Raw genomic sequence first — 141392 nt, 5'->3', positions numbered from 1 at the left:
ACACCTTCCTGGGCAGCCCATTCCAATGGCCAATCTCTCTTTCTGTGAAGAACTTCTCTCTAAGATCAAGCCTATCATACCAGATAGTAGTAGCCTCAACATCTAATGCATATTGCTAGGTTCTCAGGTGCAGAGCTGAGGAGGACTGCATGGGGAAGAGACAGTAATCACCTCAGATGGTCACCACCTAGCCATGATAGTGACACAGATGTAAACTGCCATCCCAAGGAAAGTGACAAAGGATGTTTCCTTAGGGCTTAGCTCCATATTCTGCACCTCCGTGAGACCTTTTGTTTGTGGAGTCAGCACACACTTGCCTCAAACAGAGCTGGTCTGTCCCTGAGGCAGTGCACAGAAAGACTTTCCTGTGGGGATGGGCTGGGGGAAACTCTGTGTCTGCTTTGTCTATGAAGGAGGTCGGCTCAGTTCTGGGCCCCTCCCTATGATGAGGACATGGAAGTGTTAGAGCACATCCAGAGAAGGGCAGTGAGGTTTGTGAAGGGCCTAGAGAACATGTCCTATGAGGATCAGCCGAGGGAGCTGGGATTGTTCAATCTGGAGGCTGAGGGGAGATCTTACCACTCTCCACAAGTACCTGAAGGGAGGTTGGGAGCAAGGAGGGCTCCAGCCTCTTATCCCTGGCAGCAAGTGACTGGAGTAGAGGAAATGGATACAAGCTGTGGTGTGGAATGTTTAGGCTGGCTATTAGGAAATACTTCTTCACTGAAAGGATTGTCAGACACTGGAATAAGCTACCTAGGGCAGTGGTGGAGCCAGCATCCATAGAGGTGTTCAAACTGTGTATGGACCTGGTGCTTAGGGACATAGATAGGTGTTGACCCTGCTGTGATGGCATCAGAGGTTGGACTAGTTGATCTTGAAGGTCTCTTCCAACCAAATATACTCTATGACTGCCCATCAGCTTGCCCTTCCCCAAGCTCAGCCTCCCAGGGAAGGGCTCTATTCATCTCCTGCTGTGGTGGGTTATTTATTCACATTCTACCACTTTCTACTCAAGATCTGTGGAAAATTTTGTAGGCATCAACCTAAAACTGCTACACCTGCCCACCCTTGTGCAGCCCTAGCCATGCTTAGCAAAACATGGCTTCCTTTAAAAGGAGAAGAAAGTAGGGAAGGGAAAAGAGGCAAGAAGAAGCAGCAAAAAATCCCTCTACAAACAAAAGGAAGTATTTTTGTCACTGTGCCCAAGGCAGAAGTTTGCTGCTCCTTGCTTCTCCAGCTTTTCTTTAATTGTGGCTGTAATGTCTGTGCTTTCTCTCCCTTAGTCCCCTGGCAGCTGACGTAAACACTGCAGCATGTCAATATTCTTCCCACGTCCCAGCTGGTGACAAAAGCCATAAAAGTGTGTGACTAACAGCTCCAGAGCAAAACACCTTTGTATTGGTGCTCAGCCAAAGGAAGAAACAGTTGAGGCTGCTTTACAAGTACAAACTCACCATAGTCCTTCTGGTAGTTTTAGGTTGATGCCTAGGAAATTTTCCACAGATCTTGAGTAGAAAGTGGTAGAATGTGAATAAATAACCCACCACAGCAGGAGATGGAGAAAGCCCTGCCCTGGGAGGCTGAGCTTGGGGAAGGGCAAGCTGATGGGCAGTCATAGAATATATTTGGTTGGAAGAGACCTTCAAGATCAACTAGTCCAGCCTCTGATGCCATAACAGCAGGGTCATAGTATCATAGTATCATTCAGGGTTGGAATGGACCACAAGGATCATCTAGTTCCAACCCCCCTGCCATGGGCAGGGACACCCCACACTAGATCAGGCTGGCCAGAGCCTCATCCAACACCAAACTATGTCCCTAAGCACCGGGTCCATACACAGTTTGAACACCTCTATGGATGCTGGCGCCACCACTGCCCTAGGTAGCTTATTCCAGTGTCTGACAATCCTTTCAGTGAAGAAGTATTTCCTAACACCCAGCCTAAACATTCCACACCACAGCTTGTATCCATTTCCTCTACTCCAGTCACTTGCTGCCAGGGATAAGAGGCTGGAGCCTTCCTTGCTCCAACCTCCCTTCAGGTAGTTGTGGAGAGTGGTAAGATCTCCCCTCAGCCTCCAGATTGAACAATCCCAGCTCCCTCGGCTGATCCTCATAGGACATGTTCTCTAGGCCCTTCACAAACCTCACTGCCCTTCTCTGGATGTGCTCTAGCACTTCCATGTCCTCATCGTAGGGAGGGGCCCAGAACTGAGCCAACCTCCTTCATGGACAAAGCAGACACAGAGTTTCCCCCAGCCCATCCCCACAGGAAAGTCTTTCTGTGCACTGCCTCAGGGACAGATCAGCTCTGTTTGAGGCAAGTGTGTAGTGACTCCACAAACAAAAGGTCTCATGGAGGTGCAGAACATGGAGCTAAGCCCTAAGGAAAGATCCTTTGTCACTTTCCCTGGGATGACAGTTTCCATCAGTGTCACTATCATGGCTAGGTGGTGACTAGGTAAATAAATTACCATTGGATGTGAAGGGAAACTAATGATAAGGTCTAAATAATCCCATTGGTCTGATAACTAGCATAAAGTTAGTTGTATAAGCTGTTCTGGTCTCTTTCTCAGTTCTTCACTCTAGCTGATACTAGTCAGTGGCTTTTGCCTGGCTGTTGCTGACCTTGGCTGTGTTCTGGTGGTGGCTAAGTAACTAACAAGCTGCTTTCTGCTCTTTTTCTCTCTTTACCTTTGTACAGGGGGGAAGGGGGCAGAGAGGGAGGGTGAAGCTATTGGTAATCCCCTGGTTTTGTCTAGGGGGGTTATTGTGTTGTTCATAAACTGTAATTATATGTACATATTGTATCTTTTGTCCATACTCATTGCATTCCATATTTCTAGATTTCAGCTTGCTTATCGATACAGCTTCATTTGCTTCCATCCCAAACTGAACTGGTCTGGCAATTTTATTCTGGGAGGTAGCTCTCCAGGTTAGTTGGGGGGGGGGGTAATTTCACCCCACCAAAAATCCCAGGTAGGGCTTTCACAGGCTGGGTCTCTTTTATCAGTTCAACTTTCTGTTGGGGAGGCTATGAGGAGCTGAAGCCGCATCCTGCAAACGGGCAGCGGAAAGAAAAGCGGAAGGCAGAACCTCTGCCCTGCCTGCTGCAGCAGCACACATGTGGGCAGGCAGAAAGCTGGGCCCCATGTGTGCCCAGGACATGGATAAGTGCATTTTCATATTACATCTAATGTAATAAGTCAGTTAAAGGCCCCTAGTCCGGGGAGGGCAGCCTGTTAATAAATGGTCGTTACCAGCAGTTGACAGTTGGTTAGCACAGATTAATTCCTAATGAAGAAAAAAACTCTTTATGTAATGTAATGCTTCTGGCTGAGGATCAAGGGTTGCAATCATCCACCCACAGCAGACCTTTAAATCCAGCTTTGTTCCACTGCAGGAAAAATAGACACCAAAAAAAAAACCAACAAAAAAAAAGGTCTGCTATTTTTTTAAAGGTAATGATTCAGCCAGCATCACTCAGATCCTAATTCCAGGAGCACTCAGCTTGTTTCCTAAAGAGTACAATATGTTGCCTGGTGATGCAGATGTGGTGGTGGAGGAGGTGGGTGAAGTGGAAATTAGGCAACTCGTGGACCCCATGGCCCAGGCAGGGAGGCAGGAGATGGCCTTGTGCATGCCAGGGCTTTCACATCTGGCAGAATTGGTACCAGCTCCCTGGCCACAGCCATGGGTGCTTGGGGCTGGCTGGTGGGTGTCAGACCAGGCTGGGGTGCAGAGAGGTGTCACAGGCAGGCATGCAGCTGTATTGGGCTGTGCGCGCACGTGGGGCCAGGGTAGCCAACTCTTGCCTTCCAGCAGCCATGAGGAAACAGGCTGTGAAAATCAGGAGGTCAAACCCAGCTTAAGCAGCAGCAGTTTTGGCAGAGGACTGTGCAGCCACATCAATCTTAACAGCTGGTGTCGTGGTAAACACACACAACAAAAGGTTTTCACCCCCACAGCCATCAGAAGGCTCCTAGGACCTTTATTTCCACTTGCAAGAGAGCAATGCATTTCACACTGACTCACTCTCCTCTCCCTCCCTTAAGACATTTCTTGAGATAAGGCTTTAGGAGTGGGTTCCCAAGCTCCTCTGCAGGTGATACCATCTCTCCAGGCTGTGACAGTGTCACCCTGGCAGGATGGACTTAGAAAGGCACCTGCAGAACCCTGACAAGGGGTCAGAGCTATCCTCCCAAAGCCACAAGACCAAAAGCAAAACTCACTGGAAAGCCAAATCCACTGGCAGTGAAGAAGCAAAATCACTATGGTTATTCTATGACTCAAGAGTACAGGTACAACAAAACTGGTTCACATGCAGGAAATGATTTGTACTTTTGAGGACTGGTGACAACTATATTTAGCTTTGCTCATGATCTGATAGGAATCTTCTTACTGATTTACTGCTCTCTCACAAGAACACAAAAATTGAGAGGAATGTCACAACTATGGCTTAAAGCAGGAACGATCCTGTTCTACCTGAGCATTTTGTATCTTACAGTAGATTGACTTACAGCAAAAAAACGTACCTAAAGTAGGAGAAATCCCACAAGTCAAGACATGTGATTAGGAGAAGACAAATAAGACTCACATTTCCTGAGCAGCATGGGTCCTCAGCAGGTGAAACGAGATCTCTCAGATGTTGGGGCTTCTTTTGTCTCCTTTCCATTTCACCTGGCTTTGCTGCAGCGACGCCAAGCTGGGGAAAGCAGATTCAATCTGTAAGAAGTTACAGAACAAAGTAATTTCTCTGCAGGCAAAGGACTTCAAATGGTGAGAAAGGCTGGTGGTGGAGATACTGCCATGGGCAGGGACTTCAAAAGAGACACAGCAGGTAACTAACTTTGCAACTAATAGGTGCAGCCAGAGTGGGGTAGGCAGGCTGCATGAGTGAGGCCCAAACTGCAAATTTCCATATAGCTGATTCCTTAGATTATTTTTTTCTGCTATTTACATACAATCATGTAAAAGGGACCTGGAAGAGTCTTGCACTCATATCTAGTAGCATGGCATTACCCCTAAGGGCTTCGCATCTCCCCAGGTCCTGGGGATGGGAGGGCAGGGGCATTACTGCTGAGGGATCATGGTGCCAATGCAGCAGCCTGGACAGCAGCACCTCCAAAAGACTCCATGGCTTAAACTAGCCACTGTGGTAGGGAGAGGTGACCAGAAACACCATGGGGCAGCTGTCAAAGCTAACATTGCCCAGGGAAGACGTTTGCAGAAGTCCCTAAACCACCACAGTGCTGTCAGCTGCTGGTACCTGGGTGTGAAAATAAGGCTTCCTAGCGGGCTGCCATGCAAGCAGTGAGGGTTGGGTACTGATGTGAGTAGGGAGATTGTTCATAGAATCATAGAATAGAATAGAATCATAGAATCAATAAGGTTGGAAAAGACCTCAAGGATCATCAAGTCCACCCTGTCACCACAGACCTCATGACTACTAAACCATGGCACCAAGTGCCACATCCAATCCCTTCTTGAACACCTCCAGGGATGGTGACTCCACCACCTCCCTGGGCATCACATTCCGATGGCTAACAACTCTCTCTGTGAAGAACTTTCTCCTCACCTCGAGCCTAAACTTCTCCTGGCACAGCTTGAGACTGTGTCCTGGTTGCCTGGAAGAAGAGACCAACCCCCACCTGGCTACAACCTCCCTTCAGGTAGTTGTAGAGAGCAATAAGGTCTCCCCTGAGCCTCCTCTTCTCTAAGCTAAACAATCCCAGCTCTCTCAGCCTCTCCTCGTAGGGCTTGTGCCACCTCTCTGAAGGTTTTCCAAGCACTGCTTTTTACCAGTTAAGTCCAAGCCACATCCAACTTCTTTTAAGTGCCTGTGCTCTAATGGAAATTACAGGCCATGCTTATAACCCACAGAAAATGTTGTAACACTGACACAAAGTGAGCAACGAGATGAAAAGACTTGATTAATGGCATCAGAGAGGGAATGACTCCATTAGATCATCTTCATCATCTCTCAAAAATGCTGAATGTTTCCTGATACTTTGTCTGGGCTATAAAAGACATTACTGTTAAAGGGATGCCAGCCTGGAGATTGTTAATGGCTTTTTTGGCTCTGGCACATTGGGCAATGCCTTCAATGACAAATGGAGAGATGAACTTTCCCAAGGAGCTGCAGAAGTCATGTACAAATTACTAACAACTAGGTTTTTATATGTTCCAGCATTAGAGAAAGACAAAAAAACCCCAAAAAAGAGCAGGCAACATTCTGCAGAAATCCCAGTGTGGTTTTAGACTTTGAGGTTTTAACAGAATCAAGTTAAAAAAAAAAAATCACCAACACTTCCTGTCTCAAAACATGCTGCTTGGTGGCATTCAACAAATCCCAGTGCCAAGTGCTGCACTCTGGCCACAACAACCCCATGCAGAGCTACAGGCTGGGGTCAGAGTGGCTGGAGAGCTGCCAAACAGAGAGGGACCTGGGGGTGCTGATTGACAACCAGCTGAACATGAGCCAGCAGTGTGCCCAGGTGGCCAAGAAGGCCAATGGCATCCTGGCCTGCATCAAGAATAATGTAGCCAGTAGGAGCAGGGAAGTCATTGTGCCCCTGTACTCTGCACTGGTTAGGTCACACCTTGAGTACGGGGTTAAATTCTGGGCCCCTCAGTTTAAGAAGGACATTGAGACACTTGAACGTGTCCAGAGAAGGGCAATGAGGCTGGGGAGAGGCCTTGAGCACAAGCCCTATGAGGAGAGGCTGAGGGAGCTGGGATTGTTTAGCCTGGAGAAGAGGAGGCTCAGGGGTGACCTTATTGCTCTCTGCAACTACCTGGAGGGTGGTTGTAGCCAGATGGGGGTTGGTCTCTTCTCTCAGGCAACCAGCATCAGAACAAGAGGACACAGTCTCAAGCTGCGCCAGGGGAAGTTTAGACTTGAGGTGAGGAGAAAGTTCTTCACAGAGAGAGTCGTTCGCCATTGGAATGTGCTGCCCAGGGAGGTGGTGGAGTCACCATCCCTGGAGGTGTTCAAGAGGAGATTGGACGTGGCACTTGGTGCCATGGTTTAGTCATGAGGTCTTTGGTGACAGGTTGGACTTGATGATCTTTGAGGTCTCTTCCAACCTTGGTGATTCTGTGTGATTCTTAGAGTCTTTTTTTCCCCCCTGGGTTTATTTCATTTCCTTGCTCAGTGCTACTACTAAAGGACAGTAGGGAAATGCAGGCAGTGAACAAAAGGAAAAAGTTCAAAAATTCGGTCAAAGTATTTTAATGGAGAATGGAAGACAACTCAGGTTGTTTTGGAGGGGGTTTTGTGGGTGTTTGTTGTCTTTCTTGTTGTTTTGGTGTTTGGTTTTTTTTGTTTGTTTGTTTGCTTTCTATGTTTTATTTTTAAAATAATAACAACACTGGAGAAGGAGCATTCTGAGGGCTCAGCTCTGGGTGGTAGCACAGCACACCATACACTTAACTACTTTATTTAGAATAAACCAAACCAGGTTGGAAGAGACCTTCAAGATCATCGCGTCCAACCCATCAACCAATCCAACCTACCCAAACAGCTAACCCATGGCACCAAGCACCCCATCAAGTCTCCTCCTGAACACCTCCAATGATGGTGACTCTACCACCTCCCCAGACAGCCCATTCCAATGGCCAATCACTCTTTCTGTATAGAACTTCTTCCTAACATCCAACCTGAACCTCCCCTGGTGCAGCCTGAGACTGTGTCCTCTTGTTCTGGTACTGGCTGCCTGGGAGAAGAGATCATCATCCGCCTGTCTACAACCTCCCTTCAGGTAGTGATAATGTGTGTGCAGTGGAGCCTCACAGGTGCATGGGGCAGCTTTTCCACATCTCCCTGCTCTGCACAGGGCTCCCAGATATTTCATAGAATCATAGAATCAATATGGTTAGAAAAGACCTCAGAGATCATCAAGTACTGCTTGCCTTTGTTGTTGTTGTTGTTGTTGTCTTCCTCTGCCAGAAATGTAGTGATCCTTCCTGGGCCCCACTGTAACAGGGGAAAGCAGTTCTGTCACAGACTCACAGAATTATTGAGGCTGGAAAAGACCTCCGAGATCATCAAGTCCAGCCTCTGACCTGACACCACCACATCAGCTAAACCATGTGTGGTGGGTTAATGCCCTTTTCTGAAAACAAAAAACCAAAGCAGGGTGGAGGGCTTGCGGGTACTTTACCCTCCCTGAAGGATGTTTCCCCCTGGGAAAGCTGAGTCTGTTCCACTCCCCGCTCCCTGCCCAGCTAGGGTATAAAAAGCAGGACATCATAGCTGTTGGATCTCCTTTTTGGCTCCTGCCTCTTCTGGATGAGAGCTACTGCAGCTGCCCTCCTGCTCCTCAGCCACGTGGCCGGACCTGATCCTTCTCCCTGCTGCCTTCACACCTCCTCAGAGAAAGACTGGTTTTGTATTATTCTTCTCTGTCCCCCTCCCATCCATTCTTGTTCCTTGCCCTTGTGAACCTTTTTTTTTCCTGTTATTGTCATATATATATAATTTGAAGAAAAAATTATTCGCCTCTCTACTTCCAAGCTGACTCCAGATTGTTGTTTAGTGGATTTGCTCCTTACCCTTTTTTTTCCCCTCTCTCTGTTTGGAAGGAGGAGGGGGGGGCGGAGTGGGGAAGAGATTCTCAGCCTTTTCCCCATTTGAGCTTTTAACTCTCAGTTAAGGCTCAAACCACTACACCATGCCACCACGTGCCACATTCAATCTCTTCTTAAAGGCCATCCCAGTGCCTAATCAGCCTTTCTGTGAGGAAGTGCTTCCTAATAGTCAACCTAAACCTCCCCCGGCGCAGCTTCAGGCCATGCCCTCTTGTCCTGTCACAAGTTGCCTGGGAGAAGAGCCTGACCCCCACCTGACCACAACTTCCTTTAGGTAGTTGTAGAGTGTGATATGGTCCCCTCTATGTCTCCTCTTCTCCGGGCTGAACACCCCCAGCTCCTTCAGCCTCTCCTGATCAGACTTTCCCTCCAGCCCCCTCTCCATCCTTGTTGCTCTCCTCTGGACCTGCTCCAGACCCTCAATATCCTTCCTGAAGTGAGGGGCCCAGAACTGCACATGGTACTCAAGGTGAGGCCTCAGCAGTGCAGGGGGAGTACAGGGGCAGAATTCCATGCCTATCCCTGCTAGCCACACTATTCCTGATACAAACCAAGATGCCTTTTGCCTCCCATGCCAGCTGGGCACACTGTAGGCTTATGTTCAGTCAGTTGTCAACCAGGTCCCTCTCAGCCAGGCTGCTCTCTAGTTACTCATCCCCAGTCTGTAGTGCTGCCAAAGGTGATTGTGGTCAGAGTGTCCCACAGAGTCTCCTCTCATGCAGGGAAGTCTTCAACAAAATAGCCAAAAAAGAAACATCTCCTTCCCCTGACATCACATGCACAGAGCAGCAGAGTATCCCCATATAAGAATACTCACTCACAGCACAGGGTGTGCTCGGTAACTCAGTGGGACACCCCAAGTCCCTTGGTCAACACTTTGAAAGTGCCTATGTTTGCAAAGAAAGCATGCAGAATCCTAGAATCAATAAGGTTGGAAAAGACCTCAGAGATCATAGTATCATAGTATCATTCAGGGTTGGAAGGGACCACAAGGATCATCTAGTTCCAACCCCCCTGCCATGGCCAGGGACACCCCACACTAGATCAGCCTGGCCAGAGCCTCATCCAGCCTGGGCTTAAACACCTCCAGGGACGGGGCCTCAACCACCTCCCACGACAACCCATTCTAGGGCTTCACCACTCTCATGGGGAAGAACCTCCTCCTCACATCCAGCCTGAATCTCCCCACCTCCACCTTCATTCCATTCACCCTAGTCCTATCACTACCTGACATCCTGACAAGTCCTTCCCCAGCCTTCCTGTAGGCCTCCTTCAAATACTGGAAGGCCACAATTAGGTCACCTCGGAGCCTTCTCTTCTCCAGACTGAACAGCCCCAACTCCTTCAGTCTGTCCTCATAGGAGAGGTGCTCCAGCCCTCTGATCATCCTCGTGGCCCTTCTCTGGACACGCTCCAGCACCTCCACATCCCTCTTGTAATAGGGGCTCCAGAACTGGATGCAGTACTCTAGGTGGGGTGTCACCAGAGCTGAGTAGAGGGGGAGAATCACCTCCCTCGACCTGCTAGCCACATCATCAAGTCCAACCTGTCACCCAACACCTCATGACTTCTAAACCATGGCACCAAGTGCCACATCCAATCCCCTCTTGAACACCTCCAGGGTACCCAGAGAGGTTGTGGAATCTCCTTCTCTGGAGACTTTCAAAACCCACCTGGATGCACTCCTGTGCAGACTACCCTAGGGGACCCTGCTTTGGCAGGGGCATTGGACTGCATGATCTCTGGAGGTCCCTTCCAACCTCTAACATTCTGTGATTCTCGGAGTTGTTATGCTTTATGCATTCAGCACAAAACTCAGCCACTGTGCTCCTACGTAACATGAGCTGAATTTTCAGAGGAGGCTTTTGCTTTTCCTGCACTGCCTCTGGGCTGATAGCAGCATGCTGTGCTACAAAGTCATAAACCAGCAGCTACAGACGCCCATGGTCTGCTTTTTGGGTCCTTGCCCAGACCACGTCAAACCACTGTCTCCCCTTCTATTAGCCCTGCTCTGGATTTCTCTCTGAAATAATTACATTATTTCCCTTTAAAGATAAACCATTCAAATGCTATTAGTATCAAGCCCCTGATAATAAACTCACTCTTGCCAGAGAGGGTGGGGAAAGGATTTGGCCTAAGACATTGGAGCCTATTTTCAAGCGCCTGAGAGTTCAGTGAAACTGCCGTCCAAACCAAAGCCAGAAACGGAGCCACTAATGGGAAGCAGCTTGCTGTAATTAGAGAGCAATGCCTTTTGGGGAGGGAGGGAGAAGAAAGGACAGATATCATATCTTATTATGGTTTTCTTTTTTTTTTAATCTTTGGGTAAGTTTTACCAGCTGAGGGAACTTTGGAGTTGGCTCCCCTGAAGTCTGCGGCTACCTGTGCAGCTGTGGACTGCAGCAACCTGGACTCTTTTACACGTCCCCACCCCAGGCAGTTTTATGGGCTGTGAGGGATCTCCCCAATCCTCTCCCTTCCCCAGAGAGAAGGCTTCCTTCTAGATACAAACCCACATCTGCTTATGGTCTCATTTTAATGCTGAGGCACAATTCCTTGGTACACCAAACTGCATGAAAGAGACCCTCAAAAGGCATGCACAGTGTATGTCTTTTGGTCATGTTTTTTTCCCACACAAAAAAGTTCTTTCTGTCCTTAGGAAGAGGTTTTTTTTTGTATTGCTATTATGCTCCCTTTTCCTCCAGCCACGGCTTGCTCAGGGTGACCAACACAGGACCAGTCCTGGCCCTAATCCACACCACCTGCTCCCAAAAGCCCCTTCACATCCTTCCCGGCCCACCCTGGTCCTTGGGAGGAGAGGCTGGACAGTGTGGTGTGGACATCCCTGCCAGGCCCCCATCTGCTGGGAACCTTCTTGCCAGGCATCTCGGAAAGTGGCTGTGGAGCTGCTTGTCTCCAGCAGGTGGGAGCCTGCCTTCACTACTGCTGCTGCCTGCCTGGCCCTGCTGCCTGCCTTCACTGCTGCCGGGACAATTTCCTCTGCTGCTCACAAAGATGATTCAGGGAGTGGAACATCTCCCTTACCAGGAAAGGCTGAGGGAGCTGGGGCTCTTTAGCTTGGAGAGGAGGAGACTGAGGAGGATGGGGCCAGGCTCTGCTCAGAGATGCCCAATGAGAGGACAAGGGGCAATGGGTGCAAGCTGGAGCATAGGAGGCTCCATGTGAACATAAGCAAAAACTTTTTCACTGTGAGGGTGACAAAACACTGAAACAGGTTGCCCAGAGAGGTTGTGGAGTCTCCTTCTCTGAAGATATTCAACACCTGCCTGGACGTGTTCCTGTGCAATCTACTCTAGGCGATCCTGCCCTGGCAGGATGACCTTCTGTGATTCTGTGATTACCTGCTTGCTTGCCCTGCACTGCTGCCTCCTCATCTACACTGCACTTTCCTGCTTGCCCACAACACTGACCTGCACTGCTGCCTGCCAGCTTTGCTACCCTCATGGCTGCTTGTGCCACTTCCCACTGGCAGTAAGGTCTGCTCTGCTGCCTGCTCTGCCGCCTGCCTACACTACTGCTTGCCTGCCTGCATGACTGCCTCCACTACAGCCCTCTCCACTGCCCACCTGTCTGCCTCACTGCCCTGTGGTGGTTTTAGGCTCTGCCTTTAAAATTAGCCACAGATTTTGAGCAGAAAAGTAGAAAAATATAAACAAGTCACTATTGGGTGTAAAAAGGAAAACAAAATATTATTCTAAACAAGTTCATTGGATAAATATGTAGAATAAGATGAGCTGTACCATAACAATCCTTTCCTCCTTCTCTTCTCTTCTGATCTCAGCTGTTTTGCTCCGCTTGGGAGAGATAACGTGCTTTGGCTGGCCTTGGCTAAGTCTAATCCACTGCTTTTTCCTCTCCACTCCTCTTTCTCTCTTGGAACAGGGGGGTGGAGGGGGCAGTGGAACGGCTTCCCTGGTCTCTGAGTGGGGTGGGGGTTTTTGTATTGTTTGCTAACTGTAAATACCTTCATAATATTGTAAACACTGTATATTTTGTACATATTCATTGCATTCCATTGTAGAGTGTAGATTTTGCTTGCAAATACAGCTTCATTTGCTTCAAACTGAGTTGGTCTGGCAAAGGTAATGCTGGGGAGAAATTCAACCCACCACACTGCCCCCACTGCTTCTCATGCCACTGCCTGCACCACTGCCTATGCTGTACTCCAAGAGGCAGAGGGGCAGCCTGGATCAGCATTGTTTCCCAATGCAACTGCCTGTTGCAGAGCTTCAGACTCTGGCAAAGCTGGGTATTCCAGATAGAAAAGCACAAAACCCCAGAGTGAACAATAGCAAAAATTCCCTCTTTGTTTTTTTCCCCCCTTGTCCTCTGTGTTCCTGCACCTCAATGGAAATCAAAGTTGCAGATGATCCTGTTCTGCTGGCTGCAACTATAGCAGCAGCCACACACTTCTGTGCTGGGTGTAAGCCTTACCTCCCATCTCATCTGGGGATCCTGGGGTGCATTAAGAGCATTATGTCCAGTGAGGGAGGCTCTCCTCCCCCTCTACTCTGGCCTAGTGAGACTTCGCCTTGAATATTGTGTCCAGTTTTGGGCTCCCCAGTTCAAGAGGGACAAGGATCTGCTCAAGAGAGTCCAACAGAGAGCTATCAGGATGATGAAAGGACTGGAGCATGTGCACTATGAGGAGAGGCTGAGAGCCCTGGGGCTTTTTAGTCTGGAGAGGAGAAGACTGAGAAGGGATTTAATAAATGTTTATAAATATCTGAGGGCTGGGTGTCAGGAGGGAGGGGACAGGCTCTTCTCCATTGCACCCTGTGACAGTACAAGAGGTAATGGATATAAACTACAGCACAGGAGGTTCCACCTCAACATGAGAAGGAACTTCTTCACTGTGAGGGTCACAGGTTGTGGAGTCCCCTTCTCTGGAGCCTTTCAAGACCCACCTGGATGTGTTCCTGTGCAACCTGTGCTAGATTCTATGGTCCTGCTCTGGCAGGGGGGTTGGACTTGATGATCTTTGGAGGTGCTTTCCAGCCCCTAAGATCCTGTGATCCTATGATCTCATCCATTAAAGTCCTCAAGGCCAGTCCCGGGTAGGACACAAGCAAAATGCAGTGGCAGCAGAAGCAAGGCAGCCACAATGCAGTCACATGCAACAGCGGGGCACACCCCTGCTCCTGGCTGCGGTGTTCAGCTGCTGCTGTGGCTCATTCATTTCTGCATACCTTGGCTTGAATGTGCAATGAAGTGAAAGCAAGAGGTTGAATTAGGAAGGTAAGGTGCTGGCTGTGTGAGGCTAAAGAGGACAAACACACAGGAAGAGAAATGTTCAGAAAGCAATGGCGTGAGAACCCAAAATAGTCCTAGCAAAACCAGTGTTAATTATGCTTGTGCTTCTGTTGAGGCTTTCCTCTTTTATGGGTGTTCTGAATCTGTTTTAAACACTAAAACTGTGCCAGCGTGCTTGTGAGGAAGTGTACACCCATTTCCCTCTATTTTACCTGGAAATAGAGCAAGGCAGGATAAATGCTGCCTCCTCTATCTGTTCCCCCTCACTGAGCTGCTGAGACCATTCTGACAGACCTTTTGTGCCTGGGTCCCTGTGGTGCCGCCTTGTGCTGGCTCACACACTCCAGTGGCTCTTCTCAATGGCCTCCCCACATGACTGTTCTAGTGGGATGTGCAGGGATTCATACAACTGACATTGATCCAGTTTGGAAGAGAAAAGAAGAAAGGATGGTGTAGCCATGTGGGTAAGCTTAAAAAGAGAAAAACAACAAGACTGGCTTTTTGTGTAATGCAGCTCACCTACCACATTTCAGCCCCAGGGTCGTAGCCCTTCCCTTTCAACATCTGCTACACTGCTTTTCCTATGCAGCTTCTGCTGGCAGCAGGTCAAGGCTTCTGTAACCTTTCTGAGCTGGCTGTCCCCTGCTTAATCACCGCTCCCAGGACAGCATGGGAAGTGCTGCTTCACTCAGTGAGAGCACTTTCAGAGAGGTTTTATGCTTTCCAGGATGGATGGACCTGCTCTCAGTGATGCTCAGCAAAAGGCAAAAGATCACAGTCACGATCTGCAGCAAGGTACGGGGGAAAACCTGCTTCAGAAAGGCTGTGGAAACTTCATCTTTGGAAGTATACAAAATTCAACTGTAGAAGGCCCTGAGAAGCCTGTTCTAAGTTGTATCTCCCAGGTATAACAGCAGAAAGTAATAAAATGACTTTCCAAGTAGATTGTACAGGAAAACAAGCCTGTTCCTCATCATGTGCTCATCAGAAAAGAGAGGCAAGCATCAAGGCTTTCTCATAAGGCTCAGGTCATACTTGTATACAGATTCAAATATTTTTGCAAGCCAAATGGAGGAATGAAAAACATGGCATGTGAAAAACGTGTCAGCTCTAGGCAGTGGTTGTGTGTCTGGCTCCCAAAACCATTCTTGGAATAGTAAGAAACCAGATACTGAGGCTGAAGTTCCCACTTCCAAGCCCCATTGCTTGATGATTTTGATAGGAAATGAGCCTATGAAATACTTTGGTGAAGTCTCAAGAAATCAGTGATAATTTGTAATGCAAAAGGAGCATCAAAATGGCACTAATAAAACACTGCAAGTAATAGGAAGGCTGAAATTAGTTTAAAACTCTCTTCCAAACACAAATCTGTGAGGCCACTATGACTTGACAGTTAATAGCTGCTTCTGCCCTTACAGTCTTTGCCCAGACAGAATAAAAAATCATTATCTTTTTAGCTCTGCTGAATCCCTGAGAAGTCTCAGCAGCCTCCATGGAGACAATACGGGAAGCAGACGATGCTAAGCTGGGCAAAGGGGCACTCCCTGACTGTGAGCAAGATCATAGAATCATAGAATCAGTCAGGGTTGGAAGGGACCACAAGGATCATCTAGTTCCAACCCCCTTGCCATAAGCAGGGACACCTCACACTACATCAGGCTGGCCAGAGCCTCATCCAGCCTGGTCTTAAACACCTCCAGGGATGGGGCCTCAACCACCTCCCTGGACAACCCATTCCAGGGTTTCAACACTCTCATGGTGAAGAACTTCTTCCTCACATCCAGTCTGAATCTCCCCACCTCCAGCTTCATTCCATGATTCTACTCCAGGTGGGGTCTCACCAGAGCTAAGTAGAGGGGGAGAATCACCTCCCTTGACCTGCTGGCCACACTTCTTTTGATGCAACCCAGGATCTGATTTGCTTTCTGGGCTGCAAGTGCACATTGACAGCTCATGTTGAGCTTCTTGTCCACCAGCACCCCCAAGTTCCACTCTTCAGGGCTGCTCTTTAGCCAGTCACTGCCCAGCCTGTATTTGTGCCTGGGATTGCCTTGACCCAGATGTCCAAACCCAAGAAGGTCCACTCTGACAGAGCACCCATAAAGGGTAGATAAGCACTGCACACAACACCTTTACCTCAGCAGACCCCACCATAAGTGGAAACAGACTCTGCCATCCAACTTGAGGGCCTGGCCACGCACTGCTTCATTAAACACTTCTTGCCATTTACACCATTTTGAAATCCAGTCAGAGGCCAGATGAGTTTTACTATGCACCCAACCTCTTCTGTTAACAGCTGCTGTGGCTGATGAAATGTGTGCCTGGGGAAGCTGCACAAAGTTTGGACTGTCAGATGACCACTCCTACGTACTGATGGGCTCATCTTTTGTAAGTGGTTGAAGAGTTAGTATGGGTTTATGAAAGGCAGGTCCTGCCTGACTAACCTGATTGCATTCTATGACTCATCCTCTTAGTGGATGAGTGAATAGCTGTGGATGTACTCTACCTGAATGGTGGCCTTTGGCACCGTGTCCTACAGCATCCTCCTGGAGAAACTGGCTGCTTCTGGCTCGGATGGCCACATACTTTGCTGGGTTAGAAACTGGCTGGGTGTCTGGGTTCAAAGAGTGGCAGGAAATGGAGTAGCTGTTTGCAAGTGGTGTTACCCAAGGCTCAGTACTGGTAGCAGTACTCTTTAATGTCCTTATCACTTCAGGATGCACTCCTGGAGAAGAGGAGGCTCAGGGGAGACCTTATTGCTCTCTGCAACTACCTGAAGGGAGGTTGAAGCCAGGTGGGGGTTGGTCTCTTCTCCCAGGCAACCAGCACCAGAAGAATAGAATGGAATGGAATGGAATGGAATAGAATGAACCAGGTTGGAAGAGACCTTCAAGATCATCACGTCCAACCTATCAACCAATCCAACTTACACCTAATCAACTAAATCATGGCACCAAGCACCCCATCAAGTCTCAACCTGTGCGGGGGGAAGTTTAGGCTTGATCTTAGAAAGAAGTTCTTCACAGAAAGAGAGATTGGCCATTGGAATGTGCTGCCCAGGGAGGTGGTGGGGTTGACACCCCTGGAGGTGTTTAAGAAAAGACTGGATGAGGCACTTAGTGCCGTGGTCTAGTTGACTAGTTAGGTTTGGGAGATGGGTTGGACTCGATGATCTTGGAGGTCTTTTCCAACCAGAACAATTCTATAATTCTATGATAAATGATCTGGATGAGGAGATTGAGTATACCCTCAGTAAGTTTGAAGATGACACCAAATTGGGTGGAAATGTTGATCTGCTTGAGGTTAGGAAGGCTCTACGGGCTGGACTGATGAGCTGAGTCTAGTGGTACAAGATTCAACAACGCCAAGTGCCGGGTCTTGCACTTCAGTCACAATTGCATTGCCTAATGAAGGTTTACCATTTACAGTCATAATCAATCCAGGGCTTTTGTCCAGTTTTAAATAAATAAATAAATAAATAAATAATCTTGGTACTGTATTGTTGCAGTTCCTTAAACACAAGGCCCTGTGGTGCAACATCAAATGCCTTACAAAAGCACACTGCATAGCTTCACTTCCTCCAGCAAATACATTTTAAATTAATCAAAAAAAGGATTAGCTTGGTAAGATCTATTTTTCTTCAAAGCCATGCTAATTGACACTAATCAAATTAGCTTCTCTTTATTCATTGAGTGCCATATCAGCCATTCCAATATTTTGCCTGGCATCAGTGTCAGGCTGAGGACTGTAATTACTCCAGTTGCTCCTTTAATCCCCTCTGAATATTGGCAGACCAACTCTCTTATTAAGCACTTCTGCTTTCTCTGAATTGCTATTGACAGCTCAGTAGCTGTTATTTATACCTGCATTAGCTTTTGCCTCGAGATATCCCTGCTGAAGTCTCAGTGCTTATGTTTCAGAACTTCTGACTCGTCCCCCTTCTGTTTTTCTTCCATGTTGTTACTGTCTTTTGGAAAGCATTTTGAATTATTTTTAGGTCAACAGGCAAGGAACCCTTGGCATAGTTCTGGTGAAGTTCCCAAGTGGAAGTGATGCAGATGGGCTGTGAGAACAGTAGGGGAAAGTGGGAAACTTTTTTTTATCAACGGTTGCATATATAAGGAAAAGCTGCAAAACAGAGGAATGGTGTGGGCAGGAAAGGAGGGCTGAGGACCAGAATCTTGTAGGCAGAGTGGAATTAGTCCCTATCCAGGATGTGCAGAACATAATTTCAGTCCAGTCTGAATGCTTTCATACCATTTTGTCTGGATCTTCCAAGAAAGCTCAACTCACATCCTTTAAGGAAGCAGTCCCTCCTGACAAATCAGTGTGCTGGGTTGCACTACTCACTAGTATGCACTTTTCAGTGTTTTACTTCAGCCTTCTTACACTGCTAAGAGTAAAGTATCCTTCTAAAAGTCTTTCTACTTTGTTATTTACCTTTCACTTATCATAGTACCATAGTATCAGTCAGAGTTGGAAGGGACCACAAGGATCATCTAGTTCCAACCCCCCTGCCATGGGCAGGGACACCCCACACTACATCAGCCTGGCCAGAGCCTCATCCAGCCTGGGCTTAAACACCTCCCTGGACAACCCATTCCAGGGTTTCACCACTCTCATGGTGAAGAACCTCCTCCTCACATCCAGCCTGAATCTCCCCACCTCCAGCTTCATCCCATTCCCCCTAGTCCTATCACTACCTGAGATCCTGACAAATCCCTCCCCAGCCTTCCTGTAGGCCCCCTTCAGATACTGGAAGGCCACAATTAGGTCACCTCGCAGCCTTCTCTTCTCCAGACTGAACAGCCCCAAGTCCTTCAGTCTGTCCTCATAGGAGAGGTGCTCCAGCCCTCTGATCATCCTCGTGGCCCTTCTCTGGACACCTCCCAGCACCTCCATATCCCTCTTGTAATAGGGGCTCCAGAACTGGAGGCAGTACTCCAGGTGGGGTCTCACCAGGGCTGAGTAGAGGGGGAGGATCACCTCCCTTGACCTGCTGGCCACGCTTCTCCTGATGCAGCCCAGGATCTGATTGGCTTTGCGGGCTGCAAGTGCACATTGAGAGCTCATGTTGATCTTCTCATCCACCAGCACCCCCAAGTCTCTCTCCTCAGGGCTGCTTTCCAGCCAGTCACTGCCCAGCCTGGATTTGTGCCTGGGATTGCCTCCACCCAGATGCAGGACCCTGCACTTGGTCTTGTTGAACCTCATGAGGTTGGCTTGTGCCCACCTCTCCAGCCTGTCCAGGTCCCTCTGGATGGCCTCCCTTCCCTCCAGCGTGTCTGCTGCACCACACAGCTTGGTGTCATCAGCAAACTTGCTGAGGGTGCACTCAATGCCACTTCCCACTTCTAGCAGCAGAACCTCCACAGGAAGATGGCTGAGCACACACCAACCTGCCTAATCCAGCTCTGGGAAGCTGCAGAAGGGGCTGAAACTAAAGGACACAGCTAGGCACGCAACGCAGATAATCCCTCAGACAGAGGTAAGACCATGTAAAAACACTCCATGGGTACAACACCACATCAAAGGGAGAGAAAAGAAGCATTCAATGGACAAAGACATCCCCGGGGAAAGAGCTCTAATGAAAGCAAAGCGGTATTAAAGCTGTGCCTCCTTGGGGTGCTGTAGCATTGTTACTCCTTTCAGCAGTGAGAAACAGCAGCTGAATGCATTAGTCCTGAAGCACTGCAATTCACTCAAGCACATTGTTTGCTGTAGCCTTTCAGGTTTCTGCCCAGCTCAGGCTTGGCCTATTTCCCTTCACTTCCATACAGCACACAATCCATTTAGGGATTTATAGCGGCTTAGAGGCACATGTACAGTCCCTTGCCTCTATCTGATTTTTGTTCTGTGATAAGAAGGCTTGGGGTCATGGGTTCACCAGCACTCCTCTCCTCCCTGCTATTCATGTTGCATGGAAATCTGTTTATTTGCTAGTGCCTATGATTTCCTGAGGTCCTTGCCATCACCTGCAGGAGTTCCAGGGTTTACCACAATGAGCATGTGAACGTTCTGGATGTGGTGTAATAAGCAAGGGGTGCAGGAGAGGCCAGAGAGGAGCAGAGGCAAAAACCCCAAACACAGTAACAAAGCCCAAAAGCTATTTGTGTTGAAATCCTTAGACAGAATAAACTGCTGTGATTCCTATCCTGGTGCACACTCCTGCCAGCTCATACATTGATCTTTAACAATGAAAAGTAAAATCTTCCTGTGTTGGTGTTTCCCCTGCCCCACTCTTGTCAGCAGCTGCTGGTCTTTGCTCTCCACAAACACAGCACACCGAGTTCCAGATTGGAAGAGTGTATTTGCCTCTTGGGCCTGCAGAGGAAAGATTATCTTCTTTCCCTTTCTGTGTGGGCTCCTTTAGTTTTAATCATCCCAGTGTAAACACATGTATTAACACTTCCCTCATCCTCTCAACTTCTTGAAGAGTTTAATTTAGAGTATATACAGAATACAGAATTAACCAGGTTGGAAAAGACCTCAGAGATCATCAAGTCCAACCTATCACCCAACACCATCTAATCAACTAAACCATGGTATTAAGTGCCTCATCCAGTCTCTTTTTAAACACTTTCAGGGACAGTGACTCCACCACCTCCCTGGGCAGCCCATTCCAATGGCCAATCACTCTTTCTGTGAAGAATTTCTTCCTCATATCCAGCCTAAACCACCCCTGACACAGCTTGAGACTGTGTCCACTTGTTCTGGTGCTGGTTGCCTGGGACAAGAGACTAACCCCCACCTGGCTACAACCTCCCTTCAGGTAGTTCTAGATAGCAATAAGGTCTCCCCTGAGCTTAGCTGCAGGCTAAGCAACCTCAGCTCCCTCAGCCTCTCCTCACAGGGCTGTGTTGCAGACCCCTCCCCAGCTTTGTTGCCCTTCTCTGGACATGTTCAAGTCATACAAAGAGCAGAGCTACAAGCACTATGAAGGGCCACCAGATCTGCTGGTGGTGAGTCAGTGGATATATCACTTCTCCCCACATTGTTCAAATTCTCTTCATTACTAATGACCCCCTCAGAGATGGTTCCACATCCCATGCCCAATAAACATGAAGGATGTAGGTGACATATTTCAACTTACAGAGCGAGAGCATGGAGATCCTGTGAATGTCCCTGTCTTGGTTTTGCTGGGACAGAATCCCAGGCCAGCCACGGGCTGCAGGCCATCAGCAGTTCTGAGTCAGCCAGGACAGCTGGATGGAGTTGCCTCACAGGTGTATCCTAGACCATGAGCATCACACCCTGCTGAGAGGGGAAGTTTGCAGAGGAAAGGGGAGCCACCTGCTCAGGCTTGGGCTTTTGTGGACTGCTTTCCTGTTTTAGTGTGACTGCTGCACCACTGCTGGGCTGAGTATAACTTTGTGTATCTTTTATTGGTGTTGGTATCAGTTTGGCTATTTTGTTAAATCTATTTTTCTTTCAACCTCTGTGTTTTGTCTTTTCCTGATCCCCTGTCTCTGCAGTCCCAAAGAAAGGAAATACACTTGTTAAAGGGGGACATGAGTAATGGACTTCTGATTATGCAGCTAAACTGAGGCAGTGTGGTCTGGGTATCAGGTAGTGAGGTGGATGAGAACTGGTTGAAGGAAAAAAGTCAGAGAGTTGTGGTCAGTGGGACACAGTCTAGCTGGAGGCCTGTATCTAGTGGAGTCCCTCAGGGGACAGTACTGGGACCAGTGCTATTCAATATATTCATCAATGACCTGGATGAGGACACAGAGTGCACTGTCAGCAAGTTTGCTAATGACAGCAAACTGAGAGCAGTGGCTGACACACCAGAGGGTTGTGCTGCCATTCAGTGAGACTTAGATAGGCTGGAGAGCTGGGCAGGGAGAAATTGAATTAAATTTAACAAGGGCAAGTGTAGAGTTTTGTACCTGGGAAGGAACAACCCCATGGATCAGTATAGGTTGGGGACTGACCTGCTGGAGAGCACTGAAGGAGGAAAGGACTTGGGGGTCCTAGTGAGTAGAAGGTTGACCATGAGCCAACAATGTGCTCTTGTGGCCAAGATGATCAATGCCATTCTGGGGTGGATTAGGAGGACTGTGGCTAGTAGGTCGAGAGAGGTTCTCCTCCCCTCCTCTACTCTGCCCTGGTGAGGCTGCATCTGGAATATTGTGTCCAGTTCTGGGCCACTCAGTTCAAGAAGGACCTCAGGGAACTGCTTGGCAGAGTCTGACCACACCCATGCAGAGCCACAAAAATGATGGAGTGGAACATCTTCCTTATGAGGAGAGACTGAGGGTGCTGGGGCTCTTTAGCTAGGAGAGGAGGAGACTAAAGGGTGACCTCATTAATGTGTATGAATATGTAAAGGGTGAGTGCCAAGATGATGCAGCCAGGCTTTGCTGGGTGAAGCCAAATGACAGCACAAGGGGCAATGGGTGGAAGCTGAGGCATAGGAAGCTCCATGGAAACATGAGGAAAACTTTTTTTCCCTGTGAGGGTGACAGAACACTGGAACAGGCTGCCCAAGGGGGTTGTGGATTCTTCTTCTCTGGAGGTATTCAAAACCCACCTGGATGGATTCCTGTGTGATCTGATCTAGGTGAGCCTGCTCTGGCAGTGGGGTTGGACCAGATGACCTTTGGAGGTCCCTTCCAGCCCCTAATGTTCTGTGCTTCTGTGATGTTTTGGAGATAGATGGGCAAATAGGTTATCATAATTTGGTCAAATGGAAAAAGTGTATCTTTGAGGGGCTCAAAACTCATTTATTTAACAAATTTCAGTAACAGGATTGGGTCAAACAGAATCAAGTGTTTACTTCTGTGACGTTTCTTATCATCTGTTCTTAATGAAAACACAGGAAATACAGGATTAAAGTTCCCAGCAGCCTGGGAAAATTGCATTTAGATGGCCTCAGTAGCTAAATAAAAACTCAGCATCCTATTGATGAGGCTGCAGTCAGCTCCCAACTAGCCTGCAAAGTGTAAAAACAGAGGAGCAGGTTGAAAATACTGCTCAGGGCAAATTATTCATGCTTTTCTTGTTTGGTATCCAGAGGATTTCTAACTACTGAAAGAAAACACAGCTCTATCTTTAGTCTCTACTTGTTCTCCTGGAGGAAGCAGGCAAAATTACAGTATCACAGTATCACAGTATCACTTAGGTTGGAAAGGACCTCGAGGATCATCGAGTCCAACCTGACACCACAGACCCCATGACTAGACCATGGCACCAAGTGCCACGTCCAATCTCCCCTTGAACGCCTCCAGGGTCGATGACTCAACCACCTCCCTGGGCAACCCATTTCAATGCCGAATGACTCGCTCGGTGAAGAACTTCCTCCTCACCTCGAGTCTGAACCTCCCCCGGCACAGCTTGAGACTGTGTCCCCTTGTTCTGGTGCTGGTTGCCTGGGAGAAGAGGCCAACTCCCTCCTGGCTACAACCACCCTTCAGGTAGTTGTAGAGGGCAATAAGGTCACCCCTGAGCCTCCTCTTCTCCAGGCTAAACAATCCCAGCTCCCTCAGCCTCTCCTCATAGGGCTTGTGTTCAAGGCCTCTCACCAGCCTTGTTGCCCTTCTCTGGACACGCTCAAGTGTCTCAATGTCCTTCTTAAACTGAGGAGCCCAGAACTGGACACAGTACTCAAGGTGCGGCCTAACCAGAGCAGAGTACAGGGGCACTATGACCTCCCTGCTCCTGCTGGCCACACTATTCCTAATGCAGGCCAGGATGCTATTGGCCCTCCTGGCCACCTGAGCACACTGCTGGCTCATATTCAGGTGGCTGTCGATCAGCACCCCCAGGTCCCTCTCTGTCTGGGAGCTCTCCAGCCACTCCGACCCCAGCCTATAGCTCTGCATGGGATTGCCGTAGCCAAAGTGCAGCACTCAGCACTTGGACTTGTTAAATGCCATCCCATTGGACTCTGCCCATCTGTCCAGTCGGTCGAGGTCCCTCTGCAGAGCCTTTCTACCCTCTAATTGACTAACATCTGCCCCTAACTTTGTGTCATCTGCAAACTTGCTGATGACTGACTCTACCCCTTCATCCAGATCATCAACGAATATGTTGAAGAGGCTGGGGCCCAGCACTGATCCCTGGGGGACACCACTGGTGACTGGCCTCCAGCTGGATGCGGCACCGTTCACGACCACTCTCTGGGCCCGGCCCTCCAGCCAGTTCCTAACCCAGCACAGAGTGTAGTGGTCCAAGCCACAGGCTGACAGCTTAGTCAGCAGTTTGCTGTGGGGGACGGTGTCAAAGGCCTTGCTGAAGTCTAGGTAGACCACAAGGATCATCTAGTTCCAACCCCCCTGCCATGGCCAGGGACACCCCACACTACATCAGCCTGGCCAGGGCCTCGTCCAGCCTGGTCTTAAACACCTCCAGGGACAGGGCCTCAACCACCTCCCTGGACAACCCATTCCAGGGCTTCACCATTCTCATGGGGAAGAACTTCCTCCTCACATCCAGACTGAATCTCCCCACCTCCAGCTTCATTCCATTCCCCCTAGTCCTATCACTACCTGAGATCCTGACAAGTCCTTCCCCAGCCTTCCTGTAGGCCCCCTTCAGATACTGGAAGGCCACAATGAGGTCACCTCGCAGCCTTCTCTTCTGCAGACTGAACAGCCCCAACTCCTTCAGTCTGTCCTCATAGGAGAGGTGCTCCAGTCCTCTGATCATCCTCGTGGCCCTTCTCTGGACACCTTCCAGCACCTCCATATCCCTCTTGTAATAGGGGCTCCAGAACTGGACACAGTACTCCAGGTGGGGTCTCAGCAGAGCTGAGTAGAGGGGGAGGATCACCTCCCTTGACCTGCTGGCCAAACTTCTCTTGATGCAGCCCAGTGTCCTCAGTGTTAGAAAAGATTCCTATTATCTAGTCTAGTATCTAACCTCATTTTTCCATTAGTAATCTCTTAGGCTGTTACTCTTTGTTTAGACTAGATTAGACTAGACCAGATTGGAAGAGACCTTTGAGATCATCATGTCCAACCTATCATCCAATACTATCTAATCAACTAAACAATGGTACCAAGCACTCCAGCAAGTCTCTTCCTAAACACCTCCAGTGATGGTGACTCCACCACCTCCCTGGGCAGCACATTCCAATGGCCAATCACTCTCTCTATGAAGAATCTCATCCTAACATCCAGTCTAAACCTCCCCTGGTACAGCTTGGGACTGTGTCCTTTTCTTCTGGTGCTGGTTGCCTGGGAGAAGAGACCAACCCTCACCTGTCTACAACCTCCGTTCAGGTAGTTGTAGAGAGCAATAAGGTCTCCCCTGAGTCTCCTCCTCTCCAGGCTAAGCAGCCCCAGCTCCCTCAGTCTCTCCTCATAGGGCTTGTGTTCCAAACCCCTCCCCAGCTTTGTTGCCCTTCTCTGGACACGTTCCAGCAACTCACATCCTTCCTAAACTGAGGGGCCCAGAACTGGACACAGGACTCAAGGCATGGCCTAAGCAGTGTGGTGTACAGGGGGAGAATGACCTCCCTGCTCCTGCTGGCCACACTGATACAGGATTTGGTATATTGTGGTAGTTTGGTATATTGTGGTATTGTTTGGTATATTGTTGTCATTCTGAGCAGTATATTTGGCTTTCAATAGACTTTTACATGCTTGAAGACATACACTGTGCCATTTCTACCCTTTCAAGACTTCACTTTGGGTTGTGCACCCTGATGCTTCTTGGCTTCCTTGCAGATCACCTGCAAAACTTGCTCCTTTCTTGCACATTGGTGGTGAGTCATGGATGACTGCTCTTGAGGTACAGCAAAATGACCTGAACTAAACCTAGAGATGTTTTGCATCAGTTCTACAAATAATTCAGCAAGGCCGTGCTTCCTAGTCTTGTTTGTGAGTGATGGTGACTCCACCACCTCCCTGGACAGCCCAATCCAATGGCCAATCTCTCTTTGTATGAAGAACTTCTTCCTAACATCCAGCCTGCATTAGGAATAGTGTGGCCAGCAGGAACAGGGAAGTCATTGTGCCCCTGTACTCTGCATTGGTTAGGCCACACCTTCAGTACTGTGTCCCTCAGTTTAAGAAGGGCATTGAGACACTTGAACGTGTCCAGAGAAGGGCAACAAGGCTGGGGAGAGGCCTTGAGCACAAGCCCTATGAGGAGAGGCTGAGGGAGCAGGGGTTGTTTAGCCTGGAGAAGAGGAGGCTCAGGGGTGACTTCATTGACCTCTATAACTATCTGAAGGGTGGTTGTAGCCGGGAAGGGGCTGGTCTCTTCTCCCAGGCAACCAGCACCAGAACAAGGGGACACAGTCTGAAGCTGCGCCAGGGGAGGTTTAGGCTCAAGGTGAGGAGAAAGTTCTTTACCGAGAGAGTTGTTCACCATTGGATTGTGCTGCCCAGGAAGGTGGTTGAGTCACCATCCCTGGAGGTGTTCAAGAGGGGATTGGACGTGGCACTTGGTGCCATGGTCTAGCCATGAGGTCTGTGTTGATAGGTTGGACTCGGTGATCCTCGAGGTCTCTTCCAACCTTGGTGATACTGTGATAATTGCTGCTTTGGTGCATAAACAAGGGACTCGATTTCTTTTTAAGGTGTGTGAAGGAATAAAAATGTATTTCAAAGAGAAGAAAAAGTTCCTTTGAAAGACATCATAAAACAAAACCCTGATACAGATTATTGCAAAGACTGAGAAGAGTATATCTGCTGTCACCAGAGGTGAAAGGAACAGCTTTTTAAGGTACTCTTTATTTTCCTGGAGGAGATGTGAATCAGTGGAAACCCAATGCAGGTAATTATCAAAGATCAGATGAGTACAAATTCTTTGAACAGAAAGAGTGATTAACCACTGCCACAAACTGCTGGTGACTGCTCACCTCTTGAAGCCAGAGTGACTCTGTGCAGGAAATGTTTTAGCCCAGCAAATCATTAAATTGAATCTTGGTTGATGGAATGAAATTTCAGTGGCTTTTGATGTGTTTTCCTGTAGGGTCCTGAGGCAGCGCTAATGAAGTCAATAAAGGCATGGCAGCTCAGGTCAGGTTAGAAATGTGGTCCTCAGGGATTTCAGAAAGGACTTTCACGGACAGAGATGGGCAACCTGACAAATGGCTCTGAAATAGAAACCCATGGGTAACAGGCAGAGGAAGAAGAACCTTGTCAGCAAAGAATAGAATAGAATTAACCAGGTTGTAAGAGACCTTTGAGATCATCGAGTCCAACCTATCATCCAACACTATCTAATCAACTAAACTATGGCACCAAGCACCCCATCCAGTCTCTTCTTAAACACCTCACCAGACCAGTGTTGTCTGCAGACCACAGGGCCATGTCTCCATGATAGGGCACAGGTGGGACCAAAGTTGTAAGGCCTTTGGGGGGGCTGGGTACAGAGGAGAGGAAACACGGAGTGTTGGGTTGTGCGGAGAGGAGGTGAACTCCAAAGAGATGGGCAGTGTGTCTGGCTCCATCACAGATTTCTGCCCATGCTGGTTTATTTTCTTTATGAGCATCAATGAGGATTTGACCCAAGGAAGATTGGCCCCTTCCCTGGAGAAGGTGAGGCTTGACAAAGCCCTGGGCAGCCTGGTCTAGTTGGGGATGTCCCTGCTGACTGAGGGAAGGTTGGACTGGATGACCTTTGGAGGGTCCTTCCAGCCTGGACCATTCTATGACTCTATGATTTTGTCAGCCACATGGGACCTAGCACACCGGCCCCCAGAGCTCTCCTGCAGCTGCTCTGCTTCAGTATGATTGCTCACAACAGCCTTGTGTAGAGAGGAGAGTTATCTCCCCTGTACTGTCCTCCCTCGCTTCCTCTGCAGATCAGGATGCTTTTTGCAAAGACCCTGCTCAGCAGAGCAGTGAGGTACCCGGCACAAGTCCTGAGAGCACCGACCACTCCAGCCAAAGCACCATTGTATGGTCACGTAAAAACCCACACAGGATCAAAATACTGCTTGCAGGATTGAACAGCAGCTAGCACCTTTTAGCTGGAAACTGACACATGTTTATTAGTGCTTCTCAATCTATTGCAATGCCTGCAACAAGCACCACTGCTGTTCAGATAAGTTTGGTGATTAAAGTATGACTAATAACACCTGCCTGACCAGCTGCACTATTTTGGTTGACCAGGCAGAAATATATCTCTCTATAGAGAGAGATATATATATGTTTTTAGAATAACTCTTGGATATTTTCACAGCCTCACAGGGTGTCAGGGGTTGGAAGGGACCTCTGGAGATCATCAAATCCAACCCCCCTGCCAGAGCAGGACCCTAGAATCTAGCACAGGTTGCACAGGAATGCATCCAGATGGGACTGGAAAGTCTCCAGAGGAGGAGACTCCACAACCTCTCTGGGCAGCCTGCTCCAGGGCTCTGGGAGCCTCACAGTATCACAGTATAACTAAGGTGGGAAAGGACCTCGAGGATCATCGAGTCCAACCTATCAACACAGACCCCATGACTAGACCATGGCATCAAGTGCCATGTCCAATCCCCTCTTGAACACCTCCAGGGACGGTGACTCCACCACCTCCCTGGGCAGCACATTCCAATGACAAATGACTCGCTGGTGAAGAACTTCCTCCTCACCTCGAGTCTAAACCTCCCCTGGCGCAGCTTGAGACTGTGACAGTGAAGACTGTGAAGAAGCTCTTCCTCATCTTGAGGTGGAACCTCCTGTGCTGTAGTTTCTATCCATTGCCCTTTGTCCTATCCCAGGGCCAACTGAGCAGAGCCTGTCCCCTCCCTCTTGGCCCCCAGCCCTCAGATATTTATAAACATTTATTAAATCCCCTCTCAGTCTTCTCCTCCCCTGACTAAACAGCCCCAGGGCTCTCAGCCTCTCCTCATCAGGCTCTGCTGCAGTCCCTTCAACACCCTTGTAGCCCTCTGTTCGACTCTCTCCAGCAGATCCCTATCCCTCTTGAACTGGGGAGCCCAGAACTGGATGCAATATTCCAGGTGAGGACTCGCCAGGGCAGAGTAGAGGGGGAGGAGAACCTCCCTGGATCTGCTGGGCACCCTCCTCTGAATGCAGCCCATTCATTATGGAGCCATGAAGAAGTTAAACAATCGCTAGCAAAATCTCTCCATTTGTTCTCTCTTCTTCAAGTAGCAGTGAACAAAAGCATTTTCTGCATGCATGCTGTACATGTACTCTTTAAGACACACAGGCACAGAGGTTATATATCCCATCTATGCCACATCCCACAGGTGCTTGAAAAGGATTCAATTTAAACCAATTAATGAACTATCCTGTTTGGACCCCAATATAATTGTTCTCTGAGACTATGTGAATCCAACCCTGCTAGAAAATCCCTGCCAGCTGACGTAGAGGGATTTATAGGTTTAGTGGAAATTGCTTTCCCCACTGTCCAGATTAAATACTGCAGGATGATTTTTTGTATGAGTAAACATCCTTCCAATAACGACCAGACCGATAATGTCTTAAAAAGAGGAACAAGATCTACATTTGGATTTCCTCCTTCTTCTTCTTCTTCTTCTTCTTCTTCTTGCATGGACTATTTCTGGTTACAGACTCGTCAGGTAACATGTTGACTGTCCCAAAAATGCATTTTAGCATCTTCCTCCTGTTGTGGGGATGGGTTTTGTGCACTGAATGCAGAGTCCACCGACAAGGAAAAGAAATCCATGAGGTATACAAAAAAGGCAGGTGAGTCTCACTGTTGTTTTTATACCTATATCTATATCTATATCTATATCTATATCTATATCTATATCTATATACATTCCAATATATATATCTGTGTATATATATCCATTCATATATATATGTATATATATACACACATTCAAATAGCTACAGTTTGGACAAGTGCAATGTTTCAGCTGAAGCTATAAGGGCTAACAGATAGAGTTTGCAATTGCAGATTGTGATTTCTCAGTCGAAAGTATTTTGTGTTGTTGGATATCTTTCTATTTTTGCCAAGGAATAAGTTTGAATGCAATTTTCAACAGTAAAAAAAAATTCATTGCTTTCCCCCCAGAAAAGACAAAAAAGGGGCTGGGGGGTGAGGTATCCCACAGTTTGAAAGGGAGCAGCAAAAAAAAAGAGAAGCGTTTGCTTTTGTTTCTCGTGGTTAAAATCTGGTAGAATATTCACCTGAAAATCAGGAGGGAAATGTAGGTCTGTGAGGATTGTTGTATTGACTGCAGAGTAGATTGTCTCGAGATCTCAGATGGAAACATGCAGAATTCATTTTATTGATCCTAAACCAGCTGTTTTAGAGAGCTTTTGAGAGGAAAATGCGAGTCTCTGCAAACTCCAAGGGTGAGGGATCAGAGGAAACCGAAAAGGCATTCGGTGTATAGAATTAAGATGCTAAAAATTACCTAAAGTGCTGGCTATCCTTCTCTCTCTCCCTCTCTCAAAAAGACTGTGTGATGTTTTCCTTCCACTCTCTTGGAGACAGCTATTTTAGGAGTTGGTTTTTTTTTTGTTGTGGAAGCTGTTTTGTTACAACTGAGTTGTGTTTCCTTACCTTCTATTTGGGAAATGGTAGGGACTTTGCATGAGGATTTTTGTACTCTGGCTCAGAATTGGAGGGGAAAAAATAATCCTTTGAGGCTTTCTGAAGGGTATAGATGACAGTTTTGTGTACAAATGTTGTGTGCTTCTACTTGTGACAGAGTGAATCTATGTGATTTCTGCTTTGCTTTAGCCACTGTAATGACTTTTCTGTAATGACTGTCAGTATCATAAAGTGTATGGGGATGGAAATGCAGGAATCTCACAGCCCTGAGGAATTCAATCCACTTCTATTAGCCTTCATGGAAAATGACTGAGAGGTGGAAGGGTTGCAAGGTTCAGTGGGTTTTTTGGTTTGTTTGTTTTCTGGTGGCAGGTCAGGGCTATGCTACAGTGTGACTGCAGTGTCCTGGCTGGCACTTGGGAGCCCATGAGCCATTTTATACATAGGAAATGGCTTTGGCAGTGACGCCGCCTTCGTGGAGGTATAACTGCCAAAATGGATGCAGTGGCTTTGCTTATGATCAGACCCCAGGGGATGTGTTACCAGAGACAGTACTAATGCAAGACAGCCACAAACCCTCTGATTTTGCTGGGGCTTCATGAGGGTGGCAGTGGAGGTGATATGCTGGCCGTGGCAAAATAGAGGAGTGAGAAGCTTGTGGCTGTTCAGTCTGGAGAAGAGAAAGTTCTGAGGAGACCTTATTGTGGCCTTCCAGTATCTGAAGAGGGCCTGCAAGAAAGCTGGGGAGGGACTTTTTAGGGTGTCAGCTAATGACAGGACTAGGGGGAATGGAACAAAAATAGAAATGGGTAGATTCAGATTGGATGTTAGGAAGATATTCTTCCCCATGAGGGTGGTGAGATACTGGAACAGGTTGCCCAGGAAGGTGGTAGAAGCCTTATCCCTGGAAGTTTTTAAGGCCAGGCTGGATGTGGTTCTGAGCAACCTGATCTAGTGTGAGGTGCTTGTGCCAGGAGAAGCCCAGCAGAAAGCCCTGAAGAATCACAGCTTTGAGAAGTGGGATTCACTGCACTCCCAGTGTGCCCGTGCTGGCCTGGGAGGTCATCTCTGCCCTACTTCTGCCTCAGTAGAGCAGACTGATGCTGAGGAGGCTGATAGTGAGAGAGTGGCAGAGCTGGCATGTGGCTGTAGATTAGTCCATCAGCAGCTTGGTGCAGCTTGGCTGCGCCAGGGGAGGTTCAGGCTGGAGGTCAGGAGGAAGTTTTACACAGAGAGAGTGATTGCCCATTGGAATGGACTGCCCGGGGAGGTGGTGGAGTCACCATCACTGCAGGTGTTCAAGAGGAGACTTGACAGGGTGCTTGGTTGCATGGGTTAGTTGATTAGGTGGTGTTGGATGATAGGTTGTACATGATGATCTTGAAGGTCTCTTCCAACCTGGTCTATTCTATTCTATTCTATTCTATTCTATTCTATTCTATTCTATTCTATTCTATTCTATTCTATTCTATTCTATTCTATTCTATTCTAGTTCAGTGCTCACTTTCCCCTTTAATGAGACAGGCTGTGAGAGACAAACAGTTTTAGCAGCCTTACAATTTGTAAGGTAAGAAAGGATGATTATGGTCATCTGTCTGGCTTCCCACTAAGCACAAACAATGAAGGCTTCTGCATGAATTGTACACTGAGCCCCCAGTCTATGATAATTGCCTGCAGTGTCAGAGCAGGACTGCAAGTGTTTTTTAGTATCAGCTTCCATTTGCCTCTGTGCTAGTTTGTATACAATAAGGTGTGTCAGATACAGAATCAGTCAGGTTGGAAGAGCCCTCCAAGATCATCAAGACCAACTGATCACTCAAACCTAACTACTCAACTACACCAGGACACTAAGTGCCTCATCCAGTCTTTTCTTAAACCCCTCCAGGGATGTTGACCCCACCACCTCCCTGGGCAGCCCATTCCAAGGGGCAATCACTCTCTCTGTGAAGACCTTCTTTATGAGATCAAGCCTAAACTTCCCCCTGCACGGCTTGAGACTGTGTCCTCTTGTTCTGTTGCTGGTTGTCTGGGAGAAGAGACCAATCCCCACCTGACTGCAACCTCCCTTCAGGTAGCTGTAGACAGCAATATGGTCTCCCCTGAGCCTCCTCTTCTCCATCCAGCTATTTACAGGTGGATCAAGCCCCTTTTCCATCTCTGCTTAGGTATAGTCAGAAGTGAGGTGTCCCTGCTCATGGCAGGGGGGTTGGAACTATATGATCCTTGAGGTCCCTTCCAACCCTGACTGATTCTATGATATGATTCCATTAAGCTTGTATATTTCAATGTAGAACACTTCCCAAGCTTTCACTTGGTCATTTGCTTGTTTTCCTCTGACCCTTCAATGCTTTGTCAGGATGAGATGCAATTATTTGTATAGTCCTCATATAGGTGCTCTGTATACAGAGTTACTTCTGGTGGCCTGCTGGGATTGTGGTCATGATCTCCATTGCATCTCTGCAGTGGGAAATCATGTTTGACTAAGGTGAGCAGGTATCTCTGTATGGCAAGACACCTCTTCTTAAAGGTACAGCCAGTCCTCTATGCTCTTATGTTCCTATACATTAAGATGCTGGCCATATAAAACAGTTTTGAAGTAGGTACAGTTCCTGTGTTTCAGTCAATGCTTTTTTCCATGGCAGATTTAGGTCCTGGAAGAAAAACAGAGCAAGGAATGGATGCCATACAGTGTCAGAAAAAGCTTGCAGTGAAGATAGCTCTTGAACATTTTGTTATTGACCTGCTTCCCCTCCCTTTAACAATCACCCCTAAATACCTGTTATGCAGAAGTGCTACAGCTTTATTGGTCCTCTCTGAGCAATGTTATCTCTTGCTCTACAAGACTTGTGGTAAGGACCAGAATGGAAATCCATCACTTAGCTGCAGCCTTTACCTTCTAAAGAGAGCCACAGGCCTCAGTGGAGATTGATGAGGAAGTCTATTTGGAGTGGAAAAGGCTGGCTCCAAGCCACCACAGGATGCTCAGGGTGGCTTAATTTGCACCCATGGCCTCCCTAGCCTCCAGAAGTCCTTTAGAGGCACCAGACCATCTGCTTGCCCTACCGCCAGGGCTCAGTGCCAGCCACCGGTGTTGGCAGGCAGTGCAGGCACCTGCAGGAGAGAACTGCCACCTTGGGTGTGCTGCCAGCATCCTGCTGGCCCTGGCAGACATGTCCAGCTTTGGTCCTGATTGCCATGGTGCAGCTGATGGAGGCAATACCCAGGCTTTTAGCTTCTTTCTGTGCACAGTGCTGTTCTGCAAGTGTTAGTTTCTTCCAAGGAGGCTCACTTGCTCTGAACTCCGCTTTCAAATTAAAACTAGACATTTGCTCTGCAATTTTCAGTCCCTGGGCTTGTCCTTTCACCTTCTCAAATCCAACTCAGCCCACAGCCTTGCACTCCTGCTGGTATGGTGGATGGTGTGAATGGGGAGGGTGGAGGGGGAGCCTGCAGGGTCAGACACCTTTCCTGTTGCAATTTTCGGCACCGCAGGCACCCCAGGGCAGCCATTCCAGCACCAGGCAAAAGAGCCTTGGAGAAGGGTGAGCAGGTAGGCATGGGTTTTCCCAGGAGAGTTCACACACCACATGACAGGTGCATGACAGGAATTCTGCAAAAGGTCCCAAATAATTCCTTAAGTAAAGCTGATGAGGTTTTTGGGGCGTGGGGCATTGTGTGACAAGAAAGTGTCAAAGAAGTGCAGGTCCAGGTATGCAGGCAGCCACAGCAAAAGCAGCAAAGAGATAGTTCTCTTGCATGGGACCTGTTACAGAGCCCTCCCATACTGTAATTCACTGGAAAAACGTTTCTGTGCCTGTCAAAGATTCCACTACTTATTTTTGCTAATCTCCAGGACAAATCACCTCAAAGGAATTTAACTTCAAAGAGCAGCAGTGTAAAAATAAAACCTTTCTCACCTTGCAGACCTGTTCACAGTTTGCAGTCAGCCCTGCGCAAATCCTGCAGGGCTTGCAAGGCTTTATACTCCTGTTAAAGCCATGGTGCCAAAACCCCTGCAGAAGGGAGCTGAGATCTGGAGCACCAACAAGAGGGATGTGTGCTGTTATCCCAGCTGCTCAGGATCTTGGAAAGCCACCAGGCTGCATGGGGGTCACTGGAAGTATACAAAGGGTCAGTAAAGGCCACAACAAAAGGGCCAAAGCTTGTGTTGCTAATTAGACTTGCAGAATCTGCTCGAGAGGATGAGCAATAGGAAAAGAACAAGGCTGGAGCTGAGCCCAGGTTGCTCTGCCAGAGCTAACTGCTGTGAAAGAAATCTCTTTTAGCACTAAAATCTCCCTGGACAGTACTACAACCACCTTTCAGACAAACAACCCTCAGCATAAGAGATTTCACTGTAGCAGATCTATGGATCATGTTTGTTTAATCTTAGCTAGGAGTTTTGTTTCCTGTTCTTAGCGATGTCCCTACCATTCCCTGGTCTCCAAATAGCAAATCATATTCTGTCCTCTACAGCTCCCTGGCTATGTGTCTGTCAGGGAGAGCTATCTTTTACAGCAGTTGAATGACATCCTCTACCATAAACCATGGGGTTGTTGTCACAGAGTCTCTCTCATGGCCCAAGATCTTTCTCTTTGTGACATTTTCAGATGTTACTGCAATTAGTGATCCTCTTCCTAAGTCATAGGAGTCACCCTGCATCATTATGGCCATGATTCCTTTCTGGTCCTTTCTCAAAGGCTTGGCATCAGGCTGAACATAACATTACAGTTATCTTTCCTTGCTTTTGTTGCTTTGCCAGCTCCTCCATACCTTGGCCACACTGTGTGAGAGCTGTCTGCACACTGTAAATCACACACAGCTGTCCTGGTACCCTCACCATGGCTGTCTCTTACACATAGAGCAGCTCCTGTTTTCTTGTCCTCCTAATGCTTTCTCTAGACTTAGAAATTCATCCTTAACAGGACTTCTTCCTTTACCTCCCAGCAGACCTTAAGCCATTTTCTCTTGTCCTGGAGTTTTACTCTTGTATCTTATTTTCAGGATTGACCCTGAAAGCATTTATTTGCATGAACAAAGCTCACTAATGCAAGCTGCCTTTAGATGAGATCTTCAAAGTGCATGATAAGCCTGTAAAATGCCCACTGAAAGCATTACCCAGAGGAGCATGTTATCAGCAGGGAACCAGATCCAGTGGAGCACTGAGCAGCCCTGGCTCCCAAGGCACTGCTTTTCAGCATCAGCAGTTTGCACTGTGGCTTCATACCATTTCTACCAGCAGTGCTGGGTCTGAGGAGAGCAGCAAGAGACCCGGTGTGAACTTCAGGACAATGCAACCAGAGTTTCTTCACCTCTCCTGTGGTTTACTTGTCTTTCCCTTTCCTCCTTTCACCTTCATCTCTTCCCCTCCTTTTCTTCCCCTCCTTTTCTTCCCCTCCTTTTCTTCCCCTCCTTTTCTTCCCTTCCTTTTCTTCCCCTCCTTTTCTTCCCCTCCTTTTTTTCTTCCCCTCCTTTTTTTCTTCCCCTCCTTTTTTTCTTCCCCTCCTTTTTTTCTTCCCCTCCTTTTTTTCTTCCCCTCCTTTTTTTCTTCCCCTCCTTTTTTTCTTCCCCTCCTTTTTTTCTTCCCCTCCTTTTTTTCTTCCCCTCCTTTTTTTCTTCCCCTCCTTTTTTTCTTCCCCTCCTTTTTTTCTTCCCCTCCTTTTTTTCTTCCCCTCCTTTTTTTCTTCCCCTCCTTTTTTTCTTCCCCTCCTTTTTTTCTTCCCCTCCTTTTTTTCTTCCCCTCCTTTTTTTCTTCCCCTCCTTTTTTTCTTCCCCTCCTTTTTTTCTTCCCCTCCTTTTTTTCTTCCCCTCCTTTTCTTCCCCTCCTTTTTTCCCCTCCTTCCACATTCCACCTCCTCTCCAACTATGTTGTATTTCTTTCATTGTCCCTGACTTTCTCTGCTCTCCTCTTCACTTACTTAATTTATTTGCTCCTAGGCCCCTCTCTTGCCCCTCTCACACGGCTCTGGCTCTGCCAAGTTTCCCCCTGTTCCCTTACTGTATTATTACTAATTATTCTGTAATTTCCTTTTACTGCTGCCTACCTTACCTCTTCTTCCACTGCTCAGGAATCCTTTTCTTCTGTCCCATAGTGCTCATCTTCATTAATTTATTTTTCATTATTACTTTGCTATTTTTTCTCATTTGCCTTTCCCATTCTGTTGTTCATTCAAGTTACTTCAGTCCTGCATGGCAACTGTTCTTGGAAATCCTCTGCCAGAAGCATCCTCTCTGCTTATCATGGCAAAAGATGATGCTTTGAAAACTATGTTCTCTACTTTCATCATTATCACCAGACTCCTTTCATCCTGTCTAGGACTTATTTTGGGACTGCACTTCACATACCTACCTATTTTTACCCAGGTGATTCATGGCAGAGCTTAATCTCTACTGGTACTTCTGTAGAGGCATCCCTGCCCACGGTGGGGGAGGTTGGAGCAGAAGATCTCTAAGATCCCTTCCAAGCTAACCCATTCTGTGATTCTATGTACTATGCCACTTTACTGGGCCACTCAGTGATAAAATCTCCAGTCAAGGTTGCCACCATGTAACCTGCTCAGCTTGGAGAACTTCGTATTGTTTTCTAGCCCATCATTTCTCCAGAGTGTTTTATGAGCTGATATGAGGAGAAATAAAACCCAAACTCAAACTCAAGGCAGGTTCCTCCCTTCTGAGTACATATAAATCGGTTGTTGTTTGTTTGTTCTCTGATTCTGAGGCTGTTTTCACATCTGAAATGTTCCTGCTGGTCTTTCTGCTGAAAACTGCCTAGTCACGTCCCAAACTCCCTCGTGTTTTTAGCACTTGCAGCTTTCAGTGAGAGTCAGTGTCAGTGTGATGACATGCTGTGTTTGTGTACTTCCCTTTCCAATTTCTTCTGCTTGTTGTGTGTTGTGGAAAACCACCACTGGGTTCCTGCTCACTTTCACCACGCCACCCCTGACTTGCTGGAACGAGTCCAGAGAAGGGCAACGAAGTTAGTGAGGGGTTTGGAACACAAGCCCTATGAGGAGAGACTGAGGGAGCTGGGGCTGCTTAGCCTGGAGAGGAGGAGACTCAGGGGTGACCTTATTGCTCTCTAAAACTACCTGAAGGGGGGTTGTAAACAGCCAGAGGTTGGTCTCTTCTCCCAGGCAGCCAGCACCAGAACAAGAGGACACAGTCTCAGGCTGTGCCAGGGGAGGTTCAGGCTGGCGGTCAGGAGGAAGTTTTACACACAGAGAGTGACTGCCCATTGGAATGGACTGCCCGAGGAGGTGGTGGAGTTGCCATCACTGGAGGTGTTCAGGAGGAGACTTGACAGGGTGCTTGGTTGCATGGTTTAGTTGGTTGGGTGGTGTTGGGTGATAGGTTGGACGCGATGATCTTGAAGGTCTCTTCCAACCTGGTTTATTCTATTCTATTCTATTCTATTCTATTTTGTATCGTTGCACTGTAGCACTTGACTATAGTCTCCTTTCTCATCCAGAGACCCCTGTTCAGGTTGCCTGGAAGTTCTCCCCACCTCTGAGCTCTCTCCCTCCTCTTGCTCTGTTCTGTTTTTTTCCCAGCTACTGGAATTGGATATGTGAGATGTGGATATGCCTTGGCTACACATGGATGTGGGTCAGTTGGTAGTGCATAAGACCCTTAATGGGAAGGTCGTGAGTTCAAGCCTACAGTGGGCAGTAGTGTCCTCCCTACTCTAGTCATGAGGTCTGTGGTGACAGGTTGGACTTGATGATCTTTGAGGTCTCTTCCAACCTTAGTAATACTGAATACACACACACACATGGTGTTACTGATATCATTGCAATGCTTTCTGCTTGGTTTGCTGCTCTGCTCCCAGTAACACTTAACTTCCTCTTCACCTCAGCTCTGGTGAGGCCACAACTCGAGTATTGTGTCCAGTTTTGGGCACCTCAGTACAAGAGAGATGTGGAGGTGCTGGAGCCAGTGCAGAGGAGGGCAATGAAGCTGGGGAAGGGTCTGGAGAATAAATCTTATGAAGAGTGACTGAGGGAGCTGAGGCTGTTTAGTTTGGAAGAGAGAAGGCTGAGGAGAGACCTCATTGCTCTCTACAACTACTTGAAAGGACATTGTGGAGGGGCTGGTGCTGGTCTCTTCTCACAGGTAATTGTAATAGAACAAGAGGGATTAGCCTCAAGCTGTGACTGGGTAGGTTTAAACTGGACATGAGGAAAATTCAGGGCAAGAGTGGTCAGGCATTAGAATGTGCTGCCCAGGGAGGTGGTGGAGTCACCAACCCTGGATGTGTTTGAAGGTTGTTTGGATGTGGTGCTTGGGGATATGGTTTAGGGGTGAACCTTGCAGAGTAGGGTTATCTGTTGGACTTGGTGATCCTGAGGGTCTTTTCCAACCTGAATGTTTCTGTGATTCTGACTTTGTGATCCTCTTGGCTACTGTGGAGCACCAAGCTGATGTTTACCAGGAAACAGGCACAATTACACTGAGACCTCCTTCCTAAGCCGTAACAGCTGGTTTGGAGTCCATCACTCTTAATATTGTTTCTGAAAGTACAAGGGGAAAATGTAAAAATACAAAGTACAAAAGAATGTAGACTTTTCTGGATTTACTTTTCTTTTTCTGAAGTCACATGGCAGCAGTGTTGGACTTGATTATCTGTGGCGGTCCCTTCCAACCTTTAACACGCTGTGATTCTGGGATCACGAGATTCTCCACCCATGGTTCTGTTTTTGCCTGCCTGGAACAGTTACATATCCTCAGTAAATATCATTGGCACTAATTATTCTTTTATCCACAATAATTTCTAAAGCTATTGAACAACAGTGATCCTAACAGTCATCCAACAGTGACCTAATTATAGCCTTCCAGTATCTGAAGGGGGCCTACAAGAAGGCTGGGGAGGGACTTCTTAGGATCTCAGGTAGTGATAGGACTAGGGGGAATGGAATGAAGCTGGAGGTGGGGAGATTCAGGCTGGATGTGAGGAGGAGGTTCTTCACCATGAGAGTGGTGAAGCCCTGGAATGGGTTGTCCAGGGAGGTGGTTGAGGCCCCGTCCCTGGAGGTGTTTAAGCCCAGGCTGGATGAGGCTCTGGCCAGGCTGATGTAGTGTGGGGTGTCCCTGCCCATGGCAGGGGGGTTGGAACTAGATGATCCTTGTGGTCCCTTCCAACCCTGACTGATACTATGACACTATGATATCACAGATTTCCATGGGACTGTACTGAAAACCTCTCTTAATGAAAACTGTGTCATCTTCACAGGATCACAGGATGTTAGGGATTGGAAGGGACCTCTGGAGATCGAGTCCAAGCCCCCTGCCAGAGCAGGACCATAGAATGTAGCACAGGTCACACAGGAACACATCCAGATGGGTCTCAAAGGTCTCCAGAGAAGGAGACTCCACAACCTCTCTGGGGAGCCTGTTCCAGTGCTCTGTGACCCTCACAGTGAAGAAGTTCCTCCTCATTGGAGGTGGAACCTCCTGTGCTGCAGTTTATATCCATTACCCCTTGTCCTATCACAGGGTGCAAGTGAGAGAGGCTCCCTCTTGACACCCAGCCCTCAGATATTTATGAACTTTTTTCAGATCCCCTCTCAGTCTTCTCTTCTCCAGACTGAAAAGCCCCAGGGCTATCAGCCTTTCCTCATCAGGCAGTTCTCCAGTCCCTTCATCATCTTTGTAGCTGTCCACTGGACTCTCTCGAGTAGATCCCTGTCCCTCCTGAACTGGGGAGCTCAGAACTGGATGTAATATTCCAGGTGAGGTCTCACCAGGGCAGAGTAGAGGGGGACGAGAACCTCCCTGGATCTGCTGGACACACTCCTCTTAATACACCTCAGGATTCCATTGACCTTCTTGGCCACAAGGCCTTATTGCTGACCCATGGACAGCTTGTTATCCACCAGGACTCCCAGGTCCTTCTCCACAGGGCTGCTCTCCAGCAAATCACCTCCTAACCTGTACTGGTGCAGTTTGTTATTCCTCCCCAGATGCAGGACTCTGCATTTATCCTTGTTGAACCTCATTTGGTTCCTCTCTGCCCAGTTCTCAGTCCATCCAGGTCTCACCAAATGGCCACACAGCCCTTCAGGTGTCTCAGCCAAGACTCCCAGTTTGGTATCATCAGCAAACTTGCTGAGCAGACTCTGTCTGTCCCCTCATCAATGTCATTGATGAAGATATTGAACAGGATTGGACTCAGCACTAATCCCTGGGGGACTCCACTAGTTACAGCTCTCCAGCTGGACTTGGCACCATTTTCCACCACTCTCTGGACTCTGTTTTGTAACCAGTTCCTAATCCATCTCACTGTTCTTTTATCCCACACTTCCTGAGCTTCCTCACAAGGATGTTATGGGAGACAGTGTCAAAAGCTCTACTAAGGTCAAGGTAGACTACATCCACCAGTCTTCCTCCATCTACCCATTCAGTTATAACATCACAGGAGGCTATCAGATTAGTCAAGCATGATTTCTCCTTGGTAAATCCATGCTGACTACTCCTGATCATCATCTTCTCTTCCAAGTGATGAGATGACCTCCAGAATGAGCTGCTCCATCATTTTTCCAGGGATGGAGGTGAGGCTCACTGGTCTGTAGTTTCCTGGAACCTCTTTCCTGCCCTTTCTGAAGACTGGAGTGACATTGGCTTCCCCCCAGTCCTCAGCACCTCTCCAGTGTGCCAGGATTTTGTAAAAATGATGGAGAGACAACATCAGCCAGTTCTCTCAGCACTCTTGGGTGCATCTCATCAGGGCCCATGGACTTGTGAATATCCAATTTGTGTAACTGATCCCTAATCCAAGCTTCACTGACTACTGGAGAGTCTTCCCTCCTCCAGTCTTCTCTTTCATCCAGGGTCTGGTATTCATAGGAGAGTTCAGTCTTAGGAGTAAAGACTGAAGCAAAGAAGGCATTCAGTAACTCTGCCTTCTCTGCATCCTCTGTTATCAGGGCTGCCTCCTTGTTCAGCAGTGGGCTCACACTTTCCCTATTCTTCCTTTTCCTACTGATATATTTGAAGAAGCCCTTCTTGTTCTGTTTAACTTCCTATGCCAGTTTTAGTTCCAAGAGGGCTTTGGCCTTCCTTGTTGCCTTCCTACAAGCCCTGACAATTATTCTATAGTTCTTCCAAGTGACAAGTCCCTTCTTCCATGAACTGTAAGTATCTTTCTTCCATGAGAACACAAGCCCTATGAGGAGAGGCTGAGGGAGCTGGGGTTGCTTAGCCTGGAGAAGAGGAGACTCAGGGCTGACCTTATTGCTCTCTACAACTACCTGAAGGGAGGTTGTAGACAGGCAGAGGTTGGTCTCTTCTCCCAGGCAGCCAGCACCAGAACAAGAGGACACAGTCTCAGGCTGCACCAGGGGAGGTTTAGGTTGGATGTTAGGAAGAAGTTCTATACAGAAAGAGTGATTGGCCATTGGAATGGGCTGCCCAGGGCGGTGGTGGAGTCACCATCATTGGAGGCGTTCAGGAGGAGACTTGATGGGGTGCTTGGTGCCATGGGTTAGTTGTTTAGGTGGGTTGGATTGGTTGATGGGTTGGACGCAATGATCTTGAAGGTCTCTTCCAACCTGGTTTATTCTATTCTATTATTCTATTCTATTCTCTTTGGCCTGGCTAGGCCTAATGCCAGGAGAAGAAGGGGGAAGGGCAATCTCAGATCTGGGGGGGGGGGAAGAAAGAAAGAGCCCTGGGGGTTTTGGGTGTACCCCCAGGTAGGGAGAAAGGGAATGCTGGGAGGCTTCTGGGTATGCTGTGAGGGACTCTGTATGCTTTGGGATCCTTTTTGTCACTGTGCTTGTAGCTCTCTGTAAAACACTCAATGCTTTTCCATTTAAACTTTCCATCACTTCTGCAATCCATTTGTCTGAGTCTCATTTTTTTTTCCTGCCCCAGTGGGAGGCAAGAGGGGATCTGCCTCAACAAGGGAGGATCTGCCTCAACCTGGGACAATTCCAGAGGCTCTTTTCACCAGCCCCTCTCTGGGCAGCTGTTGTCTGGTTGGGGAGCAAAGGTGATTTTATCTTTGTTCATTCACATCAAGAGAGAGAGGATTCAGTCTCTTATGGTCACCTGCCCCAGCAGGTGCTGCTTGCTGCGTTCCAGTGGGAGCTCTCTCAAGGAGTTGGAGCCTCACAGTTCTTCCTGGTTTCTCCACATTTACATTTCCCCATGGTTGCCCCTAGCTACATCACCTTCCTGAGCAGGTATATGAGAAGATGACCCTGCTGGTCCTCCCTGTCTGTTCAAGTCACACTTATCTACAAGGTTGTTCACTTTCTAGGCAAGTGTGTAAGAAAAGTCAAACTGCCTCTCTTATTTGATCTGTGCTATGGCTTGTGTCTGCTATTGGTGGTTTTTACTACATTTATAACTAATTTGTCCAGTGGAGCAGCCTGTATCTCCTTGGAGTCCACTTGGAGCTCTTTATAAAAAAAAATCATAGAATCAATAAGGTTGGAAAAGACCTCAGAGAGCATCAAGTCCAACCTGTCACCCAACACCTCATGACTACTAAACCATGGCCTCATGTGCCACGTCCAATCCCCTCTTGAACACCTCCAGGGACAGTGACTCCACCACCTCCCTGGGCAGCCCATTCCAATGGCCAAGCACTCTTTCTGTGAAGAACTTTCTCCTCACCTCAAGCCCAAACTTCCCTTGGTGCAGCTTGAGACTGTGTCCTCTTGTCCTGGTGCTGGTTGCTTGGGAGAAGACACCAAACCCCACCTGGCTACAACCTCCCTTCAGGTAGTTGTAGAGAGCAATAAGGTCTCCCCTAAGCCTCCTCTTCTCCAGGCCAAACAACCCCAGCTCCCTCAGCCTCTCCTCGTAGGGCTTGTGCTCGAGGCCTCTCCCCAGCCTCGTTGCCCTTCTTTGGACACAGTCAAGAGTCTTGTGACCGGTTGACGTTGTCCCCTTAAGAAAGGGGATATGGTGGACGGAAGTTGGTAAACGGAAAGAATAATCTAAACTATTTCATTGGTGAAGTGGGAGGAAGCACCTTCTGAACTGGGACAGCAGGAAGGTATACTGGGCTTTCCAGCACTTTTCTGCAGTCTTGCTCCCGCCTCTTCTTCAGGCAGCAGCTTTCTGTGCTGGCCTTTCTGCCAAGGCTTTGGCCTTCAAACTGACAAACCTGATAAGGCCTGTATTAACTGCTTCCAATTAACACAAAACTGCTTTTAACTTCTTTCTTTCTCTTTCCCTCTCTTTTCTGACCTACTCTGGGGAAAGGGGGGGAGAGAGGGGAGAGTGGAGGTGGGGAAACCCCTCTGCAAGAGGGGGTTACTCTCATTTCTGTGTTACTTTATTGTATATCTTTGTATATATTGTAGATACTGTAAATTTATATATATATTCCCCTGCATATCCTACATTGCTTTGTAAATATAAAGCTCCACTGCTTTGCTAATTCAGCTTGTGAGGTTTTTTTTTCCTTTCCCTTCAATTTTTCTTTCCCCTTACTTACAGAGGGGGAGGGAAGAGGCTTCTTGGCCTTACCCTTCTACCCCACCACAAGTCTCAAATGGAGAGTTGTCATCTGCCACCACAGGCTGAGAGAGTTGGGGTTGTTCAGTTTGGAGAAGGGGGCTTACAAGAAAGCTGATGAAGGACTTTTTACGGTGTCAGGGAGTGATAAAACTAGTGGGAATGGATCCAAGCTAGAGGAGGGGAGATTTAGACATCAGGAAGTAGTTCTTCACAATAAGGGTGGTGAGACACTGGAACAGGTTGCCCAGAGAGGTGGTAGAAGCCTCATCCCTGGTTGTTTTTAAAGCCGGGTTGGATTGGGCTCTGGGCAACCTGATCTAGTGGAGGCTGTCCCTGCCATGGTAGGGGGTTGGAACAAGATGATCCTTGGGGTCCCTTCCAGCCCTGACAACTCTGTAACACCAAGGACAATTTAAATGCTGCTTCAGCAGTTTCTTACTTGGCTTTCTTCTGGGTGGAAGCCTGGTGACTTGTTGCCATTCAGTCAGTTTACTTTAAATCTGTCTCTGGTCCTGTGTCAATATGAAAAAGTAATACTGCCCCAACAACCAGAATTGTACAACTCCTTAACTACCGATACTTGTGATTGCCCTTATACAGGCAAAGTGCTTTCATTGCTGTAAGGAACAAAGACAAGTGTAGCACTGATAATTACTTAGTTCTTCCCCAGTCTGCATTTGTACAAGTGTTTCTTTACACTCCACAAATTTTTCTTGTATGATCTTTTACTGAAAATCAGCTGAATGACAGCAGACCTTTAACCCAAACACATTGAGGCTTCTTTGAATTCCAACCCTGGAATGTGTTCTCTTTTGAGCATGCTGTCATGCATCAGTTTTATAGTTCTGTCACCTGCATTGCTATTGAAAATATTGACTACTAATTTCCAGGATGAAATCTCTGGGATGTCACTTAACATCTCTTGAGAGCAAACTAACGGCTGGCAGCTACTCTATCCATGGCCTTTCAGCCATGCTCAAAGTCACAGTTTCATTTCAATTGTTGTTTCCCAGGTTTAGTAATGAAATTCAAAGCAAATAGAATATAGAACAGAATAGAACAGAATAGAACAGAATAGAATAGAATAGAATAGACCAGACCAGGTTGGAAGAGACCTTCAAGATCATCACATCCAACTCATCAACCAATCCAACCCACCTAAACAACTAACCCATGGCACCAAGCACCCCATCAAGTCTCCTCCTGAACACCTCCAATGATGGTGACTCCACCACCTCCCCAGGCAGCCCATTCCAATGGGCAATCACTCTCTCGGTATAGAACTTCTTCCTAACACCCAGCCTAAACCTCCCCTGGTGTAGCCTGACACTGTGTCCTCTTGTTCTGGTGCTGGCTGCCTGGGAGAAGAGACCAACCTCTGTCTGTCTACAACCTCCCTTCAGGTAGTTGTAGAGAGTGATAAGGTCACCCCTGAGTCTCCTCTCAGGCTAACCCCAGCTCCCTCAGCCTCTCCTCATAGGGCTTGTGTTCCAAACACCTCACCAACTTTGTTGCCCTTCTCTGGACTCGTTCCAGCAAGTCAACCTCCTTCCTAAACTGAGGGGCCCAGAACTGGACACAGTACTCGAAGTGTGGCCTAACCAGTGCAGTGTACAGGGGCAGAATGACCTCCCTGCTCCTGCTGGCCACACTGTTCTTGATGCAGGCCAGGATGCCATTGGCCCTCTTGGCTGCCTGGGCACACTGCAGGCTCATGTTCAGCCTACTGTCGACCAGTACCCCCAGGTCCCTCTCTGCCTGGCTGCTCTCCAGCCACTCTGACCCCAGCCTGTAGCACTGCATGGGGTTGTTGTGGCCAATGTGCAGAACCCGGCACTTGGATGTGTTCAATCTCATGCTGTTGGACTCTGCCCATCTCTCCAGCCTGTTGAGGTCCCTCTGCAGAGCCTCACTCAAATCTGCTTTTCCTCCTGCTTACATTAAGGTGGACAGTTAGGGTGTCAGAATGGATGTTAGACTGGTTTGGCCTCAATTACTGCAAGAATTCACATTGAGTGATCTTTATCATCTCATTACTCCTTGGAGAGTAGGGGAGTGGTGGGGCAGAAAACCAGACCATGAGTTTGTCCCAGTTTCTTTCCACATGTCAAAACTCCCACATCCTTTATTTGTTCTCTGCTTAAAACAAAGTTTTGCGTTCATCTTCACCATCTGACCAACCTGATCTCCCTCTATAATCAGGTGAACCACCTGGTGGATGTAGGGAGGCCTGTGGATGTAGTCTACCTGGACCTCAGCAAGACCTTTGACACTGTCCCCCATAGCAAACTCCTGGCCAAGCTGTCAGCCCATGGCTTGGACGGGAGCACACTGCGATGGGTTAGGAACTGGCTGGATGGCTGAGCCCAGAGAGTGGTGGTGAATGGTGCCACATCCAGCTGGCGGCCAGTCACTAGTGGTGTGCCCCAAGGATCAGTGCTGGGCCCTGTGCTCTTTAACATCTTTATTGATGATCTGGATGAGGGCATTGAGTCCATCATCAGTAAATTTGCTGATGACACCAAGCTGGGGGCAGGAGTTGATCTGCTGGAGGGTGGAGAGGCTCTGCAGAGGGACCTCAACAGGCTGGACAGATGGGCAGAGTCCAAGGGCATGAGATTGAACACATCCAAGTGCTGGGTTCTGCACATTGGCCACAACAACCCCATGCAGTGCTACAGGCTGGGGTCAGAGTGGCTGGAGAGCAGCCAGGCAGAGAGGGACCTGGGGGTACTGGTCGATGGTAGGCTGAACATGAGCCTGCAGTGTGCCCAGGCAGCCAAGAGGGCCAATGGCATCCTGGCCTGCATCAAGAACAGTGTGGCCAGCAGGAGCAGGGAGGTCATTCTGCCCCTGTACACTGCACTGGTTAGGCCACACCTCGAGTACTGTGTCCAGTTCTGGGCCTCTCAGTTTAGGAAGGAGGTTGACTTGCTGGAAGGAGTCCAGAGAAGGGCAACGAAATTGATGAGGGGTTTGGAACACAAGCCCTATGAGGAGAGGCTGAGGGAGCTGGGGTTGCTTAGCCTGGAGAGGAGGAGACTCAGGGGTGACCTTATTGCTCTCTACAACTACCTGAAGGGAGGTTGTAGCCAGGTGGGGTTTGGTGTCTTCTCCCAAGCAACCAGCACCAGAACAAGAGGACACAGTCTCAGGCTGCACCAGGGGAGGTTTAGGCTGGAGGTTAGGAGGAAGTTTTACACACAGAGAGTGACTGCCCATTGGAATGGGCTGCCCAGGGAGGTGGTGGAGTCACCATCACTGAAAGTGTTCAGGAGGAGACTTGACAGGGTGCTTGGTTGCATGGTTTAGTTGATTAGGTGGTGTTGGATGATAGGTTGGACACAATGATCTTGAAGGTCTATTCCAATCTGGTCTGGTCTATTCCATTCCATTCCAATTCATTCCATTCCATTCCATTCCATTCCATTCCATTCCATTCCATTCCACTTCTCAAGGGCATCACTTGTCTGCAAGGAGTTCTTGGAGGTACCTGCTTACAAAAGTGTAACAGCTGCTACTCTCAGTGCTCCTGGGAAAGTGCCATCAACCTCTGTTGACCAAAACACCTCAAATTTATCTAAACATTTCTTAACATCTCCTCCCCTCATCTGTGCTGTGCTAACATCTGCTTAGAAGTCAACTTTTCCTTGAAGGCAGGGGCAGATAGGAAACCTTTCAGCATATTCTACATTGGTCCATTAGCTGCTCTCCTTCCTTTCATGTACTTCATCAAAAGCAGTGCTCTTTCCTCATTTCTTCTCATAGATGTAACCACTTATAATAGCAATGTGTCATCTTTCTTCACCATCTTTAAACCTCCTAATTGCAAGGACACATGACCCAACATGATTACAAGCAGGAAGGGCTTCAAGGTGAAAAATAAGTTTCGTGGTTAATTTTGCTCAGTTTTCAGTGGCTTGTTTGCAGCTGACAGCTTTAACTCTCCCAATGTGAGTACAAATTAGTGAGTTTCCATCCTGCCTTATCCTTGGGAATTAGCACGTTACACAGTGGATTGTTTCTGTTGCTAGATGAGAGCAGCTTCTTCCCCTTGCAAGTTTGCTCTCTTCTCACTCAGGTGCCTGGTGGCTTTAATCCCCATTCAGCTATGTCACTTTTCCTCCTTCTGCAAGTCACTTGTCTGGGTTCTCAGCTACCTCTCAGTCCTACCCAGACCTGTTGCACCATGACCTGTCCACCAGCATCTCCTGCTTGTTGAGAAGGTCTTCCCAATTAATTTGCAAGTCAAAAGGACGTCATGGGGGAAATGTCTGTGAACCTCCTGCCCCAAGACCTCTTTCCTTCCTTTAGGACACAGCCTGGGACATTCTTTAGCTTGGTGAGGCTAATGCATCTCCAGGGCCAGGTAGCATCTGTGTCCTGCACCACCTCATGGTGAGGAGAAGGTCCCTCCTCATGCAGGACTGTCTCTGCCCACACAATGATGAGGCACTGTTTGAACCTCATGTCTCCTCTCTGCTCCTTCTGACATCTTTTCCTCTGGCCCTACCCAGTGTTTCCCCTCACTCCTCATCTCTGCCTATTCAGCCTCATTTTCCCCCAGTCTCACCTAATGTATAGGTTCTCTGTTGTAGACCGAAGATCTCTTTGCCTTTGCCCCATTTGTTCTCTGCAGGAACCCTTCATATGTTTGTACATACAAAGAAATACTGTTGAAATATGGCTGTAGCATAATCTCCCTCCCTTCTTTATGTGGTTGCTTGACTCTGGCTGGGCTGCCAGGTGCCCAACAAAAGTACTCTATCAATCCCTCTACCAACAGCATAAAGGAGAACAAAAATGTAACAAAAGGCTCCTGGGTCAAGGCAGGGATAGAGAGAGATCACTCAGCAACTACCATCGTGGACAAAACAGATTTGACCTGGGGAAATTAGCTTAATGTGTTACCAATCAAATCAAAGAAGGGTGATGAGAAATAAACCCAAATCTTAAACCACCTTTCTCCCCATGCTTAACTCCCTATTCTCTACCTCCTCCCTGCTAACATCACAAGGAGTCAGGAAATGGGGATTGTGGCCAGTTCATCACATTGCCTCTGCCTCTCCTTCCTCCTCAGAGGGAGGTCTCCTCACACTTTTCCCCAGTTTCAGATGGGGCCCTTCCCACAGAGACAATCCTCCACAAAATTCTGCAACCTAAGTCCTTCCCATGGGCTACAGTTCTTTATGAAACCCTTCTGTGGTGTGCATTCCTTCAGGAACAGACTGCTCCAGCATGGGTTCCTCACAGGGTCACAAGTCCTTGCAGCAAATCAGCTCCTGCATGGGCAGCTCTCTCCAAAGGTCCACAGGTTTTGCCAGGACCCCATTCTAGCACAAGCTTCCCACAGGGTCATGGCCTCCTTCAGGTAACCACCTGCTCCAGCAAGGAGTCCTCCACAGGCTGCAGGTGGGTGTCTGTTCCACCATTAACCTTCCTGGGGTGCAGGGGAGGAAGTTTTTCTGCCCCAGTGGGAGGCAAGGGAGGATCTGCCTCAACCTGGGTCAATCTGGCTCCATTACTTCAGCAACTTGGTTTTGCTTTTCTCTTGAGGAAAATTCCTGCAGAACAGAAACTGTATCTTGATCTAAACACTTCAAGGAAGAAATGTTCTCAGATCCTAACGAGATTATCCTAGTAAGAGTATAAAATCATAGAGTCATAGAATTGTCAGGGCTAGAAGGGACCTCCAGGATCATCCAGTTCCAACTCCCCTGCCATGGGGAGCAACATCAGGTTGCTCAGAACCACATCCAGCCTGGCCTTAAAAACCTCCAGGGATGAGGTTTCTATCACCCCCCTGGACAACCTGTTCCAGTGTCTCACCACCCTCATGGGAAAGAACTACTTCCTAGCATCCATTCTGAATCTACACACTTCTAGTTTTGCTCCATTCCCCCTAGTCCTATCACTACCCACACCCTAAAAAGTCCCTCCCCAGCCTTCCTGTAGGCCCCCTTCAGATACTGGAAGGCCACAATAAGGTGTCCTCAGAGCCTTCTCTTCTGCAGACTGAACAGCCCCCACTCTCTCAGCCTGTCTCCAAAATAAGTCTATTGTCTACTGCAGAGAAAGAGAATACGATTTATAAGTGGGAAATCTATGCTGCATAAGTAATTACAAGCTGGAATTCCAAGATGAGTAATGACTTCTCTCTCATTTTTTCATGCTTGCTTCCAAAAGTTCTTATTTCAAAGAATAAGAATAGTGTGGGGTTTATGGTACAAGTGTGGACAAGTTTATGGTGCAAGTTATGCTACAAGCGTGGACCTGACGCCCCTCAGCACACATCCTGTAAAGCTGAGCGTTGGAAATGCCTGCTGGGACCCTCAGGTGTCTTGGCTGGACTGTCTCTTCTGAAAATCATCCATGGTTACCCCTATCCTTGCAGCCCTTTCTGCTGTATTGGAGGCACTGTGCCACAGTAAACCTCAGGCTTTTCTTTTGTTTGTTTTTAAGAGTAATTTCTTTTCCCCCTGGTGCCTGTAGCAAGAGTGATGAAAATCTGATTTTGCTGTGGGGTTTGGCTGGTTGCTTGTTTTGTTTCTTTTCCCCTGGCTATCCTAAGCTTCAGTCACCTCATTCATCCTCACCTCCAGGAAGTCTTAGCCTCCAGGAAGCCTAAGCCTCTGAGGAGACCTTATTGTGGCACTCCAATATCTGAAGGGGGCTTACAAGAAACCTGGTGAGGGACTTTTTAGGCTGTGGGCTAGTGATACAACTAGGGGCAATGGATCCAAGCTAGAGGAGGGGAGATTTAGATTAGATGTTAGGAAGAAGTTCTTCACCTTGAGGGTGGTGAGACACTGGAACAGGTTGCCCAGGGAGGTGGTAGAAACCTCATCCCTGGAGGTTTTTAAGGCCAGGCTGGATGTGGCTCTGGGCAAACTGATTTAGTGGAAAGTGTCCCTGCCCGTGGCAGGGGATTGCAACTAGATGATCCTTGAGGTCCCTTCCAAACCTAACAGTTCTATGGTTCTGTGATTCTGTGATTTCATGATCCCTTGAAGCAGTGGGGGGATCTTGGGGAATGACAGAATTAACCAGGTTGGAAAAGACCTTTGAGATCATTGAGTCCAACCTATCACCCAACACCATCTAATCAACTAAACCATGGCACTAAGTGCCTCATCCAGTCTCTTTTTAAACCCTTCCAGTGGTGGTGACTCCACCACCTCCCTGGTTCCTCAAATGCAAGAGCCTGGTTCCTCAAATGATGACTTTGGAGATGTTGCATTACACCAGCTGCCATCAGAAGCCTGAGAGCTACTCTCACAACACAGAGGCAGCACTGTGCCTAAAGACCACTCTGCTTTAGCTGTTGGCTTTACACAAAGTGTCCCAGTAAGCTTCATGAGCCACGAAATGGCTTTCAGCACTGTAACTGTTAGGAGGTAACTATTGACAATTGGTGAGGAAGAAAATTTGTTCCCCAGCACATTTTACCTCAGGAGTTATTTGTTAGTTTTAAATACAGCCTGTCACCCCAGTGAGGGCAGGACCAATACTGTCACACTGCGTCGATGTGGTGGCAAACAGTTGTGCTGAGCAATCTGTGAGCATGGTCTGGACTGAATCTCCTGAGTGCTGCTGTCTGACACGAACGCTCAGGGACAGCAGAAGTGTGAGGGGAAGCTGTTGTGGTTTGCCATCGATTCGCAGCCTGGGTGGACAGGCTAATGGGGTCTTGTGATGAGTTGCCATTGATCACTTAGCCAGCAGAGCACTCCCCAGGAACTGGGGCCAGAAAAGCTATTTATTGAGTAGAAAGAAATGGGGCTTCAAACTGCAGCAGCTGGGGAATGATTTGCAGCAGATAAAAATGTTTTGCTGCCACAGGGGGAAGCAGGAAAGTGGAGTGAGCTCAGTAACCTCAGGGCTGTTACTAGGGGAATTGGACTGGCAAACAGAAGGAGCTGAATCAAAGCACAAGTGAGCACAGGCCCCTGTGGTGGCTGGAGCATGGGGGGCAGTTTATGCTGATTTATGATAAGATAATAAAGTGTAGTTTAGAGGCAGTGAAGAATCACCTGGAAGGAATAAGAGGAACTATCTGGGGGTGCTGGGGGCAGATGATGGGGAAGATTTGCCCAAGAACCCTTGATGGCCATGTCTTCAAGGCTCTCTTCATAGGCATGATAGGACCAGGGCTAACATAAAGCATTAGATAAGCTGTACAAAGAGAAATGAAAATTAGAAATTGCAAGACCATGTCTGCTTCATCCCTGTTTGAACACCAGCATTATTCCTGAACAGCCAAGAGTTTACTAGGGCAATTTAAAGTCATGTAAGTAGGTCAGCTTGTTGTCAGAATCTGCTTATCCCCAAAACATGTGAAATTACTTCCTGACAGCCAGCAGATGAGAAGCAGGCAGCAGTGAGCGACACGTCAGCAGCAGCCCAAGGGCATATCAACAAGGCAGAAGAGTCCAGAAAGTGCTTTTTGCTGTGTGATGCTCAGGTCCCACCAATCTCAAAGAAGCTGCTTCTTGCAATAGCAATGATGCTGCATGCCCCAAGGCTCCACCGAAGAGTGCTCTGCCTTTGGGCTTATTCCCAGCCCTCCTCTGGGAAACAAAGGGCAGAGGAGGAGGCGGGGGGAGGGGGGAAAACCAATCCCACTCAGCCAGTGCATTGCTTCAGAGTGAGACTGTCAATCAGCACCCCCAGGTCCCTCTCTGTTTGGGAGCTCTCCAGCCACTCTGACCCCAGCCTGTAGCTCTGCATGGGGTTGCTGTGGCCAAAGTGCAGCACTCAGCACTTGGATTTGTTAAATGCCATCCCATTGGACTCTGCCCATCTGTCCAGTCGGTCGAGGTCCCTCTGCAGAGCCTTTCCGCCCTCTAACTGACTAACATCTGCTCCTGACTTGGTGTCATCTGCAAACTTGCTGATGACTGACTCGACCCCCTCATCCAGATCATCAATGAAGATGTTAAAGAGGCTGGGGCCCAGCACTGATCCCTGGGGGACTCCACTGGTGACTGGCCACCAGCTGGATGTGGCACCATTCACCACCACTCTCTGGGCTCAGCCCTCCAGTCAGTTCCTAACCCAACACAGAGTGTTGCAGTCCAAGCCACGAGCTGACAGCTTAGACAGCAGTTTACTGTGGGGGATGGTGTCAAAGGCCTTGCTGAAGTCCAGGTAGACCACATCTGAGAGGCCTTCAGCACAAGCCCCATGAGGAGAGGCTGAGAGAGCTGGGATTGTTTAGCCTGGAGGAGGATCAGGGGTGACCTCATTGCCCTCTACAACTACCTGAAAGGTGGTTGTAGCCAGGAAGGGGTTGGTCTCTTCTCCCAGGCAACCAGCACCAGAACAAGAGGACACAGTCTCAGGCTGTGCCAGGGGAGGTTTAGACTCGAGGTTAGGAGAAAGTTCTTCACTGAGTCGTTCGTCATTGGAATGTGCTGCCCAGGGAGATGGTGGAGTCACCATCCCTGGAGGTGTTCAAGAGGGGATTGGACGTGGCACTTGGTGCCATGGTCTAGTCATGAGGTCTGTGGTGACAGGTTGGACTTGATGATCCTCAAGGTCTCTTCCAACCTTAGTTATACTGTGATACTGTGAGACTGTGAGAGGGTGACATTGCCCAGTGTGTTCACCCCTAGTCTGGGCAGTGTGATGTTGTCTGTTCTTTGTGGCAGCAGAAAGCTGAATTTCCCTCCAACACTATTGGTTTGCAGAGACCTCCCAGCCCAGGGGAAAAAACTTCTGCAAAGCCTGGGGTTCAGCCACCTTTAACCAAATGGAAAATGGTGCTTGGGTGATGATACTTGATGATACTTGTTACAATAAGCTTTGCTGCTACAAATCTCTATGGAGAGATTTGAAATGTACATTAACAGACAAAAAAGCCTCATTAGTAGAGTTTATTAGAGTTAGTGTTTACTACAGAGAGAAGCTGGGGGTTTTCAGCTTGTAATTAAAGATGAGTTAGAACTATGAAATGTTTAAAATGTTACTTTTGCTCAAGCTTGCTAAAAGCAATATTCTTTCCTTTAATGATAAAATAATGGCCAAACACCTGAGAGGAGCTATCTTGACAGCCAGCTGGGAGACAGGATGAAATGAGAGACAAATAGCTTTTAATCTTTTTTTCTCCCTTTCTCAAGAAAATACTCAGCTGACTGTGGTGAGTAGAGACTCAACTCTCTCTGGAGGCAGAGAGGGATGAGTTGTTAGCCATTGGAATGGGCTGCCCAGGGAGGTGGTGGAGTCACTGTCCCTGGAGGTGTTCAAGAGGGGATTGGATGTGGCACTTGGTGCCATGGTCTAGTAGTCATTAGGTGTTGGGTGGCAGGTTGGACCTGATGATCTTTGAGGTCTTTTCCAACCTTGTTGATTCTATGATTCTATGACAGGATCACTGCCCACCCACCTCCCTTCTGGGCTGCCATCCTCTCTCATTGCCCACAGGATGCCAAGGACTTCTGGGAGCAGCCCCAGGCATTCTCAGTGGGACAGCAAAGCTGCCTTTTGGGGTCACCCCACTGACATTTGATGAGGCCACTCGACTCCCCTTCTTTGCTCAGTTACACACAAATTACCTCAACTCAGTGGCATGAACCACCCTATAAATTTCTTGGAGGTGGTGAAGCCTCATTTCTGGATGTTTTTAAGGCCAGGCTGGATGTGGATCTGGGCAACCTGGTCTAGTGGAAAGTGTCCCTGCCCATGGCAGGGGGTTGGAAGTAGATGACCCTTGGGGTCCCTTCCAACCCTGACAATTCTGTGATTCTGTGTGATTCTGTAATGCCTGTGCTCCCCACTGGCAGTTGTCCATGGACTGCCTGGCCTCTCTCCAGAGCTCCAGACAGTGCTGGCCGTGGCTACAGGAGGAGGGAGGGGAGCTGCCCACCTGGGTCCTTTGCCAGGCAGTCAAAACCAGAGGCATCCCACCTTAGCAAAATCACCCCTCCCCTCCTTTTGCCCTGTCCTGGATGCAAGCCCTCAACACCTCCTCCCTTGCACCCACTGCCATGCCCAGCCTGACACTGGCCTTTGGTAAAATGGTTAAAAAAAAATAATTAAAAAGGTAAGAGCCATTTTGCAGAGAAATGTGACAGAAGGTGACACTGTGGGATCACAGGATCACAGGATGTTAGGGCTTGGAAAGGACCTCTGAAGATCATTGAATCCAGGCTCCCTACAGGAGCAGGACCATAGAATCTAGCACAGATCACACAGGAACACATCCAGATGGGTCTTGAAAGGCTCCAGAGAAGAAGACTCCACAACCTCTCTGGGGAGCCTGTTCCAGTGCTCTGTGACCCTCCCAGTGAAGTTCCTCCTCATGGTGAGGTGGAACCTCCTGTGCTGTAGTTTATATCCATTACCTCTTGTACTGTCACAGGGTGCAATGGAGAAGAGCCTGTCCCCTCCCTCTTGACACCCAGCCCTCAGATATTTATAAACATTTTTCAGATCCCCTCTCAGTCTTCTCTTCTCCAGACTGAAAAGCCCCAGGGCAGTGATTCAGTGTGTCACACACACACCCCCCCATCCATGACCACCTCTCTCAGCTCTCCCTTTTCCTGCCTTTCCCATGCAGCCGGCCGCAGCGCCAGAGACGGGAGGCCCACGGCGAGGCGCACAAGCAAGGCAGGTAGGTGAAACCCTCCTGAGGCTGCTGCCGAGCCAGCCCTGCAGCCACGCTCCTACAGCCACGCTGAGGCTGTGGCAGGGGAAGGGGACACCAGTGGAGTGTGCCAGTTGTGTGTAGGTAGGAGACATGCTACTAGCAGGACCCAATGGGCCACAGAGAAAGCTACATCACCTGATCTAGTTGGGGATGTCCCTGCTGACTGTGGGGAGGTCAGGCTAGAGGACCTCTGGAGATCCCTTCTGGCCCAGAGCAGTCTATGATTTGATGATTCTACAACACACCCTCGTGGAGGTGAGGTGTGATACCATGGCCATTTGCCACATTCTAGTTACACTGATGCCTGGGTTGTACCACGAACACGGTGTGAGTGAGCACCTTTCCTCTGGGCATTCCTTCTGCTGAGCTGGGCCAAGACTGCTCACAAATGCTGCAAGTTCTTCTGCTGACGTGCTAGTATTGCTACCTGCCCCACCTCAGGCAGCTATAGACCTTCCCCAGTGCATGTTCCCAATGCCACAGGTCTCTCAGAGGTTGAATTAAATCTAAAGGGCCACCTCTCAAAATTCCTGAGAGAGATAATTCATGGCTAGAACTCACTACTGGAGGTAGATGACTTGCCAGCCCTAGGAGTTATAAAACTGAGCATCTTTCTAAGATACTGCATAGCCCAGGTAAAACTCAGAGTTTGAGAGAGGAGTCACTGATAACACAGCTTGTCTGTCAGGAGACTGTTAGATTAGCTTCTCATGGTACAGCTACCCACGACTCTGCCAAAAGCACAGCACAGCTGAGCAGCCTCCTTTAGGAGCAGCTCCATCTCATGAAGATATTCTTCATCAAGTTACTGTTGTCCTGCTTTGCTGTCATCTATTTCTGATTTGTCATGTGTATGTTCAGGCAAGTGACTCTCTGAGCATGCCACCTTTTCTCAAACTGAGAAGTAGCAAAACCTTTCCTTCTGTTTCTGAGCCTCTCTGCCATCCAAGCGGCTGGCATGCAGCTGGCTCTGAGGGCAGCAAGGCTTCACCTGCATGCTGAAGCAACCAGGCAGCTGCTGACACCACCTTCCTGGCCAAAGCACTGGGGCACTGAACAGCACCTTGTGCCTTGGCTGAGGAGGAGGAGCAGAGCATGCTTGGCCCAGTATTTCATGCAACTCAGTTTCTGGAATGACACTCCAAGGCTCTTTAATGCTCAGAGTCCTCCCAGGTCTTTAATGCTCATTTTTTTACCTTGTTAGAAATCTGGGGCAGGAGCTCATAATTTTATCCCAGGTTAAGGGATGGCCTGCCTCCTGACCTGGTTTCCAACCTGTTTCTATTTTGCTTCTGGGCACCATCAAGTAGTTTGCTTGATATATTGTTCCCCTAATTCCTGGCTTCTCCTGCCATCATAACTCAATGTCAGAAATGCCTCCCTTTGTTTTTATTTATCCATTTATCCACACACACTGTTCCTCCAGACCATGCTTCTGAAAGATTGTCTCCATACTGTACTATAAGTAGAGAGACTCTTATGAAGACAGAAAGTCTCCCAACAAAAGTTTCCTCAGTGCCAGAATGATCACAGATGCCTACACTGTATTTTGGATGCATGAGTAATTATTGTAGCTGCCAAGCACTGCAAGCAATTGAATGTTTATGGTCTAAAGGGTGAATGGTTTAAAGGGGGATAGAATAGAATAGAATAGAATAGAATAGAATAGAATAGAATAGAATAGAATAGAATAGAATAGAATAGAATAGAATAGAATAGAATAGAATAGAATAGAATAGAATGGAATGGGATAGGCTAGGAAAGGATAGGATGGGATAGGATGGGATGGAATGGCATGGTACAGAATGGGATGGAATGGAACGGAATAGGATGGAGTGGAACAGAATGGAATAGAATGGGATGGAATAGAATAGAATAGGATGGGATGGGATAGAATAGAATGGGATGGGATGGGATAGGATAGGATAGGATAGGATGGCATGGGATGGGATAGAATGGGATGGAATGGAACAGAATAGGATGGAACGGGATGGGATGGAATGGAATGGAATGGAACAGAATAGGATGGAATGGAACAGAATGGAACAGAATGGGATGGAGTAGAATAGAATAGAATAGAATAGAATAGAATAGAATAGAATAGAATAGAATGGGATGGGATGGGATGGGATGGGATGGGATGGGATGGGATGGGATGGGATGGGATGGGATGGGATAGAATGGGATGGAATGGAACAGAATAGGATGGAACGGAATGGGATGGGATGGGATGGGATGGGATGGGATGGGATGGAATTGAATAGAATGGAATAGACCAGCAAAGAAGGCATGTACTTCTCAGAGGCACTGCTCAGGGCTCACAGCTGTGCTTCTCTCTTCAGCCCAATTCTAAAACGAAGCCCTGACATCACCAAATCTCCCCTGACAAAGTCAGAGCAGCTGCTGCGAATAGACGACCACGACTTCAGCATGAGACCGGGTTTTGGAGGTATGGAACAAGCACATTTGTCATTGTTCCTGGTTTACACTGTCACCTCTTTATACCACAACATGTATTTGGGTTGAGAAGCAGACCAACAAGCAGAGCCTTTCCTGCCTCTAGTGTTTGTTAGTTTGTGTTGTGACTTCATGGCGTGTTTGGAGATGATAAGGGTGCAGTGAAACAGTAGAGTCAAAGGCATGGAAATGTGATTACAGGCAGTGCCATACTCCTAGCAGTCAGTGACACTTTATCCTGACAAAAACCTGCAAACACACCAAAACACAGTTTTGTGGCTGTGTGCTAGAGCAGGCTAAGCTTCCAGGGCAATGGAGGGAGTGCACGCTTTCCTTTCAGCCCTATCGGATTAGAGCACGCTGTAATTTATCTACCCTTTCTGGCTGACAGATGGTCATTCAAATCCAGGATACCATTTTATACTCTGATGGAAAAAAGATTTTTATTGCTAAATGCTCAATACACCAAATACCAGCGTACTCAATTAATTTAAAAAGGTTTCAGTTTCACAGCAGTCTGCTAATGTGAGCATCATTTGTCCTGACAGATCTGCCGCATGGTAGTTGCCAGAGGTACATGAGGGGCTAGCCAAAGCCTGGAGGAGGGGAAAAAAGGTTGAAATTCCTATTACATGAGGTCACAGCCAGACCTTTTTCCTCGGGAGCCCCAGGATCAGCAGCGCATGCCTGTGTCCTGCAGTGCATCCCCTCCCATCACCCTGCTGTTTTCCACAGCTGAGCACTGAGTAATGTGAAAGCCAAAGACACAGAGTAGCTCTCGGGGATGTTAGTAGCCTTGAGAGGGGAGCAGAAGGGAGGGAAACATTCAGAATAATGTTCACATGTTCACATTCCCTCAGCTGTGAGAGATGTTGAGATGTTGAGGAGACTCAGAGGTGACCTTATTGCTCTCTGCAACTACCTGAAGGGAAGTTGTAGACAGGCGGATGTTGGTCTCTTCTCCCAGGCACCCAGTACCAGAACAAGAGGACACAGTCTCAGGCTGCACCAGGGGAGGTTTAGGTTGGATGTTAGGAAGAAATTCTATACAGAGAGAGTGATTGCCCATTGGAATGTGCTGCCCAGGGAGGTGGTGGAGTCACCATCACTGGAGGTGTTCAGGAGGAGACTTGATGGGGTGCTCGGTGCCATGGGTTAGTTGTTTAGGTGGGTTGGATTGGTTGATGGGTCGGACACAATGATCTTGAAGGTCTCTTCCAACCTGTTGTTGTTGGGTTTTATTATTATTATTATTATTATTATTATTATTATTATTATTATTATTATTAAAGTGAGTACAGGGGAGAGCAACTGAACTGGGGAAGGGCCTGGAGAATAAACCTAAAGAAGAGTGACTGAAGGAGCTGGGGATGGTTAGTTTGGGAAAGGGGAGGCTGAGGGGAAACCTCATCCGTGCCTACAACTACCTGAAAAGATGTTGTGTAGAGGCTGCTGCTGGTCTCTCCTCACAGGTAATTAGTGATAGAACAAGAGGGAGTGGCCTCAGGCTGCAGCTGGGTAGGTTTAGACCAGACATTAGGAACATTTTTTTCAGGGCAAGAGTAGTCAGGCATTGGAATGTGCTGCCCAGGGAGGTGGTTGAGTCACCAACCCTGGATGTGTTTAAAGGTTGTTTGGATGTAGTGCTTGGAGATATGGTTTAGGGGTGAGCCTTGTAGAGTAGGGTTCTAGGTTGGACTTGGTGATCCTTAGGGTCTTTTCCAACCTGAATGTTTCTGTGACTCTGTGATATTCTGTACGCACGAACGCACTGCTGGGCGTCTGTCTTGTGAGCCCTGGACTGGAGTGCTAGAGCTAAAACCAATTACAACTGTCTTTAACATTTTGAAGAGGCACACATAGAATGACATAACAAAGAGAGCAAGTCAGTAATAGGTCAGGGTCATTGCTGACTTTGATTATTATTAGAGGGATCTTGTTATGAGTTCCAGTTGCTGCCAGTTACGATTGGCTTGCTGCTGTTTCTTTTCCTGCGTGAGCATGTATTTTTATCTCCAAGACATGGAAGCCAGAGGATTACTTTGTCTAACCAGGTTTATACTTTATCAACTTTGGACTTTTTTTCCCCTCCCAGGCCCTGCAATTCCTGTTGGGGTGGATGTCCAAGTTGAAAGTCTGGACAGCATTTCCGAGGTGGACATGGTAAGAGCCACACAAGGGCTAATGTCAGATGGGACTTCTAGAGCATATCTATCCCAAACCACTGCTGAAAGAAGGGCCAGCTAGAGCAGGCTGCACAGATTTGTGTCTGTGGGGTTTGAATACCTCCAAGGACAGACACTCCACAGGCTCTGGGAAGCAGATTCAGGTTTGATCTGAATCTGCCAACAGTTACTTCTACTGACCTCATGCTAGCATTTCATGTCCCTTGAAGCAGAAGGAAGAGATCTGACATTTCCTGTACTCCTGGAGAAAAGGATACAGCACTGCCAAGGCTGTTCTGAAGTATCTGAGTTCTTTAGATTTGCTTAAGAAGCAGTAGCATGTTTAAAAGCTCCGAGGAGACCAATGAATGTGTTGGGTTTAAGGGTTTAAGGCATTTTGATATACTGCAGAGAAAGTGTCACTTTGGCTAGGTCAGGGGCCAGCTAGCTCCCAAGCCGAAGTCATGTAGCCATCCTGAGAGCAGCACTGGTTCAGACTGGTAAATCCTACTCAAGCTTGGAGGGGAGAAATTTCTACAGACTTTTCCTTTGGCACATGGGCAGCGTGCTGGGAACCAGCATAAGGCTCTGCCAGTTCTTCCTGCAGCTTCACCTGAAAGGAGCTTGTAGCCAGGAGGGGATTGGTCTCTTCTCCCAAGCAGCCAGCACCAGAACAAGAGGACACAGTCTCAATCTGTGCCAGGGGAAGTTTAGGCTGGAGGTGAGGAGAAAGTTCTTCACAGAAAGAGAGTGATTGGCCATTGCAATGTGCTGCCCAGGGAGGTGGTGGAGTCACTGTCCCTGGAGGCATTAAAAAAGGGATTGGATGTGGCGCTTGGTGCCATGGTTTAGTAGTCATGAGGTGTTGGGTGGCAGGTTGGACTTGATGATCTTTGAAGTCTTTTCCAACCTTATTGATTCTATGATTCTATGATAATGGTGTCAAACCATACAAACACACCCAACAACATGCATTCAACCCTATGATTCATGCTCAGGCTGAAGGAGGATTTCAGGGGCACAGAGGACTAATGCTGGTGCTCTGTACAGGCAAAATTCCTTACTGAGTCTCTGTCCTTCTTTTCCTGCCATGCAATTAATAATGTGAAAATGGTCAGTCTTCAAACACCCTCAAAGTGCAGATTTTGGTCTTGATGTTTGCTGCAGAGGCTTTTATCTTAGAATGCTGCTGAAAGTAAGGTATGATTTCTGCAGGAGGTTTTTAGTGGAAGGATTTTACATGCCTACTTGACATATAAACAACAGCCTAAGCAGGACACCAGCAGTACAGGGAGGGAACAGGAAATGGCCCTGCATGTACATTGCAAGACTTACACCAACTTTATTCACCCTTTCAAAACCCAGAGCTTGTTAGACCTACCCTGTCAGAGCATCCCCAGAGCCTCTCAGCAGCTCAGATTTTACTTTGCAAGAGGAAGGGGGAAAAAAATCACAGCCTAGTGCAGAATATTTGTTAAAATGTTTTGCTTTTTCAACAAATGTGTCAAAAACATCTGAAGCTTTCACAGCAGGCCCCAATTTATTACTGTTTTAAGAACACATTAACACACAGGAGCCTGTATAAAACGCTTCCCAGGATGATCTTCCTTAAGTTTGAACACAAGGGGGAGAGATGTTAAAGAGCACTAGAAAATGGATAGAATAAAAATGAACAAATTGCATGTTCTCTGGCTTTGGAAGCTTCAGCTAGGTGCAATATAAAGCATTTCCAAGAATTCAATTGGGAAGGGACCTGGGGGTACTGGTTGACAGTTGCCTGAATATGTATCAGCATTGTGCCCAGGTGGCCAAGGAAGCCAATGGCATCCTGACTTGCAGTAGAAACTATGGCCAGGTGGCCAGCAGGAACAGGGAAGTGATCATCCCCCTGTACTTAGCACTGGTGAGGCCATACCTCGAGAACTGTGTTCAGTTCTGGGCCCCTCACTACAGGAAGGCTATTGAGGTGCTGGAGCATGTCCAGAGAAGGGGAATGAGGCTCATGAAGGGCCTGGAGCACATGGCTGATGAGGAGCATCTGAGGGATGCCTGGGGGTTGTCAGTCTGGAGAAGAGGAGGCTGAGGGGAGACCTCATTACTCTCTACAACTACCTGAACGGAGGTTGGAGTGAGGAGAGGGCAGTCTTTTCTCCTTGGTGTCAAGCAACAAGACTAGAGGAAATGGTTACAGGCTGTGCCAAGGGAGGTTTAGGCTGGGTGTTATGAAATACTTTTTCAGTCTGGAGAAGAGAAGGCTCCAAGGTGACCTCATTGTGGCCTCCCAGTATCTGAAGGGGGCCTACAGGAAGGCTGGGGAGGGTCTTCTCAGGATCTCAGGTAGTGATAGGACTAGGGGGAATGGAATTAAACTGGAGGTGGGGAGATTCAGGCTAGATGTGAGGAGGAAGTTCTTCCCCATGAGAGTGGTGAAGCCCTGGAATGTGTTGTCCAGGGAGGTGGTTGAGGCCCCGTCTCTGGAGGTGTTTAAGCCCAGGCTGGATGAGGCTCTGGCCAGCCTAATCTAGTGTGGGGTGTCCCTGGCCATGGCAGGGGGGTTGGAACTAGATGATCCTTGTGGTCCCTTCCAACCCTGACTGATACTATGATACTGAAAGGGTTCTCAAACTTTGGGATGGTCTTGCCAATGGCAGTGGTGCAGTCACCATCCCTGGAGCTGTTCATGTGGAGCTGGCACTTAGGGACATGGTTTAGTGTTGACCCTTCAGTGCTGGGTCGAGGTTGGACTGATGATCTTTAAGATCTCTTCCAACTGGATGTATTCTGTGATAGGCCTGTAGTGCAATAATAGCACAGGCTTCAACTACCAAATTACTTCTACTGGGAAAAGACTGCAGAAAGCCTCACATCCCAAAATGGTTGGAAAATGTGAAAAAAAATTTCAAATGTCAAGTAATTAAACAAAAAACCACCACAAAACCACCCCAAACTCATCTGACTTCTACTAGCCTTGACACCAGGGCAGACTGGTCAGTCTTAGACACTTCCCTGAGTTTATGTGCAATAAATGATGGTGCACTCAAAGATCCCATGCTTATAATTGCTTCTGTGAGAGCACTTCCTCTGAAATAAGGAAGAAAAGCAAGCCCAGGTGGACATGCCTCTGGAGTCTGTCTCCAAATACAACAGAGCTCAAAGGGAAGCAGCATGCCTTGAATCTAAGAGTACAACAAATGAGGAGAATATCAAAACCTCCCATTGTGGTCAAATACTAAGTCAAAAGGATCTTAGTGCTGTGCTGTAGGAAGAGCTCCCGTTGCAGTGTGCTCTTCCAGCTGCCTCGGGGAAGGCAGCTGCTGCAGCAAGCATGGGGGTCAGCACAAGAAGCAAATGCTCCTTCACTGTTGGCTCCAGAGAGCAGCATCATATGGCTGAAGGATTAAGTGGGGAGCAGCACTCTTCACCCACTACTACCTTGGCATGCCTGCCTTTTGGTCCCTGGAGGGTCTCTCAGATATCAAAATGCAACATTTGCATTTCAGAGGTGGATTCACCACCTGGATGGCCTCTTATTCCTCCACCCAGTAAGTCAATCTGATCTGAGGAATAAACAAGCTTTAGCTGGCCATGCTCCCTTCGGCTCAGGGAGTGGAAGTGCCTTCAGGAATGGTGCTTTACAGCTTGTGGCTTGGCCCAGAGGGGAGAAACCACTGCTATGTCAGCGAGGGGGAAGTTGTGACACAAGTTTGTTTCTTCAGGATTTCACCATGACGCTTTATCTGAGGCACTACTGGAAAGATGAGAGGCTGTCCTTCCCCAGCACCAACAATCAAAGCATGACCTTTGATGGCAGGCTGGTGAAGAAGATCTGGGTCCCAGACATGTTCTTTGTCCATTCCAAGCGTTCCTTCATCCACGACACTACCACAGACAACGTCATGCTGCGGGTCCAGCCAGATGGGAAGGTGCTTTATAGCCTCAGGTAAATCTGCATTCAATCAGTGAGACACTACTAGTGGTGGGGAAGGAAGAGTGATATTGTTACCGTAGGTGGTGGAGTCAACATCACTGGAGGTGTTCAGGAGGAGACTTGACAGGGTGCTTGGTTGCATGGTTTAGTTGGTTGGGTGGTGTTGGATGATGGGTTGGACACGATGATCTTGAAGGTCTCTTCCAACCTGGTCTGGTCTATTCTATTCTATTCTATTCTATTCTATTCTATTCTATTCTATTCTATTCTATTCTATTCTATTCTATTCCATTCCATTCCATTCCATTCCATTCCATTCCATTCCATTCCATTCCATTCCATTCCATTCCATTCCATTCCATTCCATTCCATTCCATTCCATTCTTTATTATTGTTGTTGTTATGTTTTTGCATGACTTCATACTGAGGAAAACAAGCCCAAAACACACCAAAGAATGAATGTGCAGACTAAGCATTGGCACATGAGTCCCGCTGTAAGTTCACTAAGTGCCTGTTGCAGGAAGACAATTTCTATGTCAGCTCTGCTGGCTCCACCAGTATCCCTTCACCTTGTGTGTGTGGTTAGGCTCTGCTCCCGCTGTTGGGAAGCTGTGGCCAGATGTGGCAGACCTGGAACCAGCAGGCTGTTATCCCTACTGGGCACTGCTGAAGATGCAAGACACAATGCAAGGAAGAGGACAATGTCTGGTAATAAACAGAAATCCAGAGCAGCTACAGTTGTCCTCTTCACTATACAACAAAGTCTCTGGGCCTAGCAAAATGTGCAATGTCTATTCTTGTTGGTAATTTGAAAGAGGAAGAAATTATACCAAGAGCAACCTTAGCTTTATGATCAGTAACAAAACAGGTGGAGCATCCTTCAGCATAGGAAGTAACAAGCTTCAGAGCAAGGGTAAGCAGCTCCTGGTGACTCACATGTATGGCTAGGGCAACCCAAACACTTGACTTCAGCTCTTCCTGCTTTTTGCTCAAATTTCATGGGAAACACATGAAAGCTCTTTGAAGGGCATATTTTGGGTAAACACTGCTTTTTTTCCCCTACAGTTTGATCAGTGATCCCAGCTCTGGCTTTCTTCCTTACTTTCCAGCTGCTCAATCAGCTTTGAGAGGAACATTGCTGACCTAAGTTTGAACATTATTAAACCATACTTGGAGATGCTTAGTGAGGAGCATCTGGCAGTGTCCAAAAGAAACTAAAACCAGTGCTTCTATTTTAATTGGCTGCAGCTCCACGCCGTTAGAAAACAAGCATTGCCAAATCACCCACAAAAACCTAGTGGAGAGGAAATTACTCTACAATGTTCTGATGCAAGAATGTTGACATAACCTCCAAAGCTACGAGATAGCAAAATCCATGATAAATATACCAAGCATCAGATGATGTATCTTGTATTCTGAAGGACAAAACAGAAGGAAAATCTGACTGATAGGAGGTCAGGCAAGAGGCCTAGATTTAACTAATGATAGGTTGGGAAACACATTGCCTGAGCAGGCTGTGGAGGTCTTAAAAGACATGATACTCAGTGAATTTAGGAGTAGCAGAGGTAGATATGAGTCTCCCACGAGGGAAGGAGGTCACTGTGTCCAGTTCTGGAGCCCCTATTACAAGAGGGATATGGAGGTGCTGGGAGGTGTCCAGAGAAGGGCCACGAGGATGATCAGAGGGCTGGAGCACCTCTCCTATGAGGACAGACTGAAGGAGTTGGGGCTGTTCAGTCTGCAGAAGAGAAGGCTCTGAGGTGACCTAATTGTGGCCTTCCAGTATCTGAAGGGGGCCTACAGGAAGGCTGGGGAGGGACTTGTCAGGATCTCAGGGAGTGACAGGACTAGGGGGAATGGAATGAAGCTGGAGGTGGGGAGATTCAGGCTGGATGTGAGGAGGAAATTCTTCCCCATGAGAGTGGTGAAGCCCTGGAATGGGTTGTCCAGGGAGGTGGTTGAGGCCCCGTCCCTGGAGGTGTTTAAGCCCAGGCTGGATGAAGCTCTGGCCAGGCTGATGTAGTGTGGGGTGTCCCTGCCCATGGCAGGGGGGTTGGAACTAGATGATCCTTGTGGTCCCTTCCAACCCAGACTGGTACTATGATACTATGATACCTCAGCCTGCTGAGGTCCTTTATGATTTTATGAAAGGAGGGCAAGCAAAGAAATTCTTGACTCACTGTGTGGTATCAATTTGACCAAAATTTTCTTATTTTCTGATATTTTAATCTTATGGTTCTTTGGAATTCACAGCCTGAGTAGTGGCTGCTTTCTTGTTCTCAAAGGCTTTTTCTTCAGTCAGCATATTTGGCAAGGTTCAGGTGTCCCTTAGCCCTCTGCAAAGTTTGCTCAGGTCCTTAGTGTGACAAAAAAAAAGGACAATAAAATAATCTAATGTTCAGCTGCAGCATGGACACCTACATAGGCTGAACATGAGCCTGCAGTGTGCCCAGGCAGCCAGGAGGGCCAATGGCATCCTGGCCTGCATCAAGAACAGTGTGGCCAGCAGGAGCAGGGAGGTCATTCTGCCCCTGTACACTGCACTGGTTAGGCCACACCTCGAGTCCTGTGTCCAGTTCTGGGCCCCTCAGTTTAGGAAGGATGTTGACTTGCTGGAACAAGTCCAGAGAGGGCAATGAAGTTGGTGAGGGGTTTGGAACACAAGCCCTGTGAGGAGAGACTGAGGGATCTGGGGCTGCTTAGCCTGGGGAAGAGGAGACTCAGGGGTGACCTTATTGCTCTCTACAACTACCTGAAGGGAGGTTGTAGACAGGCAGAGGTTGGTCTCTTCTCCCAGGCACCCAGTACCAGAACAAGAGGACACAGTCTCAGGCTGCACCAGGGGAGGTTTAGGTTGGATGTTAGGAAGAAGTTCTATACAGAGAGAGTGATTGCCCATTGGAATGGGCTGCCTGAGGAGGTGATGGAGTCACCATCATTGGATGTGTTCAGAGGGATACTTGATGGGGTGCTTGGTTGCATGGGTTAGTTTTTAGGTGGGTTGGATTAGTTGAAGGGTTGGACGCGATGATCTTGAAGGTCTCTTCCAACCTGGTTTATTCTATGTATATTCTATGCATATTCTATGTATTCTATGTATACTCTTCCACTTAGCTGCAGGATACCAATCATCTGCATTGCAAGCATTTGGGGTTGTCTAAACCATGTCTGTTCCATGTGGGAACAGACAAATGCCAAACTACACAGACCTGGCCACACATGGCCATGTGCTTGAACAATTGTCTCATGTAAAACGGTGATGAACATTTTGAACAGCAATTTGACCAATTCCTTATTTTCTGCAGTGCTTTCTGAGTGCTGATATGAACATTGGGCTCCCCTTAAGGGCAACTGAGCCGCTCCTGCCTGCCTGCTTCTGCATGTAGCTCATATTTTTCCTTGTGTCTGCCTTTTTAAGACTCTTTGCCAGGCTCTGTCTTCTCTTCTCTTGGAGTCCACTGTAGACCTTGCTGGCAGCTAAACAACAAATCTAATCCAAGCACTTTCCCTCAAAGGCTAAATGCAGATAGGAGAGCAACCTTAGCAGAAGGACTACTAACATAAGGGACAGCATTGTGGTTAGATCATTATGTGACAAATGTCTGTGTATCATTAGCTCTCCTATAACTCATTAATTCCTTCCTCATTATACTTTTATTTTCATTTGCTTCCCTAGAGCTCAGGCCCATTGTGTCAAGATTTATGGATGCTTCCAGTGCAAACACAAAATGATGCTATTAGAAGTGAGATAATCAGACTAGAGCAAGACCAGAGCTTTTGAGTGATGGGCAGAGCATTGTAGTGCTCCCTGCTGCATGCCAGTTCCAGCAGTAATTTGAGGCACTGCCTGTGCCCTCTGGTGGCTGATGGCCATGTCTCTTCACCAGCTTCTCATTGAGTAGCAGGAAATTCATGGCTTGCAGAGAAAACTACCTGCATCCCTCATAGCACTCGGATGGCTTTGATAAATATGAATTATTTTATCATACAAATCATCCACTGAAAGCACAGATCAGAGGATGTTAGGGGTTAGAAGGGACCTCTGAAGATCATTGAGTCCAAGTCCCCTGCCAGAGCAGGACCATAGAATCTAGCAGAGGTCACACAGGAACACATCCAGATGGGTCTTGAATGGCTCCAGAGAAGGAGACTCCACAGCCTCTCTGGGCAGCCTCTTCCAGTGCTCTGTGACCCTCACAGTGAAGACGTTCCTCCTCATGTTGAGGTGGAACCTCCTGTGCTGGAGTTTATATCCATTACCCCCTGTCCTATCACAGGGTTCAAGTGAGCAGAGCCTGTCCCTTCCCTCCTGACACCCAGCCCTCAGATATTTATAAACATTTATTAAGTCTCCTCTCAGTCTTTTCTCCAGACTAAAAAGCCCCAGGGCTCTGCAGAGAGACATGTGCTGGTGGTCAAAAAAGGAAGAATTTCCTTCTCTGCCCTTGCCATTTACTCCTCCAATATTTTTGCCACCCAGTAGCAATTTGTAGCGTCCTGACTTTCTGGTCATCTTTTCTAACACTGGTTTGATGGCTTAACCGACATGGAATGGCTTTAGCTGAACAGAAGGTATTTATTTTCAGTGGACTGTAATGGGCCAGATAGTTAGTTAATAAACCCCTGTAATGGGTTGGGGCAGATCCCCTCCCCACCACGGGCAGAAATAACAACTCAGACAAAGGGATTGCAAAAGTGATGGAAAGTTTAAATAGAAAAACAATTTAAAAAAAAAAACAATGAAAGGTTTACAGAGAACCACAAGCACCATGACAAAGAGAGAAACCCCACAACATACCCAAGAACATCCCATCCCCACCTGGGGTACACCCAAACCCCCAGGGCTCTTTCCTCCCCCCTCCCAACCCAGCCTTGGGCCTGGGCAGGCCCAAGGGAGGCAGCTCACGCCATTTTACCTAGGCTGCAGCTGGGGATGAAAGAGGAAGTAAAGACCCCCCATGGACATTTTATAGGGGAGCAGGGCATTATGGGAATGAAATACCTGGTTTCCTGTGACCACCCCTTGGGCTGGGCCCACCCCTTGGGACCTCCCAGGTGTGGTCTGTGCAGTGTCATCTGGGCCAGCCCCCAGCCTAAACCACCACAACCCCAAATGTACTGCTTTGCCATTTTCCAGTTACACCAGAAGTGGTTAGTCCACACCTTGAGTACTGGGTCCAGTACTCAGTTTAAGAAGGACATTGAGACACTTGAATGTGTCCAGAGAAGGGCAACAAGGCTGGGGAGAGGCCTTGAGCACAAGCCCTATGAGGAGAGGCTGAGGGAGCTGGGATTGTTTAGCCTGGAGAAGAGGAGGCTCAGGAGAGACCTCATTGCTGTCTACAACTACCTGAAAGGTGGTTGTAGCCAGGAAGAGGTTGGTCTCTTCTCTCAAGCAACCAGCACCAGAACAAGAGGACACAGTCTCAAGCTGCACCAGGGGAAGTTTAGGCTTGAGGTGAGGAGAAGGTTCTTCACAGAGAGAGTTGTTAGCCATTGGAGGAGCCCAGGGAGGTGGTGGAGTCACCGTCCCTGGAGGTGTTCAAGAGGAGATTGGACGTGGCACTTGGTGCCATGGTCTAGTCCTGAGGTCTGTGGTGACAGGTTGGACTTGATGATCTTTGAGGTCTCTTCCAACCTTGGTGATTCTGTGAAGACAAGGTGTTGATGGAGCTGTTTTTGTTGTTCCCAGAGTTACAGTAACGGCAATGTGCAATATGGATTTTAGCCGCTTCCCCCTGGATACGCAGACTTGTTCCCTGGAGATTGAAAGCTGTAAGTAAAGCAGAGGGGTAGAGGAGCCAAAGGTGGCACTTCCTGGGCACCCAAACTGTGCTTATTTGTATCAATAAGTATACTGATATTTAAGCTGCTGCTGCATTCATGGGAGCTCTAATCAAAGTCAGCAAACCTCAGTGCTCAGAAAACCTCCCTGCCTGCAGTTTGTCACTAGAATCAGGTGGTGTTTGCCACAACTAAGTGCTTCTAAAAACCAGCTGTGAGTACTGGCTTGCCTGTGTCCTGAAAGCCAGCCAGGCTGCCCTGCTGCCACCTCATCCACAGGGCACTTGCCTGTGGCTCAGCAGTCTCCAGGACACTTGCTTACCTAGGTGCCTTCAAACACAAATGAATGGCCCTGTGCCCTTCGTGTGCACCACGGTGAGGCAGTGACATTAATCACCTCTCTCTTATCTTTCTTATACTTATCTGAGATAAACCCAGCTTATACTCCTCTGTCCCAAGCACACATATGAATTGCCTAGATTCCATACAGCAACATTTTAAACTTCTATCTCTTTAGGAGGGTTTTTCCTTCTCCTTAAGCTTGCAATAAGAAATTAGAATCTTACTTCTGTTTCAATACATTTATGTATGATTATTGGTTTTTCCTTCCTGTCTGGAAGAGCTGCTACTGAAGAATCTGAAAGGATTAACATTACTCTATGTTCACATGTATTAAAATACTCCAAGACCTGTACAGGTGTGCAGCATAGCAGAAAGATTACCCAAAAGGTTTTTTGCCTCTTGCATGCCTCAGAGCACTGGTAGATTTTTCTTCCTGTTATCCCACTCGGGTTATTTCCTCTAAGTCTCCTTTCCTTTGATTCTGATTTTGGGATGTTTCTAAGGGACACTCTGCCAAGTTCTGTTGTGGTTGGTAACCTGGCAAAGTTATGATTAGAGAAACAGAAGGGTTTACAAAACACAGCAGGCATTAGGCCTGACAGCTCTGACAATAAGCGAGTCCACTTCTTGCCACAGCCACCATTGGTGTTGCTCTCAGCTAGCTGCTGGCATTTGGCCTTTTTAACTTGGACCTCCTGGAGGATATGTGGGCACACTCCAGGCTATGCATATGATAGCAGCTGGCTCAGTGCACTACACCAAAGTTTGCTCTGCTTCCCTAGATGCCTACACTGAAGACGACCTCATGCTCTACTGGAAGAATGGGAACGATTCCCTAAAAACAGACGAGAGGATATCGCTGTCCCAGTTCCTGATCCAGGAGTTTCACACCACCACAAAGCTTGCCTTTTACAGCAGCACAGGTGGGTGCTGCAGTGCCTGTCAGAGTGGGCTGGGGGAGGAATGGGCGCTTGCTGTCCCTCTTGACGCTGACTACAGAGGATTATCCATCAGGAGGTCTCCCTGTGGCCCATCAGACCTGCCTCTCTTCCACGCTGAGGCTGCTATCCTTGTCACAGGCTTCTCTCTTGATGGTTGTGTAATCTAGGACAACCTCTCTTCCAGATCACACCATGCCTTCACATGAATTAAACTGACTGCACAGGTTATATTCTCTTTTCTGGTCCTGAGAGATGCTTTGAGTTGGACAGCTGGTTCACTAAGGAGTCCTTTCTGCAACGTGTGATGATCTGTGGTGAATACCTGTGTTTTTTCTAACAGCAACATCCCCTTTCTGAAAGCAGTTTGTTGCTGGTGTGACTTTTCTTTTTCCTCCTCTCTGTTGCACAGGGTGGTACAATCGCCTCTACATAAACTTCACTTTACGCAGACACATCTTCTTCTTCTTGCTCCAGACCTACTTCCCTGCCACCCTCATGGTCATGCTCTCCTGGGTGTCCTTCTGGATCGATCGCCGAGCAGTTCCCGCTAGAGTCCCGTTAGGTAAAAGCAATCTTGTGGTCAACAGAACTAAGAGACAATTGCTGCAACCCCAGCCTAAGCCATCAAGACAAAATCCCCTGTGCTATGCAGCCAGACAGAAAGGGATCTGGGGGTGCGAATTGACAGATGGCTGAACATGAGCCTACAGTGTGCCCAGGTGGCCAAGAAGGCCAATGGCATCCTGGCCTGCATTAGAAATAGTGTGGCCAGCAGGAGCAGGGAAGACATTATGCCCCTGTACTCTGCACTGGTTAGGCCACACCTTGAGTCCTGTGTCCAGTTCTGGGCCCCTCAGTTTAAGAAGGACATCGAGACACTTGAATGTGTCCAGAGAAGAGCAACAAGGCTGAGGAGAGGCCTTGAGCACAAGCCCTGTGAGGAGAGGCTGAGGGAGCTGGGATTGTTTAGCCTGCAGAAGAGGAGGCTCAGGGGAGACCTCATTGCTCTCTACAACTACCTGGTTGTAGAGGCAGGGGTTGGTCTCTTCTCCCAGGCAACCAGCACCAGAACAAGAGCACACAGTCTCAAACTGCACCAGGGGAAGTTCAGGCTCAAGGTGAGGAGAAAGTTCTTCACAGAGAGAGTTGTTAGCAATTGGAATGTGCTGCCCAGGGAGGTGGTGGAGTCACTATCCCTGGAGGTTTTCAAGAAGGGATTGGATGTGGTGCTTGAAGCCATGGTTTAGGTGTCATGAGGTGTTGGGAGACAGGTTGGATTTGATGATCTTTTAGGTGTTTTTCAACCTTATTGAGTCTATGATTCTATGCACTGCCTCCACATTGCCTTGTGGCACAGAAATCAGGTATGCCCTGTGTGTCTCCCCCATGCAGGGGACTGGTCATGGTACAAGCTCTCCATCTTGCTGGAACGAGTCCAGAGACGGGAAACAAAGTTGGTGAGGGGCTTGGAACACAAGCCCTATGAGGAGAGACTGAGGGAGCTGGGGTTGCTTAGCCTGGAGAGGAGGAGACTCAGGGGTGACCTTATTGCTCTCTACAACTACCTGAAGGGAGGTTGTAGACAGGCAGAGGTTGGCCTCTTCTCCCAGGCAGCCAGTACCAGAACAAGAGGACACAGTCTCAGGCTGTGCCAGGGGAGGTTTAGGTTGGATGTTAGGAAGAAGTTCTATACAGAGAGAGTGATTGCACATTGGAATGGGCTGCCTGGGGAGGTGGTGGAGTCACCATCATTGGAGGTGTTCAGGAAGAGACTGGATGGGGTGCTTGGTGCCATGGGTTAGTTGTTTAGGTGGGTTGGATTGGTTGATGGGTTGGACACGATGATCTTGAAGGTCTCTTCCAACCTGTTTTTTTCTATATTCTATCTGCCCTGCTGTGCCAAAAGAATTGCCTTCCCTGCCTGCACAAGTGCTGGTTGCATATGATGCAAATCAGAGAGCAAATGCTGCACTCTGCTTTTACTGCTGTTAGAAGAGACAGGGCACATACAGAGCCAAAGCCTCAGTGTCCTTCAGAGCCTTCAGTGAGCAAGGTGAAAATCAGTATTAGCAGCCCTGCCAGAAAGTCAGTTTATTGAGTTTCTAGGTAGAGGAGGGTGGGTAGAGGTAACAAAGCCAGCAGAGCTGCATTGTTCCTCTTGGTACGTGAGTTTGCAGTACTGTGTGAGGGATTCTGCTTCCCCTAAGTCAGAGGAGTCACTATGGGAGCAGAACTATGACATGGACATAAATCTTTTTCTAAAGCAGATGCATTGACCTCAGCAGAGTGTCATTTGTGTTTTGGCCAAGCTTGCTTCCACTTATTTCAGGCAACACACCTCAGATTTTGTTTATTGTTAAACTCTCATTCCTCAGTGGGGAGGATCTATGGAGGCATAACAGAGATGGCAAGGGGACTGCTATCCATTGCCTTGGGACTTCATTAAAAGGAGCCATAAAGGTTTGAGCCATGACTTTTCACAAGATGTAGGCATTGCCTTTAGCAGTACCTTTTGGCACCTAGATACCCCAGTAAATTCAGTCCTTTGTGCTTGTATATGTATTTTTTACTTTCAGAGGGGTTATTAATGTGACACCATTAGCCCCTGAAGTAAGAGGGCCAGCAGAGAGCCTTCCTCAGAGTTAGGATAACATCAGACTACAGAGGCTCCTGCCCTTGCTGATATGCTCACTGTGCTCACCTGAGTGTAATGTGTGGCAGCATCAACCTCTGGGGCTCCATTAACCTCTACTCCTGCTCCAGGGAAGGCACAGACCAGGCATGAGAACCAGCTGGTGACTTGTGTGACTTCCAATGAAGCAGAACATTCCAGGAGCAGATAGAAAACACAGGCTTGGGGAAAATGATAGAAGCAGTAGGAGCAGATGGACTTTGCTCGTGCCCATGCTGTGAAAGCTGACAGAATCACAGCCACAGAATCTCTTGAGTGGGAGGGGACCCATAAGGACCACTGAATCCCACTCAATGTACCTGTACCCCTCTGGGGACTGTCCTGGGACTGGAGATGGGGTGCAGCCAGCACAGGATGAAAGCCCTGCTGCCTGGACATGAGGAGGGAGGCTGCTGGTGTGGTGAGAAGCCAGGCTAGCAACACCCCGAGGCCAGAACCAGAAGTATTTTCATGGGAAAGACAAGAAAACCCTAGCCAGAAAGTGGGGCTGCCTGGACCCTCCTCAGATAGTGAAACCTGTGGCCCAAAGGCAAAAGACAATACTGCAAGGCAAATACAGATGTCAGGAGATTGCAGCAACAGTTGTATTTGTGACAGAGTCTGGTCTGAAAGTGTCTTATGGTCTCTCTGCTGCTCTATTCCCAGGGATAACCACTGTGCTGACCATGTCTACCATCATCACTGGGGTGAATGCCTCCATGCCTCGTGTTTCCTACATCAAAGCAGTGGACATTTACCTGTGGGTCAGTTTTGTGTTTGTCTTCCTCTCCGTACTGGAATATGCAGCAGTGAATTACCTGACTACGGTGCAGGAGCGGAAGGAGAGGAAGCTGCGGGACAAGGTGAGGCTTTCTAGCTCCAATGCAGCTTTATGACCCTCAGAAAAAGAATGAGAAATGTCCCCAAATGGTCAAAAATTTGCAGCTACAGTGTGCTGCTCTCAGCTGCCTGGAGAGAATGCAGAACCTGCAAAGAGACATGAGCAGTGAGGCCTTCTGGATTATACAGATGTGCTAGGCCACCCCCATCCAAGCTCACTGCTCTTTCTTCAGAGTCTGAGGATTCTAACTCCCTCTACATATAGTCCTCCACTGCCTGTACGAATGGGAGAGGTTTTAGGGTTTTACCTTTAGATTTGTTTATTTTTTTTTGATACAGATGATCCAAACCTGTGAATTGCACCAGATGGATACTGTGCTCTTGTGTTTCAGCTAACATGGCAGATATCCCTCCCCTTTCTCCAGGCACAGTCCAAACTTACACAGTGGTCCAATTTTTCCTCTTCTGCCTTCACTACATTAAATTATAACCACCCAAAATATCAGCCTAAGCTCTTCTCTTCATATGGGGCAAGCCTCATATATTCTTCCTTGTGGTTTCCTTCTGCTCTCTTCTCTGATTTTCTTAGCTTTTATTTACACCCTGACGGCTGTGCTTAAGGCAAATGGACTTTTCCAGACACTCTGCTCTCTCCCTGACTGCACTGTGTCTTGTAGACATGAAAACAGAGAAGGAAAAAGCTGCTGCCCAGCTTCATCATTGTGTTCTTCTTTTCATGTCTCAGCAGCTTGAATTCACAGAATCATAGAATGCTAGGGGTTGGAAGGGACCTCCAGAGATTACTGAGTCCAACACCCCTGCAAAGCAGGACCCCTCAGGGCAGGTCACACATGAAGATGCCCAGGTGGATTTTGAAGAGCTCTAGAGAAGGAGACTCCACAACCTCTCTGGGCAGCCTGTTCCAGTGCTCCATCACCCTCACAGTAAAATAGTTTTTTCTCATGCTGAGATGCAGTTTTCTATGATTGAGTTTACACCATTGACCCTTGTCCTATCACTGGGTACCACTGAAAAGAGACTGGCTCCATACTCCTGACAGACACCCTTCAGATATTTGTAGACATTGATTAGAATAGAATAGAATTAGAATTGAAAAAAAAACAGGTTGGAAAAGACCTTTGAGATCAAGTCATCCCATCCCATCATCCAACACTATCTAATCAACTAAACCATGGCAGCAAGCGCCCCATCCAGTCTCTTCCTAAACAGTATCACAGTATCACAGTATAACTAAGGTTGGAAGAGACCTCAAAGATCATCGAGACCAACCTATCAACACAGACCCATGACTAGACCATGGCACCAAGTGCCACGTCCAATCTCCTCTTGAACACCCCCAGGGATGGTGACTCCACCACCTCCCTGGGCAGCACATTCCAACGACGAACAACTCGCTCGGTGAAGAACTTTCTCCTCACCTCGAGTCTAAACCTCCCCTGGTGCAGCTTGAGACTGTGTCCCCTTGTTCTGGTGCTGGTTGCCTGGGAGAAGAGACCAACCCCTTCCTGGCTACAACCTCCTTTCAGGTAGTTGTAGAGGGCAATGAGGTCTCCCCTGAGCCTCCTCTTCTCCAGGCTAAACAATTCCAGCTCCCTCAGCCTCTCCTCATAGGGCTTGTGTTCAAGGCCTCTCCCCAGCCTTGTTGCCCTTCTCTGGACACGTTCAAGTGTCTCAATGTCCTTCTTAATCTGAGGGGCCCAGAACTGGACACAGGACTCAAGGTGTGGCCTAACCAATGCAGAGTACAGGGGCACAATGACTTCCCTGCTCCTGCTGGCCACACTATTCCTAATACAGGCCAGGATGCCATTGGTCCTCTTGGCCACCTGGGCACACTGCTGGCTCACGTTTAGGTGGCTGTCAATCAGTACCCTCAGGTCCCTCTCTGTTTGGGAGCTCTCCATCCACTCTGACCCCAGCCTGTAGCTCTGCATGGGATTGCTTTAGCCAAAGTGCAGCACTCAGCACTTGGACTTGTTAAATGACATCCCATTGGATGGGATCACTTCCAGTGATGGTGACTCCATCCCCTCAGAGGTCCCCTCTCAGCCTCTCTTCTCCAGACCAAACAGCCCCAGGTCTCGCAGTCTTTCCTCATGAGAGAGATGCTGCAGGCTTGTTCCCTCCTCTCCTTCTGTAAGGACAAAAGGGACGACCCAGCTCCAAACCACCCTGCACTTGTGCCCACAGATCCCCTGCGCGTGCAGCCTGCCTCAGCCTCGGGCCATGATGATGGACGGCAGCTACAACGACGGCGACGTCAACGAGCTGGGGCACTACATGTCCGAGAACGGAGACAAGCAGGACCGGATGATGGTGCAGCTGGCACTGGGCTCCGAGAGGGGCTCGGGCAGGAGGAAACACCAGCGATACGTCAGCATGCGCATCGACACCCACGCCATCGACAAGTACTCCAGGATCATATTCCCTGGCGCATACATCCTATTTAACTTGATATACTGGTCCATCTTCTCATAGCCACGAGTGACCTCTGTAGTCACAGAGCGGCGTGACGCTCCATGGAGGTACAGTCTCACAGGCGAACAGAAAGCAAACGGAGAATTGTTCGGACTGGAAGATGGAGGGGTTTGGAGTGGGGTGGTTTTTTTGGGGGGGGTGGTGGGATTTAATTGGGGTTTTTTAATTAGATGCAACTCATCCATGGCATAAATAATTGTGCAAGCTTCACATTTCAGCAGAAATAGAGGATATGCAGTCTAAAATTTTATACTTATTTGAAGCTGTGCTATGTTCCTTCTCGTGCCTCACAGGCCACTGTAAACCATTTGAACAAGTGACTGTAATTGCCACTTGCTTATATATATATATATACATACATATAAATGGTGCATCCTCCATATCGTGCCCCTGAATCCTAATTCTCGGAGTGCATGCATACATCTCACACCTCAGCAGACTTCACACAACACCCAAAAATGCAAGAATGTGCAAATACTTGCATGTTTTCAGGATGAAGTCAGAAGCCAGTCATTGCCAACACAAAATAGCCAGTACCAAGAAACACTTTGGCAAGGTTATTGATGACTGCAGCTTGCTTTCGCTGCTTAATGCATGCTGTCATAGCAGTACTCCACCTAGGAATGTTTCAGACTTCTGCTGTCTTGATCATATTTAAAACAAGGAAATACTTCCAAGATGTTTTGGCTATCTTCTTAAAACATGAGTTGCAATGTACACGTACCAGTGAATCCCAGACTTCCTGCAATGCTAACCAAATCCTCTGGGAAACACAGGAAGTCTCCTTGGGTCTGTGTAGTCAGGTCAGTGGGAGCTTTGCTCTGGAAGAAACAGGTTTCTCTACAAAATGATCCAGTGAAGACAATCAGGTGTCTATGAAAAGGAATAAAACTTCTCTAGAAGAAGGCACTTTGTTTTTGTAATAGTCTGGGTGTTACTGCTCTGTGCAGCCTGAGAAGCTGCACTTTACAGGTGCAGCCTGTAAAGTAATTGTACTCCCAGGAAAAGCCTGCTTCAGCTGGGTTTTAGTAAAAGCATAATGGAAAGGTGCTGAACAAAGCAGAGTAAGGACTTCAGATCTGACTTACTAAAGATACCACACCAAAACCTTTGGAATGAAGTAAAAAGGAGCTTCCACCATGAGACAGCAGCTCCGTTAGAGACCCAGGTACAACTGACCCATCCATGCTGCATCCATGGCCCTGACACCCTGCAGCCCACTGTGCCCTTGGAGAAAGTGCAGCACCCTCCAGGGCAGGAACAAGGACACTCACTAGAGCCTGGGGGCACTCAGCATTGACTTAAGCCCCAACTTTCCATCATGGCTTCTGCACAGCAGTTGTTCAGCACAAATACTCCATATGGAAAAGGCAAAATCTGCCATGTAGGAGTAATAAAATAGATCAATAAGAGAAGAATCAGTTGAACTGGAATCAGGGGCCTTTACAGTAACAGGAGCACAAAAGGTATCTCAGAAAGTGTGGTCATTCAGCTGGTCTGCTGCCATGTGTTACACACCTACATCCACACAGCCAAGTGAGGGTTTGGGTTACCAGGACTTTAAACACATGCATGCTTTTGCACACAGTTATGGAGTTCACTATTCCCTGTACAGCAGATGCTGCTGTCTGTTATAGCTGTAGCTGCTCTGAGAATCAAACCAAGTGAATCTTCTTGCGAGCGAGACATTGCAGTTGTTTGACCGCTGCTGGTTGTTGCTTTAATTTCCTATGTAAATATACATCATGTAAACACATTCAGCACTTCTTACAGCTGCTAAAATCATGACCTGCAAAACTACCCACACTCATCTCGCACTTAACAGCCTACACTCCACAGCCAAGGCGAGGAAACCACACAAAAGCTAAAGAGCATTGAAAGACACAAACCCCCTCATGAGACAGTTTTACTACTCATTTCTATAGAGCTTTTCTTTTTTCACATGCTATCTTAGCCTACTTTTATAATTTCCTTCATATCATATTATTCTCCAGTAGATTTTGTTTTATTCAAGAGCTTAAAAAACTCCCTCAACTTATTTTCTTAAGCCATGAACAGTTCAAAGGAAGGCAGAAAGGTCGCTCTGGCAAAAGCAGCTGAACGGTTGGCCACCAGGTTTGGCCACTCTACCTTATTCTTTATTCCAACCACACATTTCCCTCCCCTTGTATGGCCCCAAGATTTCTTGGGCCCTACTGGCACAGGAATGTATTTAGCTTCAATGTTCTATCAGCCCATTTATTTCCATGATTTCAGGACAGCACCAACAGGAGCGCCAGGTTTTAGAGTAAGCTCTCCAGCTTCATAAGAAGCTTAATGCTGTGTAGTTTGCTGCAGTACTGTACATCCCTTTATAGACTCATTAATCTCATACTTACATACAGTTATCAGCATCTGACCAGTCTATTAAGGGAGATTTTGAAGACACAAGTGGGAGCTGGACTTTAGAATTCCCTGGTTTTCAGTGGGAGACAGCTTCCTAGCTTCCCCATCTGATCTTTCAAAGTTGCCCTTCCAGCACATCTCCCTAAACAGCTTGTCCCAACCTCCACGTTTGGATTTGCATTGTTAATTTATTGGTGTTTGATTTGGGGAACTCTAGTGCCTTTTCAGTCTTATGTAAATGTGTACATAGATGTATTCTATTAAGTCCAGGATATGTCCTACACAGCCAGTTTGCTACCAACAGCTGTGCTCATTAAACATTCACACACACTGGGTTTGGGCTTTTAACCTTTCAGTGTATGGGGTTTGTATCAGGTTTATTAAGAGCCTGCTCCTTTCCATTTCCACAAGAAGTCAGAGTGATTTGTTTGGGTTTGTTTATTTCTAGAAACACTCAGAACCACAATAAAACTTCACATTTATACAGCCTTGTGTGTTTTCTACCTTGTAAAGAATGATTCCCAGGAGTTCATAGATGTATCTAAGACCCTTTTGCTCAGTACCTGATCCAGTCAAACACCAACTGTACTAAGCCCCCTGTGGTGCTGGCAGGGGTGGAGTGCCCTGGGACTTCACAGACAAGGAGAAATGGCAAGCGACTGCCAAGACCACCAGTACAGCATGTTCCACAAAGGGACACGAGTAGCTCAGTGGCTGCACAGTATCACTAAGGTTGGAAGAGACCTCAAAGATACCGAGTCTAAATTGACACCACAGACCTCAGGACTAGACCATGGCACCAAGTGCCACGTCCAATCTCCTCTTGAACACCTCCAGGGATGGTGACTCCACCACCTCCCTGGGCAGCACATTCCAATGACGAATGACTCTCTCTGTGAAGAACTTTCTCCTCACCTCCAGCCTAAACTTCCCCTGGTGCAGCTTGAGACTGTGTCCCCCTTTGTTCTGGTGCTGGTTTCCTGGGAGAAGAGACCAACCCCTTCCTGGCTACAACCACCTTTCAGGTAGTTGTAGAGAGCAATAAGGTCTCTCCTGAGCCTCCTCTTCTCCAGGTTAAACAATCCCAGCTCCCTCAGCCTTTCCTCACAGGCCTTGTGCTCAAGGCCTCTCCCCAGCCTTGTTGCCCTTCTCTGGACATGTTCAAGTGTCTCAATATCCTTCCTAACCTGAGGGACCCAGAACTGGACACAGTACTCAAGGTGTGGCCTAACCAATGCAGAGTACAGGGGCACAATGACCTCCCTGCTCCTGCTGGCCACACTATTCCTAATGCAGGCCAGGATGCCATTGGCCCTCCTGGCCACCTGGGCACACTGCTGGCTCATGTACAAACCATAATGGCTGTTCGGGCACTGAAACATACCTGTCAAAGCCAAGTTGCAGAGTGTAAAGCCTGTTCCAGTCTCTAAGAAGCACAAGTGTATATATATATATGCATGAAAAGCAAGGAAAATTGTGATTCCTGATGAATTTTGAGTACTTACCAAACAGTCATTAGAAACCAAGACTCCACTAATGCCTTTCTACTGAACACATGCCATCTGTATGCTATTATCCTTCCACAGGATCTTGAGAGGCTAAGGAAAGATAAGCCATTGTTCTATTTGCCAGTTAGATTTGAGACTAAACAGATGAAAAGAACTGTGTAACAGGTAGTTCAGATCAATCATAAATGATATCAAGAGGGCCAATGGCATCCTGGCCTGCATCAAGAACAGTGTGGCCAGCAGGAGCAGGGAGGTCATTCTGCCCCTGTACACTGCACTGGTTAGGCCACACCTTGAATCCTGTGTCCAGTTCTGGGCCCCTCAGTTTAGGAAGGAGGTTGACTTGCTGGAATGAGTCCAGAGAAGGGCAACGAAGTTGGTGAGGGGTTTGGAACACAAGACCTATGAGGAGAGGCTGAAGGAGCTGGGATTCCTTAGCCTGGAGAGGAGGAGACTCAGGGGTGACCTTATTGCTCTCTACAACTACCTGAAGGGAGGTTGTAGACAGGGAGAGGTTGGTCTCTTCTCCCAGGCAGCCAGCACCAGAACAAGAGGACACAGTCTCAGGCTGTGCCAGGGGAGGTTTAGGTTGGATGTTAGGAAGAAATTCTACACAGAGAGAGTGATTGCCCATTGGAATGGGCTGCCTGGGGAGGTGGTGGAGTCACCATCATTGGAGGTGCTCAGGAGGAGACTTGATGGGGTGCTTGGTGCCATGGGTTAGTTGTTTAGGTGGGTTGGATTGGTTGATGGGTCGGACGTGATGATCTTGAAGGTCTCTCCCAACCTGGTTTATTCTATTCTATATCAATGCATAAATGGCTCTTAAGACCATCCACAACAATGTGGACTTGATTCTTTCCTGGGACTGAGGCATTTGGCTTCTTTATTTGGAGCAGGTTTGGCTCTCCTCCAGGGAGCTTCACAAGCACCATTCCTATTATTCTATCAATTCTAACATGTTTTAAACCAACCCTAAGATAATAAACACTACCATTAATTATTGAATTGGAAAAGCATTAACCCTCACAAAAACACTCTGCTAACTATGGCAGACCAAAATGGAAAACTTCAGACATCCTCACTCTTACATAAACTTAGCAAACTGGGGGGGGGGGGGAATTAATCCAATATGCTATTCAAATGACATTATGCAGCACCCCAATATTAATCAAAGGACAGGAAAATTAACAGAATCACAGAACATTAGAGGGTGGAAGGGACCTCCAGAGATCATGCAGTCCAACGCCCCTGCCAAAACAGGATCACCTAGGGTAGTCTGCACAGGAATGCATCCAGGTGGGTTTTGAAAGCCTCCACTGAAGGAGACTCCACAAACCCCCTGGGCAGCCTGTTCCAGTGCTCTGTCACCCTCACTGTAAAGGATTTTCTCCTCATGTTGAGGGGATATCTTCCATGTTCAGGTTTATATCCATTGCTCCTTGCCTTATTACTGTGCACCACTGAAAAGAGCTTGGCCCCCTCCACTTGATACACCCCCCTCAAATATTGATAGACATTGATCAGATCCCCTCTCAGTCTTCTCAAGACTAAACAGTCCCATGGCTCTCAGTCTCTCTTCATAGGGGAAATGCTCAAGTCCCCTAATCATCCTTGTGGTTCCCCTCTCAGTCTTCTCAAGACTAACTCAGTCACAATGAGATTGCTTCCTTGATACTGACTCATCTTTAATCAGTACTTCAGTTTAATTTTAAACCCAGCAAAGCTTACAACAAAACTAAGGCATGCTTTTACTGCAGAGATGTGTAATTAAGTGATCTTGGACACAATGCAGCCAACAGAGACAAAGGAACTGAGAAGGCAGCAATGCTCAACAGCTTGTGGGAAACACGACACAGCATGTATTGCTGTTCCTGGGACCCAAGCACTCCCTCTTCAGAGCAGCAAAGCAAGAAGTTAAGCAATTTGTGCAGGAGGAAAGAAAAAGTCACACCTGCTAAGGAAATTCATAAACCAGCTTGTTAACCCAGTAGAGCTTAATGGATTGTAATTGTGCCTGAGACCTGGCAAGGTAGGGTTGAAACTAGAAATCAAGGAGGAAGTTCCTTTGACAAACCTTGGCCCCAGTTTCAGCTGGATTTAGGATCCAGTTTACCATTCTGGACATAGCTGCTGCCCAGAGCCCAACCCTCAGCTGCCTCATGCATTCATCTGTCAAAACTGTTTGCTAACAAAAACAAGGACAGTGGTGTAAGGAGGGATCATCATGTAACCTGGAATGCTCAGGTCATGCTCAGTTCTCAAATAAATGGCTTGTATGACAAAAGAAATCCTTGCCATTGTGCCTCTAGCTCTTCCAGGACCAATCCTTTCCTTTTCCCAATGACACTGACCATTTAATTTATTAGCACATAGAATACATAGAATAAACCAGGTTGGGAGAGACCTTCAAGATCATCGCGTCCAACCCTTCAACTAATCCAACCCACCCAAACAGCTAACCCATGGCACCAAGCACCCCATCAAGTCTCCTCCTGAACACCTCCAATGATGGTGACTCCACCACCTCCCCAGGCAGCCCATTCACATGGGCAATCACCCTCTCTGTATAGAACTTCTTCCTAACATCCAACCTAAACCTCCCCTGGTGCAGCCTGAGACTGTGTCCTCTTGTTCTGGTACTGCCTGCCTGGGAGAAGAGACCAACCTCTGCCTGTCCACAACCTCCCTTCAGGTAGTTGTAGAGAGTGATAAGGTCACCCCTGAGTCTCCTCTTCTCCAGGCTAAGCAACCCCAGCTCCCTCAGCCTCTCCTCACAGGGCTTGTGTTCCAAACCCCTCACCAACTTCATTGCCCTTCTCTGGACTCGCTCCAGCAAGTCAACCTCCTTGCTGAACTGAGGGGCCCAGAACTGGACACAGGACTCGAGGTGTGGCCTAACCAGTGCAGTGTATGGGGGCAGAATGACCTCCCTGCTCCTGCTGGCCACACTGTTCCTGATGCAGGCCAGGATGCCATTGGCCCTCTTGGCTGCCTGGGCACACTGCAGGCTCATGTTCAGCCTGCCATTGACCAGGTCCCTCTCTACCTGGCTGCTCTCCAGTCACTCTGACCCCAGCCTGTAGCTCTGCATGGGGTTGTTGTGGCCAATGTGCAGAACCCGGCACTTGGATGTGTTCAATCTCATGCCCTTGGACTCTGCCCATCTGTCCAGCCTGTCGAGGTCCCTCTGCAGAGCCTCTCTACCCTCCAGCAGATCAACTCCTGCCCCCAGCTTGGTTTCATCAGCAAATTTACTGATGATGGACTCAATGCCCTCATCCAGATCATCAATAAAGATGTTAAAGAGCACAGGGCCTAGCACTGAATCTTGGGGCACACCACTAGTGACTGGCTGCCAGCTGGATGTGGCACCATTCACTACCACTCTCTGGGCTCAGCCCTCCAGCCAGTTCCTAACCCATCGCAGTGTGCTCCCCTCCAAGCCATGGGCTGACAGCTTGGCCAGGAGTTTGCTATGGGGGACGGTGTCAAAGGCCTTGCTGAGGTCCAGATAGTCTGGGCCCTATTATTACAAGGACTGAGGTTTAAGTATCAGAAAACCCTAAACTGTCAAATGCTGTCTACATTGCCTACCTGACATCCAAACTGGAGGCAGCCTAGTCACACTTTCCCCTTCTAAGAAGGGAGAATCTCAACAGAAGTTTTAAATAGCAGCTGGAGGTCTGTGTTAAGGAGTGCAGAGAAATGCAGAGGGAGTGCAGAGTTAAACCAAGACAAGGAATTTGTTTTCTAGAACTAGAAATTGAATACAGACACTAATAAAATAAAGATTCTGATTAGAATTCTGGAGCTCACCAAAGCAAATCAGCTCTCTGGAATGGCTCTGGGTACTCTGACATCCTGGGGAATGCAGTTTGCCTGATTTCTTTTCAGAAGCTTCCTATGCTCAGGAAAATGTTAACCTGTAAGCTGCTTTTGCACTCAGTCTCTCCACTGACTCACTCATTTGCATCTGAACAAAAGATTAGCTCTTTCTCTATGTATTCATGTGATCTTTTAACAAGTGAATCATAGAATTGTCAGGGGTGGAAGGGACCTCAAGGATCAGCTAGTTCCAACTCCCCTGCTATGGGCAGGGACACCTCATGCTATGTCAGGTTGCTCAGAGCCACATCCAGCTTGGCCTTAAAAACCCCCAGGGATGAGGCTTCTACCACCTCCCTGGGCAGCCTGTTCCAGTGTCTCACCACCCTCATGGTGAAGAACTTCTTCCTAACATCCAGTCTGAATCTACCTATTTCTAGTTTAGTTCCATTCCCCCTACCTGACACCCTAAAAAGTCCTCCCCAGCTTTCTGGTAGGCCCTCCTTAAGATACTGGAAGGCCACTGCTGCTTAGGATATGAGAATAAGCAGTTGCTGCACAAGCAACCCTCAGTGCAAGCTTCTCAGGGCTTACTGCAGAGGTTTGCACCCAAGCAGTTGGTTACATTCATTTACTGCTCCATGGTACCACACTCGCATCTTTGTGAGAAAGATTTCCACAGGTCTGGCTGAACTTCACATACTTCAGATCAGATAACATACAGCAGCACCTTGCATGAACATTGTCTTAGATTAGAAGCTAAATGAGGATGATCCCATCCAAAGGGTTGTGGTCAATGGCTCAATGTCCTGGTGGAGACAGATGACCAGTGATGTCCCCTCCAGGGTCTGTACTGGAACCAGTGCTGTTCAGTATCTCCATCAGGGATATAGACAGCAAAATTGAGTGCACCCTCAGCAAGTTTGCTGATAATACCAAGATGAGTGGTGTGATTGAGAAGACCAAAGAAGGGGATGCCATCCAGAAGGACCCAGACAGACTGGAGGGGTAGGCCAAGGAGAATCTCATGAGGGTCAGTAAGGCAAAGTGCAAGGTCCCACACCTAGGATGGGGCAACCCTTGATATCAACACAGGCTGGGAGATGATAAAATTGAGAGGACTTGAGGGTAGTGGTAGACAAAAAGCTGGGCATAAGCCATTGATGCACGCTTGCCATCACCTCCTAGGCTGCATCAAAGGAAGCATGGCCAGCAGGTCAGCAGAAGTGATTCTACCACTCAAAGTACTCTGGTGAGACCTCACCTGGAGTACTGTCCCCCACACTGGGCCTCCCCCAAAAGAGACACATGGACCTAATGAAGGAGGGCCACAAAGATGATCAGAGGGCTGGAACACCTCTCCTATTAAGACAAGCTGAATTAATTGGGGCACTTCAGCCTGGAGAGAAGGCTCTGAGAAGATCTTATAGCTACATTTCACTATCTGAAGGGGACCCACAGAAAGGCTGGGGAAGCACTGCTTAGAAGGGCTTGCAGTGATAGGACAAGGAGCAATGGTTTCAAACAGGGGCAGGGTAGATTAAGGTTGGACATGAAGTTCTTTACAATGAGAGAGGAAAAATACTGGAAGAGGTTGCTCAGGGATGTGGTTGAGGCCCCATCCCTGAAGACATTGAAGATCAGACTTGATGTGTCCTTAGGCAGCCTGATCTAGCTGGAAGTGCCCCTGCTCACTGCAGGAGGGTCGGAGAAGACCTTTGCTGGTGCCTTCCAACCCAGTGCAACCTGTGAGGTGCACATGCATTTTCCTGCAGTGGTTTCAAGGTGTTAAACATTCAGTTGCTTTCCAATTAATGATCAATGATTTCCTCCACCACAAGTCCAAAACGTATTAGGAGGAAGGTCAATGCATTTCAGGACAATCAGCCTGTACAAATCACATGTCCACACAAACAGTTCTCTTTCATGGCTAAGCAGCTAATTTTGTCAAGGCCAGGCACAGGAAAAAACATCACTGACAAGGGATTTAAACACTAGCATTTATTCAACACTGCAACTTAAACCCAACCTATCTGAGATGCCTCTCTGAGGTTCATCCCCACTTTGAATACAGCAAATATTGCAGCAGGACTGAATTTCACATTTTTGAAAGCAACAAAACTCTCTTCATTTCCTAAAGTCCAAAAAAAGAATAATAATAAAGAAAATAAACATTTCTTCAGCTGTGTTCATCCAATTCCTTCTGGGACATGAATACAGCATCTCCATTAAGTTGATCCTACTGAGGGAAGTTTAATGGAGTTTAGCATGATGCACAGGATCCTGTGTCAATGCCAGATTCCTTGTTAGGTTCTGCAGGATTTATTTGCCCCTCTTCTTTTAGCTTCACCTGTCTGAAATCTTCTCTGACCTCTTCTAGCAGGTCTGGCCTAAAAATGACATCCAGTGCTGTCATAGCCAAAGCTTTGGCGGTGCGTAAAGCATAGAACTGAGCCTTCTGGGACCCTGCAGGAAACAAAGTAAAAGCAATGTCAGGTTAGGTAGCTAACATTGGATTATAAACCACCAGCTTGTGGCATAAGGCCTGTTCTGTAAAATAAAAGCTTCCAGTTTCAGTTGCAAGAACAGTTTCTTAATCTACCTGCATGATGTCTACTTCCTCAGAACAAATTTTCACTGCAAGTATTTAACTATTTGCTATTGATGGAAACAACTAAGACAGAAAACAGGAAGATGAGTGCTCACATCTTCCCTTGTAGAAAAAGCAGCTTCAGGCCATTATCTGTATTACATTTCCAGAACACTGTGCTTTTTGAGCAATGATTACTTTTCTCTTTTGGCTCATGGTTATAGAATAGACCAGGTTGGAAGAGACCTTCAAGATCATTGTGTCCAACCCATCAACCAATCCAACCCACCTAAACAGCTAACCCATGGCACCAAGCACCCCATCAAGTCTCCTCCTGAACACCTCCAGTGACAGCGACTCCACCACCTCCCCGGGCAGCCCATTCCAATGGGCAATCACTCTCTCTGTATAGAACTTCCTCCTGACCTCCAGCCTGAACCTCCCCTGGCACAGCCTGAGACTGTGTCCTCTTGTTCTGGTGCTGGCTGCCTGGGAGAAGAGACCAACCTCTGCCTGTCTACAACCTCCCTTCAGGTAGTTGTAGAGAGCAATAAGGTCACTCCCGAGTCTCCTCTTCTCCAGGCTAAGCAGCCCCAGCTCCCTCAGCCTCTCCTCATAGGGCTTGTGTTCCAAGCCCCTCACCAACTTCGTTGCCCTTCTCTGGACTTGTTCCAGCAAGTCAACCTCCTTCCTAAACTGAGGGGCCCAGAACTGGACACAGGACTTGAGGTGTGGCCTAACCAGTGCAGTGTACAGGGGCAGAATGACCTCCCTGCTCCTGCTGGCCACACTGTTCTTGATGCAGGCCAGGATGCCATTGGCCCTCTTGGCTGCCTGGGCACACTGCAGGCTCATGTTCAGCCCACCATCAACCAGTACCCCCAGGTCCCTCTCTGCCTGGCTGCTCTCCAGCCACTCTGACCCCAGCCTGTAGCACTGCATGGGGTTGTTGTGGCCAATGTGCAGAACCTGGCACTTGGATGTGTTCAATCTCATGCCCTTGGACTCTGCCCATCTGTCCAGCCTGTCGAGGTCCCTCTGCAGAGCCTCTCTACCCTCCAGCAGATCAACTCCTGCTCCCAGCTTGGTGTTGTCAGCAAATTTACTGATGATGGACTCAATGCCCTCATCCAGATCATCAATAAAGATGTTAAAGAGCACAGGGCCCAGCACTGATCCCTGGGGCACACCACTACTGACTGGCCGCCAGCTGGATGTGGCACCATTCACCACCACTCTCTGGGCTCGGCCATCCAGCCAGTTCCTAACCCAGCTCAGAGTGCTGCTGTCCAAGCCATGGGCTGACAGCTTGGCCAGGAGTTTGCTATGGGGGACAGTGTCAAAGGCCTTGCTGAGGTCCAGGTAGACCACATCCACAGGCCTCCCCACATCCACCAGGCAGTCACCTGATCATAGAAGGAGATCAGGTTGGTCAGGCAGGACCTGCCCTTCCTAAATCCATGCTGGCTGGGCTTGATCCCTTGGCCATCCTCTAAGTGCTGTGTAAGATGAGTGTTCACATCTTCCTTTGCAGAAAATGCAGCTTCATGCCATTAACTCTATTACATTTCCAGAACACTGTGCTTTATGAGCAATAATTACTTTTCTCTTTTGGCTCATGGTTATAAACTCCTCTGAATGTGCTGCTGTAAGGATAATTCTTCTAATTTCTTCTGTCTGGTAGACAGGAGTGGTCATCCTTCCCATATACATTTAACTTCAAACAAAGCCAGAAACTCTACATTTTGACAGCTTTTTTTCACCTAACTCTGCTAATGACCAAGTTAATTGTTTCAGGGTCTGTGCTGAGCTCAGTTCCTATCATGCTTGCAGAGGGCAACTCCCTTTCTACAGAGATAGTCACATGAAGCTGCTTTTGGATCTAGTTCTTCCCCTTGTATCCATTTACTTCCAGTGACAAGCACAGTCCCTCAGGGATCAGTCCTGGGACCAGGCTTGTTCAACATCTTTGTGGGTGACATGGAGAGTGGCATTGAGTGCAGCCTCAGCAAGTTTGCTGATGACACCAAGCTGTGTGGTGCAGCAGACACACTGGAGGGAAGGGAGGCCATCCAGGGGGACCTTGACAGGCTGGAGAGGTGGGCACAAGCCAACCTCATGAAGTTCAATAAGAGAAAGTGCAGGGTCCTGCATCTGGGTCGAGGCAATCCCAGGCACAAATCCAGGCTGGGCAGGGACTGGCTGGAAAGCAGCCCTGAGGAGAGAGACTTGGGGGTGCTGGTGGACAAGAAGCTCAACATGAGCTCTCAGTGTGCACTTGCAGCCCACAAAGCCAATCAGATCCTGGGCTGCATCAGGAGAAGTGTGGCCAGCAGGTCAAGGGAGGTGATTCTCCCCCTCTACTCAGCTCTGCTGAGACCCCACCTGGAGTACTGCATCCAGTTCTGGTGCCTCTATTACAGGAGGGATGTGGAGGTGCTGGAAGGTGTCCAGAGAAGGGCCATGAGGATGATCAGAGGGCTGGAGCACCTCTCCTGTGAGGACAGACTGAAGGAGTTGGGGCTGTTCAGTCTGGAGAAGAGAAGGCTCCAAGGTGACCTCATTGTGGCCTTCCAGTATCAGAAGGGGGCCTACAGAAAGGCTGGGGAAGGACTTGTCAGGATCTCAGGTAGTGATAGGACTAGGAGGAATGGAATGAAGCTGGAGGTGGGGAGATTCAGGTTAGATGTGAGGAGGAAGTTCTTCCCCATGAGAGTGGTGAAGCCCTGGAATGGGTTGTCCAGGGAGGTGGTTGAGGCCCCGTCCCTGGAGGTGTTTAAACCCAGGCTGGATGAGGCTCTGGCCAGGCTGATGTAGTGTGGGGTGTCCCTGCCCATGACAGGGGGGTTGGAACTAGGTGATCCTTGTGGTCCCTTCCAACCCTGAATGATACTATGATACTTCACAGTAGCTTTGAGTATCATAGAAGCATGTGAAAGCTTTAACCCTCTGTGACCTGAAATATTTGTATGCTCTGGATATGCTGCAGTGAACAGTCAACTACCAGCCCCTACAATGCATAAAGGTTCCAAACACAACCCTCTAATCCTCTTCACAACTACTCACCTGCAGCTTCTGTGTACTGCTCAGTATGATTCAATGCTTCAGAGCCAATATAAAAATAAGGATGAAGCCCAGGGACTACAAATGTGACATTTCCAAAGTCTGTGGAACCTAGAAACAGCAGAGACATTTTCTTAAGTGTGAAAGAGTCTTGAATGCTGTAAGAAAACGTATGACAGGTATTATTTCCAGCCCACATCTAAGACAGAACATCCTTTGCCCCAAACAGTAAAGTAAAAGCATTTCTAACCAGTCATCATCATCCACACAAAAAGCTCCCACCACTGAAATGGTTTCACTAACTAACCATCTTCAGATGCTGCTCCCCAGTGTGCTTGTGATCAATAATCAGCTACTGGACTGCAAGGAAGATGTGTCAGCATGTTTCTATTCCATTCACTGTTAATTCTTTGTGTTGAGCACCTCCTGACAGTAAGCTGCTAATGCAGAAACAAAGCAAGCTGCAAACTTGGGAGTTACAGGCAGTACAGCTATACTCCTGCTCCAGCCCTTAGAACCATGCCCAACAATTCCCACTTTCCAACAGCACACAAGTACTCAGCATTACCTAGGGGAATGTGAAGCAGGAGCAATCTGACTTTAAACAAAACCAGACAGAGCACAACTATTTTTTCCTGTAGTTGAGTATTCTCAGTTACAGAAACCTTAACAGGACAGGCACTCTTGAAATGACAGTATCAGAACTGAACTCCAGACAATGCCAGTGCCTCAGAGACATAAAACAACTTCATGATAGAAATGCTGCAGATGTTACTGATGATTCTTTTGTGCCTGACTAGCACTTTCAGTGTGTTAGTTAGTGACAGTACCCATCTCACAGCACTGCCTTATCCTCCTAAGGATAACATCCAGAGGTATCATTAAGTAGGAGAACCCTCACAGTAAATCATCCAAGAGTCTGAAACTACTTCCTGAGTACTTTTGTTGTTACCCAAGAAGCAATCCACTCAGTATGTGTTAAAATGGCATACAGAAGCTGAAGAAATCCATATACCAGTTATTGTACCAAGTCAGACACCAGAGAAATACTGATTTGTGGCAGAGGAAAGACCAGCTAGGATACCAGGCCAATCAGAGCTGCAAAGTAGTTTTTTTCCTTTAGCTGCAAAGTATTTCTTCCTTTAGCAATGGAACAAAATTACTGTTTCACAGTAACACATCAGGTAGCCTCCATACCATGATGGTCTCTTGAGAAAGCATATTGCAAAAGCCTTAAGACTTAGCAACTAAATGACTGAAGAATCTAAGTTTTACTTGGAAAAGTAGAGTTATTGAAAGCAAGCCCACACAGCCTACATGTGATCCAAGCAGAAAAGAGGGTGGTGGAATACTGAACAGGTTGCCCAGGGAGGTGGTTGAGGCCCCTTCCCTGGAGATATTCAAGATGAGGGCTCTGAGTAACCTGATCTAGATGAGGATGTTCCTACTGACTAGGGCAGGGGGTGGGGGCAGTTGGACTATATGACCTTTGGGGGTCCCTTGCAGCCCAGCCCATTCTGTGATTCTATGAAGACAAACAGAAGCAGCAAGCCTTGTCCAGATACATGACCTTTTTTCCTATAAAGTCCAGCATGCAATTGAAGAAAACCCAACTCCTGGCACAGCAACAAGTTATTGTCATTGTCAGTTCTCTACTCTATTGATCCATTTGTTGGTCAGTCTGGAAAGACAAGCCAGAAGTCTGCAAGTTCTGCCCAACTCCATACTAAACCAAGAGTTCTAGACTTGCCTAAGTCCTAATACACAAACTGCTTGGAAAGACTGTTGGCTTCTTCCCCCTGCTCTCATTCTTGATATCAAGCATTAGAAATTTCAGTGCATCCCAGCTCTCAGTCATGGAATTCCACTTAAATTTACATCCATACCCAATCCACTACCATTTAGGAGTTATTTCTGCTGAGTGTAAGGGATTTAAACTTCCTGTTTTCTAGCAAGATTGAGATCTTGCTGGAGGTGGGGACATTCAGGCTAGATGTGAGGAGGAGGTTCTTCACCATGAGAGTGGTGAAACCCTGGAATGGGTTGTCCAGGGAGGTGGTCGAGGCCCCGTTCCTGGAGGTGTTTAAGCCCAGGCTGGATGAGGCTCTGTCCAGCCTGATCTAGTGTAGGGTGTCCCTGCCCATGGCAGGGGGGTTGGAACTAGATGATCCTTGTGGTCCCTTCCAACCCTGAATGATACTATGATCTTACCAAGCCAAAATCCAGGCAGCTTTGAATGAAAGCATGACAGCCAAATCTTTCCTGCTCTCAGAAAAAGAGGTTACATCCTTTAGTGTTAATAATCTATCAGCATCCTATGTTCCCATGGTTTCCATACAAACATCTGGAACTGTATGCTTGCTAGAGATGTACAGATTGAGATCCCCTCTAGAAGCATGAAATAGCTGCACAGCTCTCAATGCAATATACAGACTTGTGCAATACCATCAATGGAAAGGTGGAACACTGGGAGCTCCCTTCTCTCAAAAATACATCCTGAAGCTGACATTGATGATGCTTCAAGCCACTGAACAAGTCATGGCAGTCACTACTACAAGAAACAGGAGTGGAGAGGAAAACACTAACAATCCTAGGAGGCATTTATGAACAGTCCCAAGCTACAATAGTGCTCTTTTCAAAACACACTGGCTCCCTCCTTAAAATCATCTTTATCAACCTTGGGCAGAGAAAGGCAATGAACCCCACAAACACCAAAAATATCAGAGTAAGTTATGACAAGCATAAGATGATCAGGGGGTTGGAACACCTCTGCTACAAGGGTAGACAGAGGGAGCTGGGGTTGTTCAGCCTGGAGAAGAGGAGGCTCTGGGGAGACCTAATAGCAGCCTTTCAGAACCTGGAGGGGGCCTACAGGAAGGGTCAAGAGAGATACTGTTTATAAAGGCCTGTGGTGACAGGACAAGGTGCAATGGCTTCAAACTAGAGCAGGACAGATTCAGACTGATTATCAGGAAGAAGTTCTTTACTATGAGGGTGGTGGAACACTGGAACAAGTTGCCCAGGGAGGTGGTTGAGGTCCCTTCCCTGGAGATATTCAAGGTGAGGCTTGACGAGGCCCTGGGCAAGCTGATCTAGTTGGGGATGTCCCTGCTGATGGCAGGGAGGTCAGACTGGATGACCTTTGGAGGTCCCTTCCAGCCTGGACCATTCTATGACTCAAAGCACACTAAACTAAGCCATCTCCTTTGGGAGGTTACTGACACCCTGTAGTACACCTACCCTACCAGCAGAAACAGGTGACAACAGCTTGTCAAAACTAGCTTGGAGTCACATTACTTCAGGTCATCCTGGCTGTGTGCCAAGTGAGTGGCAGGTGCAGAAGGCACCCAGCAGCGTGGTTTGATGGCCTGGAGGAGTTCTGTAGCGCTTAGCTGCCTAGAGCGATACCTGTAAGCAGACCGATACTAATACCCATGCAGGGGTGGCAGCGAGTGTGCTCATCTGTTTACGACTCCTCTGCTGCACAGACATGGAGAAGCAACTGAGCTATCGTCCTTCCCTTTCAACAGAAGAAACTGATATCCTAAAAGAAAACATTGAAAACCATATGAAAACTAAAACAGAAACAGAGGTCTTGAAAAAGAGGAGACAAAACACTCAACCCTCCCCCCCCAAACAAAAACACCCCACCGAAAAGGGCAGCACACACAATTCCAACCCTGTGTCTCTGGAGGCTGTGCTTTGTTACCACTCCCAAAGCCTCAGTGCAAGAATGCAGGGAAGCAGCTGTGGAGAGAAAATTCAGTAAAGCCTGCAGCAGTGTGATATAAAACCAAATTGCTCAAGCACATCTGGACAGCTGACAAGCAGCTTAAGGATAGGTTGGACTTGATGATCTCAGAGGCCTCTTCCAACCTGGTGAACTCTGTGACAGGACAAGCATATGAGCAGCTTCAGTTTAAAGTTAATGGTTAACCTTTAGCATATTGTGTACATATCACAGCATTGTTACAGTAAGTGTCTGTGCTAAGTTCCTTTGAAGTCATCTGAACCAGGAAGTTTACCTGTGCTCATGATCCTTAATACAATGGTTTGAACCAAGTGACTAGCAAAGCTACAGAGACTTGCACTACAGTAAATCTAAGTGAGGTTCCTCAGCCCTTTTTCTTAAGCTAAATAAGCTAAGGCAGCCAAGAGGGCCAATGGCATCCTGGCCTGCATCAAGAACAGGGTGGCTAGCAGGAGCAGGGAGGTCATTCTGCCCCTGTACACTGCACTGGTTAGGCCACACCTTGAGTACTGTGTCCAGTTCTGGGCCCCTCAGTTTAGGAAGGAGGTTGACTTGCTGGAATGAGTCCAGAGAAGGGCAACGAAGTTGGTGAGGGGTTTGGAACACAAGCCCTATGAGGAGAGGCTGAGGGAGCTGGGGTTGCTTAGCCTGGAGAAGAGGAGACTCAGGGGAGACCTTATTGCTCTCTACAACTACCTGAAGGGAGGTTGTAGACAGGCAGATGTTGGTCTCTTCTCCCAGGCACCCAGTACCAGAACAAGAGGACACAGTCTCAGGCTGTGCCAGGGAATGTTTAGGCTGGAGGTTAGGAGAAAGTTCTTTACAGAGTGATTGCCCATTGGAATGTGCTGCCCAGGGAAGTGGTGGAGTCACCATCATTGGAGGTGTTCAGGAGGAGACTTGATGGGGTGCTTGGTGCCATGGGTTAGTTGTTTAGGTGGGTTGGATTGGTTGATAGGTTGGACACGATGATCTTGAAGGTCTCCTCCAACCTGGTTTATTCTATTCTATAAGTTGTAAATCATTCTTGTACCACACTGAAGAAAAAAGAAATCTGCCTTTAACTGTTTTTAAACCTGCAACAATGAGCCAATTGGAGAACATATGCTACTGTTGCCTTCATTTGGAAGTAAAAAATAAACAACTGGAATACTATTAAGTATGCCATCTCCCCCACCCCAAATCAACAAACCTCTGTCCCCAGACACCAAGAACTCAACTGTAAAAAGATAACCTGCAGAGAAGGTCAGTACTGCAATCTAAGTGATTATAATAGCCAACTTTTTACTGAGAACAATCTTTAATATGAGTAAAAGCACCTACATACAAGGTTATGATTGGTAATGATGGGTATAAGGTAGCAGCAGCAGTCAAGATATGAACAGAGCTCCTGTAGGAAAATTCTGGCAAAAAACCCAGCCTGTTAAGGGCAAGGAGAAACCCACCTGAGCACTCAAGAATTGGCATTCCTATTACTATAGCTCTGAGAGACCACAAAAGGTTCAATAGTTTGACACAAACAAGTGAATACCTACTTGAAGGACACCATCTGGAAAGCTAATCTGTTGAACTTGCAAATTAAAACCAGAGGCAAAGAATTACCCATTAATGGAAAGAGGTTTAAATTAGGGTTACTGAGATGCTTAAACTTCCACTTAAGCTTCAAAAACACCCTTCAAAGTTAGATGCCAGTAAATTTGTCTGTATGTAAGCCTGAAAACTTATTATACAACTTATGAAACTTGAAAGCTTATTAAACAAGGTTCCTAAAAAACTCAGTATCACCTCCATTCACAGCTGACCAGGATTCTGTATTTCCAAGCAACAGAGTGAGCTGCAATTCATTACACATCCTCATGCTCTCAGTAAGCCTCTTAGCCTTCCATCTTTCCATCCCCCCCGCAAACAAACTGTTTCTTACTTGAAGTGTTTTCCATATCACCAGAAATCATCAGAAAGTGATTACTGCTTTTCATACCTGTTGCATGAAACCAATCCAGAAACACAAGGCAGAGGGACCAGCACTTTATTTAGGGCCAAGTTTCTAATTTGGCTTTCTTCTGACCAAACTATATTTAACTCAGCTCTAGCCTGTTATTTTATACACTTAAGAGCCAATCAACCTAAGCTTAAGCCATAACAACAAAACCCAGATGCAGTTACCTGACAAACCATTCAAGATACAGTCGTCTGATATAAACTCTATCCCAAGCTTCTTTCCATTCTCCTTGTAAACTCTCTGCAGGCTTTTATTTGGAAGTACATTGTAGTAATCATTTTCTCCACCTTTTATCTCCACCTAGACAAAAAAAATCCCCAAATGATTAGAAGTTTCCCCCCAACTTAAGCCAGTTTAATGTAAGACCATTAAAAAACAAGCACATAGTCATACTTCGAGTCCCTGTCGAAACAGATGTTAAGTGCTGAGCTCCTTTCAAAGGCACAGCATATTCCGCCCAATACTAACTCCTGATCTAAACACAGCTGGTGCTCTGTCAAGCTTGCACTAGATAAAGTCCAGAAGCATAGATGTCATGCACAGCATCTCCAAAAACTAGGAAGCAAACCAGGCTGGATGAGGCTCTGGCCAGGCTGATGTAGTGTAGAGTGTCCCTGCCCATGGCAGGGGGGTTGGAACTAGATGATCCTTGTGGTCCCCTCCAACCCTGACTGATACTATGATACTATGATTTCCTGTAACAGCATGTCATGATTTCCCACTTCAGGTGCCAAGCTGTCAGCCCATGGCTTGGATGGGAGCACACTGCGATGGGTTAGGAACTGGCTGGAGGGCCGAGCCCAGAGAGTGGTGGTGAATGGTGCCACATCCAGCTGGCAGCCAGTCACTAGTGGTGTGCCCCAAGGATCAGTGCTAGGCCCTGTGCTCTTTAACATCACTATTGATGATCTGGATGAGGGCATTGAGTCCATCATCAGTAAATTTGCTGACGACACCAAGCTGGGGGCAGGAGTTGATCTGCTGGAGGGTAGAGAGGCTCTGCAGAGGGACCTCGACAGGCTGGACAGATGGGCAGAATCCAAGGGCAGGAGATTGAACACATCCAAGTGCCGGGTTCTGCACATTGGCCACAACAACCCCATGCAGTGCTACAGGCTGGGGTCAGAGTGGCTGGAGAGCAGCCAGGCAGAGAGGGACCTGGGGGTGCTGGTCAATGGTAGGCTGAACATGAGCCTGCTGTGTGCCCAGGCAGCCAAGAGGGCCAATGGCATCCTGGCCTGCATCAGGAACAGTGTGGCCAGCAGGAGCAGGGAGGTCATTCTGCCCCTGTACACTGCACTGGTTAGGCCACACCTCGAGTCCTGTGTCCAGTTCTGGGCCTCTCAGTTTAGGAAGGAGTTGACTTGCTGGAACGAGTCCAGAGAAGAGCAACAAAGTTGGTGAGGGGTTTGGAACACAAGCCCTATGAGGAGAGGCTGAGGGAGCTGGGGTTGCTCAGCCTGGAGAAGAGGAGACTCAGGGGTGACCTTATCACTCTCTACAACTACCTGAAGGGAGGTTGTAGACAGGCAGAGGTTGGTCTCTTCTCCCAGGCAGCCAGTACCAGAACAAGAGGACACAGTCTCAGGCTGCGCCAGGGGAGGTTCAGGTTGGATGTTAGGAAGAAGTTCTATACAGAGAGAGTGATTACCCATTGGAATGGGCTGCCTGGGGAGGTGGTGGAGGCGCCATCATTGAAGGTGTTCAGAAGGAGACTTGATGGGGTGCTTGGTGCCATGGGTTAGCTGTTTAGGTGGGTTGGATTGGTTGATGGGTTGGACGTGATGATCTTGAAGGTCTCTTCCAACCTGGTTTGGTTTATTCTAATAAAGGTTTATTCTAAAGCTACAGAGACTTGTATCAAATTCTACTTACTATTGTTTAGAACACTTCAAACTACAGCTCCATTCATGGATTGGCTTCATAAGGGCAAGGTTTAAAACACAAATGTAAAACACACACGTCAAATTTCAAAGGAGATCTTAACTTCCATTCCACTTCAAGTGCACCCTCTGAAAGTGTTTTCTAGCAAGAGTGGAGAGGCTGTTAGGAAAACAGCATCTAATGCCTCAAATAGACCTTAAAACTTACAAGCTCACATTCACCTGTGCCATACCCATTTGTTCTGATCAGCACAGGCACTGTTTTCACAGCTGTATTGGTCATAAACCTGTAACTCCAGAGCAGGCAGAACAGCTGCCTGAGCAATGCACTGGCAAGGGGATCACATTGCTTGAAGGAGACACTTTCATTTACTGAAGATGAAAGCAATCACAAGCATGCTAACTAAAAAAATCCTCTTGCTTACTACATTTGGTTGCTACCTGACAAAGGCCATAAAAAAAAGGACAAAGTACTGAGTATCTGTTTTACATCTTCCTCACAGGTCTCCGAGCCTAATAGCAGTGTCTACAGGAGAGGAGCACCACTCACAGCATACACTGATGGAAAACAGATTATGGTGCACTCAAAGGAATTTTATGTACAGGGGACTAGGCAGGATGCACCCAAGGATACTGAGTAAGAGAGGAGCAGCAGTGCAACCAGGGAGTTATTTTTCACATGCCATTGAAAAAGGAGGATGCTCCAGCTCAGTGAAGAAGAGCTAAAGGTCACATCCACCTTGAAGGGTCAAGAGGAAGACCTTGCTATCCCCAAGCTCCCAGTTGGATTACAGAGCAAATAAATCTTCCTAGGACCCACGTGGAGGCACATGAATCACAAGGTGTTTCCGGGCTTTGCAACCCGCAAAGCCAATCAGATCCTGGGCTGCATCAAGAGAAGTGTGGCCAGCAGGGCAAGGGAGGTGATCCTCCCCCTCTACTCATCTCTGCTGAGGCCCCACCTGGAGTACTGTGTCCAGTTCCGGAGCCCCTATTACAAGAGGGATCTGGAGGTGCTGGAAGGTGCCCAGAGAAGGGCCACGAGGATGATCAGAGGGCTGGAGCACCTCTCCTATGAGGACAGACTGAAGGAGTTGGGGCTGTTCAGTCTGCAGAAGAGAAGGCTGCGAGGTGACCTCATTGTGGCCTTCCAGTATCTGAAGGGGGCCTACAGGAAGGCTAGGGAGGGACTTGTCAGGATCTCAGGTAGTGATAGGACTAGGGGGAATGGAATGAAGCTGGAGGTGGGGAGATTCAGGCTGGAGGTGAGGAGGAAGTTCTTCACCATGAGAGTGGTGAAGCCCTGGAATGGGTTGTCCAGGGAGGTGGTTGGGGCCCCATCCCTGGAGGTGTTTAAGCCCAGGCTGGATGAGGCTGTGGCCAGGCTGATCTAGTGTGGGGTGTCCCTGCCCATGGCAGGGGGGTTGGAAATAGATGATCCTTGTGGTCCCTTCCAACCCTGCCTGATACTCTGAAGGCAACTGCGAACATCCAGCACATATTCATGGATGAGCAGACAGCGCATGACCAAGATCAGCTTTTCATGATGGTGTCTGGCTCAGAGAGCACAGAAGATATGCAAGCTCCAAGTGTTACAATCAGTGACACAAGACTCCAAATTGCTGCCAGTTACTTGTAACATTCATCAGCCATCAACATTGGTGCCACTACTTTTTTAATGTATGTATTATCAATGCAGATCTGGTGAGACCACATCTGGTAGATTGTGTTCAGCTCTGTGGTCCTCAAGACTGAAGTTAGTCCACAGGAAGACCACCAAGATGATTAGGGTGCTTGAGAGCATGACACACAAGGAAAGGTTGAAAGAACTTAGAATACATAGAATAAACCAGGTTGGAAGAGACCTTCAAGATCATCGTGTCCAACCTATCAACCAATCCAACCCACCTAAACAACTAACCCATGGCACCAAGCACCCCATCAAGTCTCCTCCTGAACACCTCCAATGATGGTGACTCCACCACCTCCCCAGGCAGCACATTCCAATGGGCAATCACTCTCTCTGTATAGAACTTCTTCCTGACATCCAGCCTAAACCTCCCTTGGCACAGCCTGAGATTGTGTCCTCTTGTTCTGGTGCTGACTGCCTGGGAGAAGAGACCAACATCTGCCTGTCTACAACCTCCCTTCAGGTAGTTGTAGAGAGCAATAAGGTCACTCCTGAGTCTCCTCCTCTCCAGGCTAAGCAATCCCAGCTCCCTCAGCCTCTCCTCATAGGGCTTGTGTTCCAAACCCCTCACCAACTTTGTTGCCCTTCTCTGGACTCGTTCCAGCAAGTCAACCTCCTTCCCAAACTGAGGGGCCCAGAACTGGACACAGTACTCGAGGTGTGGCCTAACCAGTGCAGTGTACAGGGGCAGAATGACCTCCCTGCTCCTGCTGGCCACAAACTTGGTTTGTTGAACATTCCAAAAAGGTTAGGGGCAGATCTTGTTATCTACGGTTATCAGACTGAGAAGGTACAGAAGTAGGATTTTTAGAGACATCTAGTGATATGAGCAGGGGAAACAAAGGAGAATCCTGTTAGATACAACAGAATCCCAGAATGGTTAAAGCTGATAAGCAGTTCTGGAGGTCATCTTGTCAAACTTCCCCTGCTCAGAGGGGGTCACCAAGAGCTGGGTTGCCCAGGACCATATCAAGGCAGCTTTTGAGTATCTCCAAAGATGAAAATGCCACAAATCTCTGCAGGCAACTTGTTCCAGTGCTTAGTCATCACAGTATAAACCCCAGAAAAACACTGTTCTTGTTGAGGTGGGTAGAGCACTTGTTGAGAAAAAGCTACAGTTTCATCCTTGAAGGTATGTGGAAGCCTACATGTCACCAAGCAACCTGCTCTGAAGAATGGCATCCTGGCCTGCATCAGGAACAGTGTGGACAGCAGGAGCAGGGAGGTCATTGTGCCCCTGTACACTGCGCTGGTTAGGCCACACCTCGAGTCCTGTGTCCAGTTCTGGGCCCCTCAGTTTAGGAAGGAGGTTGACTTGCTGGAACGAGTCCAGAGAAGGGCAATGAAGTTGGTGAGGGGTTTGGAACACAAGCCCTATGAGGAGAGGCTGAGGGAGCTGGGGTTGCTCAGCCTGGAATGGAGGAGACTCAGGGGTGACCTTATTGCTCTCTACAACTACCTGAAGGGAAGTTGTAGACAGGCAGAGGTTGGTCTCTTCTCCCAGGCAGCCAGCACCAGAACAAGAGGACACAGTCTCAGGCTGCACCAGAGGAGGTTCAGGCTGGAGGTCAGGAGGAAGTTTTACACAAAGTGATTGCCCATTGGAATGGGCTGCCCAGGGAGGTGGTGGAGTCACCATCACTGGAGGTGTTCAGGAGGAGACTTGACAGGGTGCTTGGTGCCATGGGTTAGTTGATTGGGTGGTGTTAGATGATAGGTTGGACACGATCTTGAAGGTCTCTTCCAACCTGGATTATTCTATTCTATTCTAAAGTGTTAGGCTAGCTGAGCTCTCTCCTAACCTGTACTGCTCTGTGATTCTGGGGCATCCTATTTATAAACCAGAGCTTTCTTCAAGGACACAAAGCAACAGCACAGTGAATCAGAGAAAGTTAGATTTGTTTCAGCTAAGCACCATGCTGCAAGCCTCAATTTCCTATTGTGGCCTACCTTATCTCAAATGTAACAGACATAGGACCATAAATAGGTTCTTACTTTGCATCCTGTGGCCAGTGCTGCAGATTTGAAGCAGTTCTCAACCTTCTCTGTCAGAAGAGAGAGATCTTTCATCGAAGGGGCACGCAAGTAAAACTCAAGTTCAGTGTAAGAAGGAATGATGTTAGGTTTCACACCACCATTCTTTATCACACCTGCAGAAAGGGAAAAGTCATTTATCAGTGTTACATACAACTGCTTGATCTTCACCTCTCTCATGAAACTCCTTGCTCAAGGGCTAAACATAAATAAAACCCAATGAGTCATCAGCTGAGCAGAAACTACAAAGAAGGTCAGTATGTGGACAAAGTTTCTTCATCACACCAGGTGAGTGGAACACACACATGGCTTTCAACAGAATTTTGCTGCATTTGTTTGTTCTGCATCTGTTATAAAGCCAAGAGCAGCCACACAAGTATTTGTAATTAATCCCCTGAAACTGAATGCAGAGTCACAAAGCAATCTGGCTGCCACTGAAAGAAAAAGCTTTATTATGAAGGTCACTCTGGATTCCAACGTTTCAAAGTTTCCTCAAACAGATTGCTTCCAACTTAGTTTGCCATCTTGGAGAGAAACTGAGGAAGTTCCATTTCTCAGGAACACTGGAATAATGTGTGTGCTGCAGTGCAGAGAAAGTTCATTAGATTCCTCATACTAAGTCTTTAAAAATATTGGAATGCATAATACATAGTTTTATGTAAGAGTGAAGTTTGAGTTGGAAGTGTTGCCTCAAGGAAATGTGTGACAACTTGATGGTTCTCAATTATGGCATCAGAGGCATGACCAGAAAGACCAGTAAAATATTGTAGATCTCAATGTTACATTCTTATTCTATTCTACATTAAATTTCAATGCACTAAGAGCTGTTTGCTTTCAATAGGCTGCTTGTTTCCCTGGACTCCAAACCTCAACTCATACCTGTGGAATAAAATTTGGTTTCTGCAGCACCTGAGAAACTATCTACTGCACAAAGTCACTGATGTGCATCACTGAAGCCTGAAAAGGGTATCTCTGTCAGGATGCAAATGGGCAACCAATAGAATAGAATAAACCAGGTTGGAAGAGACCTTCACGATCATTGTGTCCAACCTATCATCCAACACCACCCAATCAACTAACCCATGCAACCAAGCACCCTGTCAAGTCTCCTCCTGAACACCTCCAGTGATGGTGACTCCACCACCTCCTCAGGCAGCCCATTCCAATGGGCAATCACTCTCTCTGTGTAGAACTTCCTCCTGACCTCCAGCCCAAACCTCCCCTGGTGCAGCCTGAGACTGTGTCCTCTTGTTCTGGTACTGGCTGCCTGGGAGAAGAGACCAACATCTGCCTGTCTACAACCTCCCTTCAGGTAGCTGTAGAGAGCAATAAGGTCACCCCTGAGTCTCCTCTTCTCCAGGCTAAGCAATCCCAGCTCCCTCAGCCTCTCCTCATAGGGCTTGTGTTCCAAACCCCTCACCAACTTTGTTGCCCTTCTCTGGACTTGTTCCAGCAAGTCAACCTCCTTCCTAAACTGAGGGGCCCAGAATTGGACACAGTACTCGAGGTGTGGCCTAACCAGTGCAGTGTACAGGGGCAGAATGACCTCCCTGCTCCTGCTGGCCACACTGTTCCTGATGCAGGCCAGGATACCATTGGCCCTCCTGGCTGCCTGGGCACACTGCAGGCTCATGTTCAGCCTACCATCAATCTTTACTTTTGGTGCAGAAATCCTGTTAAGAATGAGCTCCCCCTCAAGTAAAACCTTTTCAGTCTCAAATAGAGCTGAACTAAAAAGTGCTGAATTAAACCACTACTCTATAGCAAAAAGAACAGCTTAGATGAGAAGAACAGAGATCACAGGAAAGCAAACAGCAAATCAGCAAGTAAGTAAGCATGCAAATTTGCAGGATGAGTATCCTAACACATTTGCTCAGAACAAGTAGCTCAAGGGGTTAACAACTCCCACTTGCCTTGTCCAGCACATTTGTAAATGGAATTGGGCAGTCTAAGAATAGGTCTACACTTAAATTTCAAAGTAATTGCAATATGGACTGGACAGCAGATCTGCACACTGCTAATAGCACTCAGTTTGCCCTTCCAGATGGAACTTTGTTTTTTACAAGCACTTTAAAACAACTTTCTGAACAGCACAGAAAAAAGTAAATCCACATTCTTATTTTTCAAGGGGGCCACATTTAGCCCACTCACAAGCAGGAACAAAAAGACAACATCAGGAACTCAAACCAACAATGTTCAAATGCATAAAGCACTGCTCAGAGATTTTAGACTTCAAGTAGTTGAAATTTTTTAGTGGGTTAGCATTTAAGGTTTTTAGGATCACTTCAGTCAGCCACTTGCTGTAACTGCAAGCCTACAGCACAAGGTCTCCCAACACACTGCTGTAAAGAAAGTAGTCCTAAAGTTAGATCTCATTCTGGCTGCTTATACTTTCCTACAAGTATTCTAAGTATTTCCAGTTTGAAAACTAGGTTTATGACAGCAGTTATATCAACAGAGTAATTTAGGTTTTGCTGTGGTTCAAGAAGTGTCACCTCTAGGAGGCTTTTAAATATATTTGTTTGCCTACATTAGCCATGCAGACTCCAGAAACCACAGAGAGAGCAGTGTTTAGGAGTTTAGGCTTAAATTCAATAGTAGATTTTGGCACCTTCAAGTGCAGGGTCCTGCATCTGGGTCGAGGCAATCCCAGGCACAAATCCAGGCTGGGGAGTGACTGGCTGGAAAGTAGCCCTGAGGAGAGAGACTTGGGGATGCTGGTGGACAAAAAGCTCAACATGAGCTCTCAGTGTGCACTTGCAGCCTGCAAAGCCAATCAGATCCTGGGCTGCGCAGGTCGAGGGAGGTGATTCTCCCCCTCTACTCAGCCCTGGTGAAACCCACCTGGAGTACTGTGTCCAGTTCTGGAGCCCCTATTACAAGAGGGATATGGAGGTGCTGGAACGTGTCCAGAGAAGGGCCACAAGGATGATCAGAGGGCTGGAGCACCTCTCCTATGAGGACAGACTGAAGGAGTTGGGGCTGTTCAGTCTGCAGAAGAGAAGGCTCCGAGGTGACCTAATTGTCGCCTTCCAGGATCTGAAGGGGGCCTACAGGAAGGCTGGGGAAGGACTTGTCAGGATGTCAGGTAGTGATAGGACTAGGGGGAATGGAATGAAGCTGGAGGTAGGGAGATTCAGGCTCTATGTGAGGAGGAAGTTCTTCACCATGAGAGTGGTGAAACCCTGGAATGTGCTGTCCGGGGAGGTGGTCAAGGCCTCGTCCCTGGAGGTGTTTAAGCCCAGGCTGGATGAAGCTCTGTCCAGCCTGATCTAGTGTGCAGTGTCCCTGGCCATGGCAGGGGGGTTGGAACTAGATGATCCTTGTGGTCCCTTCCAACCCTGAATGAAACTATGAAACTATGAAACCTTCAATGTTAAATGCACAGCACATGGGTTTCAGACACCAAAACTCATAATTAAGTGCTTTGTTTCCTACAGAGGAATAGGATAGAGGGTCTGTGCCTGCTACCAGATATTCATTTGGGTATGCTGCACAGCAAACATCTTTATCTCCAAAGGCTTAGGGCTTCCAGACTTCATCCAGATATCCTGGGCAGAAATACACACATCCCATACAGCACAAGCTGTCAAGATGTATAATGATTAGCTCTGAACTTCCAGAAGTGTTTGAAGCTCCTAAGGAGGTGTTCAGGAGGAGACTTGATGGGGTGCTTGGTGCCATGGGTTAGTTGTTCAGGTGGGTTGGATTGGTTGATGGGTTAGACACGATCTTGAAGGTCTCTTCCAATCTGGTTTATTATTATGATTATTAAATAAGCAGCTCTACATTGTGGAGTCCTGCAGAAATGGCAAAGTTCCTCAATTGCAACTGGGAAAAGGTTCTGTTGGGTGTGATAAGGGAAACCTGAGTGTAGAGCTAAAGGGCAGCTTCATCCTCAGCTTTGGAAACCTCTCACTGTACAGCAAGAAATTCATGTCAGAGGACTGCAAGTCCTGCTCAGTGGTTAACACATCTTACTGCAAAAGCAAAATGACCTTTCTATTCTGATGTGTACCAGATATTAAATACCAGAATTCAGTGACTATCTATTTGATAGGGCTGCTAACCAGAACTACAGGATTCTGTCTTTTTGTACCTAAGCAAATAAACTTCAGTTACTCTAGATCACTCCATCTTTCCAGTAAATGCCATTTAAGTAGTAGAATGCAATAAATACCACTTCATTTTTCAGAAGTATTTAATTTTACACCTGTACAAAAACACATAAAGAAATTCAAGGCCAGGCACCAAAATATGCTTAGCACTTTTCCTCCCCTTTCTGGACTGCACAGACACAAAATTCATCTAGCCTTCACCTAGGTTATTGATGTCCTTTCCAGAATCTGACCTGTAAGTCTATTTTCAGCAGTTCATTCTGGACACTAACATGATTTTAAAGATCACAGACAAACTATTTAAACAAGATGATGCCATTTCACAGTATTTTAAGTGACTGCACTACTACTTAATGCAATACTTTAAATTGGGGGATTCTCAAAGTTAGTTATTTCAACAGCCTAAACTCTTACTTGTTGGACATTAGATTTAAGGAGGATCTCACCATGAACTCTCCAGGTCGGTTTCATTTGCTGTCTTAAAACAGACAGATTGTTGTATGCAAGAACAGCAGCATCTAATGCATTAACTCCTTCCCAAGGATAAGCAGCAGCATGAGAAGCTTTTCCATAGTATTTCACAGTCACACTAGGAAATAAAAGGCATTGCTTTATTTGGTTTTCATTCACTGAAAAGAACCTCTAAAAATAAAGTGTCCCTTTAGTTCACAAACACTTGTAATTCACATCTTCTGCAGAACAATCTGCCCAGCACTACACTGTTGCAAAGCTGAACTATCCCTGAGTGTGGGAAGATGCTGAAAGAGTTCTAGGGGGAAAAAAATCAGCAAAACGGAATGAAACCAAAAGCTAACCAGGCAAAAGAGCTACTGGTTGCATAGCACTGCATAGCTTTTTCTGAGAACTACAGGCTTCACTTGGTGCCATGGTCTAGTCATGAGGTCTGTGTTGATAGGTTGGACTCGATCCTCGAGGTCCTTTCCAACCTTAGTTATACTGTGATAGTGCTGGAACATGTCCAGAGAAGGGCCATGAGGATGGTCAGAGGGCTGGAGCACCTCTCCTATGAGGACAGACTGAGGGAGTTGGAGCTTTTCAGCCAGGAGAAGAGAAGGCTCCAAGGAGACCTAATTGTGGCCTTCCAGTATCTGAAGGGGGCCTACAAGAAAGCTGATGAGGAACTTCTTAGGGTGTCAGGTAGTGATAGGACCAGGGGGAATGGAACAAAAATAGAAATGGGTAGATTCAGATTAGGCATTAGAAAGAAGTTCTTCACCATTAGGCTGGTGAGATGCTGGAACAGGTTGTCCAGGGAGGTGAAAGAAGCCTCATCCCTGGAGGTTTTTAAGGCCAGGCTGGATGTGGCTCTGAGCAACCTGATGTAGTGTGAGGTATCCCTGCCTGCAGGGGGGTTGGAACTAGATGATCCTTGAGGTCCCTTCCAACCCTGACAATTTTGTATTACATTCACCCAAGTTACTAACATTCTTCTCAGAGGTTAACAGATCATTTCTCCAGTTCAAAATTAGAAGCTGATTGTTCCAATTCTTGGCAAAGAAACAAGACAAGTATATATGACAGCAAAAATACATGTCTAAATAACAAAAGTCAAGTTTTACAAGCATGGCAGAGGCATAGCCTAGTGTAAAGTATACTTTGCTATGCTGTAGCAAGGATATTCATTCCCTGCTACAAAGGCTTGCAACAAGGAAAAAATTTAGTGCAAAGGTTATCCTTCAGCTTTGTAGAAGTCAAAATACTGCACCTGAACACATCCAGTAAGAATTCATGCTTTGCTTCAGCTGAGAGCCAATTATATTAAGACTTATGCCATAATTTAGTATTTCAAATTATATGAAGACTCAGTACATAACATTTGAAATACCATCTATGCAGGTTATTGTTATCAAATACACAAACACTAGATTTTTACCAACAGCACAGACTTTAACTAAATCTGGTCATACTCAATATGTAGCCCTTTGCATAGAAAACTCCACCTTCAAAGAGCTCTCCCCTGCCCTGAGATGCACAACTTGCCTTGCTCAGCTAGGATATCCCTCTGTCTTGCAGAACACCCTGAACTGATTGATCCCCAGTACTCTGAACCATACCACAGCTGTAAGTTAATACCAGACCTCAAATACTGGACAGCAAAGGAGGACACAATGGAGTGCACTGCTGCACCACAACACATCTCCTTCTGCCTGCTACCCAAATTGAAAACACCCTTTTCCATCCTTTATCTACCAAGATAACTGCATTTCTGTGCAGTAGGACTTTTATTTGCAATCTATCATCACTATGAAATAAAGCTAAGAAAATTCATCCATTAACATCCCAAGTGTTAGACTGTAACCCTTCAATTCACAGAGGAGGCAGGACAGATCCCTGGAGAGTCTCACAAAACAGAGAGAGAAGGTAAAAGTGGAGCAGAAAGTCACCTTGTAGTATTGCTTCTTTTCCCCCCCACAAAAAATGTGCACTTAGCTTTTAGCATTCCTTTTCTTCTAGTTCTGTGACTACACCAAAGTCACACTCTAAGAAAACACTCAATGGATTTTGGTGAAAACCACCACCCTAAGCCAGTTTAAGCTTAGCAGAAGAATGTGGATCCTGCCTGACCAACAATAAAGAGGTTAAGTGAGGGATAAATGAATAAAAAGCAGCAAGTTTGGGGCATGTAGTCACCAGTTACCCCAGTACATGAATTTTAGTTCAGACATGAACCAGCTTTTAGAAGTTGCAGTTACAGTAACACCAGCCATTTGGTGATCACCAGGCCTTAAATTCCATGGAAGCAACCAAGAGTCAATTATCAAAAGAATATTTGTACCCTTGGGATTTTGTAATTGCACCAATCATGACATAAATGCAGTATTTCAAGCTTCTGGAGGTAGAAAGTTTTTTCACACTACTTCAATTCCATGCCTCCTCTGTATTGAAGACTTAAAGGCTATCTAGGACTTGCACTCTACAGCAAGCCACGGTACCTGAAGGGAGATTTCCAGATCCTACTGTATCAAACTCAAGAGGCTACTGCAAGAGTTGAAATGTACAGAGAGCAAAGCTATCAGTCAAAACTGTATCCTGAAGACTATAATCTTAAAGTAGTCTTCCAGTATCTGAAGGGGGCCTACAGGAAGGCTGGGGAGGGACTACTCAGGATATCAGGTAGTGATAGGACTAGGGGGAATGGAATGAAGCTGGAGGTGGGGAGATTCAGGCTAGATGTGAGGAGGAGGTTTTTCACCATGAGAGTGGTGAAGCCCTGGAAAGGGTTGTCCAGGGAGGTAGTTGAGGCCCCATCCCTGGAGGTGTTTAAGACCAGGCTGGACGAGGCTCTGGCCTCTGGCCTGATGTAGTGTGGGGTGTCCCTGCCCATGGCAGGAGGGTTGGAACTAGATGATCCTTGTGGTCCCTTCCAACCCTGACTGATACTATGATAAAGCACAGAGACTCAGTAGGGTAAGACCTCAGGATCAAGAATCATTAGTAACTATGGCATAAAATGCAGTAACAAGCCTGTTGACAATAGTGATGGAATACTAGGAAAATAGAGGATGTTTATAATATCACGGGAAGAACACCGAGACCTTGCAGACTGGCAGAGAAAGAACAGAATGAAGCTCAAAACCATTTGAAATTATCATATACTTACAAACTAAGTATTTGTCTAAAAGGTGACTGCTTGAAAATTATTAAAAAGGCAGCCCCAAACATGCCAGCTGTCTCCAAAATGATAGTGAGACACAATGGTCAGCTGAGTAAGGTCTAAGGAAAGTCAGCCTCATGGACTGTGCACAATTCTGCTTGTGTACATCCAGCAAGGAGTACTTCAAGAAAACTCAAGCCACTCCAAGCACAAATGAACAAGTCCTGTGACTGAACAGTAGGACTAATCAGAAGATGCCAAGGCTTAATTTCTGTAGAGCTATAAATGGCTAGCTGGCAAGAAAGAGCTGGGTGAGGCTATGACTACTGTCTATATACTTATACTGGGGTGAAACATTAAGGAACGTCAGGAAGTACTCTGCAGACAAAGATGTTGTGAGAGTTAAAAAGACATAAAATGGCCAAAATTAAATCTTATGCTGAAAGTTAGCAATTACCTGAGTAGCAGTCAGGCTTAGCTGTCTCATTCTTTCAGAAGTAGTAAAGAAAATCTGGCACCCTTTCGAAACTGATTAAAATGCATAAAAAGAACTTCATTACTTCCTGCCCATAAAAGAACAGATCTGGGACCCAGACAGACTCCTTCTAGGTGCATTTTTGTGGGGGAGGGGGCTTTTTTTTTACCAGATAGGCCACATTTAAGAATGCCTAGAAACCTCAGAAGAATGAATGGGGTTTTGGGACACAGCTAAAGTGATCACAGTCTGAAATCTTTAACACTGTGCTTTGGGATGCTCATTTCAGAAGAGTGACCTGACTCCTTAGCTGACTGCAAATACTTCCTCTGAAGGACACCTGCAAGGTCCTCGGTCCCTTCTAAAGCAGCAACCCTACTCGGGGAGAAAAGGCTAGTAACGAGCCAGCCCTTCCCAGCTAATCGGCTCGCTCACTCACTCACTCGTGCTCGGCCACATCGGGCAGGTACGCCGCGTTTTCTTGCGAGGGGTGTGCCATAAAAACCACATCCAGGCCCTCAAACGCTCCAGCCTTTATCAGGTCTATTTTGCCTCCTCCTTGCTCTTCCGCAGGCGTCCCTAGCACCGTGACCTGCAGCACAAACGCAGAGTCAGCAGCTGACTGGCCCGCAGGGGCGCGGGTGTCCGCCTCCGCCCTCGGGAGGGCTCTCACCTGGACGGCAACAGGCGGCGGCTGTGGCAGGCTCTCCAGGGCGGCCTTCAGCCCCAGCGCGGCGCCCGCTCCCACCTCGGCGATGAGATTGTGGCCGCAGGCGTGGCCGATGCCGGGCAAAGCGTCGTACTCGCAAAGGAAGGCGATACGGAGCGGGCGGGGGTCCTGGGGGGAGGCCGTGCCCCACTCGGCGCGGAAGGCGGTGCCCAGCTTGTAGCGCGGCTCCACGGCCCAGGAGGAGCCCGGCAGCTCCCCGCTGGAGAAGAAGCGGGTCATGGTGTCGTGCGCCTGGTGCTCCTCGTAGGCCAGCTCGGGCCGGCTCCAGATGTCACGGCTCAGCCCGGCCAGCCGCGCCGCGTTCAGCTCCACGCTCTCGCACGCCCGCTGCTTCAGCGCCTCCAGCGTGACGGCGGGACCGCCCTGCGGCGGCTCCTGCGGCCTCATCAGGGAGGGCACAGGTGGCCCCAGCGGCACCTGCCCACGCAACAACCGCCCTCACCCACCTGCGCGGCCGCCTCTCCCCGACGCCGTGTGAGCCGCGCTCCGCCGCCGCCCCCTTTTATCGCCTCCTCGGCGCCGCGGGGCACGCTGGGAAGCGTAGTTCATTGCCCCGGCGGGGGCTGTGGGCACCGCCTGGCCAAAACTACCTGTCCCAGTGCTCCCGGGGGCGTGCCTGCCGTGCCGGGGCCGCCAGGGGAGTTCCGCAGGCGTCTGGTGGAATCCCGGGGTGGTTGAGGTTGGGCGGAACTTTTCAAGGTCATCTGATCCAGTGCACAGCGACCTCTGAAAGTCGGTTAGGTTGTTTAGAGCTGTGTCCAACCTCACCTGCAATTACAGAATCATAGAATTCTTCAAGCTGGAAAAGACCTGAAAGATCATCGACTCCAACCATCAAGCTAACACCATCATGGCCAGTAATCTGTCCCAAAGCCTCCCCCTTTATTTTTTTACACCTCCAGGGATGGTGACTCCACCACCTCCCTGGGCAGCGTATTACAATGTGTGACTACTCTTCCAGCAAAGAAATTTTTCCTGCTACCCAATGTAACCCTCCCCTGGCACCGCCTGAGGCCATTTTTTCTCGTTCTATCACTTGATGCTAGGGAATAGAGACTACCCCCTATTTCACCCTGACTTCCTTTCAGGTCATTGTAGAGAGCAATAAGTTCTCCCTTCAGCCTCCTCTTTTCCAGATAAAACAATCCCAGTACCTTCAAGTGCTTCTCCAGGTACTTCACCATCTTTGTTGCCCTTCCCTGGACACAGTTCAGCACCTGAATGTCCTTCTCGAAGTGCAGAGCCCAAAGCCAAACACAGTATTTGAGATGCAGCCTCACCACTAGATGTTTCCAGGAATAGAAATCCTAAACAACCTAACCTACTTTCAGATGTCACTGTGCTTTGGATTAGATGACTTGAAAAGTTCCTCCCAACCTAAACCACCATCTGCCACCTCTCTGGACAGCCTGTGCCAGTGTTTCACCATCTTTGTGAAAAGTGTCTTCCTTATATCTAGTCTGAGTCTACCCTCCTTTAGTTTAAAGGAGGCAGTGACTGGCTGGAAAGCAGCCCTGAGGAGAGAGTCTTGGGGGTGCTGGTGGACAAAAAGCTCAACATGAGCTCTCAGTGTGCACTTGCAGCCCGCAAAGCCAATCAGATCCTGGGCTGCATCAGGAGAAGTGTGGCCAGCAGGTCGAGGGAGGTGATCCTCCCCCTCTACTCAGCCCTGGTGAGACCCCACCTGGAGTACTGCCTCCAGTTCTGGAGCCCCTATTACAAGAGGGATCTGGAGGTGCTGGAAAGTGTCCAGAAAAGGGCCACAAGGATGATCAGAGGGCTGGAGCACCTCTCCTGTGAGGACAGACTGAAGGAGTTGGGGCTGTTCAGTGTGGAGAAGAGAAGGCTCTGAGGTGACCTAATTGTGGCCTTCCAGTATCTGAAGGGGGCCTACAGGAAGGACTTGTCAGGATCTCAGGTAGTGATAGGACTAGGGGGAATGGAATGAAGCTGGAGGTGGGGAGATTCAGGCTGGATGTGAGGAGGAGGTTCTTCACCACGAGAGTGGTGAAACCCTGGAATGGGTTGTCCAGGGAGGTGGTTGAGGCCCCGTCCCTGGAGGTGTTTCACATAAGGCTGGCTGAGGCTCTGCCCAGGCTGATGTAGTGTGGGGTGTCCCTGCCCATGGCAGGGGGGTTGGAACTAGATGATCCTTGTGGTCCCTTCCAACCCTGACTGATACTATGATACTATAATTACCCTTTGTCCTATAACTGTAGGTCCTGCTGAAAAGATTGTTCCCATTTTACAGGCTCCCTTTAAATATTGGAAGGCACCAATAAGGTCTCCCTCAAGCCTCCTCTGATCCAGGCTGAATAATCACAGAATCACAGAAAACATCTGTGTGGCCATTCAGTGAGACTTGGACGGACTGGAAAGCTGGGCAAAGAGGAGCCTAATGAGGTTCAACAAGGATAAGTGCAGAGTCCTACATCTGGGAAGGAATAATAAGCTGCACCAGTACAGGTTAGGAGGCTATCTGCTAGAGAGCAGCCCTGTGGAAAAGGACCTGGGAGTCCTGGTGGACAAGAAGTTATTCATGGGACAGCAATGTGCCCTTGTGGTCAAGAACGCGAAGAGAAGAGAAGAGAAGAGAAGGAGAAGAGAAGGAGAAGAGAAGGAGAAGAGAAGGAGAAGAGAAGGAGAAGAGAAGGAGAAGAGAAGGAGAAGAGAAGGAGAAGAGAAGGAGAAGAGAAGGAGAAGAGAAGGAGAAGAGAAGAAGAGAAGGAGAAGAGAATGAATTAACCAGGTTGGAAAAGACCTTTGAGATCATCCAGTCCAACCTATCATGGTGCTATCCTTAAAAGTCCAAGCAGTAGTTGTCTGTGGTTTTGCTGATCTTCATACTGAAATCCTGATGATCAGATGCATGGGGTCTGGTGTCTGGGTTCTTTTTCCCCAAAGCTGTTGTGCAACATAACATTAACAATGGTTTATCACAGGTTGGAATTGGGAGGAAGTTTTTAGGTACAGGCCAGATAGAAGGCACCTTGCCTACCAAACCAACCTATGCCTGTCAAAAGCTGAAGTCAATAGAAACAAAATGACACATTTTGATGGGTTCCCCATATTCATCTAATTACCAGAAATTCACTTTTTGTTCATGTTAAGCATGGTTTCTTTCTCCAGAGCTTTTCTGTCACCTGGAGAGGTGTTTTGGTGTGCTGAACTAAAGGTTTCTGCTCTCCAACTGAAGATGAGGGAAGTTCTTTTCCTAGTGACACCCAAACCTTACATGACTCATGGGTCACTCCAAGCAGAGTTCAGGCTCCTCTGCTGTATATTTGTCATGAGCTATTTTTACTCTTGTAACCCACTCTGGCAACACTGTGGTCAGTTATTTCCACTCCCAAATCCTTCCCAGTGGAATAGAGCTATCTAGCCAAAACCAGCTGCTGAACTTTCAATTATGCCGTGAATAGGGCAGGAAGAACCTGAACTCCCTAGTGGACCTGGAGGGGAACACAGTTACTGAGGATGAGGATAAAGCTGAGGTCCTGAACACCTTCTTTACCTCAATGTTTAACAGCAAGGCAGGAGTTCAGGACGAGTGGTCTCCGGAGCTGGGCATTGGGGTCGGGGAGCAGAGTAATACCCTGGAAATCCATGAGGAGTTAGTTCGGGACCTGCTGAGCCACTTGGATATCCACAAGTCCATGGGACCAGATGGGATCCATCCTAGGGTGCTGAGAGAGCTGGCGGATGTGCTAGCTAGGCCACTCTCCATCATTTTCCTCCAGTCCTGGCTCACTGGTGAGGTCCCAGATGACTGGAAACTGGCCAACGTGGTCCCCATCCACAAGAAGGGTCGGATGGAGGAACCTGGAAACTACAGGCCAGTCAGCCTGACCTCAGTGCCAGGGAAAGTGATGGAGCAGATTATCCTGGCAGCAATAACTGCGCACCTGAAGGATGGCCAAGGGCTCAGGTCCAGCCAACATGGATTCAGGAAGGGCAGATCCTGCCTCTCCAACCTGATCTCTTTCTATGATCAGGTGACCCGCCTGGTGGATGTGGGGAGGCCTGTGGATGTGGTCTACCTAGACTTCAGCAAGGCCTTTGACACCGTCCCCCACAGCAAACTGCTGACTAAGCTGTCAGCCTGTGGATTGGACCACTACACTCTGTGCTGGGTTAGGAACTGGCTGGAGGGCCGGGCCCAGAGAGTGGTCGTGAACGGTGCCGCATCCAGCTGGAGGCCAGTCACAAGTGGTGTCCCCCAGGGATCAGTGCTGGGCCCTGTCCTCTTCAACATATTCGTTGATGATCTGGATGAAGGGGTAGAGTCAGTCATCAGCAAGTTTGCAGATGACACAAAGTTAGGGGCAGATGTTAGTCAATTAGAGGGTAGAAAGGCTCTGCAGAGGGACCTCGACCGACTGGAAAGATGGGCAGAGTCCAATGGGATGGCTTTCAATAAGTCCAAGTGCCGAGTGCTGCACTTTGGCTATGGCAATCCCATGCAGAGCTATAGGCTGGGGTCGGAGTGGCTGGAGAGCTCCCAGACAGAGAGGGACCTGGGTGTGCTGATCGACAGCCACCTGAATATGAGCCAGCAGTGTGCTCAGGTGGCCAGGAGGGCCAATAGCATTCTGGCCTGCATTAGGAATAGTGTGGCCAGCAGGAGCAGGGAGGTCATAGTGCCCCTGTACTCTGCTTTGGTTAGGCCGCACCTTGAGTACTGTGTCCAGTTCTGGGCTCCTCAGTTTAAGAAGGACATTGAGACACTTGAGCGTGTCCAGAGAAGGGCAACAAGGCTGGTGAGAGGCCTTGAACACAAGCCCTATGAGGAGAGGCTGAGGGAGCTGGGATTGTTTAGCCTGGAGAAGAGGAGGCTCAGGGGTGACCTTATTGCCCTCTACAACTACCTGAAGGGGGGTTGTAGCCAGGAGGGAGTTGGCCTCTTCTCCCAGGCAACCAGCACCAGAACAAGGGGACACAGTCTCAAGCTGCGCCAGGGGAGGTTCAGACTCGAGGTGAGGAGGAAGTTCTTCACCGAGCGAGTCATTCGGCATTGGAATGGGTTGCCCAGGGAGGTGGTTGAGTCATCGACCCTGGAGGCGTTCAAGGGGAGATTGGACGTGGCACTTGGTGCCATGGTCTAGTCATGGGGTCTGCGGTGTCAGGTTGGACTCGATGATCCTCGAGGTCCTTTCCAACCTAAGTGATACTGTGATACTGTGATACTGTGATACATGCAGTTAGTATCTCTCAGCAGGTGAGGGGCACACACTCAGCAAAGGGGTCACATAACTCAGGTTTATTTGCCAAGGAATTTCTAGGTTGGAAGCCCTTTGAAGCAGGTGGGGGTGTTCCTGAGGATAGTGCCAACATGCTTTAGGGATAACCACTCTAGGCATCCATCTAACCCAACAACATTTGTGCTCTTGGAAAGAGCTGGCTCCCACTCTAAGTTTTAGTGAAGAGGAGGAAATCCCCACACATTTTGTCTCCCTAAGTACCTGGTTCACTGAGTCAGCACTGGTCACCATATAGTTTTATATTTCTTTAACAAAAGCACAGGGTCCTACTCAGGCTGCTTTTTGTACTGACCAACAGTTGTGCACTCAAAAGTGGGGGTGTGCAGTAACATTAAAGTTTGTAAACTGGAAAAATACATATTCCATGATATCTAAGTGACTGGTACATGATTCTTTGGGAGGATTAAATCTTTGTACACCCCATCCATTTGCTCTGACAAAGCAAGAGCAATGTCACGGGTCATGGTTTTCTGAGAAGTCCCTGCCCATGGCAGGGGGGTTGGAACTAGATGATCCTTGTGGTCCCTTCCAACCCTGACTGATACTATGGTACTGTGATACTATGATATCACATAGGGAGCCCTGCATTAGGTTTCATTACTACTTGTTGACAATGGGAAAAAAGTGGGAGTCAGGTGGGGACTCCTGGGCTCCATCTCAGTGCACAAGCAGAGTCCCCTTTACAGAGCACAAATTCTTTTGCCCTTCCTTCCCTAGTTATCACCTTCTTCCACTAAATCCTTTCCAGTTTGCCTTTCCCCCCACCTGGGTGCTTGTTATAGCCTCACTTACCACATCCAACCAGCATCACCCAAAAAGTACTACTTGGCCTCTCCAGGCTCAAAGTCTGTTTTTGTAGTCCCATTCTCCTCATATAATAGATCCTAATTCTCCTGTCCTACTCCCTGCTCCTATTGTATTTCCAACCATCCCACATCACCTTTCCACTGTTTCCTATTGCACTTTCTCCAATCTGTATTTTCTATTTAGCTTTTAAATCAGCTGTTCTGCTTTTACTCCTTGTTCCTACCTCTGCCATAGTTTTTGTGCAGTGTCTAATCACCTGCATCTGATTAGGAGAATGTCCTATGCAATGCAGCCTGTGATTTGAGAATTAAAAATGAGAGGCTTTTTGGCTGAGTTAGTTTTCTGCCAGATCATGGAGATGGCTCTGTATGAGTTCAGGTAAAAGCAGTCACCACAGCACAGCACTCTTTAGAGGACATTCACACAGTGTCATGAGGTGCTTAATCTTATTAATACTCCAGTTCTGGAGCCCCTATTACAAGAGGGATCTGGAGGTGCTGGAAGGTGTCCAGAGAAGGGCCATGAGGATGATCAGAGGGCTGGAGCACCTCTCCTATGAGGACAGACTGAAGGAGTTGGGGCTGTTCAGTCTGGAGAAGAGAAGGCTCCCAGGTGACCTCATTGTGGCCTTCCAGTATTTGAAGGGGGCCTACAGAAGGGCTGGGGAGAGACTTGTCAGGATGTCAGGTAGTGATAGGACTAGGGGGAATGGAATGAAGCTGGAGGTGGGGAGATTCAGGCTGGAGGTGAGGAGGAAGTTCTTCACCATGAGAGTGGTGAAACCCTGAAATGGGTTGTGCAGGGAGGTGGTTGAGGCCCCATCCCTGGAGGTGTTTAAGCCCAGGCTGGATGAGGCTCTGGCCAGGCTGATGTAGTGTGGGGTGTCCCTGGCCATGGCAGGGGGGTTGGAACTAGATGATCCTTGTGGTCCCTTCCAACCCTGACTGATACTATGATACTATGGTACTATGATACTATGACATGTCCAGAAGTACTGTGACATGAAGGGCAAAGGCAAAGCAGCCAGCACACTGCTTCTTGTCTAGGACTGGCTTAGACTGCTTGGGCATTAGAGCCAAGAATGTCAAATCTCAGAGCTGCAACTGAGCCTGAATGGGCAGAGGAATGGTGAGACTTGGCCCCTGAGCAAACTTCACAGTGCCAGCTGCTTCCAAACAAACCATTTGCTTGTTTGAAGGGCTGAAGAAGGAGAGGGGAGTGCACAGGAATGCAGGCATCTGAAAGTGAGACAAACTGAGCTCTGGCCCACTAGGGAAAACTTACCAGTCATGGGGAGCAGCTGAATTACTTTTAGGGATTATGTTACCTACTCACAGCTTGCTGTTTTCTTTTCCAGCTAAGATGTCTGGGATAAGCAGAGGTTGAATGACTCATGTGACCACAGTTTTAATCACTTGAAATTACCTTTGGGATACATGTAAAATCTGATTTGTCTGCCATGAGGACTTTCAAAGCATGCAGTGGATATCCAATGATTTTCCCCCCCAAAAAAAAAAGCATTACAGGGTTTATGACAGCTCAGCAGTCCCAACTTGCATGTCTCAAAACTGATAATATGTATCATAATTAGTGGTAACATCAGTTAAAAATAGGTATGCTATCTTGGCATAGCTTCACAATCCCAGATAATTTGCCTGCTCTACCACAGTATCACCAAGGTTGGAAGAGACCTCAAGGATCATCAAGTCCAACCTGTCACCACAGACCTCATGACTAGACCATGGCACCAAGTGCCATGTCCAATCCCCTCTTGAACACCTCCAGGGATGGGGACTGCACCACCTCCCCAGGCAGCACATTCCAATGATGAACAACTCTCTCAGTGAAAAACTTTCTCCTCACCTCCAGCCTAAACTTCCCCTGGTGCAGCTTGAGATTGTGTTCTCTTGTTCTGCTGCTGGTTGCCTGGGAGAAGAGACCAACCCCCACCTGTCTACAACCTCCCTTCAGGTAGTTGTAGGCAGCAATAAGGTCACCCCTGAGCCTCCTCTTCTCCAGGCTAAGCAACCTCAGCTCCCTCAGCCTCTCCTCATAGGGCTTGTGCTCCAAACCCCTCCCCAGCTTTGTTGCCCTTCTCTGGACTCGTTCCAGCAAGTCAACCTCCTTCCTAAACTGAGGGGCCCAGAACTGGACACAGGACTCAAGGTGTGGCCTAACCAGTGCTGAGCACAGGGGCACAATGACTTCCCTGCTCCTGCTGGCCACACTGTTCCTGGTGCAGGCCAGGATGCCATTGGCCTTCCTGGCCACCTGGGCACACTGCTGGCTCATGTTCAGCCTACTATCAACCAGTACCCCCAGGTGCCTTTCTGCCTGGAAAGAGACAGGATGGTACCTATCAAATCACGCAATAATTTTCCTGCTCTTTGTATTTGAGAGCTTTCATTTGCAGTTATTGCACTATCATTGGGTGTTTTTTTTCTCCTACTTTTGCAGAAGGTACCAGTCTTTCTCCTCCCTGGATGCAGTGAGCTACCTTATCTGGTGTCAGAGGAGGATAGTTACAGTCTTATCTGTGGCCTTCAAAGCCTGACTAACTTTTACTGTGCAGTCTTGGCCCGTTTAGGTCTAATGCCATGGACCAAGGGGAGGCAGTTTCAGGCCTGGCCAGACTGAATCCAGCCTAGCAATGGGGAAGGGGGAAGAAAGAGCCCTGGGGCATATGTTAAAGCCCAGGTGGGGAGGAAATGAGGTCTGTGGTGACAAGTTGGACTCGATGATCTTTGAGGTCTCTTCCAACCTTAGTGATACTGAACAGTGAATACTGAAAGCATTAATGGGTTTTTGGTCTGATTTGCTGGAGGGTTTGTGTGAAGATTTTTTTGCTTAATGAGCTTCTATTTTAAACGCAGATCATGCATTCCTTTGTATTTTATATGCTTTGGTATGCCCACCACTCTGTGTTGCAATACAGTAGTATTGTAGCTTGTGAAAAGAGAAGGGAAGGGAAGGGAAGGGAAGGGAAGGGAAGGGAAGGGAAGGGAAGGGAAGGGAAGGGAAGGGAAGGGAAGGGAAGGGAAGGGAAGGGAAGGGAAGGGAAGGGAAGGGAAGGGAAGGGAAGGGAAGGGAAGGGAAGGGAAGGGAAGGGAAGGGAAGGGAAGGGAAGGGAAGGGAAGGGAAGGGAAGGGAAGGGAAGGGAAGGGAAGGGAAGGGAAGGGAAGGGAAGGGAAGGGAAGGGAAGGGAAGGGAAGGGAAGGGAAGAGAAGAGAAGAGAAGAGAAGAGAAGAGAAGAGAAGAGAAGAGAAGAGAAGAGAAGAGAAGAGAAGAGAAGAGAAGAGAAGAGAAGAGAAGAGAAGAGAAGAGAAGAGAAGAGAAGAGACGAGACCAGGTTGGAAAAGACCTTCAAGATTATCGAGTCCAACCCACCATCCAACACCATCTAATCAACTAAACCATGGCACCAAGCGCCCCATCCAGTCTCTTGCTAAACACCTCCAGTGATGGTGACTCCACCACCTCCCTGGGCAGCCCATTCTAATGGCCAATCACTCTTTCTGTGAAGAACTTAGGCTATGCCTTTAAAATGTGTAAATACAGCTTTCATTTGCTTTCAGCTGAGCTGGTCTGGCAAATTTAATGTTGGGGGGGGGGGGGAAATTTCAACCCTCCACAGAACAGATTTTCCATGTAAACTTTCCGATCCTGTGGGTGAAGCGGTTTTCTTTTGCCCCAGGGGCATCAGAGCAATCTGTCCTGCTCTAAGCCATGACACCAAAACATGTTGTTCTGGTCTACAAGAGATCAGAAAAATAAGGGGGGAGAAAAAGGATTGTATAAAACAAGGTCAAAAAAAATGCTCTGCTGATGTTTTGATCTTGTTCAACAAATTATCCTGCAATATGTGGCTGTCAAAAGTACTGTCACTATGCAGAGCAAATAAAGTCCAGACACCATCATGGTTCCTTGGGAAATGTGAGAACTGTGCATATATTTAACTGTAAGTAAACAAGAACAAACTTCCCAGCTGCTAATTCAATTCATATTCCTGGACTCAAGCTGTAAACAAATGCTTGTATTTTTGCTTTAGAGGGTGGATGAGCTGCAGCAGCTTCCCATTGGTCTAAAAGAAGGAACATCTGTTGCGGCCATAAAAAAAAAACAACACTTGATGATCAAGTTTACCACATCCCACATTAGCAACATTAGACATTTAGGTTGAAATCCAGATCAGGCTGAACTCAGTGAAAGTTTTGCTGTTAAGTTCAGGGCAGCCTGGATTTCAAGCCAAAATCCAAAGCTTTAAAAACAATAGCACACTGAGCATTAGAACAAAAGTAGGGTGCTGCTGTGTGTAGGAGCTATACACTGACCTGCCTGAAATAGCATTCCAGTTTGATTTATAAATGGCTTTACATTAGGAAGGATGTATCAATACAGGCAATACAGGCCCAGGGTCCATGTCCCAGTGGAGGCCAGGGACAAGCGGAGTCCCTCAGGGATCAGTCCTGGGACCTGTCTTATTCAACATCTTTGTCAGTGACATGGACAGTGGCATTGAGTGCACCCTCAGCAAGTTTGCTGATGACACCAAGCTGTGTGGTGCAGCAGACACGCTGGAGGGAAGGGAGGCCATCCAGAGGGACCTTGACAGGCTGGAGAGGTGGGCACAAGCCAACCTCATGAGGTTCAACAAGAGCAAGTGCACGGTCCTGCATCTGGGTCGAGGCAATCCCAGGCACAAATACAGGCTGGGCAGGGACTGGCTGGAAAGCAGCCCTGAGGAGAGAGACTTGGGGGTGCTGGTGGACAAGAAGCTCAACATGAGCTCTCAGTGTGCACTTGCAGCCCTCAAAGTCTATCAGATCCTGGGCTGCATCAGGAGAAGTGTGGCCAGCAGGTCAAGGGAGGTGATCCTCCCCCTCTACTCAGCTCTGATGAGACCCCACCTGGAGTACTGCCTCCAGTTCTGGAGCCCCTATTACAAGAGGGATCTGGAGGTGCTGGAAGGTGTCCAGAGAAGGGCCACGAGGATGATCAGAGGGCCGAAGCACCTCTCCTGTGAGGACAGGCTGAAGGAGTTGGGGCTGTTCAGTCTGGAGAAGAGAAGGCTGCGAGGTGACCTCATTGTGGCCTTCCAGTATCTGAAGGGGGCCTACAGGAAGGCTGGGGAGCGACTTGTCAGGATGTCAGGTAGTGATAGGACTAGGGGGAATGGAATGAAGCTGGAGGTGGGGAGATTCAGGCTGGATGTGAGGAGGAAGTTCTTCCCCATGAGAGTGGTGAAGCCCTGGAATGTGTTGTCCAGGGAGGTGGTTGAGGCCCCATCCCTGGAGGTGTTTAAGCCCAGGCTGGATGAGGCTCTGGCCAGGCTGATGTAGTGTGGGGTGTCCCTGGCCATGGCAGGGGGGTTGGAACTAGATGATCCTTGTGGTCCCTTCCAACCCTGACTGATACTATGATACTATGAATGCTGCAAAAGTGGATTGTCATGTTTAAACAGAAAGTGTGATGAGGGCTTCTTTGCTGAGATCACAGTATCAGTATCACCACAGAGCAGACAAACTTTAAAGAACACATCAATAAACCAGGTTGGAAGAGACCTTCAAGATCATCGTGTCCAACCCATCAATCAATCCAACCCACCTAAACAACTAAACTATGGCACCAAGCACCCCATTAAGTCTCCTGATCTCAGGAAGAGACATTGTCAGGGGTTAACTGCTCAAACCATTACAGAAATGGCTTCATTGTCTGAAGCATATTGTCTCATTTAATCACTAATGGATCAGAGATGGCACTACATCTTATACATCTTCTATCAAGGGAAAAGAAGTGCAGGACATCTGGATTCAGAAAAGTAAAGTCTTCTCCATATAGACATACAGGGAGAGTACTGTGTTCATTCCTGGGCACCACAGTATAACAATGACATTCAGATCCTGGAGCATGTCCAGAGAAAAGCAATGAGACTGGTGAGGAGTTTGGAGGGTACATTGTACAAGGAACAGCTGAGGGAGCTGGGGTTGTTTCTCCTGGAGAAGAGAAGGCTGAGGGGAGATCTTATTGCTCTCTACAAGTACTGTGAGGCTGGTGTTGGACTCTTCTCCCAAGTAACTACTGATAGGATGAAAAGAGATGGGCTTAAGTTGTGCCAGGGGAAATATATATTGGATATTCAGAAAAAATTCAATACTGAAAGAGCGGTGAGGCATTGGAACAGGCTGCCCAAGGAGGTGTTGAGTCACCATCCCTGGGGAGGGGGTCAAGAAGAATGTAGATGTGGGAGTTCAGAATACAGTTCAGTGGTCGTGGCAGTTGGGGTTATGGTTGAACTCAATGTTCTTAAAAGTCTTTTCTAACCTTAATGGTTCTATGATATTGTTCCCACCACTTAAAAGCTATTCATAGTATGGCCAAAATTTCACTGTCCAGAGCAGCTGTCAGAAAATGTGAACTTAATGTTCCCCTCAGATTTGATTACATCATGTACAAGACTTGGAATTAAATCTGAAATTCCTCACACAGCATGTTTATTTCTCAGGACCTTTTCCCTCTCCCTTTCCCAGTCAGCTGTGTATTAGCTATTTGACTTTGTGGTTAAGACCTCATCATATATCGCAGTATCACAGTATCACCAAGGTTGGAAGAGACCTCAAAGATCATCAAGTCCAAGCTGTCACCACAGACCTCAGGAGTAGACCATGGCACCAAGTGCCATGTCCAATCCCCTCTTGAACACCTCCAGGGATGGTGACTCCACCACCTCCCTGGGCAGCACATTCCAATGACAAACGACTCTCTCAGTGAAGAACTTTCTCCTCACCTCGAGCCTAAACTTCCCCTGGTGCAGCTTGAGACTGTGTCCTCTTGTTCTGGTGCTAGTTGATAGAGAGAAGAGACCAACCCCTTCCTGGCTACAACCACCTTTCAGGTAGTTGCAGAGAGCAATGAGGTCTCCCCTGAGCCTCCTCTTCTCCAGGCTAAACAATCCCAGCTTCCTCAGCCTCTCCTCACAGGGCTTGTGCTCAAGGCCTCTCCCCAGCCTTGTTGCCCTTCTCTGGACATGTTCAAGTGTTTCGATGTCCTTCCTAAACTGAGGGGCCCAGAACTGGACACAGTATCCAAATGCTGTGAGCATGTACCCAAATAGGCAAGGCACAAGCCATGCTTGGAGCTCAGACACATGCACTGAAAAGGCTGTATGAGACACCACTGTTTCTGACTCTTTGCACTTGACAAGGACGCCTACCCCAGTCTGGTGGTAGAATGAGTGACAAGTGTCCTCTGAGCAGTTTCAGTGCGAAGTCCAAGAGCTTAACTCAAAGCTGCTCCCAGCCCCCTTGGCATTTTATGCTTTAAACACAGCTTTATCCTGAAGCAGCTTAGAATTATCTGCATTTCCAGTCTGCTGACTCTGCTGTGTGGGTGGTATCCTTTGGGAGAGAGGCAGCAATATTTTAAATGGACACAGTTATTTTCAAAACAATCACTCCCATGCACCATTAGCCACAGGGGCTGCTATCAGCTTTGCTGGGTTTAGACTGGTTTAGCAAAACAGTTCTTTTCTCTCTGGTGCAGATTTTCATTTGCACTCTGAAAGCTGCAAGAATGCAGGGAGGGCTCAGGCATAATCTGTGTTTATGCTCTTTTTTTTTTCCTTTTTCCAGATAGGGTGGGATTTTTTTAACAAGGAATGTCAGCTGACTCCAAGAAAACTTCAAAACTTGCCTGACATCAGCACTGCCAATTAGGGAACTGCTTAAAAAACAGGGCTAGATGAACTCCCGTTTCTTTCTTTGGCTTGGCTTTCTAAGAGTTACATAAAGCTTACCAACTATTATGGGGCATCTTGAAGTTTACACAGCAGTATGTAAACAGAGAATTAAATGCCTGCTGTTACTGATGTCCAATACTCTTAACACACAAAACTTACTGGCTGCTTGATTTCTTGTTTATACTCTTCTGGCCTGGAACAATCCTCACTATCAATACAGACTGGGGGATGAGGTGATAGAAAGCAGCCCTGTGGAAAAGGACATGGGGGTGCTGATGAATGAGAAGCTGGACATGAGCAGGCAGTGTGAGCTTGCAGCCCAGAAGGCAAATCACATCCTGGGCTGCATCAAAAGATGCATTGCCAGCAGATCCAGAGAGGAGATTCTGCCACTTTGCCCTGCTCTGGTGAGACCTCACCTGGAGTACTGTGTACAGCTCTGGAGTCCTCAATATAGGAAGGACACAGACCTGATGGAGAGGGTCCAGAGGAGGGTCACAAAAATGATCAGGGGGTTGGAACACCTTTGCTTACGAGGACAGGCTGAGGGAGCTGGGGCTGTTCAGCCTGGAGAAGAGGAGGCTCCAGGGAGACCTAATAGCAGCCTTCCAGTACCTGAAGTGGGCCTCCAGAAAGGACGGAGAGAGACTGTTTACAAAGGTCTGCAGTGACAGGACAAGGGGCAATGGCTTCAAACTAGAGAAGAGCAGATTTAGATTGGATGTTAGGAACAGGTTCTTTACTATGAGGGTGGTGTAACACTGGAACAGGTTGCCCAGGGAGGTGGTTAGGACCCCATCCCTGGAGATACTCAATATAAGGCTTCATGGTGCTCTGGACAGCCTGTTCTAGTTGAGGCTGGCCCTGCTGACTGTGGAGCAGTTTGGACTAGATGACCTTTGGAGGTGCCTTCCAACCCAGACTATTCTATGACTGATTCTATGATTCTATGATCCTTTAGTTTTGTAACAGCAAGAAAAAGATCAAATATCAGGGATCTTACCTTGGAGGAAGATACCTTCAACCCCTCCCACTCCTCCAATAAAAAGTCCTGCTTCAACAATGTCCTTTTATATCTTACAGTGTTAAATTTACTTATGTATTTTAACATCTAATATTGTCATGCATTTAACATCATACTGTTGGTCAGTTGCTATATTTGTATTGTTTCTGTAGCAGCAGCAGCAGCAGCATTACAGCCATAATACTATCTCAGCTTAAAAGATTTGTGATGAAAATGGCCTGATCACATAGATGTCTGTCCCATTAAGACATTTGATGCTAAAACAGCTCTGTTACTGACACTATGAACCTTTATTTGTTGTATTTGTCTAATTATTATAGCACTTGTTATGTTATATTGTGCTGTATCTTATATGTCTAGTTCCTTTCTCACTCTAAAAGGCAGCTTTTGCTTATTTGAGGTCAGAATTTGTGGCTCAGTTGGTAGTGCATAAGACCCTTAATGGGAAGGTCATGAGTTCAAGCCTGCAGTGGGCAGTAGTGTCCTCCCTACTCTAGTCATGAGGTCTGTGGTGACAGTTTGGATTCAATGATCTTTGAGGTCTCTTCCAACCTTGGTGATACTGAGTACTGAATAGATAAATTCAGTGATTGATTTCATGGCATGGGCCACAACTGGGCACTAAACACACACAGCCCAGAGTGGAAGGAAAAAACAACCATAAAATGTGAATTGCTTGAGTCTTTGTTGCTGCCAACTCCTCTCTACAGCCTGACCAGCAATCTACCCCACCTTTGGGAAGGGCAGGAGCATGCACAACACCACTTACTGCTGGCTTTACACTGCTGTACCTTTGCTGGCTGACTGATACACCACTTGTGGTGTGGACAGCACAGGAAACAGACACACAGGCTGGCATAAAATGGTCAAAACCTGCAGGAACTTTGCCCACTGTTGTTAACCTCACCCCTCACTACCTGTAAACGTGAGTTAATCTATCTCTATAGTCATGAGACCAAGTGGTTGCCCTGTTAAATCTTTACAGAGCTGGAGGTAAAAAATTGCTATCTCAAACCAATCGTTTCTCACTTTGTTTTTGATAATACTTTTAACAGTTATGAACAATGTAAATGTAAGTGTAAAATTAAATCCAGGCTGTGTGATACTGTTACAGGGTGCTCCAAACCCCCCTCCCCCCACCTCCACCAGCGGAGGTTTGATGAGGGGAAGACAAAGGCGCGAAAACGCCTTCCGAGGTGCGAAACTGCCTTCCCCTCACCCTGGGGGGCAGGTAAAAAGGCTCCATTCTTCTTCTTCACAGGTATTCATTCACCCGTGGGGGGATTTGGAACTGTGACTGGCTGGGTTCTTCGCGCCCAGGACACATTGGCACTGGGCGCATTGTCTAGGAAAACCTTAGAATGAGCAGAAAACGGTCTGTGCTCTCATTTTGGCTCTCATTCTTGGAGCAGTTTTGGCACTCAGTTTGGACTCGCTCTGGATTCGTGGCGAAATTGGAGAGCTCAACACTGAGACCTGGCTTCTCCCCAGACCTGCCTGCCCTGGCGTCCTCCTCCCTGCCTGCTGCTGGAGTGACCCTGCCTGCCGTAAACCTGCGGCTGCTGGCTGGGACAGGTTCGCTTGCACTGCTCAGACCGTGCTGCTGCACGAGTTTTGCCCCCTGGCAGCTGTGTCTAAGGACACTTTGATTTTGGCTGCTCCCTTTTCCTTTGGATTTGTGCCACGTTATCCACACATTGGATTATAAACCTGCGGTTCTGGAGCCTGCCACCGAAGAGACCTAGGGACTATCTCCCAATTCCTGCTGCATCCTGGTGAGTACAACCGGCGTTCTCATCGGCTTGCCCTAAGGTCCTGGCTTGCCTCCGTTTTGTAAGTGGGGTGAAGCTATTTGGTGGCTTAGCCTTTTCCATTTTCATAGTATCATAGTATCAGTCAGGGTTGGAAGGGACCACAAGGACCATCTAGTTCCAACCCCGCTGCCATGGGCAGGGACACCCCACACTACATCAGCCTGGCCAGAGCCTCATCCAGCCTGAATTCTCTAAATTGTACTAGAGTTGCCCATAAGCATCCTGGTAGAATTCGTGACCAAATAGAACCTGTAAATAAATTTAATCAGTATGTACATAATTGGGGGCAGAGGTTTTAGGGAAATAAAGATAGAATTGAATTAACCAGGTTGGAAAAGACCTCTGAGATCATCGAGTCCAACCTATCACCCAACACCATCTAATCAACTAAACCATGGCACCAAGCACCCCATCCAGTCTCTTGCTAAACACCTCCAGTGATGGTGACTCCCCAACCATATTTTTTTACAATTCCCACCTTGTCAATTTAATCCCAATCAAAACATAAACTTTTCTAAGCCATGAATAAAAAAGCCCAGATCTTTCCTGATGTTAAAATGCCCCTTCACTAACATGCATATGCCACTAGTTACTTACAATGACGTCCTGTGCTGTTAGAAATAAAGTTTAGTTCTGATATTGGTTCAAACAGACAGGCCTTAGGTCTTTTATTCCCTTGGAGGAAGAAAGTATTTCACAGCTCTTGCAGATCTTTTGTTTGTTTGTTTAAATCCATTGGGACTCTGAAGTATTACTGCAGTTTGTGCTGCTATCACAAAGAAGTTCAAGAGGGGATTGGATGTGGCACTTGAAGCCATGGTTTAGTTGTCATGAGGTGTTGGGTGAGAGGTTGCTTAAGAGCAACAAAGTTGGTGAGGGGTTTGGAACACAAGCCCTATGAGGAAAGACTGAGGGAGCTGGGGTTGCTCAGCCCAGAGAAGAGGAGACTCAGGGGTGACCTTATCACTCTCTACAACTACCTGAAGGGAGGTTGTAGACAGGCTGATGATGGTCTCTTCTCCCAGGCAGCCAGTACCAGAACAAGAGGACACAGTCTCAGGCTGCGCCAGGGGAGGTTCAGGTTGGATGTTAGGAGGAAGTTCTATACAGAAAGAGTGATTGCCCATTGGAATGGGCTGCCCAGGGAGGTGGTGGAGTCGCTGTCATTGGAGGTGTTCAGGAGGAGACTTGATGGGGTGCTTGGTGCCATGGGTTTAGCTGTTTGGGTGGGTTGGATTGGTTGATGGGTTGGACACGATGATCTTGAAGGTCTCTTCCAACCTGGTTTGGTTTATTCTAAATAAAGGTTTATTCTAAATAAATAAAGGTTGGACTTGAAGATCTCTGAGGTCTTTTCCAACCTTATTGATTCCATGATTCCATGATCTGCTTCTGGGTTAAACATACAGCAGATGACTCCTCAGCTCAAACAATCCAATAGTCAAAGTTCTGTTTTGAAATTTCAAGTTAAATACAGATGGAACTTTTTTATATCATAAATTATGTGAGAGGCTTTGGTTTGTTTCCTATGAGTACACTATTTTGTGGATAGCAAAAATATGACACAGTTACAATCCACAGAAAACCTAAATGGATTACTTCTATTAGGCATCACGAATTCCTATTAAGTACTTGGCTGTGGATTTAGTGGTACTACGGAGCTATTGAGACAGCAAAGCAGCAGCTTACTGTGTCTAATTGCAAATCTCTTTACCCTCAAAGCTTTTTGTTATTAATGTTTTTTAATCTGAAGTATGGCACATTGCATAATCATAAATACACTTGTATTAAGTGTTGGCATTTTCCATAATGCCTCAGGAAATTACATCAAAAAAGAGTAATTATTTTTGCTCTTATTACTCAACAGATTTGTCCAAATCATGCAAACATGAGCACAACAAGCCTCGTGGCTGCTCATTAAGAACAATTATTTGCTTAATTCATTAATTTCAAGATGAATATTTGCAAAGCTATTCACAGTGGGAATATAAAAAGCAGTAACATTCTGGCAACAGCCATTATAACACACAATGATGGTTTTAGTCTTCAATTTATGAGCTATCACAGAGCTTAAATACACACTTACCAAATATGTTTGTACTCAGCACAACCTCCTGGGTTGAATGCTGACAAGAAGTGGTTATACAAGTTCGTTCAAGTTTATATCATTAGAATGGCTTAATTTGGAAGGAACATCAGAGATTTCTACTCTAACCTTCCAACCACGGGCAAGGATGCCTCTCAACTAGACTTGGCTGCTCAAGGCCTCATCCAACCTGGCCTTGAACACCCCCAGGAAGGAGGCATCCACAACCCCCCCTGGGCAGCCTATTTCAGAGTGCCACTATCCTTGTACTGAAGAACTTGTTCCTAAGATCCAATCTAAACCTACCCTCCCTGAGATCCAATCATACAAGCCCTATGAGGAAAGACTGAGGGAGCTGGGGTTGCTCAGCCTGGAGAAGAGGAGGCTCAGGGGTGACCTTATCACTCTCTACAACTACCTGAAGGGAGGTTGTAGACAGGCGGATGATGGTCTCTTCTCCCAGGCACCCAGTACCAGAACAAGAGGACACAGTCTCAGGCTGTGCCAGGGGAGGTTCAGGTTGGCTATTAGGAAGAAGTTCTATACAGAAAGAGTGATTGCCCATTGCAATGGGCTGCCCAGGGAGGTGGTGGAGTCGCCATCATTGGAGGTGTTCAGGAGGAGACTTGATGGGGTGCTTGGTGCCATGGGTTAGTTGTTTAGGTGGGTTGGATTGGTTGGTGGGTTGGACACGATGATTTTGAAGGTCTCTTCCAACCTGGTTTGGTTTACTCTAAATAAAGTTTATTTCCCCCTTGTCCTGTCACTAGACACCCTTATAAAGTCCATCTCCAGCCTTCCTGTAGGATCCTTTCAGGTATTGGAAGGTAGCTATGAGGTTCCTTGTGGAGTCCTCTTTTCCCCTGGCTGAACAACCCCAGCTCCCCCAGCCTATCTTCACAGCAGACGTGTTCCAGCTCCTGGATCAACTTTGTGATATGGATCATCCACACCACTTTTCTGGGAACAAAAATAACAGGTAAGGCAAAAAGGAAAAAGATATATTTATCTGCAGGGCTATTTAAAAGAATAATAATTCTAGTTTCCATCACAGTGAACTTTCCTGACCTTCTCTATATATTCATGAGAGTGCAGTTGGATTTTTGTCAGGCCAGCGTAACAGCCATGCAGAACTTTGCCAGAGTTTTAGTGTCATTAGAAGAGACATCACTGTGAATGTATGTTTTGAAAAGCCAAGGCAACTTGGGCATCCAGCATATTCAGAGACCTGTGAACAAGTACTGAAAACTGCAAACAGTTGTGGTTAAACTACTGGCCAAGCTAGTCCAAACCCTTTTGGTTTCAAGTAATGGTTAAAATGATTTTGAGGTGAAGTCATGCATTGCCCAATGACATCTGGCAAACTTAGGTAATGTGTTCTAGTTGTTTCTAGTTCAAGAAAGCTTGATCTTTAGTTACCTCAGCCTGTTTGTTGTTGCCTAGAGTTAAGCTGTTTTGTTTTTAAGCACATCATAGAGACGCTGAGCTACAGCTTGTTCAGGTACTTCATAACCTTGCCACAGTTTATTATGAATCTCAGATCTAGTCTGTGCATTACACTTCATAGAGAGCTGACCCTCCTCCTAGTGTTCCAAATCTTTTTATGAAACAGGATCACAGAGTCACAGGATGTTAGGGATTGGAAGGGACCTCTGGAGATCATGGAGTCCCACACGCTTGCCAGAGCAGGGCCACATAACCATATAATCTAGTGCAGGTCATACAGGAATGCATCCAGATGGGTCTTGAAAGTCTTCAGAGAAGGAGACTCCACAATCTCTCTGGGCAGCCTGTTCCAGTGCTCTGTGACCCTTACAGTAAAAAAGTTTTTCCACATGTTGAGGTGGAACTTCCTGTGCTGTAGCTCATACAAGCCCTATGAGGAAAGACTGAGGGAGCTGGGGTTGCTCAGCCTGGAGAAGAGGAGACTCAGGGGTGACCTTATCACTCTCTACAACTACCTGAAGGGAGGTTGTAGACAGGCGGATGATGGTCTCTTCTCCCAGGCAGCCAGTACCAGAACAAGAGGACACAGTCTCAGGCTGCGCCAGGGGAGGTTCAAGTTGGATGTTAGGAAGAAGTTCTATACAGAAAGAGTGACTGCCCATTGGAATGGGCTGCCCAGGGAGGTGGTGGAGTCGCCGTCATTGGAGGTGTTCAGGAGGAGACTTGATGGGGTGCTTGGTGCCATGGGTTAGCTGTTTGGGTGGGTTGGATTGGTTGAAGGGTTGGACGCGATGATCTTGAAGGTCTCTTCCAACCTGGTTTGGTTTATTCTAAATAAAGGTTTATTCATGTCCATTGCCCCTTGTCCTATCACAGGGTGCAAGAGAGAAGAGCCTGTCCCCTCCCTCTTTGACACCCAGCCCTCAGATATTTATAAACATTTATTAAATCCCCCCTCAGTCCTCTCTTCTTCAGACTAAACAGCCCCAGGTCTCTCAGTCTTTCCTCATCAGGCAGTGCTCCAGTCCCTCAATCATCCTTGTAGCCCTACATTGGACTCTCTTGAGTAAATCCCTGTCCCTCCAGAACTGGGAAGCCCAAAACTGGATGCAGTATTCTAGGTGAGGTCTCACTAGGGCAGAGTAGAGGGGCAGGAGAACCTCCCTTGATCTGCTGGACACACTTCTTAAAGCACCCCAGGAGACAGAGAAGGCTTAACATTAGCAGGCGGAAGATGTGTGTACCTCAAAAGCATATAATTGGTAGTGAGGTGGCCCAGGCCAATTCCTAATGTTAAAAAGTTTATCTCCTACATTCTCATGCATAATGGTCATGCACCAACAGGTATTTGTGTGCTCTGCAGCATGCATTATGTATGTTTTGTGTCACATGCATGTGACCTCCCCTCTCCTTACCAGTGCTGCTTCCTGTATCACATACCAAAGACGTTTGTTAGGATTTGTGTGCAATGCTAGTGATGCATCCCCTGTTCACCCACGTGGTGATGTGCCTTTCCAGATAACTTGGATGCCATCATTTCAAATCAAGAGACCTTCATTCTTGAAGGTTGGGAGAGAGCTGAGGGTGCTGTGCAAGGACACTGAGGGTGCAGTGCAAGTTAACAAGAGAAAACTGTGGGCATAAAATGCTTATTATTTCACATGCTCACCATTAGGGAATAAGTGAAGCAAATGTAACTGGAGCTGGCAAGGCCCACAATATACCTGTCTGGGACTGATTGTTTCAACAAGCCTGATGAGGGACTTCTAAGGGTGTCAGGGAGTGATAGGACTAGGGGGAATGGAGCAAAAATAGAATCAGGTAGGTTAAGATTGGATGTTAGGAAGAAGTTCTTCACCATTAGGCTGGTGAGACACTGGAACAGTTTGCCCAGGGGGGTGGCAGATGCCCCATCCCTGGAGGTTTTTAAGGCCAGGCTGGATGTGGCTCTGAGCAACCTGATCTAGTGTGAGGTGTCCCTGCCCATGGCAGGGGGGTTGGAACTAGATGATCCTTGGGGTTCCTTCCAACCCTAACTATTCCATGATTCCATGAAGAGGCAGAATGCAGATGAACACAAGCACCTCTCTGCTGAAAGCAGTGTTGCCCAGGATTCAGCTGCAGCAATAAAATCAGGCTCATTGCACTCTCTCCCCATTCAGTTATACTCACCTCTAGTATCTTACTCCAAGAACTGCACTCAGTTGCTAAAAACATTACCTGATCAAACAAGCTCTTCTGCTTAGTAGTCTCACTACATACAGCAGCTAGGTAGAGCAAAAAGAATATTAAAAATATATGTGAAGCTGCAGGATCCCCTGAGGAGCCTGGAAACTTCTGTGGCTCTTACACATTAACAGATGGCAGAGAGTGACCTACTTTGGAATAAATAAAAAAAGAGAAGCTAAAGTTGCTCTGGCAAGGAATAGCCATGCTGGTACTGGGAAGCTGTGGTGACTGTGGTGCACAGGGGGCTGACAATGGGGTGTCTTGAGGCTGCCAGCTGACTCCACAGCCCAGGCATCATTAGTATGTGCTGGCTGTGCTGTAGCCTGCTCAATATGTGCCGGTAATATTAATCTGGGTTCCCTAGCAGCAGGTGCTCCTAACATAAGCCTCTCTAGCATGATTACTTTGCAGATTGGCAGAAAGTCCAAGGTCTGAGTGACTCAAAAGAGCAAAATTAAATTTCCAGCCCTAGCAGTGCCTCTTCTGGGTATTGATTCTACAGCATCACTTTTTACTTTTAGTAGATACTCAAGAAAAAAATTACTTCTCTGACGCACTGAATTTAGGGAGTAGAACCTCAAGCAATGCTCAGCTGATAGAAGGAAATGTTTCAGCTCATGTGGGCCACAGACCTGGGGAAAAAACTGCGACTGTGTAGAGAGAAAAAAGCATTTAGCTGATTACCAACGGCCATTGTGACTCAGGAAGCCACACAACGACCTGAGAATAAGAGCTGGTAAACATTGCATGAGACTATTTTGTCTTCTCTCACTAGTGGTGTGCCCCAAGGATCAGTGCTGGACCCTGTGCTCTTTAACATCTTTGTTGATGATCTGGATGAGGGCATTGAGTCCATCATCAGTAAATTTGCTGACGACACCAAGCTGGGGGCAGGAGTTGATCTGCTGGAGGGCAGAGAGGCTCTGCAGAGGGACCTCGACAGGCTGGACAGATGGGCAGAGTCCAAGGGCAGGAGATTGAACACATCCAAGTGCCAGGTTCTGCACATTGGCCACAACAACCCCATGCAGTGCTACAGGCTGGGGTCAGAGTGGCTGGAGAGCAGCCAGGTGGAGAGGGACCTGGGACCTGGGGGTACTGGTTGATGGTAGGCTGAACATGAGCCTGCAGTGTGCCCAGGCAGCCAAGAGGGCCAATGGCATCCTGGCCTGCACCAAGAACACTGTGGCCAGCAGGAGCAGGGAGGTCATTCTGCCCCTGTACACTGCACTGGTTAGGCCACACCTCGAGTACTGTGTCCAGTTCTGGGCCCCTCAGTTTAGGAAGGAGGTTGACTTGCTAGAACAAGTCAGAGAAGGGCAGCAAAGTTGGTGAGGGGCTTGGAACACAAGCCCTATGAGGAAAGACTGAAGGAGCTGGGGCTGCTTAGCCTGGAGAGGAGGAGACTCAGGGGTGACCTTATTGCTCTCTACAACTACCTGAAGGGAGGTTGTAGACAGGCAGAGGTTGGTCTCTTCTCCCAGGCAGCCAGTACCAGAACAAGAGGACACAGTCTCAGGCTGCACCAGGGGAAGTTTAAGTTGGATGTTAGGAAGAAGTTCTACACAGAGAGAGTGATTGCCCATTGGAATGGGCTGCCTGGGGAGGTGGTGGAGTCACCATCATTGGAGGTGTTCAGGAGAAGACTTGATGGGGTGCTTGGTGCCATGGGTTAGTTGTTTAGGTGGGTTGGATTGGTTGATGGGTTGGAGGCGATGATCTTGAAGGTCTCTTCCAACCTGGTTTATTCTATATTCTATATTGTATATTGTATATTGTATATTCTATATTCTATATTCTATATTCTATATTCTATATTCTATTCTATATTCTCTCTGAACTTAGATAAGAACCGTGCCATCGTTTGTCTTTTGTCTAACACCTGTCTGAGCCTTGCCTAGGGATGTGTGTTCCCTGGCATTTTCTCGGCAGCCAATCATGAGTCTGTAACTGTTGCATGGACACATCTCATTACCAATCACAAGTTGCTTTTGATTATGGTAGCCTGTAGAAAGAAAAGACTTTGTACAATAAAGCAGACACTTTGCTTGCATCAAGCTTTGTCTGCATCTCTCAATCGCGGTACTTCTCCAAAGGAAAAAATGCAGTCCAGTACTTTCAATAAGCATCACAGACATACAAGTATTTCTCAGACTTGCCCACTCTCCTCTTGTGCTTTAAGGTATACACTATCTATTGGTACCACTGCTGACTTCAGTGGGGAAATGCTTGTTGCGGGACATGGCTGTGAAACTCGCAGTACAGCACGTATTCACTTGATTTTATGGACAGCTAATGCAAAGCCACTAGTTGCCAGCTGGCAAGCAGAAGCCTGCAGAGCATCCTGTTTGTAGAACAATATAACAAATTAATTGTCCAGAGTGGATAATTTAATGTTTTTTTTTCATCTGTTCAAATTTTTACAGTTTACACCCATAATAAACATTCAGTTCAGTTATGAGTGCAGTGTATGTGCTTGGCTGCCTGTGTGTGACATATTGATATGCTTTCCCACCAGTCTGGGGACATGAGGCTAAATAGCCAGTTGGGTTTAGAGTACAACTGCAGAATTAAAACACTTTGCACATGATCCATTGTGATTTTTGAATCCCTTCTGCTCATTCTTTAACATTTGATACTTTTCAGACCTTTTAACTCACCATGAAGAAAACAGGGAGAGGTTGATGTCAAACTGTTAGCATTACAGAGCTATATTTAAACTCTCCAACAGGGAGAACCCCATATGATAGGGAGAGGTTGAAGGCACTCACTCATCAAACCCTTTTCCAGGCTCCATTTCAGATGATCAGAATTGGCCCTGAGTAATCCAGTCTGACTCTGCTGTGAGCAGGAGGATGGACTAGAGGACTACTGAGATGCCTTCCAGCCTGAATTACCTTTACTGTCAAGTATTGGGAACTACTGTTTGCACCAGATTTTAATATAGCAAGTGTTATCAAAATCATTTTTCTAGAGTATCAAAGACACTTTCAAAATCTCCAAGCACTGCATAAACAGTGCAAATGGAAGCCTGCAGCTCTCCTCATGGCATTGGTATTCATCTTACGTGAGAAACATCTTGCACATCCCACCTTGCAACCAATGCCTGCCTTGATGGACAAGAAATATCCTCAAAATATAAGTCTCATTTCCTTCAACAGCTGTGACATCTCTTTCTGCTCCTTCACTTAATACCATTAATCAGCTATGGCCACTGGAGTCCTCAGGGAGCCACACTGGCACTGCAGCCGTGTCATACTGTGTGTAGACTTTCTCTTCAAGCAGGCACAAATCCTTGCTATCCACCCACAGTAGCAGCACTGAGGAGAGGCTGAGGGAGCTGGGGATGCTTAGCCTGGAGAGGAGGAGACTCAGGGGTGACCTTATTGCTCTCTACAACTACCTGAAGGGAGGTTGTAGACAGGCAGATGTTGGTCTCTTCTCCCAGGCAGCCAGTACCAGAACAAGAGGACACAGTCTCAGGCTGCGCCAGGGGAGGTTCAGGCTGGAGGTCAGGAGGAAGTTTTACAGAGAGAGTGATTGCCCATTGGAATGGGCTGCCCGGGGAGGTGGTGGAGTCGCCATCGCTGGAGGTGTTTAGGAAGAGACTTGACAGGGTGCTTGGTTGCATGGGTTAGTTGGTTGGGTGGTGTTGGATGATAGGTTGGACACGATGATCTTGAAGGTCTCTTCCAGCCTGGTCTGGTCTGGTCTGGTCTGGTCTGGTCTATTCTATTCTATTCTATTCTATTCTATTCACTGCACCTATGGTAGCAGCACTGATGTCACCTCCTTGGCTGGGGTGGGTTAGGGACCATGAAGGGCTCACAAATAGATGGCCTGCAGCACACGTTTCTTCCTGCCTTGAAAGACTGCACCAAAGAGTCCATTGCACAAGTCTGTACCACTCTGAGGTGATGGAACATCACACTCTTCTCACAGGGCAGGTCTTGCCCTAGTCCATGGGGTGACCACCATCTGTCATGTTTGTCTCCTTAGTGTCCTTTGTGAGATGCAAACTACAGATGGGGAATAATGAAAGGAGTGAAGGTGTATGTATGGGGGAATTATTAATAATTTCATGGTTAATGTGCAAACATGGATCTTTGGCAAGGCCTTGAGCATGGAGACAGGTTCAGTATGTGCTTAATTTTGCTATGAGTTGTGACATCAGTATCAGAGAAAATAAGCAAAATTATGGTGACATTTTCTGAGATTGACTGCATATGGTGTGAATTTTTTTGCACTTCTTTCTCTTGGAAATGCCCCTCTCAGAACTTCAAATATCTTCCCCTGGGTACTGTGTAAGCCCTGGACAGGAGACCCATGCTCAGTGGCCAGCATAGGAGACCTGTCTGAATATGTGGCAGAGATCCCAGGGTGAGAGGAACTTTATTTCATTCGGTATTATAAGGGATTGAATCATTAATGAAACTTTATTTAGCCTCATAGCTAAGCTGGCCCTAAATTTTAATGTGTTATGTATCTCCTTTGCTTGTGTCTCCTGCAGCTTGCATTGCTCATACAGCAATATTCAGTTTGAATGCAGGATGTAAAAAAGGTCTTATGAAATTACTTTGAGTGCAGGCCTAGAATCACAAAAATATGTCAGCACCTAATTTATTCTCAGGAGATGGTAGGAGCACGAAGAGAAGAGGAGAGGAGAGGTTCAGAGAGGAGAGGTTCAGAGAGGAGAGGAGAGGTTCAGAGAGGTTCAGAGAGGTTCAGAGAGGACAGGAGAGGTTTGGAGAGGAGAGAAGAGAAGAGAAGAGAAGAGAAGAGAAGAGAAGAGAAGAGAAGAGAAGAGAAGAGAAGAGAAGAGAAGAGAAGAGAAAGAGAAGAGAAGAGAAGAGAAGAGAAGAGAAGAGAAGAGAAGAGAAGAGAAGAGAAGAGAAGAGAAGAGAAGAGAAGAGAAGAGAAGAGAAGAGAAGAGAAGAGAAGAGAAGAGAAGAGAAGAGAAGAGAAGAGAAGAGAAGAGAAGAGAAGAGAAGAGAAGAGAAGAGAAGAGAAGAGAAGAGAAGAGAAGAGAAGAGAAGAGAAGAGAGGAGAATTAACCAGGTTGGAAGAGACCTTCAAGATCATCACGTCCAACCTATCACCCAACACCATCTAATCAATTAAACCATGGCACCAAGTGCCTCATCCAGTCTCTTCTTAAACACCTCCAATGATGGTGACTCTGCCACCTCCCTGGGCAGCACATTCCAATGGCCAACTCTCTTTCTGTGAAGAACTTCTTCCTAACATCCAGCCTAAACCTCCCCTGGTGCAGCTTGAGACTGTGTCCTCTTGTCACAGGTTGCCTGGGAGAAGAGGCCAACTCCCACCTGGTTAAAACCTCCTTTCAGGTAATTGTAGAGAGCAATGAGGTCTCCCCTCAGCCTCCTCTTCTCCAGGCTAAACAACCCCAGCTCCCTCAGCTGCTCCTCATAGTGCTTGTGCTCCAGACCCTTATCACCTTGTTGCCCTTCTCTGGATATGTTCCAGCAACTCAGCATCTGTCTTAAATTGAGGGGCCCAGAACTGGACACAGAGTATCAGAGTAAAATACTTTAAAACCATTAAAAATAGATGGCAAAATAGAGAGCAATAAATATGAGCACTGTTCACAGAATTGACAAGATAGTCCAAGGATGCAGGCCTAAGATTTAATTTATGCAATAAGAAATACCCTAGTTTTACTGAAGAGGTGGTGTAATAATACTGTGTCTGTTTTGCCTCTCAGAATATAGATGGCACTCTCACAGACAGTTTCAGTTCCACTCCAGATCACTTCCAAGGTGCTGCAGTTCAGAAGGGTGATCAAGAACAAAGTCACAGTCTGTCTGAGTCATTAAGGGAAAGGTCAAAACATATGGGAAAATCAGGACCAAGCTCCCAACAGAAATCCTCCAGCTCAGGAAAACACTAAGATTTTAATCTTCAAAGCTGAAACCTCTGTCCCAGTCTCCCCAGAGAAAGACATTCACATTCAAGCTAAAGCACAATATAAGGAAATGACAGTGTCCAAATTTGTTCTCGTGCTCCATGTCTCAGAGTTTGTCGTGAAACTGGTTGTTGAGTGTCATTTGAAGATTATTGATGCCTACTTCAAATGGTTACATTTCTCAGAAGCACAGAACATAACACATTACAAACTTGTCTGAGACTTAGCAACTGCAATGATAATCCATTTGCTGTCTTCACATGAATGCAATGGAGAATCTCTCTGCTATAGGCTATTTCATTTGAAGGGGATGTCCCCTTCTCAGAACGCTGAATTTGGGCTTACCCTTACGTATTTCACAGTATCACAGTATGACAGTATTGCTAAGGTTGGAAGAGACCTCGAGGATCATCGAGTCCAACCTGTCACCACAGACCCATGACTAGACCATGGCACCAAGTGCCACGTCCAATCTCCTCTTGAACACCTCCAGCGATGGTGACTCCACCACCTCCCTGGGCAGCACATTCCAATGATGAATGACTCGCTCAGTGAAGAACTTTCTCCTCACCTCCAGCCTAAACTTCCCCTGGCACAGCTTGAGACTGCGTTCTCTTGTTCTGGTGCTGGTTGCCTGGGAGAAGAGACCACCCCCTTCCTGGCTACAACCACCTTTTAGGTAGTTGTAGAGAGCAATGAGGTCACCCCTGAGCCTCCTCTTCTCCAGGCTAAACAATCCCAGCTCCCTCAGCCTCTCCTCATAGGGCTTGTGCTCAAGGCCTCTCCCCAGCCTTGTTGCCCTTCTCTGGACACATTCAAGTGTCTCAATGTCCTTATACTGAGGGACCCAGAACTGGGCACAGTACTCAAGGTGTGGCCTAACCAATGCAGAATACAGGGGCACAATGACTTCCCTGCTCCTGCTGGCCACACTATTCCTAATGCAGGCCAGGATGCCATTGGCCCTCTTGGCCACCTGGGCACACTGCTGGCTCATGTTTAAGCGGCTGTCAATCAGCACCCCCAGGTCCCTCTCTGGCAGCTCTCCAGCCACTCTGACCGCAGCCGGTAGCTCTGCATGGGGTTGCTGTGGCCAAAGTGCAGCACTCGGCACTTGGACTTGTTGAATGCCATCCCATTGGACTCCGCCCATCTGTCCAGTCGGTCGAGGTCCCTTTCCATTAGCAAGAGAAAATTTGCCTTGACACAATGGTGCTGCAAGAACTCCATTAACTGAGAATGTTTGTGTGAGGAAGCAGGGTAGCAGGAGGACTTCAGTTTCTGATGTTCTGCATCTGGAGTACACTTAAGTACTTGAAGTGATGTCACGAGTGCCTCCAGAGCAAAGCTGAAGCTAAACTGTCAAGTCTTGCAAACCCTGTCAAAATCTTTGCCAGTTCCAGAAAATAGCCAGGTTGGATGAGGCCTTGAGCAACCTGGTCTAGCAGAGGGTGTCCTTGTCAATGGTGGGGGGGTGGGAACTAGATGATCTTAAAGGTCCCTTCCAATCTAAACCATTCTATGTATCGATGAATCTATCTTTTAGGCCCTCAATTTCTGGTGTATTCTATACTGTGTATCCCATGATAAACCCCCAGGACAGCAACAACAAACTGTTTTATTCCTAGTTATGGCCATTTCCTCCCAAGTTTGCAGATTCACAGTAGGAAATACAATCTTTTAAATTTTTCAAACCTCAGGGACACAGTAATTAATATCTCATAACTTTGTGTGTTACAAACTACACTATCTGGCAGAAGTGCACTGCAGGTTTTCTTTTAGACATGGAGGTTACCTGTCTAACCAATTCTGTCTTAAGTCTTCCAGCTGCCTTTTGGGTAGATGAGGAAACACATGAGCTGAAAAAAGCCAAAACCATGAACTTTTTGTTGTTGTTGTTGTTGTTTTCTTCTCTTATTTCTTGTTTGCCATCTTTTTGGTGTTCTGACACAACAGTACCACAGTAATTCAACAATGTTTTTACCTAATAGATTACTGCCTGATGTTCACTTTAATGTATTACATTGAGCCACAGACACAGACTCAGCTGCTGCTAGCTGTGTTTTCCATCTGCAGAGCTTTTCCCTGAAACTGCCTGATGACATCCCATAGATTATTCTGACTCACTGAGATCTCACAAAGCCTCTGCCTAATGCAGGTATTAGCCTCAGCAGGTATTAGCGGTGGGCATCAGCTCAGTGAGGCAGTAGAGTAAAGCAGATAGGGAATTTTTAAGAGTGGTTGTGTCTTCATGTCAACTAATGAAAAATAAATATAGAGAAGGGTTGGTTTAATCTGGTTACATAACCCACTTAAAATTAACTTGCAATTAGACCCTCACCAG

The 141392-nt window shown here is 47.6% G+C and overlaps 2 protein-coding genes across 3 annotated transcripts; one reads left to right on the top strand and one right to left on the bottom strand.

Annotated features, from left to right (window-relative positions):
- The first annotated feature begins 29173 nt into the window (after positions 1-29173).
- GABRR1 (gamma-aminobutyric acid type A receptor subunit rho1) lies at positions 29174-77151 on the top strand. The gene is made up of 10 exons (XM_068147191.1): positions 29174-29483; positions 55334-55387; positions 57766-57872; positions 59976-60043; positions 63762-63985; positions 69666-69748; positions 70882-71022; positions 71450-71602; positions 74378-74574; positions 76763-77151. The coding sequence occupies exons 1-10, from the start codon at positions 29362-29364 to the stop codon at positions 77048-77050; spliced, it is 1437 nt and encodes a 478-aa protein (XP_068003292.1). The 5' UTR covers positions 29174-29361; the 3' UTR covers positions 77051-77151.
- A 9606-nt stretch (positions 77152-86757) lies between these two features.
- On the bottom strand, positions 86758-111181 carry PM20D2 (peptidase M20 domain containing 2). 2 transcript variants are annotated; one of them, XM_068149402.1, is made up of 7 exons: positions 110664-111181; positions 110434-110582; positions 106346-106488; positions 101743-101897; positions 96339-96474; positions 90428-90535; positions 86758-87237 (listed from the first exon to the last, which is right to left on the bottom strand). In XM_068149402.1, the coding sequence occupies exons 1-7, from the start codon at positions 111105-111107 to the stop codon at positions 87035-87037; spliced, it is 1338 nt and encodes a 445-aa protein (XP_068005503.1). In that variant the 5' UTR covers positions 111108-111181; the 3' UTR covers positions 86758-87034. The 2 variants fall into 2 exon arrangements, 1 of the variants encoding a protein (XP_068005503.1); XR_010988682.1 differs by lacking the exon at positions 86758-87237 and adding an exon at positions 93833-93968 and having other exon boundaries at positions 90449-90535.
- Between the last annotated feature and the right edge of the window lie 30211 nt (positions 111182-141392).

This window comes from Melanerpes formicivorus, unplaced genomic scaffold (genome assembly GCF_026170545.1).
Source record: "Melanerpes formicivorus ecotype bairdi unplaced genomic scaffold, bMelFor1.0.p_v2 SCAF_2, whole genome shotgun sequence".
NCBI lineage: Eukaryota > Metazoa > Chordata > Aves > Piciformes > Picidae > Melanerpes > Melanerpes formicivorus.
The sequence above is the reverse complement of the archived record's forward strand: the minus strand, read 5'-3'. Positions and strand labels throughout refer to the sequence as shown.

What these genes read in the sequence shown, in the direction of transcription:
- GABRR1 (XM_068147191.1), top strand. Translation starts at nt 29,362, where the DNA reads ATGTTGACTGTCCCAAAAATGCATTTTAGCATCTTCCTCCTGTTGTGG. An exon ending in GAGGCGCACAAGCAAGGCAG is followed by an intron (nt 55,388 to 57,765) that starts GTAGGTGAAACC and finishes TTCTCTCTTCAG; the next exon opens with CCCAATTCTAAAACGAAGCC. An exon ending in AGAGGAAGCTGCGGGACAAG is followed by an intron (nt 74,575 to 76,762) that starts GTGAGGCTTTCT and finishes TTGTGCCCACAG; the next exon opens with ATCCCCTGCGCGTGCAGCCT.
- PM20D2 (XM_068149402.1), bottom strand. Translation starts at nt 111,107, where the DNA reads ATGAGGCCGCAGGAGCCGCCGCAGGGCGGTCCCGCCGTCACGCTGGAG. An exon ending in CGCCGCCTGTTGCCGTCCAG is followed by an intron (nt 110,583 to 110,663) that starts GTGAGAGCCCTC and finishes TTTGTGCTGCAG; the next exon opens with GTCACGGTGCTAGGGACGCC. An exon ending in ACCGACCTGGAGAGTTCATG is followed by an intron (nt 101,898 to 106,345) that starts GTGAGATCCTCC and finishes CCCTTTCTGCAG; the next exon opens with GTGTGATAAAGAATGGTGGT.